This window comes from Haliotis rufescens, unplaced genomic scaffold, assembly GCF_023055435.1.
Source record: "Haliotis rufescens isolate VD_foot unplaced genomic scaffold, xgHalRufe1.0.p SCAF_1, whole genome shotgun sequence".
NCBI lineage: Eukaryota > Metazoa > Mollusca > Gastropoda > Lepetellida > Haliotidae > Haliotis > Haliotis rufescens.
In genome coordinates this window covers 13794577-13938755 of record NW_025963779.1, presented here as the reverse complement: position 1 = coordinate 13938755, position 144179 = coordinate 13794577, and the positions used below count along the sequence as shown (strand labels likewise).

General features: G+C 40.8%; 8 protein-coding genes across 11 annotated transcripts; 2 read left to right on the top strand and 6 right to left on the bottom strand.

Annotated features, from left to right (window-relative positions):
- Positions 1-14438: 14438 nt before the first annotated feature.
- Positions 14439-26200, bottom strand: LOC125382121. The gene is made up of 3 exons (XM_048400504.1): positions 26156-26200; positions 15360-15566; positions 14439-14749 (listed from the first exon to the last, which is right to left on the bottom strand). The coding sequence occupies exons 2-3, from the start codon at positions 15448-15450 to the stop codon at positions 14439-14441; spliced, it is 402 nt and encodes a 133-aa protein (XP_048256461.1). The 5' UTR covers positions 15451-15566; positions 26156-26200.
- Positions 26201-26262: 62 nt separating this feature from the next.
- On the top strand, positions 26263-29291 carry LOC124148538 (putative peptidyl-tRNA hydrolase PTRHD1). Its single transcript, XM_046519674.2, has 2 exons — positions 26263-26549; positions 28157-29291. Exons 1-2 carry the CDS (start codon positions 26361-26363, stop codon positions 28325-28327), a joined length of 360 nt encoding a protein of 119 aa, XP_046375630.1. The 5' UTR covers positions 26263-26360; the 3' UTR covers positions 28328-29291.
- A 2813-nt stretch (positions 29292-32104) lies between these two features.
- Positions 32105-35566, bottom strand: LOC124150340 (gamma-interferon-inducible lysosomal thiol reductase-like). The gene is made up of 5 exons (XM_046522331.2): positions 35490-35566; positions 34437-34604; positions 34187-34261; positions 33881-33988; positions 32105-32444 (listed from the first exon to the last, which is right to left on the bottom strand). Exons 2-5 carry the CDS (start codon positions 34542-34544, stop codon positions 32181-32183), a joined length of 555 nt encoding a protein of 184 aa, XP_046378287.2. The 5' UTR covers positions 34545-34604; positions 35490-35566; the 3' UTR covers positions 32105-32180.
- A 5506-nt stretch (positions 35567-41072) lies between these two features.
- LOC124148531 (gamma-interferon-inducible lysosomal thiol reductase-like) lies at positions 41073-46974 on the bottom strand. The gene is made up of 5 exons (XM_046519660.2): positions 46791-46974; positions 45711-45878; positions 44516-44590; positions 44205-44312; positions 41073-41433 (listed from the first exon to the last, which is right to left on the bottom strand). The coding sequence occupies exons 1-5, from the start codon at positions 46860-46862 to the stop codon at positions 41170-41172; spliced, it is 687 nt and encodes a 228-aa protein (XP_046375616.1). The 5' UTR covers positions 46863-46974; the 3' UTR covers positions 41073-41169.
- Positions 46975-57572: 10598 nt separating this feature from the next.
- On the bottom strand, positions 57573-72127 carry LOC124148526 (gamma-interferon-inducible lysosomal thiol reductase-like). Its single transcript, XM_046519645.2, has 7 exons — positions 71851-72127; positions 70238-70426; positions 69253-69327; positions 67735-67833; positions 66361-66510; positions 60104-60172; positions 57573-59048 (listed from the first exon to the last, which is right to left on the bottom strand). The coding sequence occupies exons 1-7, from the start codon at positions 71968-71970 to the stop codon at positions 58992-58994; spliced, it is 759 nt and encodes a 252-aa protein (XP_046375601.1). The 5' UTR covers positions 71971-72127; the 3' UTR covers positions 57573-58991.
- A 6116-nt stretch (positions 72128-78243) lies between these two features.
- Positions 78244-97252, bottom strand: LOC124148515 (protein REDUCED WALL ACETYLATION 2-like). 2 transcript variants are annotated; one of them, XM_046519624.2, is made up of 5 exons: positions 96676-97252; positions 85654-86091; positions 84367-84485; positions 82914-83041; positions 78244-81512 (listed from the first exon to the last, which is right to left on the bottom strand). In XM_046519624.2, the coding sequence occupies exons 1-5, from the start codon at positions 96706-96708 to the stop codon at positions 80533-80535; spliced, it is 1698 nt and encodes a 565-aa protein (XP_046375580.2). In that variant the 5' UTR covers positions 96709-97252; the 3' UTR covers positions 78244-80532. The 2 variants fall into 2 exon arrangements, with proteins under 2 accessions (XP_046375580.2, XP_046375589.2); XM_046519633.2 differs by having other exon boundaries at positions 96427-96685.
- Positions 97253-103621: 6369 nt separating this feature from the next.
- On the bottom strand, positions 103622-114661 carry LOC124148497 (RING finger protein nhl-1-like). 2 transcript variants are annotated; one of them, XM_046519610.2, is made up of 2 exons: positions 114612-114661; positions 103622-108016 (listed from the first exon to the last, which is right to left on the bottom strand). In XM_046519610.2, exon 2 carries the CDS (start codon positions 107367-107369, stop codon positions 105093-105095), a length of 2277 nt encoding a protein of 758 aa, XP_046375566.2. In that variant the 5' UTR covers positions 107370-108016; positions 114612-114661; the 3' UTR covers positions 103622-105092. The 2 variants fall into 2 exon arrangements, with proteins under 2 accessions (XP_046375566.2, XP_046375572.2); XM_046519616.2 differs by having other exon boundaries at positions 114496-114621.
- LOC124148488 (melatonin receptor type 1B-A-like) lies at positions 114078-136876 on the top strand. Of its 2 annotated transcripts, none has more exons than XM_048387444.1 (2): positions 114078-114509; positions 135574-136876. In XM_048387444.1, exon 2 carries the CDS (start codon positions 135603-135605, stop codon positions 136698-136700), a length of 1098 nt encoding a protein of 365 aa, XP_048243401.1. In that variant the 5' UTR covers positions 114078-114509; positions 135574-135602; the 3' UTR covers positions 136701-136876. The 2 variants fall into 2 exon arrangements, with proteins under 2 accessions (XP_048243401.1, XP_046375555.1); XM_046519599.2 differs by lacking the exon at positions 114078-114509 and adding an exon at positions 124510-125453.
- Positions 136877-144179: the final 7303 nt, after the last annotated feature.

The following is a 144179-nucleotide window of genomic DNA, read 5'->3' as shown; positions in this document are numbered from 1 at the left end:
ACCCCGATTATGTTTCTAGGTTTGTCAGCACCATACCCGTGCTCGTGGGTTTCACCAAAGTGATAAAAGTCTGAGACCTGCATCACTTCAGGCTTTCCTCCCACATCAAGCTGACATGCCGTGATATAACTGGAATACTGTTAAAAGCGGCGTTTAAACAAACTGACACACTCTATCACTCCAGGAATATCATGGCGGGGGACACCAGAAATTGGCTGTACACATCTTACCCATGTGGGGAACAGAACCTTGGTGTTCAACGTGACGAGTGAATACTTTAGCAGTGGAAAGCATGTAAATACATGGTCAAACCATCAACTGCATCAGTGTTTAAGCAATCTGTCGTATAGTTAGTACTATCAAACTTTCAGTGAGTATGGTTCTATGCTGTTTTTAGCAATATTCCAGCAATATCACAGCGTGGAACACCAGAAATGGGCTGTACACATCTTACACTCCGTACCCCTTTGGGGAATCGAACCCGGGTCTTTGGCGTGACGAGCGAATGCTTTAACCACCAGGCTGGCACACCACCCCCAGTCATGGTTGGAAGTTAATAAACTGATGAACAAAATGGGTCTAGTTCTGCAGCTACCTTGACCACTTTCATTCCTTGTGCAATATCTTTGGCGTGACTAGCGAATACTTTAGCAGTGGAAAGCATGTAAATACATGGTGAAAAGATCCACTGCATTAGTGTTGAAGCAGTCTGTCGTATAGTTAGTGCTATCAGACTTTCAGTTAAAATACAAAACTGTTATTGAGTACACGATGAGCAACACTACGTCATAGTTCAGGTAAATGAACAGGAAATAAGACACTTGGTCAAAATGTGAATTTTTGCGAAAAACATTACTAGACATGATTTACAATTTTAATTGTATTTCCTGTTGTGCTAGATATTTTGATATGCACACATTTATGTGCCATTGGCCATATTCTAGCGGTGTATGAATGATCACGTCTGGTCCAGACAAACCAGTGATTGAAAGCATGAGCACTGATAATGTCATTTAGGCATGATAACACCATCAGCCGACCACCTGATGCCTTTACAAGGATAAATACTCACTGCCAAAAGATACGCGAACCACAGAAACATATAGAGAAGCATGTACGTTAAGAAGAGATGTTTCCAATGTGTACCAATCAATGACAAAACTAACAATCAGTCAAGTGTTACCACAGAGTGTCTATATTCTTATCACGGTATGCAGTACATGATTTCCAAACTTTACACGCTATTCCTGCACAAGACAAAAGGGGGCATCTCAAGTCTTGTGTCTTTGACGTCACATGTGATGCGTTCAAGTGCGTCGATTCACACAACATACCAGTATGTTTGTTTGTGCATCAAACCAATCTAATATCTCTTGAATATGAGTAATTCTCCATATATTAACCAACATGTATGGTATTCGCGTTTCTATCATCAGTGAGCATATATGGGATACTGGGGACCTATTCTTCCCTTGAATACAATTGTGTCCACAACTTTCAAATTCTTGGAATTGCTCTGCTGATATTTCAGTCAAATTGAGTAAAATTTTCAGCATTTAGATTTGTTTGAAGATCGAGATGCTTCATATCCCTGCTAATACCAGAATACAGGTTCCCTGAAAAGACCTGAAATAATACATGCACGGGCATGGACCTTGACTAGATTCTAATCAATATCCGTGCTCAAATCAATTACTCCTTGGGGAGTCCAGGGCAGACAATATCCCTTGCACCACATGTCTTGTGCAAGAACCTATTATTAAGATGAGATCCGGTAGCCAAAATGGCACCTCAGTATGAACGTATTTCAGCATCACAAATGAACATTATTCTGTTAGCATGGTTTGTATGTAACGGTAACAGTTTCAAACAGCTAGTGGGATGTAGAAAGATACCCTGCTAGCCAAGTAAATCTCATTGAAAACTATATTCTATTTACTCATTGACAAAAACTTCAGTAGGGTCGCGGTTTGAAATTTATCTTTAACCGGTTACTTGTCTTACTGAAGCTGTTTCGTATCCCATTAACAATTTTCATTGCATCAAAATATTCAAAACATCTGCAGTGCAGGTACACCTGTCCAAACCAGAATGACTTATTTCACATTAAGCCCTGAAGGATATTTATGAGCTTATTTTCTGTATGGATGTGACATAAATCAACTTGACTCATATGAAAGATGTGTGTGAACATAAACGATGCTTGTAATTCAGATTCGTGAAATGAGTTGTTTGGATTGAGGGAGGGAGTTGGGTTTAATGCTGCTTTGAACAGTAATGGAGTTATATCACGGCATGTCAGCTTAATGTGGGAGGAAAGTCCGACTTGAAACCCATGAGCACAGGTATTGCGCTGACAAACCTTGAAAGATAACGGGGCTGACTTGGATTCGATCGACAATCATACATTTCTGATGTGCCATGGGATACAACTCTGCATGGCGAAATGCATGGCCACATTGCCTTAGAAACTGGGCCATCCGTGCCCCTGTCCTATTGGGAGTGAGTGAGTGAGTATGCTTTTAAGCCGCTTTATTTTAATCAACATTCCAGCAAGATCTCGTCGGGGGACACCAGAAATGGGCTTCATACATTGTACCAATGTGGGGAATCGAACGCGGGTCTTCGGCATGACGAGCGAACGCTTTAACCACTAGGCTACCCCACCGCCCCCTAATTGGAAGTCTTACTGCAATATATAACATTCAATAAATGAAAGCTAACTCACTTTGATGACTTAACTTGATTGGGCGATTTACTTTGAACGAACTCTGGTTATGTGACAATGCATAGGTACAGTCAAGTCCCAATAATTTGACATGGTTGGTTGCATATGATCATATCAGATAAGCGAGTATGTTGAATAAACGCAATTAAGTAGATAAAAAATCGGACAACTACAAGATAGATAAAGAAACATGCATGTTGTAAAAAAATAATCAAAAAGGATATATAAAAATGGTATGTTATATTGTTAGCTGCTTTCGGATTGGCTAATATCAACTTCCAGTTCTAGTTCATTGGTCGGTCATTCTGACTGAAAGGTCTCTCTGACTTGACCTGTAATAGGATGTCCTAAGTGGTAGCAAGAACTTAGATCTAATTCAATGAGATTTAGGTGATCTAGACATCGTCATGTGATTATAATCCTGTCTTGTTTATCTATAGGAGTTATTTGTTGTTAAGCAAATTTCTATGCAGCCATTGTAATATGCAGCTACACGCCGACTTATTTTGCATGTGTACTCGCGGTGTACTCGAGGGGGAAAAGAAGACCAGGAAGTACCCTGATCACTCTGTCGGATTAACGAGACTGAATAATGAGTGATTTGAGCAATTCGTTGCAAATTACGTGTGTCAGTTTCGGAGTGAAAGACAGTCAGATTAACAGGTCTAAATAGCACTTATTTTATCAGTTCCCATCATTAGGGTTGGATAAGGCTGATAGTCAGATAAACAAGTGTCTTATTAACGAGATTGACTGAATTGGTTTTATTTTTTATTTTGCCATTTACAGGTGATCATTGCAGATCATCTCATTCAAACACATGCTTCTTCAATTCATTCCATCACAACCCATTACCAAAGTAATATCGATCTTAATATATATAAATGTAATATAGGTGTAACATAGATACAGTTTAAGCAAAATACAGGTGACCGTGGCATAAGAGCCCATTAACTCTCTCAAATACAATATTCTTCCTCCCTACTCTCCATCATCAATCCACAATAACAGTGACCTATTTTCAAATATGTCAGTGTAAGCATCCAGCATACACCCTGGACATCAGCAGGCACTGGATGCACGTGAGACACATAAAACAGCAGTGCGCCAGGCCCACATGTTTGACAACTGTTAATATGTTATGAATCAATACTCTCTATATTTGTGTAACCCTTTAGAAGCTGGGAATTTAACAGAGTTATTATGAGAACCAGCCTTGTGTAAGCTCCACTAGCCTGCAGTGTTTACACAGTTTACACATTAACACATTAACTATGCTGGATATTAGCTAGCCATTCACACAAACTATCTCACCAACAGACGCGTCAGAGGTTATTCCTAAACTCTCTCATGTGTCACTTTCTTCAACATTCAACATCAGGACGTCAATTTTTCCTGAAAAATGTCTTTGCCTAGATCACTTTTCTAGCAATAACTGCAGGTCTTTTAAACCTTACATGGTCATGGTATTTATAACAGCTTTCCATAATCATCATACTAGTTATTTCTTTCAAAGACTTGCAAAACAACAAATGCATCTGTCAAGGATTATGGTATGTTATAGTTTGACCTTCTCTCAGTACTGCATGTAACATTAGTTTGACCTGTCAGTACTGCTTGTAACATTAGTTTGACCTGTCAGTACTGCTTGTAACATTAGTTTGACCTGTCTGTACTGCATGTAACATCAGTTTGACCTGTAAGTACAGCATGTAACATTAGTTTGACCTGTCAGTACAACATGTAACATCAGTTTGACCTGTCAGTACTGCATGTAACATTAGATGGACCTATCAGTACTACATGTAACATTAGTTTGACCTGTCAGTACTGCATGTAACATCAGTTTGACCTGTAAGTACAGCATGTAACATTAGTTTGACCTGTCAGTACTACATGTAACATCAGTTTGACCTGTAAGTACAGCATGTAACATTAGATGGACCTATCAGTACTACATGTAACATCAGTTTGACCTGTAAGTACAGCATGTAACATTAGTTTGACCTGTCAGTACTACATGTAACATCAGTTTGACCTGTAAGTACAGCATGTAACATTAGTTTGACCTGTCAGTACTACATGTAACATCAGTTTGACCTGTAAGTACAGCATGTAACATTAGATGGACCTATCAGTACTACATGTAACATCAGTTTGACCTGTAAGTACAGCATGTAACATTAGTTTGACTTGTTAGTACTGCATGTAACATCAGTTTGACCTGTCAGTACTGCATGTAACATCAGTTTGACCTGTAAGTACTGCATGTAACATTAGTTTGACCTGTCAGTACTGCATGTAACATCAGTTTGACCTGTAAGTACTGCATGTAACATTAGTTTCACCTGTAAGTACTGCATGTAACATCAGTTTGACCTGTCAGTACTGCATGTAACATTAGTTTCACCTGTCAATAGTACATGTAACATAAATTTGACCTATCAGTACTGCATGTAACATTAGTTTGACCTGTCAGTACTGCATGTAACATTAGTTTGACCTGTCAGTACTGCATGTAACATTAGTTTCACCTGTCAATAGTACATGTAACATAAATTTGACCTATCAGTACTGCATGTAACATTAGTTTGTCCTGTCAGTACTGCATGTAACATTAGTTTCACCTGTCAATAGTACATGTAACATAAATTTGACCTATCAGTACTGCATGTAACATTAGTTTGTCCTGTCAGTACTGCATGTAACATTAGTTTCACCTGTCAATAGTACATGTAACATAAATTTGACCTATCAGTACTGCATGTAACATTAGTTTGACCTGTCAGTACTGCATGTAACATTAGTTTGACCTGTCAGTACTGCATGTAACATCAGTTTGACCTGTAAGTACTGCATGTAACATCAGTTTGACCTGTCAGTACTGCATGTAACATCAGTCTGACCTGTCAGTACTACATGTAACATCAGTTTGACCTGTCAGTACTGCATGTAACATTAGTTTGACCTGTCAGTACTGCATGTAACATCAGTTTGACCTGTAAGTACTGCATGTAACATCAGTTTGACCTGTCAGAATTACATGTAACATAAGTTTGACCTGTCAGAATTACATGTAACATTAGTTTGACCTGTCAGTACTTCATGTAACATTAGTATGACCTGTAAGTACTGCATGTAACATTAGTTTGACCTGTCAGTACAGCCTGTTATCTCATCCATTAGCAATGTTAGCCACTAACCTAAGAAACCAAAAAATAATTTGGGTTGCTGAAAGATGATATAGATGCATAATAATGCTTGAGCATTTGTCATCATTCAAAGAATAATGAATAATCTTATGAATAACTCTTCCCAGGGACCCACCATTCACCAACAAATCATAGTCATATATATTATTGTTCAAGACAAGCATGGTAAACAATTATGCACCTGTAACAAAATCTTGCAGACATTTCTTAAGTAATCAATTAGGCAAGAGAACAACAGATCTGACACTCATATGGGATTTCAGAGTTAAAAGGAATCTCAAACCCCATACCACCATTTGAAGGATATGACTGTTAATCACATTAGACAAACAACGCTCAGCTTCTGTATCTGTGAGTCTAGCATCCTCCAGAGAACAAGCACGGCATGCACCAACAGGAATGATAGTACACGTCACGCTATCTACATGGGAGTTCCCCTCCACACCTTCGTACAAATATGTCTGGCGTCCACATTTCTGATGTATCAATTCTTACTTTAGTGGATGTGTTGATGCAATAGACGCTTCCTGTTGTGTAAGAAATTTAAATATATGCATGATATGGGAGAGGGAGAATTGTTTTGTACACATTTTTTAATTCAATGAATGCATTAGGAATAATTACAAAGAGTGACAGCTGATATGTTATGGCAAGTTTCTGTCAGTGATAATTGATATGGCATGGGATCTCACCTGAAAAACTAGCCTTGCATAGGAGCTGGTATTAGCTAGCCTTGTGTGAGTACTGGTATAAGTATTCGATGCCTTCTGCATCTTTTGCTAATTCTGATAGAGAAATATATCATCTACACTTCAATAATTTCATGATGCCAAAAAAACGAATATATTTAAATTTTTAATTCACCTTAAACATACCCGTCCTCATTCACTGACATGATACCAATTAGCTTGTGAACTCCATTCATCAGTATGTCAAATATTTCCCTATCGATACCACAATGAATGTCTTGCATGCATTGCCTTGACTCCCCTCACACAGAGTGCCTGCAGGCTGAATTTGCATGTATTAAGTGTGTATTAGTACCAGCATTTAGTCCCATCACAGACCTAAATGACAGGTCTGTAGTCAGATGAATGTATTTTTAAACAATATGCATGTCAGGCCTGCCCTTTCGTTTAATTAACACCTCATATCTCTTTCACTGGGTGGTGTCTAAATGCCATATTTTGGAATTTGTTTCTCAAAATCAAATACACTTAAGGTAAAAAACAAACTTAAAAAATCATACTTTTTCCTCGTATCGATAACATGTTAAAAAAAACTGAAAATTTATCAAAAACTTTTAAGGTCTGATTAAATTATGTAGATTTCTAATTATGAACAGAATCTTCGTTCATTACTTATTTGTTTGATTAAAAGGAAGATAAAGTTTTTAGGGACTGGTACTGGGAAATCAAGGCAGGTCAGGTTACCAAAACCAAGACATTATCTCCAGAATCATAAACCAAAATGAACATGCAATATCCGACCCAAGTGAAAAGTCAGCGTTTCATGTATCTAATGACTGCCCTACACGATCAGAGACATAAATCTGGATAAGAATTCAATGTGTTCGTGCACACTGCACAGCATAGTTTTATGAACACATGAATAGGGACCGTTAAAATGTGGGGACTGTTAAAATGTGGGGACTGTTAAAATGTGGGGACATTTGGCCAGAGATTTAATCCACAAGTGATCTAGCATTGTTATGTTTTGGGGTTTTTTTCAAGGCCACACTGCCAATATTTCAACTATATGATGGTGGCCTGTAAATAATCAAGTCTGGGCAAGACAATCCAGTGATTGATATTACGAGCAACAATCCATGCAGTCAAGAAGAAATGACACGCAAGCAATCACCCAATCCATTACATCGCCTCTTAGGACGACTATGCTTGTCATAAGAGGCAAATAACAAGATTGGGTGGTCAGGCTCACTAACTTGGTTGATGCATGTCATCGTATCCCAAGTGCGTGGATCAATGCTCATGATGTCAATCACTGGAATGTCTAGTACAGACTTGATTATTTACAGAACGCTGTCATATAGCTGGAATATTGCTGAGTGCGGCTTAAACAACAAACAAACAAACAAACAATGACAAGCATAAGATACTGCATGCCCACGATCAGTTAGAACTAGTGTAGTAATGTGCAATGTACAGTAGAACATAGTTATAATAAACTATTTCCAAAGTCCCGACAACTGTATAATATATTTTAGAACAAATTTACGGTTACAGCAAATTGATTTTTCACCCAAAACAGACCTAAAAAAATATTTCCTTATGCGAAAAAAATGAAATGTTCAAACTCAATCAGTGTCAGTCCTCATCGAAGTTGAATCAGACAACTTACATGTGATAATCTCATTGTTAAGACAGGACGCTTATAGATTATTGAACCTTGCTTAGTGTAATTAGTTATCAGTTGGAAATCAACACTCACACCAGCTGGACTGGTGCCACATCCACATTGTCACAGCTTACCGTTAGCAACCCACACATAACCTTTTTCCATGTTATTGAGGAAAACATAGCTAACACTATTTCTGCAGAATTTTAGTGATGCAAAATTTTCTTAGCTTTCCAAAGTAATTCTGTATAGTAACTAATGATAAAAAATACCAAACATGTCCACAAGCTCTCGCATGTCAAATACATGTTGAACTTGAGCCATTATTCATAGTTCCTTCAGTGATCAAATAAATGGCATAATCATCTATTCGCTCCAGGTTTTGCATAACTAAACTGTGAATGATATGTATGTATACGAAAAGTGGCCTGAAGTCCAAAATGGTGAAAATGCAAAGAGAGTTGAGTTGCATGAGATGTTTGTTCCAAGCATGTAGCCCCGACCTGCGCCATGTCCATTTTGCATGTGCAACATAACTCTCTTGGACGAGTTCCCAGATATTGCATAAAAATATTTTGATGGCAATGTATATCTGTTTGAATTATTGAGAACAAACCACATATCATATATCTGGTACATACTACAAACAATAATTAATAGCACACCAAAGTATGACTTCAACAACAAAAAATCCCTACTGTTACTTATTATGGCCCTTGAAGCTGGTAGCAAATTGAGAACCATCTACAAGATGTCATGCAAAGCAAAAAGATTCAAATCCATGTAACAGGAAATATTTTAAGAACACTTAATGTGAAGATAACATCCTTGAGATATCATAACATCTTCAGGATTTAAAATACTCTCCCTGAGATTTTGTGCTAGGGGTATCTGTTTTGAGATATATCCCTTTTGGAAAACAAGAGGTGTCACTGGAGGCTCTAAGATGCTATCAAAAAGGCAATTGCGACTTTGTATCAGACGAAGCAGGGTCAAGTAGATGGATGTCTTGAGACTCTTGATAACGTTCTTTCTTGGAGGGCTAGAAAACCTTTATCAGGAAATATTGCATTCAAGATTACTGGTCCTCAAGGGGACCACTTATAACAGTTTAAATGTATAGCGCTGATGATAGATCAAGGTTGATGTCTTATTCAGCACTTTAATATTTTAAACATCCTTTTGTGTCAGTAAACAGTAAAAGATCAATAAGACCATGTACATGCTGTATGGTAAGGGACCAGGGATACAGAGATTTCATGTGTGTAAAAACGGTTACACACAAGTGTAGAATGTTTGAACAGAATTTTGTAACTCCAGCAATTATGTGAGGTGAAATGGGGTTAACATCGTGTTCCAGATTATTTCACTTACATGTATGCATGTGTGTGTGTGGCTGCTTGTACTAGACAGGACTTCTGGTTGTGACTACCAGCCATTGTTTTATCCCTGTAACACTGGGAGCCAGGCAGGGTAGGAACCATCTTTTAAACTGGTTTAACATGGAGAGGGGATCGAACTGACAACCATCAGTTCTCAGAGAATACAGACACTCTATCCACTACACCACAGAGTTCTAATGTCTTCATAACATATATCTTTACCATGTTTAATTTGCTGTATTGATGAAGTAGTGTCTCTATGTAAGGAATTGTGTTGAAGGACCAGTGTCAAGAAGACATCAACAATTCAGGTTTTGCAAGACACAGAAATGTGCGTCATGTATGAACACATGTGCAGAATGGATGCAGAAAAATAAATATTGTGAGTCCCTCCGAAATATTTATTGTACTTACTTTGTCACAAGAAATATGAAGGTCCTGTAACTAAAGTAATAACCAAGTCTTAGAGTACAGTACACTAAACCATCTTATTACTTTACAGTAGGTTAGAATGGGTCTTCAGCAACCCATGCTTGCCGAAAAGGCAACTGCTTGTGGGAAGGGGCAACTAGCGGGATTGGGTGGTCAGACTCGCTGATTTGGTTGATGCATGTCATCGTATCCCAAATGCGTAGATCACTTGATTGTCTGGTTCAGACTCAATTACTTACACCGCCAACATTCCAGGCTGCCAACATTTAGAAGCTGCAGGCCCCGACTAAACTCAGGCCCTCATTTAAGAAAAAGCCCCGCAGCTTATGTGACAAATAGATTAACACCCACATTTACAGCGGGCCCTAAGGACCCATACAAATCCGAAACTACGGGCCCGACACGAGATCAACCTGCCACGGGCTTACAGGCAGGCACTTATTTTGAACATTGCTTGCACATATTTCTTGTAACTTGCAGCTACATATTTCTACACAAAGATATCCCAATTTGCACATCATGCATTAAGTCTCACCATGGCAGAATTTCCAACCCCAGGCAATGTAAAATTTAAATCGGAGACAGTAAGTCTTAATTCAGTCATATCAGTCACATATAAGACTCAAAATTGTAGGACCGCCTCCGTGGTCTAGTGGTAGAGCGTCCGCCCGGAGAGAGGAAGGTCCGGGGTTCGACCCCCGGGTGCGTCATACCAAAATACGTTAAAAGATGGTACTTGTTGTTACCCTGTCTTGCGCTCGGCATTAAGGGGCTAAAACAAGGACTGGTCGGCTCGGAGTCAGTATACTGTGTCTGAGTGGGGTATTCATGTTAAACTGCGACATGATATCTCAGTGGGCTAACACTATAAATCGGCATCAGTCCGGACTAGTACAAGCAGCCATACACACACACAAACACACACACACACACACACACACACACACACACACACGTGCATGCACATCGCTATATAAGTGCAATAATCTTGGACGCAACGTTAAACCCAATTTCACCTCAATATTGTACATTGTTGTATGTTTACACAATAACTAACATGGATACATTTTTCACAATCTTTCTTTCACAACTACAACTTTTGCTCATATGAACATTCACAAGACACTACACCCCAAGACAACTAACGTCCCTTGTATCGAATATGCTACTGATGGATCATCCTCAGGGATGTAGAATGGGACTAGCCTGTACATTCAAGTCAATTTGTCTAATGTTAAAGGTATCCAAAGGCAAGTAGAATTATAGAGGTTTAAGAGGATGTCCATGTATATGATCACTATACAGGTTAAAATATGTTTCAGGTTAACTTGTCATGCTGAATCCTAATCTCAAAAGTGCTCATCTGGTAAAATAAATGAATGTATTTCATCTCTCAAATTTCCTTCCAGCAAGCTTCAGGCTTTCCTGGGCAGGAGCTCCAATCTGTAACTTGACTCCAGAAATAAAAATTTAATCAAAAACATAATTGAATGAGATATGTAGTATGTTTAAGTAGCCACTAATCGTCAAATGAAATGAGAAAAATAATGAAAATGACAAGATGTTCATCCACTGCAACATTTTCAATGTTACTTTTAACTATCATAATAATTATTGTGTCATCCTATTGTTATAAGTCTGTATTTGTTCCAGGTAAAATACATCCTGAACAACCAAACACCTCTACAAAAAGATTGTCAAACTATTCCAAAAGTTGCACGAGACAACCTTGTGGTTGGCATGTGCATACAAGCGACTGTAACAAAATGCATGTGCAACTGTTGTGCTGAATCACTCACTGAAACAAAGGGTCATAGGTTGCATTCTTGAGCATGATTCCATAACTACTGTAATATACTACTCAACATTTGCTAAGAAACTACTGTAATTTTCTTGTAGCAGGGCGTGGAGTCATCCCACAGATGACATCCTTACCTTGTCAGCTTGCTGAAGGGGTTAACCTCTTTGGTCATGTGGACAAGGCGTCCGACCTCGGATCAGAAGGTCCGTGGTTCGACTCCCATCACGTGACTCGAAAAATTTATGGCCGCTACATACTACTCAACATTTGCTAAGGAACACACCTTTGACTAAAGGTGACTATTGTGATCCTTAGTAAATATTGAGTAGTATAGTCATGTCAAAGAAAGGCCTTGAAAGTGTGTGTTTGAGAAAAATAGTTGACTTGGACACTTCAAAAGAAGTTCCAGTAAACATTGAAAACTTGGAAGGTGGATCACTGCAAATATCATTTATATCTTCACTACTGTGACCCTGAAGAAAATATCTTATTTTCACCATAAATATGCCCATACTGTTCTCTCAATCATTAAATAAGAAAAGAACCCATCCATTAAAGCAGTGCAATTTCCAAACAAGCTACATGTGTAACACAAACTTAACTGTATACCTATCAAAGACACTTTAATCGATCCAATATAACATGCTGATGCAATGTAATATACAGTTATGTGGTCTGACTCACAACAATCAGCTACGGTACCAGCTGGTGTGCACTGAAGCATGTCCGTATATAGCCCATAGCCATTTGCTCACAGGGGCACAAGTCATATATGTATTCTATTTGTTGTTTTTATCAGATATGCATGCAATACATTAAACTTGCTTTGTTACAATGAGGGGAACGTGCTGACATAATAAAGTATGTTTCTCAAGGGAGCACTCTGTCTCTCCTCTAGCTTGCCTACAGCAATATTTAGGTGAGGTGAAATGGGGTTTAACATCACGTCCAAGATTATCGCACTTATATAGCCACGTGCATGTACGTGTGTGTGTTTGTGTGGCTGCTTGTACTAGTCCGGACTGATGCCGATTTATAGTGCTAGCTCACTGAGATACCATGCCGCAGTTTAACAGTAATGAATACCCCACTCAGACACAGTATACTGAATCCAAGCCGACCAGTCCTTGTTTTAGCCCCTTAATGCCGAGCGCCAGACAGGGTAACAACAAGTACCATCTTTTAACATCTTTTGGTATGACGCGGTCGGGGATCAAACACCGGACCTTCGGCTCTCGGGGCGGACGCTCTGCCACTAGACCACGGAGGCGGTCTAGTGGCGGACCTTCCGCTCTCCGGGCTGACGCTCTGCCACTAGACCACGGAGGCGGTCTTACAGCAATATTTAAGCATCCAACATAATATTACAATGAGACAAATTATGATGAATTATAATATACACCAAAAATATTCATGATCACATTTTTCTTTTTTTTTCAGCATAATCTAACTCACAGTTTTGGTCCCGAATGAAGTATATCTCTGGGATCAAAGTCTTGACCCCCTCTTATACTCAACTGAACTTACAATTACAGACAAACAGTGATACAGTAGATATTGGACATGGGCAAGTAGTAGAGGCACAGATTCCTTCTTAATGTCAACAACATACCCAGGGTTTTACCTCGACTTAAAAACGGGGGGTCCACAGGACGCCTAATGATTAATTTCAAGGGTGCTTACAGGAAATACGAGGGTCCTGTAAACATGGTAAAGTAATGGTGTTGTGCACACTACAGTGAGTTTGATAATTACTTCAATTACAAGAACTTAATATTCCTTGACAAGAATTCGGTGCCATGAATATTATTGTCGGCCCCTTAGGACACAACATATTCATTTTTCGGCATCCATTTTATATATTTGTGCGTACTGGACTCACATTTCTGCCTAGTTTTAAAGCCATAATTGTCTATGCTCACTGGCTTTACCTAAGTGGTATATACCTTACAGGCCTCGATATATCTTAAGTACTGTTGAAACCCAACTCTCTCACTTCTGTGTAAAGGATACCAGTCACCGCCTAAAGAGCTACAACTTCTGACTATGAAAGCTTTTACCGCCTAAGCATGTTAAATAATGACCTAAGGATGAATAAATGATCACCAGCTGTCCACTGTGTTTGTTTGTTTGTTTGTTAGTTTGTTTGTTAGTTTGTTTTTTGTTTGTTTGTTGTTAAAGGTTGCACTCAGCAGTATTCCAGCTATATGACAGTGGTCTGTAAATTATCGAGTCTGGACCAGACAATCCAGTCATTCACATCATGAGCATCGATCCACGCAATCGGGTTCAATGACATGCATCCACCAGGTCAGCGAGTCTGACCACCCGATCTCGTTAGTCGCCTCTTACGACAAGCATGGGTTGCTGAAGACCTACTCTATCCCAGATCTTCACGGGTCTCAACTGTGCAAAGAGACTGCCAAAAGAACTAATTGGCCTAACATCTTGCCATGAAATACACTCTTCACCGAGCTCTAACTCCTTGAAACACATTATCTGCAGGCTGCTAAAAACACAGATCGCTACTCACCCACAGTTCGAACGCTGATGTAGAAAGTATTGTTAAACTTGGGGTCGTCTGCCTTGAGAGGGTCGCAAGCACCGGGAATGGAGCGATTGCATTCTAGCTGATAGCATGTATTCTGATGGAAGAAGACAGAGTCACAGGACCCTTCATTACAGCAGCTCACTACACAGTCCAACACAGCAGCAGCGTTGATGTCCTTGGTGTAGCGTCCAGCGTTGGATCCTAACCTGGGCTTGAATCCCCTGTGAATCGCATCTCGAGCTTCACTCTCATTGATGGTGGAACTGCAGATATCTGCAGACACTCCTGAAAGTGAAAAGGAACTTCAGTCAATGTCCTGGTCACAATACATACAGAAATCAACCATATTTTGCATTTACTTATTAAGAAACTGTATTTCAGACATACAAATACATCTAATGAACAATTGTCATTCATCTCTTCTCCACCATCATAATTCCTGCTATCCGCTTCAGAATTTACTATGGTACACCATTCTAATTCATGTCATCCACTAGAAGACACATCAAAATCCATCTAATTCACAATAACAAACCACCACTATATATCCAATTTCAGTATGGTACAACATTACATTAATTCATCTACACACACTGTACATCACATGTCATAATTCAGCTAATCCACTTCTGTACACCACTGAGCTTCACCTAATACACAAATCTAAACCACTTTAATTCACTTATTCTACTACGGTACAGCATTGCTGTAATCCATGTAATCCTATTCTCTACAGCACTGACACTGACAATCTAAACATGTATCTTCTGTACCAGTAAATTGTCAAACAAACTTCACAATTTTTCTCCAAAATGCATACCTATGAAAAACTCAAAACTAAGTTCGATTTTACAGTATTGTTTAGATAGTATGGAAACCTCTTGCTGCCACTCACCATAGATGAAAGCACCGATGAGAAGGAGAGTTATCTTCTGTTGGTGCTTATTGAAACATCGCTTCCCATTTCCCGACCAGCACCTGAACATACTGAGGCTACTACCGCTGATGAAGTCACTGTTTCGTACTAGTCATTATGCATGCTGTTTCATCCTCTTGCATTTCTTTACATTGTCACAATCCCAACATCGCCGAACAAAACATGCTGCAAGAAAATAACACATTCAAATAAAAATTTCAAGGCTTTTGAACAATACTCAATAATTACCACTACTTCACTGAGCCTGTAAGCATGGAAGGGGTCGTTATTTGCACGTCACATAAAACATTTCAGAGTTCATTTGTTGATTTTTATGTCATCTAAACATGTCCCACACTCCTTTTTTCCATTTGGTCCATTTTCAGTCTACCATGTCATCATGGTCTAGGTTCAGACATTGTCTCAGTGTAAATATTACTGTAGTTAGCAATGATTGGGACAGACATTAACTGATAACACTCTAGGACAGCAACTAGTCTAGCCCAAGTCCAGCAAACTGGGTTCAGTCTAGTAAGCATGGTAAGCTGAGATAAAAATAATCCATATAAAATCCACTGATAATGGTGCTTTGCACCAAGTTCGGGCTAGACACAAAGGTTTTGTCTGTGATGATGATATGTGTGTCCAAAAGTGAGTGGGTGAATATGGTTTTATGCCGTTTTATAGCAATATTCCAGCAATATCAAGGCGGGGGACAGCAGAAATGGGCTTCACACATTGTACCCATGTCGGAAATCGAACCCGGGTCTTCGGCGTGACGAGCAAACGCTTTAACCACTAGGCTACCCAACCGCCCGTGTCCAAAAGTGACTAGGCAGACAAAACATAGGAGCATGAACAACTTGAAACAAGCTGAATAGAACTGGCTGGGGCTGCCTATTCCCCTACCAAAGTCTCTCTTTAATGCCCTTGTTTCCATTTACCAGCAATTACTGGTATAGAATGAGTGTTTGTTGTTTAAGGCCAAACTCAGCAATATTCTAGCTAAATGACAGCGATCTGTAAATAATCGAGTCCGGGTCAGACAATCCAGTGATTAACATCATGAGCATCCACGCAATTGGGATATGATGGCATGCCAACCAAGTCAGCAAGCTTGACCTCCCGATCCCTTTAGTCGCCCCTTATGACAAGCATCGTCATCTTTTATAGAAAGCATGGGTTGCTGAAGAGCTATTGTAACACGGATTTTCATGGGTCGACTTAGAAGAGATCAGTCCAAGGTCCCCAAAAGTGATCTTATCGTTATCACCTACATACCCCAAGATATTTGTAGTGTTAAGATCACCTAAGCTTCAGATAGTTGTAGCGCTAAGATAACTTTGTTTGAGGAATGAGAGCATTGAAGCACAGAGATTAGTTGAAATTGTGGCAGAGATGACTGTTATTATTTTGAAATACATGGTTTGGAGTAGCAGTTTATGAAGCTTACCAGTATATGTTACATAGGCTGTTCCCTTTATCTCTTGTTTGATGTTATTACAAAGATGTACTGTAGATGAAGGAAGATGCCCTCTAGAGCATAACATGTATTTAACATGGTTAAGTGGTTATTAAATGATAGCATAAGTATTAGGATTAAGATGAAAGATGTCCTCTAGAGCATAACATGTATTTAACATGGTTAAGTGGTTACTAAATGATAGCATAAGTATTAGGATTAAGATGAAAGATGTCCTCTAGAGCATAACATGTATTTAACATGGTTAAGTGGTTATTAAATGATAGCATAAGTATTAGGTTTAAGATGAAAGATGTCCTCTAGAGCATAACATGTATTTAACATGGTTAAGTGGTTACTAAATGATAGCATAAGTATTAGGATTAAGATGAAAGATGTCCTCTAGAGCATAACATGTATTTAACATGGTTAAGTGGTTACTAAATGATAGCATAAGTATTAGGATTAAGATGAAAGATGTCCTCTAGAGTATAACACGTATTTAACATGGTTAAGTGGTTACTAAATGATAGCATAAGTATTAGGATTAAGATGAAAGATGTCCTCTAGAGCATAACATGTACCGTATATGGCCGCGTATAAGCCGAATTTTGAGGACCAGAAAAAAGATTCTGTAGAAAGGGGTCGGCTTATCCACAGGATACACTTTCATGATAGTATTTTTCAGATCGTGATCTGTCAGAAATATCGCCTGAATGACGGTCCGATAGATTACAACTTCCCGAAAGTTTGGAAGTTGCCACGACTAGAGCCACTATTGTTATAAATTATCAATAAAGTTATTATTATACACCAATGTTGTCATTATTAAAAAAATGTTAAGCATGTTACTACTTCCGATAATAAGTTTTCAATTGAATGTTCAAAGTTTATCGTTCTTCGTAAACTCCACAATCTTTACATGTAACAATATATGTAATTCACAGCTATAATATATAATCCCCAGATAAAATCGCCAATAGCTATTACGTACGTTTTGCATTGTTCATAAAGTGATAGTGAACAAGTGTCTACCTTTATTGAAAGAGGCAAATAAACAACTGTATCGGCGAGTTATTTCGTTCGCCATTTGCAAAAACATGTGATCAGCTGTTTCCTGTGACGTCACAAACGGTGACCACTGTGATTGCTTCCTGTTGTTTAAAGCAACACGGTACACAAGGAAATGAGCACTGATAATTACGGGCCGATTGATAATGTCATGTTGTTTACACAAACATTTTCAAGTTGTGGGTGCTTAGCGATCGTGTTGGGAGTAGGGGCTTAATTCCTTTGTTTTCGAGAGATTAGTTTAATAAACTGGAGAACCCTGTGAGTAAGTGATGGTCATTCAATGTGTTCATAGTATGATAGTTTATTTAATTCAATTGCATAAACATACAATAGTGGTGTAAAGGGGATTATAAAAGTTGGTATATTTTTACTGACGACATTTTCATCATGAGTTTTAGACGAAAACGCCATGCTTACGATGCTGAATTCAAACTGCGAGTCTTTGCTCCAGCTGATATATTTTCTCACGGGTTCATAATTCTATATACACCGATTCACAAAATGGCGCTTGGTTGTTGATGGCAACATATAACGATCATTATGAGATTTAAAAAAAACACGAGAAACAGCTTCCCACATTTTGAAAGTGGATGACTGGTTTGTTAAATCTTTATTAGAAATAATAATGACTTTTTCAATATAATTACAACGTTTTTCATCTTATATTTTTGAATATCTGCGAGTACCGGCACATGTCTTGCAGTCCGACTTCGCAGTGTTTTTTGTCTTTCAATTCCTGATTCGGCTTATCTGCGGGTCATATCATTTTCTTTCGTATTTCAATGGTCAAGTTAACACCTCGGCTTATCTACGGGGTCGGCTTATCCGCGGTCATATACGGTATTTAACATGGTTAAGTGGTTATTAAATGATAGCATAAGTATTAGGATTAAGATGAAAGATTAAAGATCTTTTGGTCTATTTTAGTCAGCCACTACTGATCATGAATATATATCTTGATTAATGGCTAGCATGCCCATGGAGACAAATCCATGTTTTAATGAGGGCTGGTTTTACTTCAGTTTCATAATACACATCAATAATTATTATGATTAGACTATATAACTATACAGTGTTCATCTCTGCTTTCACATATCTCAGAGGCTCACCAATAAAAATCCAGCCTTATTTTTTTGGGTATTATTGTGATACTTTTGCAAAAGTTGTACTTATATCATGTATGAGATAGCTTGAGAAGTAGACTATCTTGCCAGTGTTGATGCATTATTCAACATGATGACGAAGCCTAACACGTCACCAAAATCATGAATGTATCCAGTTGCTTTGGAGTTAATAGAGATACCTGATCATTGTCTGCTGCAAAGTTATGTTTTCTGAAAGTATTTAAATACTCTTCAACTGTGTTCAAGCCAAGTGTATTTCATCTTCCCAAGGCAAGGGACTTAACTGACTATAAAAGTCCAACTTCCATCCTTGCCAATCTTGGCTGGAATTATGGAGTTATATTTTGGCTGGACTAACGAGTCCATGCATAATCCAATCAAAATCGGGTACCTTAATAGGCATCCGGTTCGTAAACTGCAGTGTAGATTTCGGTTGACAGAAGGATTTGCAAAGCATGTGTTCTGTCAAATTAGCATAAACAGATATATTCCAAATCTTTTCATGTTTTTAATCAAGTTGCTCACGTGATTTGACGCACTTTGAGAAGTAAGACCCGTTTCATTACAATATAGATCTTGATTATCGATCAGACCTTCTTCACTGTGTGCAGCCATTTTGTTTGTAGCAAATGCAAGTGATATGAGAGGTGGACTCCGATTGGTTAGTAGGAGGGCCATAGAAGGGACATATCTCGCAATAGCCACTATTGGTGCTACGATCAAGTCCAGAAATTCCAGCCTAGTTCGGCAAGGGTGGAAACTGGACTTTTAAGGTCAGTTAACTTCCTTGCCTCAGGAAGATGAGTGTATTTTGAATCAAACTCAATGGGAAAGTAAACAATTATTGAATTAACACTATTTATTTCTCATTTCATTACGTCAATTGATAGTCATTACTATCAATAGTGTAACATGGCTGAGATTTTAACTGTTGCTATCTCAAACACATTCACATGCCATTCATGTATTGCCATCGCGGTATGGACAACTCCAATATATAGCCCATCAACATTACACCACTTATTATTCCTATCCTTTTGAATATCAACTTATCCAGCTCCATCTGAATGCTTAAGACAATCTAAACAATAAACCTACAGAAACATTTTCCCTGTTTTCTTATGTCCTTAATACCACAAATCTGAATAAATGAGACATATCACTTGAGGGATATCAGCTTCAATGCATCGAACTTTCAAAAATTCATCAAGCAAGCTGCTTTAAACATAATAAACCTTGGGGTCATAAGCGTTTAAAATTAAGGATGTGTGACTGAGTTGGGTTTAACGCTGCTTTGAACAGTATTCCAGTTATACCACAGCATGTCAGCTTAATGTGGGAAGAAAGCCAGAAGTGATTCAGGTCTGAGACATTTAACACTTTGGTGAACCCACAAACATGAGTATGGTGCTGACAAACCAAGCACATTATCACATTATTGAGGCAAATCGGGATTCGAAATCACAATGATAGGCTTCTGGCGTGGCCAAGGAAGACAACTCTGCACAGCAATCTGCGGCGCCTTAGACTACTGGATAGGAAGAGAGTCAAAGGGTGCTTGTCATAACTCAAACACTGAATGTTACAGATTGAAAGAGTCTTAGATTCAGCTTATAACAGGAGCATCCTTAAGCTGTCAAGGACCCCTGGACTCAATCACTGCCTATAGCAGCTGCCAAGGGCTACGACTGATCAGCACCACAGATAGTAATTTGAAGAGATGGACAACAAATTCTTGAAACCAGGGACAATAGGACACTACATTTTCATGTATTCAGTAGAATGAATTGTATTTCAATACATCACATACGTTGAGCATGTTGAGCAATCATGGTAATGCTGAGGTGCATTCTTATCATCATGATTATCAGCTGATTATATTCATGCAAATGTCTGGCTCAAATTACCAAACATTATGCAGCAAGAACCAGTATTCTAATGGGGCATATAAAATGACAAATATATATTTCATATACCATATTCGCGTAATAAGCGCCCAGGGCGCTCTCAAAATTAGAATTAGGGGGCTCTTATTAGAATATTATTTTGGTGGGAAAAAAAGAGTAGAAAGATACATTTCATGCTTTGTGCTGACAGCTTGAAATGTTTATATCCGACAAATATATCTTTCCAGAATTGCCCATAATTAAGGTTGGTTAGAACACACGAGTGCATATTATACGCGAATGAATAAGTCTTATGTACATTGATCAATCGGAAGGGGTGCTAATTGGGATTGTTCACAAGGCAATATATTAGCAAATATCACCGTTGGCGCTAATTACGTTGAATACAGTATACCTGTTTGATACATATGCTATTGTCAGTTTTTTTCTACCAAGTTGCATCAATCGTGAAAGTATCACACCATTAAAAACATTGAAAATAAACCAATTCTCTGTTTCGTCCAATAAATTACAGCAAAACCTTCCACAAAGTGATAGAAGACCCATCTTCACCGAGTCAATGAGAATAACGACTGTTTCATTAGCTGCATGTGTTGCATGTCTGGGCCCCCATGGGATCTCCTTCCTCGTAATGACATTATCAGGATTTGATGCACTTACAAGACATGTGTTCACATGGCAGTTTCTCTAGCATGTCTAGCGGTGCACTATTGCATTGTTATTTCTATTAGACATGTAACACTTCATGTGGGGTGGGGTGCTTTTAGCTCCCACATTTTCAAATACAATGGGGCATTTTAACATTGTGTTGTATGGGCATACCTCTGGAATATTTCAAATGTTCACATAGACGATAGAGGGTCCATGTCAGAAAATTCCTAGAGTTAATTAAAACTAACTCTAATTCATTCATTTTGATACCTTGAAGGGTAATCTATAACAATGCATATACCGTATTCGACGTAATAAGCGCCCCGCTCTAATAAGCGCTCACGGCGATATTTGCTTATATATTGGCTAGTGAACAATCCCAATTAGCACCCTTCCGATTTATCAATGTACACAAGACCTATTGGATTTTGTATAATACGCACTCGTGTGTTATATGCACCCTTAATTATGGGCAATTAAATTCTGGAATATATATATCTGTCGTGTAGGATACGCACATACTTTTCTTTTGTATCATTTCAGGCTGTCAGCATAAACTACGAAATGTACAATCTTTCAGCTCTGTTTTTTTTCTCACCAAAATTATATTCTAATAAGAGCCCCCTATTTCTAATTTTGAGAGCGCCCCGGGCACTTATTACGTCGAATACGGTACATATGATATAAATATGTACACACTTTGGGTTCTCACAGACTTAGGTGATCTTCTTGACTAACATCTAGTCTCTGATATGAACATTTATTACAGTTGTTAAATTAGAGTTATAAAATATAATAAAAAGGAGCCCAGAGACTATCTTCATTTTCAGATACTGCAGTAATCTAGACTTGCCAAATATTATAGACTTGTATGGGCTATATTTATATATTTGTTTCAGGGACTGTAAAGAGATTTGTGATCTTCATGCTAGGTAGTTATTTTTGACTTCATCAAGTGCCGTGACAATAGCTTGACATGAGGCTGCCAATACAACTAGAACTACTGTGGACTAATAAAGACTAACCAAATGATAAACAATATAGTACCTCATGTTCATTGTATGACCCCAAACTGAAACAATATCACCCATAATTCTAGATGTGACCCATAAATTTATATCATATTGAGTTATCAGGAAATAAATTGTGAGTTTACTATTTGGACGAAATGAACAACACTCTACAATTAAGATTGACATACAACACACAATGTCTTTTTACTAACAATATTAACATGATCCAATTATTGTAGTCATGATTTGGAGGCACATAATCATATATAGTTGTGATGTCCTGTCAAAATACTTATTGACTCCACAAAATTAATTCAAACCATTAGAATTATGTAAAAAATGACCCTAAGACTTTCATTCTTAATTTCAAAGACGACCATTGTTGACAGAAGGGTATGTTATTTTATATCAGACATATTTTATATAATGAAACACAGTGCATCATGATCATCACCCTACATTTTTTATCAGTGTCTGGGTCAAACCAAGTACAACACATGAAAATGTACAGAGCTACAGATAGCAGCAGATTTGCCTAAAATACCCCCCCCCCGCAAAAAAAATAAAAAAATATGAATTTGTGTACAGAAACACATGCATTAAATGAAAAACTCAAATGTATAAAAACAGCTCGCATAAATACCCAATGAAGCTTTGTCAGCATGCCTACAAAGGAGCTAATTTCCGAAACACAGTTACGAGATAATTTACTTTCCGAGTCAAGCCTATATATTTAGAACAGTTATATACATCTAAAATATCATTTCATTTTTTAAAAACTTATAGTGTTCACTCTTTTGGGGAAATACCCGACAGAGTGATGAATAGATGAGTGAAAAAATATTAATGAAAAATGTAACCCAATTAAAATAGAAACCCTAGAGTAAAAACTCAATTGCTCAAAAAGTTATCTGGAGCTCTGAATGTATATCAATTACTGCAGTGAACATAACACTTGACATTTCACTGCAGTGAACTTAACACTTGGTATTTAACTGCAGTGAACATAACACTTGATATTTCACTGTTGTGAACATAACAATTTGACAGAACTTTTGTCATACAAGAGTTACCGTATTCGACGTAATCAGCGCCCAGGGCGCTCTTATTAAAATATTATTTTGGTGGAAAAAAAACAGAGTTGAAAGATAAATTCGTGGTTTATGCTTACAGCCTGAAATGTATACTAGTATGTACGGCAGATATATTTTTTCCAGAATTTAATTGCCCATAATTAATGGTGCATATATCACAGGAGTCCGTATTAAACGCGAATGAATAAGTCTTGTTTACATTGATCAATCAGAAGGGGTGCTAATTGGGATTGTTCACATGCCAATATATTAGCAAATATCACCTTGGGCGCTTATTAGAGCGGGGCGCTTATTACGTTGAATACGGTACCTCCCTGCAAATTGTCTCCCTTTATTGTAAGTGTCTCTAGCTCCTTCCCAGCGTGTGACACATTCATTACACTCTCTGTGAAATTGCTGCCACCAGTGTGGGTGTGGCCATAACAAGAATCTTGAAATTTGCCCTCTGACCCAATATATAGTAATGTTTATACTTTTGTTTATGTCTTTGGGAAGCCATCACGGTTTATTTTGCAAAGGTTTACGACTGACAATATTTCCCATTTGAATTACCTTTTTGCTTGTTTGATCAGATTGGTTCGAGATTGCACACGAAAGGAAAATCAACCAACTTCCCCCTTACATTCTTACTATACCAATTACATGATAGTTGTAATGAAACAGTAATTCAATTTGTCAAACTAAGAAAATAAATTAGCAGGGGTAAAAGTATTCTGGGTCACTTGTTTGTAAACATAACGGTCAGTCAGTTGCAAGTTCAACTCCAAGCATGATTTTAGCCATTTTTCACAGTGGGGAGCTCTCACTGCTGGCAGCGATAGTATAGAGAGCTCCGTGATATTGCTGTGAGGAGCTTGTAAGTGTCTTGCCTGTACACAAACTCTTGACTTCATTTTCACATTAGTTCCACATTAAGGCAAAATAATTTCAGTAAATATCACTTCCTGACATTTGTTATTCTCTTAAAAATGTTTCGTAAAAAGATGTAAATTTCTCATTTAACTCAGTCGAGACTGGTCTTTTCACAAATTGCCATTTTTGTAGCTTGACCAGTGTGTATTCTTTCGCTTCTAATAGCGATCTCATAGATTTCAAGAATATATTTTGTTGAAGTTGATTTTGTATAAGATCATATGAAAATAGTATGATAAAGATTTTTTGTGACCCTAAATATTATTTGTTACTTTTGTTTATATGTTTTAAGATTTTGCAAACACGGAACTACTTTTTAAGTCACAAATTAACACAAGGAGTGGTGAAATGTCTGTGTGTAAGGTTGGGAGATTTAGGTTTAAAGGTTCTACATTTGTAATGAAATAATCTAATTTTCTGGCAGACAACCACACAAAAAGTATATAATAAACAGGATATTCCGTGTGTCTTGTGAAACAACATGTTTCTCTCATTTCGTGATGGGGAAAATGGCGATAGATTCACTTGTGGTTACACCACTCATGAAAATATCTCCTTTCCACCATCACTCGATGAGAGAAACATGGTATTTCACTCGATATTTTTACGCAAATACACAGCTTATCTGTAAAGCTGGTATCAAAGGACATGTCTCCTTTGCAAGAAACACACACAACAATAGCTGTTGCAATAAAAGATGCATAAGCTGATCTTTATTCAGCAATCATGTCAGTAATGAGTATGCATGGTATATACCACAGCTGGGGCTGTAAGTAATACCTGACACTGGGCTTCAAGTAAATTTATCAATGGGAACATGTTGACATGCTGAACAAGCCAAAAACATGTAAAAGACAAAAACATTCCAATTATTACTTTCAACATTTAAAAACACATTGATACAAAAAAAGTAAATACCAGGAAATCATTTTTGTGAATGTGCAAACATGTCGTTATTGTTGCTATATCATACATATAGGCCTATCTAAAATCACCTTATCAACAGTAGATGTAAGTTCAATGATCACTGATAATACTAAATTGATAACAACTGATACTATGAACACAGGGTGTGCATCAAGTCAAACCAGGTACATCATTACACATTGTAAACATTACTTGGGGTCTAAATATCTAATGACCATATGTTACTGAGGTCTCCTTTCAAATTAGGCTAAAAGGGTATATCTCAAAATAATAGACACAAATAAGTAAAATGCCTAAAAAGAGAGTCCGTGGCACACCTCTTAAGAGAACTGTCATATAAAAAATACGCTGCAATGGTGCTATGCTACTGTAAACAATACACTCATACTGATTACTAATAAACCAATGTTACCATAACCTGCTGAGGTTGACTGTTGGGTGTTTATGGACTGATACCACGGTGTTTTCCACTGCGTGTCAAATATTTATCAATAGGAAAGAATTCAAACAACACCGGCCAGTCTGAGACAAAGGTGTATAGACATGCCTTCGTCTACGATTGGATGCGCACACGGCTCTTACGGCATCGTAAAGTTCCAGATGTGACCTACCTTAACACAACCTGCTTATTTTCATATACACTTCTGCGAAGAACGTCACCACTTTATGTTGTCAAGTACAGTATACGGTTTGAACCAATCAAATTAAAGACCGGCAATTTCTGCGGAATGATAATGGCAGCTTCCACAAGAAACGTGGATCATTGTACGCTAATCAAACTTGGTCGGTCACATTGATGTACATAGAGACTAAAAAATGTCTTCGACTATCGTGCAGTATGTTGTTGTAAGGGGTGACTTGATTAGTGCATTAAAATGGCCAACTGGTGCCCTAATCGCACAAGCATGTCATGCTTGCACTGCAGCAATACACACGTTTTACCAAGATGAAGTGACTCAACAGTATTTATCCGATCTTGATAGCATGCATAAAGTCATTCTGGAGGTAAATTACATTTCATGTAACATCAAACAAGTCTAGTATGTAATCATTAACAATGATGATCGTAATGGGGTGCTTGATTGGATAAGGGAACCAAGGGCTAAGGAGTTGGGAGTAACCAACTACAGTCAAGTCTCGTTAATCCGACACTCGTTAATCCGACACTCGGCTTTATCCGACACAAATGATGGGAACCGATTGAATCAGTGCTATTTAGTCCCGTTAATCCGACATACTCGTTAATCCGACACAATCATGTGCAACCAACGATGTCAGATTAACGAGACTTGACTGTACTCAACTAACCCTGGGGCGGTCGGATAGCCTAGTGCTTAAAGCGTTCGCTCGCCACACCAAAGACCCGAGTTCGATTCCCGATATGGGTACAATATTTGAAGCCCATTTTTGGCGTCCCCCATCGTGATATTGCTGAAACATTGCTAAAAGCGGTGTAAAACCATACTCACTCACTCACTCAACTAACCCTAAGCATCCAAGAGGCACGCAAGATCTGTAAAGCTGGAGCCACAGCTGAGCCCAAGATGGCAGCCTAAACCAATTAGCGCTATGTAAGCTGCACCCGGTAAACTGCATCGTTGCCAAATTTTCTCAAATTTTTTCGAATAAGTATGGATAATATTAGTACGATAAATAATAAACTTGGTTATCGAGGAACCTTATGGTTTGGCGCCCCCTCCAGTCAAGGCCTAACCATTGTATTTAGTGTCTTTTGTCAAACTGGGTGATCATTAACTGCAATACTGATCTGCAATAAAAAATGTTTACAAATAAAGTGAGTTTTGAATGACAAATTTGCTGGGACTAAGCTTAGCTCCTATTTATATTTGTTTTGTTCATTTGTTGTATAACACTGCACTCAGCAATATTCCAGCTTTGTGGCAGCTCCCTTTATAAGCATAATAAGCTACTCAATCTTGCCTGTCTAACCCAGTCTAGCAGAGCATGGAGTCATCCCACAGATGACATGCCTTACCTTGTCAGCCTGCTGACGGGGTTAACCTCTTTGGTCATGTGGACAAGGCGTCTGACCTCTGATCAGAAGATCCATGGTTTGAATCCCTTCACAGGACTCAGAAATTTTATGGCTGCTACATTGGCGCCCAACGCGGGGCTGAGCACGTTCATATTAAATTTAAGCAAACTAAGTCTCAGTACCCTACTATGCGGCTAGGGACGTGCCTTCTGTTGACGGGGGAGTATGTAGCAGGGCGTGGAGTCATCCCACAGATGACATCCTTACCTTGTCAGCTTGCTGAAGGGGGGTTAACCTCTTTGGTCGTGTGGACAAGGCGTCCGACCTCATCAGAAGGTCAGTGGTTCGATCCCCATCACGGGACTCAGAAATTCTATGGCCGCTACACCAGCAAGGTTTGTTATATTATTTGTTGCAGTAGGTCAAGCTCGATGGTGTTTAACAAATGACGTGTGATACATGGGAGATAACTCCAGTTACAGCTACATGTTTTCCACTGAACATTGAAAGATGCTCTGAAGCCAGCCTGAACTGTGATGCATCTAGCTCATGTATGTGACAGTTGCCATCTTCTATTGTAATGCTCCTAAACATACAGTGGAAAATTCTTTTTCAGGCTAAAAATGAAGAGAGTCTCCGAGAATTATCGGAGAGTTTGACACAAGATGGAATCCAGCACAAACTGTGGATGGAGCAACCAGAGGACATTGCAACATGTGTGGCAGCTAAGCCCTACACAAAACAGGAGGTGCAGAAATATTTCAAGAAATTCAAACTGTTCAAATAGTGCTTAATATTCCTTCAAGTTACAAGATAATGTAACATTACAATCTCAGAGATATTTGTTGCTTGCATCAAGATTCAATGTATTTAACTGTCATAGAGCTCCAGATGACTTTTTGAGCAATTGAATTTTTACTCTTGGGTTTCTATTTTGATTGGGTTATTACATTTTTCATCGGGTAACCAATATTTTTCCACTCATCTGTTCATCACTCTATTGGGGTTTCCCCCAAAAGAGTGAACACTTTAGGATTTTAAAAAAAAGAAAGAATGTTTTAGATGTACATAACCATGATAACTGTTCTAAATATATAGGCTTGACACAGAATGTAAATTAGCTCGTATTTGTGCTTCGGAAATTAGCTCCATGTACATGCTGAAAAAACTTCATTGGGTATTTACGCATTCTGTTTTTGTACGTTTGAGTTTTTCATATAATGCATGGATTTCTGTACGCAAGTTAATTGAAAGTAATTGGGTTTTGAATTAATATTATTGGGGGTATTTTATGCAAATACGCTGCTTATCTGTAGCTCTGCTGTCAGAATGAGATATATAAGCATATGTTGTAAGAACGGTTGAGGATAGATCATTGTATCTTCCTGTGGCGCTCAGGATTATTCCTCCCTGGGAAAGGCATCAAAGACTTGTTTGCTTCATTATTTTTATAAAAAATAAACTGGGATTCTTCAGGATGCAAATAGCTTTATTTTACTGTATATGTATGTTTGCAAATTGTCTCTCAAACATATAAGTGAAGAAATGTCCTTCCTATCATGACTATGATGAGATGATGAAGACAGTGAAGTATGGAGTATGATAATGTCATATGCAGCAGCTCCTTTGACGTTAGGGGGCACGGGTGGCCCAGTTGTCTAAGGCGCCGCGATTCGCTGTGCAGAGTTGCGTCCCTTGGGCACGCCAGAAACCTATGATTATGGGTTTGAATCCCGGTTCGCCCCGATTATGTTTCTAGGTTTGTCAGCAACATACCTGTGCTCGTGGGTTTCACCGAAGTGGTAAACGTCTGAGACCTGCATCACTTCGGGCTTTCCTCTCACATTAAACTGACACGCCGTGATATAACTGGAATATTGTTAAAAGCGGTGTTAAACCCAACTCACTCTCTCCTTTGACGTTAGGATGTCGAATATAGTGATGCTGGTTCATACTGTATGACACAAGCTAATGGTTTGTCCAGGTTAGTTTTGTTCAAAGCCAAAAAATACAGGTGGGCAAAACATGATTTACTGAAAAATACTTCTTGTGTTCCATTCAGTAAGTAGCATTTCTTTAATTTGTTTAATAGATAGGATGTACATCTATGTAGAGACTTTTCAAACAATTTCTATAATCTGCAAAATGGATATAGCCATTTAGCTCACCTGGTGTGACAGAACATCACTGATGAAGTCACTGCAGTTCTCATTACACCTGTTTTCAGTTTCTTCAGTAGTGCATAAAAAATTATTATACATATTTCTTTTCCAAGTCCTTCAGTAATCCCATTTCAAACTAATTTGAATAGTTGGCAGAATTTGCAAATTTCTTCCAAGTGATTTTGGGTATTCTATCAGAATTTCTGCAAGTGAGGGGATTGTGTTTGCCCATCAAAAGAACAACTTTTTGCACAAATAAGCTTTTATGTTTATTATCCCCTAGGCATGTAATGCGGGGGGGATACAGATGACGCCTTGTCCGTCCGTCCGTCTGTCTGTCCATCTGTAATCTTTTCGTTTCTGGATCGTAACTTGAAAACCGTTCAATATTTTTAAACTAAGATTGGCAGATATATCAAGTTGATCCTGAAGTGCTGCCTTAAGCTATTTGCAGACTTTTGGCATTTTTATGTTTTATTCTTAAAACAATTTAGACTTTTCGGAGCACAACTTGAAAAGTGTGAAAGACTTTTCATTCAAACCTGGTTCATGTATTAACCAAGGGCTGAAGTGGTGCCTTTTGCTATTTAGTATTTTTCAAAATTTGATCTTTCCCTGTTTCCATGGAAACAAGTAAGACTTAGCTGAAATGGTGGTTGGTGTCGTTTCTGGAGCAGAACTAAAAAACTTTTAAACAATTTTCATCCAAACTTGGTACTTGTATATAACTAAGGTCTGAAGTGGTTCCCTCACTATTTCGCTATTTTAAAAAAATATTTTTTTCCGGTTTCCATGGCAACAAGTTTGACTTTGACTCTGTTGATTGGGGTGGAACATATCTCTAAAACTAATAGGTACTCTTGCTTGAAACTGTGCACACAAGGACCAGGTTATCAAATGGTGCCTTTTGCTATTTGGTGATTTTTAGCATTTTTATTTTTATTTTTCCATAGCAACAAGTTTGATTTTGACTCTGTTCATAGTGGTGTGTACCTGACATAGAAATACAAAGTTCCGAAGCCCAATTACATGGTATTGTTTTGATAGCTCAATAACTACTCTTGTATACAGACTGACAGATATGATAGAAATTCTCTCAGAAAGTTGGACCTAAAGTAACAGTCAGATGAATTGTTCTGTCAAATTTGTGGAGACCGGGGTGGATTTGACATCTTCGGATGACACTTGTTTGAAATGTTTCCCAAACTTAACAAATTCAGAAATGAAAAACACACTTTAGAGTGATAAATGTATAATTTAGGATCCCTTTTTACCTTGATCATTGTGTAAGTGCCTGAAATCTGATATGACTGATTATACAGCTATGAAATTGAATACCTTCCGTATCAATAACCATATCTTTATTGTGTAATTTTGTGATGTTCAGAACTTCAGTGTGCATTTACATCATGACTGCTGGTTAATTGTGTCTGTACAATATTGTTCAACGAAACTTGGAATATGCATTGCTCATTATATTAACTGGCGCTGTTTGCTTTTTTCAAATTCGTTCTTCTTTGTTGTTTCCATGGAAACAGTTTCAACTTAGTCACAAACGAAGGTACGCCATAACTTGAAAACCTTTCAATATTTTTTTAATGAAACTTGGCATATGCACTTCCCATCAGCTTAACTGGTGCCTTTTGCGATTTCAAAATTTTATTTTTTTATGTTTTTATGGAAACAATTTCGGCATGGTCTCAGTCGAATGAGACCGCCTCCATGGTATTTAGGTAGAGCATCTGCCAAGAGAGCGGAAGGTCAAGGGTTTGATCCCCAGCCGCTTCATACTAAAAGACCTTAGTACTTGTTGTTTGCCTGCATGGCGCTCAGCATTAAGGGGCTAATACAAGGACAGCTTGGAGTCAGTATACTGTGTCTGAGTGGGGAACTCATGTTGAACTGCGGCATGGTATGTCAGTGGGCTAGCCCTAAAAAATCGGCATTAGTCTAGACTAGTACAAACAGCCACACATACGTGTATGCAGGTAGCAAGATGAGTGCCATTATCTTGACCGTGGTCGTCAAACCACATTTCACCTCACCATGAAGGTAATAGTTGTTTGAGAATGTCAGTATGTTTTGCAGGCACTGTAATTTGATACTGCAAAATCAATACCCGTGAAGATCCAGGGTAGAATAGGTCTTCAGCAACCCAATCTTGCCATTAAAGGCGCCTATACTTGTCATAAGAGGCGACTAACAGGATCGGGTTGTCAGTCTCGCTGACTTGGTTGATGCATGTCATCGTATCCCAATTGCGTAAATCAATGCTCATGGGTTCAATCACTGGATTGTCTGGTCCAGACTCAATTATTTACAGACAGCAGTCATACAGCTGGAATATTGCTGAGTGCGGCATTAAACATCAAACAAACAAAAGTATCTTTGTAAAAAAAAACTGACGCAAAAGATATTTTAATATCCCCAATGTCAATGCTGGATGCCAAAGATTGAAAGATATTGTTGTGGAGGACATCACCCTATGACTGATGCATGTGAACCGCCTTTACAGGCTGTTGGCTGTAGCCCAGTGTACTTCTTGCAAATAAAACTCATTAACCCTGCTTGGGCGCTGTTCTGTATGCTTGTGGTGTGTTGGCCATTCACGACAATCCAAGGGACGTAGTGGATTTTCGCTCTCTGTGTGGTCAGCGCCATCTGGTGCAACAAGTCTTTGCCATCTTTATTCTTCAAACAAGTCGATATGTCGGCCTCTGAAATCTTGTTTGCAGCTGCACACTGAAATGGCGATGAGGAGGGTCACTATGTCCAATAGCTAGTGAGTGAGTGAGTGCGTCTAGTGGGAAGTTAAGCCTTGTTGTGCCAGAGTGAAAAAGATGCAACTATAAAATGACACAAAATAGCATTCAGGCTATAGATCGCTAACAACGATAGTTCAGCTTAACTTACAAGTGACCATTGGGATTAATCAAGGTACCCCAGCTAGGTTGTCACCACCCAGCCCTTTCCCCTTATTGCAACCATGGATGCACCCCCAACCTCATTCCCTTCATCGACCGCCTCAATGGTCTAGTGGTAGAGCGTCCGCCTGGAGAGCAGAAGGCCCGGGTTGATCGAATGTTAAAAGGTACTTGTTGTTACCCTGTTTGGTGATCCTCATTAGTGGGTAAAACAAGGACTGGTCGGCTCGGAGTCAGTATACTGTGTCTGAGTGGGGTATTCATGTTAACCTGCGACATGGTATCTCAGTGGGCTAGCACTTTAAAATCGGCATCAGTCCAGACTAGTACAAGCAGCCACACAAACACATACTGCATGCACGATGCAATAATTTTGAACGGGAGGCTAAACCCATTTAATCTCACCTCATTGCAGCCACCACCACTCACCCTTCATTGCAACCACCACTACCACCCACCTCGTTCCTCATTGCAACCGTGTTGCAACTATTGACTCAACGACAGTGATTGCATAGGACCCGTGAAGATACGGGGTAGAATAGGTCTTCAGCAAACCATGCTTGCCTTAAGGCGACTATGCTTGTCGTAAAAGGCGACTGGGGGGATCGGGTGGTCAGGCTCGCTGACTAGGTTGATGCATGTCATTGATCCCAATTGCGTGGATCGATGCTCATGATATTAATCTCTGGATTGTCTGTCCAGGCATGCCATACTAGATGCTAAAGCCCACTACTGGAGGAGGGGAACAACCGATTTAACAGAACTAGAAGATAAGGCTGGTCTATCCAAGTTTTATGAAAAACCTCCATTTGACGAAATTGCAACTGACCCCCATCTGATAACGTCATGTGCTACTTAAAGAGGACATATTTCAACATGTCCGTCATAACGTCATGTACGATCCATAGAAAGACGGTAGATCTGTACAACCCCAACATCCACCCCGTTCCCCTTATTGCAACCACGGACGCAGCTACCATACACGGTGGTCCCTTAGACGTACGATACAACCTTCACGTAGTCACGTGCACTCTTACGAGCAACCCTCACCGCTACTTTGACGGAGTTCCATGCACGTGTATATACGGCAAGACATTACGGACGCAGCCATTGCATAGTCACATGCACGTTAACGTTTGCCAGATTCAGCCATCGCGTAGTAGATCCAACAGCACTAGAAGATCAGGCTGGTCTTGACCTATCCAAGGTGAAAATATGGTGACGCCTTCTGACACAAAGGGTAAAGACGGGTACCTTGTGTAAGGCGGTCAACTCGTGACCATGAACCGTGCTGGCCTCCATACAGTTGATGAACGGCATGTAGTCTCTGGCTTTATATGAGGTATGCTTCAGGGCACACGACTGAAAAGAAAATACAAAGTTACCGTTTGTCCAAAGAGATCTATAAATTGTTCTCTTAACTAACACTGATGACAAGATGCATTCTGATCTCAAGGTTTACTCTTTCACAATGTCACAGGATGTCATCGAAAATTGAAGAGTTACACTGAACGTGCGTGTTTGGAAATTCAACATCAAAAGTTAAGATTCTCAACTCACGGCGATTATGTTACCAAGACACTCCTCGGAGCCGTGCTGACAGGTGAACTCCCAGATGCCGTTTCGCTGCCTTCCCTGAAACAGTTTAATATGTAAAATAGCAGATATTCGGCTATTTTTCTGTCTGTAAGTGTCATCACTAGTCTAGTAACTTATTGCCACATACTATTAATTGTCACATAATACCTACCTTGGCGTTACCGCTCGGAACTATTGTGACCCCAAGAACACAAGAAGACAGAATACCTACCCTGGCAAAGCCGTAGGGCACAATTGTGACATTGAGGACACGAGAAGGCAGAGCCGTGAAGGTAGGGTAGAGTTGGGTGGTGATGAACGCGCGACAGTAGGGGCACATAGACTCATAATACAGAACAAGGTCTACTGGCTCAGCAGTGGTAGTGTCCTCTTGTCAATCCTGAAACAGAGAGTTCATGTACTGTTATCGCTAGACAAACGTCTCTTACAGAAAATGCAAATAGCCACTGACGGATGCACAATTCAATACAGAGTGTGAATAATTAATGCCACCTTGGTATCACGTTAATATTCAGACACTTAAGAAGTTATTTTTGTGTTTACAGAGAACATAGGTAATTCTCTTCAAATTGGGTACTTCTCCTTATTCCTTCTAAATAAGGGCGGTCGGGTAGCCTAGTGGTTAAAGCGTGTGCTATTCACGCCGAAAACTCGGGTTCGATTCCCGACATGGGTACAAAACTATATGACGGCGGTCTGTGAATAATCAAGTCTGGACCAGACAGTCCAGTGATTGACATCATGAGCATCGATCCACGCTTTTGGGAGTGAGTGAGTGAATGCGGTTTACGCCCCTTTTAGCAATATTCCAGCTATATCACGGCGTTGCTTCACACATTGTACCCACACGCAATTGGGATACGATGACATGCATCTACTAAGTCGTCGAGTCTGACCATCTGATCAGTCGCCTTCTACGACAAGCATAGTGGCCTTTTTTCGGTAAGCATGGGTTGCTGAAGACCTATTCCACCCCAGATCTTAACAGGTTCCTTTAGTGCAGAAAGGGGAAAGGGTGATTCCACTGTGACATATTCAGGCAACGTGTTACTTCAGGTCTTCCAGGCTTTTAATACGACTCGATGAATACCTTTAAAGATGTTCAAGTTAAACGGTTTCACTGTAATTGTCTCATTTTTAGATAGGCATAGGTATACACGGGTCTTGCCGAATACGGCGGAAGACATTGCTGGTAAATAGGACTCTCCATGCGGTGACTAGTTTCCAACCTTCTACTGAATGTAATGTTTGTAGGATCACTCACCAAACAAAGATCAGCAGCAGTGACGCCCACGACACAAACCAATAACGCTGCAATGCCTCGACACACCTTCATGACCAACACTGATGTACTGAGATTTGTAAAAGACTTGAAGGTGAAGTATAACGTGGCACCTGGTTGTTCCCTTGGCTATCTCAGACTTGGGCGCCACAGTTACCTTCGACTATCTTAGTTCGTCTTGACAAGTCATAAGATGAGACATGATGACATTATAAGACAACTATGCAGAGTTTACGTTTTCCAAAATGATAATGTACATTTTGCATTTAACATAAAAAATCACTCTCGTGGTTGCGAGCATGAGGCACTATCTATTTAATCATTTATTTGTTTGCTAAAATGTTAAAGATGCTTACCTGCTCGGTTTATTGGCAGCCCAATTAACTTTTGAATTAAATATACTACTCAAAAGAAGACAGAGCACCCGATTCTTTCACATGCCGTGACGACCGTATCCGTGGTCTAGTGGTAGAGCGTCCGCCCGGAGAGCGGAAGGTCCCGGGTTCGATCCCCGGCCGCGTCATACCAAAAGACGTTAAAAGATGGTACTTGTTGTTACCCTGTCTGGCGCTCGGCATTAAGGGGCTAAAACAAGGACTGGTCGGCTCGGAGTCAGTATACTGTGTCTGAGTGGGGTATTCATGTTAAACTGCGGCATGGTATCTCAGTGAGCTGGCACTATAAATCGGCATCAGTCCGGACTAGTACAAGCAGCCACACAAACACACACACGTACATGCACGTCGCTATAAAGGTTCAATAATCTTGGACGCGACGTTAAACCCCATTTCACCTCACCTCCGTGACAGATTTATTATAGCAATATGAAAGAAACTTCTTTTCAATAGTATAGTTCAAAAACTAACTTAAAATGTCTGCTCAAATCTTATCGTGTATATTAATCTAGCAGTTCATGAATATCCTAGGGAGTAGTTTAAAGGATAAGTGTTGGATAAAAACCGTTTTTGAACCGTTTTTTTTTGTGTAGCGCTTTGGGATATACACATGTTCTTCTTGGTTCACGTTGCTACATTTGAAGATGGAACGACCCCATCGCCAACTCTCATAACATAGGGCAGAGTTTGTCAGCACTATTCAGTTTGTCAGCTCGTGGGTTTCACCAAAACCTGTACAATTCGGGCATTCTTCACACAGCAAGCTAATATGCTGTGTTACAAATAAAAAACTGGCGTTAAACCAAAGCTCACTCACTCATTACATATCAGAGACTGGGATTGGGTTCGCCTTCGCGTTTCTTTAGGCAAACGCCCTTCTTGGTTAACGTAGCTTCCTTTGAAGATGTGATGAACCTCATCTAGTCCAGGCAAAATAAGGTTTCACTTGGAACAAATTGCAACAGAATTTATTTCACCACAATGCATTTCTACAAGGTCCTAAAAACAACATACTAAAAGTCCCAAGCAATCCTAGTTTGGGAAATATGTCTAATTTGCATAATCCAATTATCAATAAAACTTCCATATTTCAGATGAGGTTCAATGTTTTGATGAAAAAAAAAGCATGTGTTGTATTGCGAAATAGCCATATTATAATTCTAAAAAGATATTCACAACTACTGATCGTTTTCGACTATTGACAAATCTGCAAAAAATAAAAATGGCCGCCAATTTCAAGATTGCCGACAAGTTTCCTAAATGTGTGTTTACACTGTTGAATCTTTTAACTCTAAAACAGTGTGCTAGGACTTATATGCATATAACTTGGCACACTAACTCACTGAAATATAGTTAACACTTTTAGATAGAATCTCCGTCACCAGAGCCCCTGGTGGCCCAATGTTCCAAGATGGCCGCCAAGAGTTTGATGGCTAGACGTAGAATATTAATACACTGTTGGTCTCTGATGAACTTTTTGAGTGATTTGAACTTCTACATTGGGGTAAACAGACCCAAGGATGCATGTAGAATACTCAGTCATTTGCATAAATCCAAAACAACCCCCAAATAGCAAAATGTATCTCTTAAATGACATGTTTTGGCGAGTTTAGATATCAATGTTGATTGTTATTGTCTGAATCTACTTATTAACATGACAATAAATGCTATAACAAGTTTCGTTTTCATTCATGTAAATACTTGTTTGAAACAAGTATGACCTGTATGAGGTCCTATCAGAATTAACCCAAAACTGTTGTTACACAAGAAGTCGATGAGTTATCTCCCTTGTAGTAATTTGCGGAAATTCAATATCTACACCAAATACCATTATTTCGATATAAATCTGAAACTATTTATCCACTGCTCATTCCGTTACATGATTGTGTGATCCATGAACAGTGAAACAAATGACACGGCGAATGCTGTAGCTTGACGTTGCCGGGTCATTATATATACATGCATCTCAAAGTCTCAACAGGTATGTCATCCCCTGAGAAGTCTGATAACTGTTTATTGGTACAGCTTGGTATTTCCTGCACACAGCACTGCAAGTTAGGCCATATTTCCGCCAAGTGCATCTTTGAGTGTTATAGTCTTTTAAAAAAAAAAAAAATTACAGTAGATATTAAGGAGTGCTGAAGGTGCTGCAGGCTGATCTGACTGTATTGGTAAGCAACGTCCATCTATCCTGTGCCACCCCCACTAATGGATTCATATTGAACCCTTTCCACTCCATTATCTGGTAGTTGACATGAAGGCTGTGGTATACCGGCTACAGAGGTTGCAATGGCGGCAGAGTAGGTGGCTTACATGTGGTGGGTTCTTCGTCACCTTCTCACAAAACCACTTTAGCCTTAAGCTGTCCAGTCTTTACTCCTTACATCCACCATTAAGACACAAGTTAATGATCGCCTGTTTTGTATGTACCGAACTGCGCCCAGATCTCTCCAGTTTATCACCCAGGCGGGCAACAAAGGGTTGTTTGTTTTTTGCGGTGTTCAAGAATGCTTCCTTCTTCGATCGAATGATCATTTCCCTGTGAAATAAACTGTCACACAAGTAGACTGCAAGATCTATCTACCAGCAGTGTTCAAGTATGAACTCTGTAGGTACCCACCAGCATTGTTTGAATTATCTTCAGGTCAGGAAGGCAACCCTTGCTGATGCTATCTGGAACACCCTCCAAGTGAAACAACAAGAACCTGGAAATGTCCAGTACATTCTGGATAGTACTTCACCGGGTACCCGACCAAGAGGTTCTACGTTATATCACGTATTTGAACTATGTACCATCTATATGTTATGCAGAAACATGCTGCTGCTAACATTGTCTTTAATGGCCAAAATGATGATGCACGGGGGAAATGGTCATTCAATTGTAGAAGGAAGAATTCTTGAACAAAGCAATAGGCTTTATTGCCTATCTGGGTGACAAACTGGAGAGAGCTGGCAAAACAAGATGCTGTCACATCTGCAAGAAAAACAGACACTGTCCTGGTGGGAGATGACACAGATTTGCTTATCTTCCTTCCTCATGTTGAAAAGGAAGCACATGACTTGTTCCTGGCACCAGAACCCAAGCAAGCTCCAAGAAGGATCAGGATTTGGTGCATGATCAATCAAAGCAGCTGCTGGGCAGTGATGTATGTGAGCATGTGCTCTTTTTACATGCAATTCTTGGCTGTGGCACACTTATCACCTGTTTGGCTTGGGAATGGGTCTTGCGCTGAAGAAGATCATGAATGATGCCGTCTTCTGCCATCAGGCTAAACATTTCAGCCAAACAGAGGTGAGGTGAAATGGGGTTAAACGTCGCGTCCAAGATTATTGCACTTATATAGCGACGTGCATGCACGTGTATGTGTGTGTGTGGCTGCTTGTACTAGTCCGGACTGATGCCGATTTATAGTGCTAGCTCACTGAGATACCATGCCGCAGTTTAACATGAATACCCCACTCAGACACAGTATACTGACTCCGAGCCGACCAGTCCTTGTTTTAGCCCCTTAATGCCGAGCGCCAGACAGGGTAACAACAAGTACCATCTGTTAACGTCTTTTGGTATGACGCGGCTGGGGATCGAACCCCGGACCTTCCTCTCTCCGGGCGGACGCTCTACCATTAGACCACGGAGGCGGTCTCAGCCAAACAGAAGAAGCTGGGGATGAAAAAGTCATCACCGAAGCAGGTGAACATATGTCTTTATATGGCGGATGTAAGGTGGAAGGACTGTATAGCTTATGATACGAGCGATTTTGGGGAGAAGGTGACGAACAATTGATCACACGCAGAGCCATAAACTCTGCCAACAACCTCTGCAGCCGCAAGATACCACAGTCCCCATGTCAACTACCAGATAATGGAGTGGAAAGGGTTCAATGTGAATCCATCAGAGTGGGGATGGCACATGACAATCGCTCATTACATAGGGCAGAGTTGCGTCCCTTGGGCATGCTGGAAACCTATGATTGTGGTTCACCCTGAATATGTTTGTCTGCACTGTTCCTATGCCCGTGGGTTTCACTAAAACCTGCATTATTTCCTCCCACACCAAGATAATACGTACGCTGTGAAGCAAATGAAAAACTGTTCAAAGCGGCGTTAAACCAAACTTCACTCATTCATTACAGAGTTTGAGTTCAGCTTCGCGTTTCTTTAGGCAAACGATGACATGATGTTCTAAAGCACAGTAATTTCATTTCCAAGCACGATAGACTGGAAAGTTATTTTTGGTGAAACGTTTTCAGATATCTATGTACTAATTTTGTCAAGCCATGTCTGTTAATTTACAGGAAATTCACAAAACCTTTCGACAAATCGAGACTCGTCTAATACAGTTTTACAATTGCATCCAGCGAGGTCGTGTATCAGAATCTTGAAATAAATTGGAGAATAGTGTGATAATCGTGTATACATGTTCTCTGTAGAGAATACAAATATTTTTCTCTGAGACAGACATATGAAGCTCCAAAGCTCATCATATACTGAAGGAACGAAATAGGAAAAAAGTAAAAAGGGAAGACCTTGACGTGACATTTTGTTCTCACCCTGGTGATCACCGGAGGTTGTTCAGTCATTTAGCCAACGTACCTAGTATTTCAGCTCATTGTAGTTACGGGGCGGTCGGGTAGCCTAGTGGTTAAAGCGTTCGCTCGTCACGCCGAAGACCCTGGTGTCCCCCGCCGTGATATTGCTGGAATATTGCTAAAAGCGGCGTAAAACCAAACTCACTCACTCACTCATTGTAGTTAGTGATATTGTAGTAATTCAAAAAAACACTCAGAACTATTTATCTTGTTCAGTTTCGGAAATGTCAAATACATTTTACACCATTATTATAACAGAAATTGTTTTAAAGGAAGAATAAATATTCATATCCAGCTCCTATACACCATGAATGTGAGTGAGTGAGTGAGTATGGTTTTACGCCGCTTTTAGCAATATTCCATCAATATCACGGCGGGGGACACCAGAAATTGGCTTCACACATTGTACCCATGTCGGGAATCGAACCCGGGTCTTCGGCGTGACGAGCGAACGCTTTAACCACTAGGCTACCCGACCGCCCCTCCATGAATGTAATACTTGTTTGAAAATATCAGTATGTTTAGCAGGCGCAGTAATATGATACCACAAAATCAGTATCCATTTAAGAAAAACTAACGTCAAAGAAAGACGGATGTTTTAATGGGAAATGTCAGTGTCCCTTGCGAAAGCATGGACGATATTACAGCCACATCCCACGTGTCCAGTTGTCGAGGACGTCACCCTATGACTGGTGCATCTGTGACGTCTTTACAGGCAGTCGGCTTTGGCCCAGAGTACGTCTTGCAGACAAAACTCATCAACCCCCTGTAGGCGCTGTTCTGTATGCTGGTGGTGTGTTGGCCGTTCACGACAATCCAAGGAACGAAGTTGATTTTGGCATTCTCCGTGGTCAGCGCCATCTGGTGCATCAGCACCCCGGAATCTTCGTTCTTTACACAAGTCAATAGGTCGGCCTCGGACATGTTGTTTGCAGCCGCACACTGAAACGACGACAAGGAGAATCTGTATTGAGGGCCATTGTGTCCAGCAGCGAGTGAGTAAGTTAGTACGTTAGTGAGTAAGTAAGTGAGTAAGTTAGTGAGTTTAATGTAATGTTCAGCCATATTGTGACAGCGAGAAAGATTGAACTATAAAACGACACGAAATTGCAACCAACAACCAAAGATCGGCCACCACAACCCACCCCATTCCCCTCCTTGCAGCCACCCACCCGATCCCCCTCATTGCAACATCCACCCACCCCATACCCCTCATTGCAACCACCACCCACCCCATCCCCCACATTGGGACCACCACCCTCCCCATACCCCTCATTGCAACCACCACCCACCCCATCCCCCACATTGGGACCACCACCCTCCCCATACCCCTCATTGCAACCACCACCCACCCCATCCCCCACATTGGGACCACCACCCTCCCCATACCCCTCATTGCAACCACCACCCACCCCATCCCCCACATTGGGACCACCACCCTCCCCATACCCCTCATTGCAACCATAACCCACCCAATACCCCTCATTGCAGCCACCCACCCGTTACCCCTCATTGCAGCCACCCACCCGTTACCCCTCATTGCAGCCACCCACCCGTTACCCCTCATTGCAGCCACCCACCCGTTACCCCTCATTGCAGCCACCCACCCGTTACCCCTCATTGCAGCCACCCACCCCATTCCTCTCATTGCAACCACCACCCACCAAATTCCCCTCATTGCAACCACCACCCACCAAATTCCCCTCATTGCAACCAGAACCCACCCCATACCCCTCATTGCAACCACCATCCACCCCCATACCCCTCATTGCAACCACCACCCACCCCATTTCCCTCATTGCAACCACCACCCACCCCATTTCCCTCATTGCAACCACCACCCACCCCATTTCCCTCATTGCAACCACCATCCACCCCCATACCCCTCATTGCAACCACCACCCACCCCATACCCCTCATTGCAACCACCATCCACCCCATTCCCCTCATTGCAACCACCACCCTCCCCATTTCCCTCATTGCAACCACCACCCACCCCATTCCCCTCATTGCAACCACAACCCACCCCATACCCCTCATTGCAACCACCATCCACCCCCATACCCCTCATTGCAACCATCACCCACCCCATACCCCTCCTTGCAACCACCCATCCAATACCCCTCATTGCAACCACCACCCACCCCATACCCCTCCTTGCAGCCACCCACCCCATTCCCCTCATTGCAACCACCACCCACCCCATACCCCTCATTGCAACCACCCACCCCATACCACTCATTGCAACCACCACCCACCCCATTTCCCTCATTGCAACCACCATCCACCCCCATACCCCTCATTGCAACCACCACCCACCCCATACCCCTCCTTGCAGCCACCACCCCCATACCCCTCATTGCAACCACCCACCCCATACCACTCATTGCAACCACCACCCACCCCATTTCCCTCATTGCAACCACCACCCACCCCATTTCCCTCATTGCAACCACCATCCACCCCCATTCCCCTCATTGCAAACACCACCCACCCCATTCCCCTCATTGCAAACACCACCCACCCCATACCCCTCATTGCAACCACCACCCACCCCATACCCCTCATTGCAACCACCACCCACCCCATTTCCCTCATTGCAACCACCACCCACCCCATTTCCCTCATTGCAACCACCATCCACCCCCATTCCCCTCATTGCAAACACCACCCACCCCATTCCCCTCATTGCAAACACCACCCACCCCATACCCCTCATTGCAACCACCACCCACCCCATTTCCCTCATTGCAACCACCCACCCAATACCCCTCATTGCAAACACCACCCACCCCATACCACTCATTGCAACCACCACCCACCCCATACCCCTCATTGCAACCACCCACCCAATACCCCTCATTGCAAACACCACCCACCCCATACCACTCATTGCAACCACCACCCACCCCATACCACTCATTGCAACCACCCACCCAATACCCCTCATTGCAAACACCACCCACCCCATACCCCTCATTGCAAACACCACCCACCCCATACCACTCATTGCAACCACCACCCACCCCATAACCCTCATTGCAAACACCACCCACCCCATACCCCTCATTGCAACCACCACCCACCCCATAACCCTCATTGCAACCACCACCCACCCCATAACCCTCATTGCAACCACCACCCAACCCATACCTTCATTACAACCACCACAACCTACCCTCTTCCCCATTGCAACCACCACTTCCCATACCCCCATTGCAACCACCACAACCCACCCTATTCCCCCATTGCAACCACCACAACCCATCCCCCTCCTTGCAATCACCACATCTCATCCCATCCCCCTTGCAGCCACAGACAACAGACGCAGCCACCACCATCCACCCCGTTCCCCTAATTGCAACCACGGACGCAGCTACCATACACGGTGGTCCCTTATACGTACGATTGCAACCTTCACGTAGTCACGTGCACTCTTACGAGCAACCCTCACCGCTACTTTGACGGAGTTCCATGCACGCGTATATACGGCAAGACATTAACAACGGACGCAGGCCATTGCATAGTCACATGCATGTGAACGACTGCCCCTCACGGCAACCACGGATGCAGCAATCACTTAGCATATTCTACTACCACTGGAGAAGGGGCGCAGCGACCGATCTAACAGCACTAGAAGATCAGGCTGGTCTTGACCTATCCAAGGTGAAAATATGTTGAAGCCTTCTGACACAAAGGGTAACGACGGGTACCTTGTGTAAGGCGGTCAACTCGTGACCATGAACCGTACTGGTCTCCATACAGTTGATAAACGGCATGTAGTCACTGGGTGTATAGGAGGTATAGTTGAGGGCGCATGTCTGAAGATAAAATACAAAATGACCAACTGTTCATAGAAATCTGTACATTCTTCTCTTAACTATCACTGATGACTAGATGCAGTCTGAGTTCATATTCAGGTTTTATCTGTTACACGTCACAGTTATGGAATAGAAATTAGGAGTGACGCTGAATATGTATTTTGAAATTACAAAATCTGCAATGAAGACACTCTCGAACTCACGGCGATAAGGTTACCAAGACACTCCACAGAACCGTGCTGACAGGCGAATTCCCAGGTGCCGTTCCGCTGCCTTTCCTGAAACAGTTTCATTTGTAAAATATTGTCTCTTAGTGTCATTACGATTTTAGTATCTTATTGTCCTTTACTATCGTGACCTTGAAAAAACAAAATACCTACATTGGGCTCTATGGTGTCATTGAGAACGCAAGAAGAGAGAATAACTACCTTGGCGTAACCGTAAGGCTTTAAAGTTGACATTGATTGTGAAAGACAGAATACTAAGCCTAACGTTACCGTAGGGCACTATTGTGACACTTAGAACACAAGACACAGTACCTACCCTAGCGTTACCCTAGGGCACTATTGTGACATTGAGAACACAAGACACAGTACCTACCCTAGCGTTACCGTAGGGCACTATTGTGACACTTAGAACACAAGACACAGTACCTACCCTAGCGTTACCGTAGGGCACTATTGTGACACTTAGAACACAAGACACAGTACCTACCCTAGTTTTACCGTAGGGCACTATTGTGACACTTAGAACACAAGACGCAGTACCTACCCTAGCGTTACCGTAGGGCACTATTGTGACACTTAGAACACAAGACGCAGTACCTACCCTAGCGTTACCGTAGGGCACTATTGTGACATTGAGAACACAAGACACAGTACCTACCCTAGCGTTACCGTAGGGCTCTATTGTGACACTTAGAACACAAGACGCAGTACCTACCCTAGCTTTACCGTAGGGCACTATTGTGACACTTAGAACACAAGACGCAGTACCTACCCTAGCGTTACCGTAGGGCACTATTGTGACACTTAGAACACAAGACGCAGTACCTACCCTAGCGTTACCGTAGGGCACTATTGTGACACTTAGAACACAAGACACAGTGCCTACCCTAGCGTTACCGTAGGGCACTATTGTGACATTGAGAACACAAGACACAGTACCTACCCTAGCGTTACCGTAGGGCACTATTGTGACATTGAGAACACAAGACACAGTACCTACCCTAGCGTTACCGTAGGGCACTATTGTGACATTGAGAACACAAGACACAGTACCTACCCTAGCGTTACCGTAGGGCACTATTGTGACATTGAGAACACAAGACACAGTACCTACCCTAGCGTTACCGTAGGGCGCAATTGTGACACTTAGAACACAAGACACAGTACCTACCCTAGCGTTACCGTAGGGCACAATTGTGACATTGAGGACACCAGAAGGCAGAGCGGTGAAGGTAGGGTAGAGTTGGGTGGTGATGAACGTGCGACAGTAGGGGCACATAGACTCATAATACAGAACAAGGTCTACTGGCTCAGCAGTGGTAGTGTCCTCTTGACAATCCTGAAACAGAGGGTTCATGTACTGTTATCGCTAAACAAACGCCAAAAATAGAAACAGCCACTAACTCGGATGCCTATTTCAATACAGAATTTGGATAATTAATGCTACCTTGGTATCAAGCTCGTGCCCATATAAGAACCGTGCAATATGCAGTGAAATCTCGTGAACTCAAGTTCTGTATTTCACGACAACCACAGTGCTGATAACTGACCATATATAAAGTGTTGATAAGGATTTCATCGCAAGCACTAAGTTTTACTTGCGATATTTTAAGTTAATGATAGCCCTAGATCGGCCATTTAATAAGAGATATGTTACAAAACACAGGGTAGTAAAATGTAAGCTCAATTAATTGTTTGTTTTGCGAGATACTTTTTTAACAAGATGTAGTTCTGCTTACGTGTGCAGAAAGGGAATTGCATTGAAACATTTATGTCAGGTTACTTCTGGTCTTCCAGTCTTTTAATATGAGTTGATGACTATCTTTAATGGAGTCCAAGTTTATAGGTTTCGTTGAAATGGTCTCATTTATAGGATCGACAATTTGATATTCTAGGGGTTCGGGCTAGGATTCTATCAAAATAATGAACTGTCCACGAAAATACTTTAAAAAAATTAATTATCCTTCAGACTGTTGAAAAAAAGAAATTGCCTGTCACAAAAATTAAATTATTGCAAGGGTTTTTTTCTAAAAAAAAACAAGAACATTCAGGCTCATAGTTTTAAATACAAAATATCTGGTTTTGTTGCTAAGAAACAAAATCTATACACAATCCCAGCCTCAACCTAGAAAATTAAATGGTCGGTCCCTGAACGGGTCGTGCCAAATACGGCGGAAGACATTGCTGGTAAATAGGACTCTCCATGTGGTGACTAGTTTCCAACCTTCTACTGAATGTAGGATTTACTCACCAAACAAAGATCAGCAGCAGTGACGCCCACGACACAAACTAATAACGCTGCAATGCCTCGACACGCCATCATGACCAACACTGATGTACTGAGATTTGTAAAAGACTTGAAGGTGAAGTATAACGTGGCACCTGGTTGTTCCCTTGGCTATCTCAGACTTGTTCGCCACAGTTAACTATCTCAGTTCACCTAGAGAAGTTATAAGATGTTTGCAAACGCATGATGACCCAGCAAAACATAACTATGAAGAGTGTAGGTGAGGTGAAACGGTTTAACATAGCGTCCAAGATTACTGCACTTGCATGCACGTGTGTGTGGGGGGGGTGGGGGGGGTGGGGGGGGTGCTTGTACTAGTCTGGACTGATGCCGATTTATAGTGCTATCCCACTGAGATACCAATCCCCAACTCAGACAGAGCATACTGACGCCAAGCCCACCAGTCCTTGTTTTACCTCCTTAATGCCGGCGTGACGAGCGAACGCTTTAATAACAGGGCTACCCGACCGCCCCCATTTTGGTATGACGCGATGTGGGATCGAACCCCGACCTTCCGCTCTCCCGGCTTTCTATGAAGAGTGTAAGCTTCTTGAAAGGATATTATACATTCTGCATTTAACATTTACAGTTTTGACTGTCGTGGATCCGATCACGAGACACGTCGTCCGCACGTCAACATTTTTTTCATACGACTTTTTTTCTGAACCATTAATTGGAAATTAACGAAATTTGACTGGAAGCATCCCTAAGTGGTGGGGATTAAAAATTGTACAAATGGTGGCGCTGACCCCCCAGGGGACTCAGAGTCGGGGCCAAATAGAGGTAATTTGGCAATATTGCTTTAAACGACTTCTTCTCTGGAACTAAGAAATAGATATCAACCATATTTGGTTGGAAGCATCCCTAGGTGGTGGGAATTAAAAGTTGTACAAGTGGTAGCGTTAACCAGTGACTGATTTGAGTGCGTACAGAGCATCGATAGGTTTGCATTACAACAACTGTTATTCAACTCACCTAAAAAAGGGAAAATCCCGCATTACAAATCAATCATCCACTGCCTACTTTAGTTGGTTATTCCATGGATGTTTTGAACACTTTTATTTATCCATCAGCTGTAGCCTTGTTCACATATACCTCTGTTCGTGACAGGCTTTCACTAACTCCAATATTATACCAATCCTCATCTTACTTCTCATCATTGCTGGAGATGTCGAGAAACATCCTGGCCCTGTTTCAGTAAACTCGCACAATAAGGAAATATCCATATTCCACTTTAATGTAAGAAGTCTCCGATATAAACTACCTCGTATCTCTGAGCAAATCTCTGAATATGACATTGTATGTTTTACAGAGACATACCTTGATGATTCTGAAAACACAAAAGACCTGAAAATAGACCTTTATCATTCTCCTTATAGGAGGGATAGGAATTGTTTTGGTGGTGGTATTATTGTATATTTCTCGGCATTGTTGTACGTTAAACGTAGGGAAGATTTAGAATCATATAATTATGAAAATATGTGTTTCGAGGTTTTCTTGCCTCAGAAGAGAATATTATTATGTGCGTGGTACAGACCACCTAACACCCCTGTGTTGTATTGGGATCAACTAGAACACTCACTTGAAACTGCTCTAGATTATACGCCTTACGTTGTTCTACTCGGTGGTTTTAACGAAGATTTACTCAACAGCAACCTTCACCATCTGCACGATATTTTAGTGAGGATGAGTTTACGTAATGTAATTAAAGAGCCGACACGCGTCACTCAGCATTCACAAACTCTGCTTGACCCTATTGTTATCAGTGACGATTGCAATTGTATAGAGTCGAGTGTTGTCGACTTCAGCACGGATATAAGTGACCACAAGGGAGTTTTTGTTTCGCTAACGACCTGCATTGACATGAAAAAATCCTATATGAGAGAGGTTCTAATTTATAAAGATGGTGACTATGCGAAGTTAAATGAATTGATTGAATCAACTGATTGGATGTGCATGTTTAATAGCTGCGAGTCTATTGGTGAAATATGTGATATTTTTCTGTCCACATTTAAAAACTATATAAGCTTATGCATACCAAGCCGTGCTGTCACAATAAGGCCAAAAGATAAACCATGGTTTGATAGTGAACTACGTAGAGAAATAAGAATAAGAGATCGACTGAGAAAAAAAGGTAGACGAACATGCAATGAACGCGATTTATCTAAATATAGAAAACAAAGAAATAAAGTAAACAATTTGAAGAAAGCTGCCAAGGAAAATTTTTATCTTAACTTAGATGAATTATTATCTACACAAATCAAGGAAAACAGTTCTAATTATTGGAAACTTTTACGTCACTTGATCCAAGAGTCTGGAGCCAGTACCGAGATCCCACCTCTGGTCAGTAACAACAATACTGTACCTGAAGCGTTTTCTGATTTTGATAAAGCTGAAGCTCTCAACGATTATTTTACGTCAGTTTCCAAAGTTGATGAAGGCGCCTCACTACCACCATTTGTTAAACTATGTGAACATGAATTGGATTATACCATTATTAAGAGTCAAGAAATAACAGATCTCATAAAGTCCCTACCGGTAAATAAAGCAAGCGGTCCCGACAACCTGAATCACAGATTACTTAAATATATATCACTATCCATAGCCAAACCTTTACGCTTGTTATTTAATTTTTCTCTTGAACAAAGCACATTCCCATCACAGTGGAAACTTGCTAATGTAATGCCTTTGTACGAAAAGGGAGATGAATCCAACCCTTCCAACTACAGGCCTATTTCACTGTTATCCTGTCTTGGGAAATTATTTGAAAGACTCATTTTTAAAAGAATGTAAACTAATGTCCAAAAGAAACGATACCACACATTTTTCTAAATATTTTATTATGAAGAGTTAATTTTCGTCTGAAAAGGTACTTTTGCGTATCCTACGTTCCAAACCAAACGTATTCGGTCGATAAAACCGGGAACATTTGATCAATTGAGAAAAAAGCGTGCAATTTGCCCAAATGACGTTCCGTCCCGTAACACGAAATGCACGTGCATATCTTCTGTATAAAACTGCTGACCCGACACGTTGGGATCACAGCAACAAAAAGCACACAAAAGAAATGCCACGTTTGACAGCGACTGAGAGCGAGAGAGCCGTAGGGATTGCTCCAACAGGGAGCTACGCACCGCGACGTCGCCAGAAGGTTAGGATGCGCGCGCATAACCGTCACCAGGTTAATGCAGTGGTTGCGTCAAACAGGTCGGACAGCAGACAGGCCGAGAACCGGGAGACCACGGGTGACCACGCCTATTGAAGACCGCCACATCCGGGTACGTCACCTTCGGGACCGCTTCGTAACGGCGACGTTAACGGCACGGACGGCACTGGGACACGTGATAAGTCGACAAACCTTGTACAGGAGACTGCGGGCACATGGTATCCGAGCACGTCGCCCCTACCGCGGAGCGTTCCTGACACCTAAACACCGACTCAACAGACGAATATGGGCCAGGCGACTTCGACGGTGGCAACGGTGGAACTGGGCACGTGTCATGTTTTCTGACGAAAGCAGATTTTGCATCTTCAGGAACGACGCCCGGCATCGTGTGTACCGAAGAGTAGGTGAACGTTTGTCACCGAACTGCATCCATCAAGTCAGGCCATATGGAGGCGGAGGTTTAATGGTTTGGGGTGGAATCTGCGGTGACGTCAAAACGAGACTCGTCGTTATTCGAGGAAACCTGAATGCGCAGCGTTATCGTTATGACATCTTACAACCAGTTGTGGTGCCATTAATCCTACAACAGCCTAATGGTATCATTTTCCAGCACGATAATGCGAGGCCTCACACGGCAAGGCTGACCCATAACTTCCTAGCAAACGCCAACATTCACGTTTTACCATGGCCGGCATGTTCACCGGACATGAACCCAATCGAACACATGTGGGACATTCTCGGCCGCAAAGTCAGGAATCGCCCTGTGCCTCCAATTAACCTCCATGAATTGGAACAATGCCTCCTCCATGAACCTCCCCCCCCCCCACCCCCAACGTCATAAGACGTCTGACGTCATCAGCCCGTAGACGTGTCCTTGCGTGTATTGACGCTCATGGTGGACAAACCCGGTACTAACGTGACTTGGAGACATGTGTTGACTCTTTGCAACCTAGTGGCGACCTATCGGTGATTGATCAGTGATGAGGCGGTGATCCACCGGCGCTTCATCGGTGACTGGTTGTCGATCAGGTTGCAAAGTGGTTTCCAAGCGTGCGTCGATCATTGGCCGTTGTTTTTGCAACATGTCACCGTCTGGAAAAAGACCTTTCTGTGCATTACAGAATCATTTTGCCATAAGTACTCAGAGAGTTCACATAAATTATTTCCATTCATCACTATGGTCCGTAAACGCAGGAACACAAAAGAGCCAGAAATTGTAGAAGATACAATAGGAGACAACAGTCAATACTGATTTCGTCTTGTCCTTCTCATTCTTCTGTACATCATCATGGCAGCAACTGCAGCATTTTAATTTATTCTTTGCAGGCGGAGCAACTGCAACTGTTCTGCTGTTAGCATCTGGACAACTTGCAAAGAAATGATTTTATTCATAAAACCATTATGTTTTGATCGGTGATAGATCACCAACTAGTCACGGACCAGTCCCCGTTCAGTTGCAACAAGTCACCGACGATTCGCTGACTAGTCACCGATCGGTCTCAACCGGTTGCAAACATTTCGCCGTATCTGCGGTGAACAGTTGCCGATCAATCACTGACAAGTTGCAAAACCTATCGCTGATTGATCGGCGATCATACGCTTATTCCAATTATGGACAGAAGTAGTTGCACCGGTCTCAGCGATCTCAGTCGGTCGCAAAGGAAATCAGTCGCAAAGAGGTTGCATCGCGGTCGCATTGTCTGTGTGACTGTAGCTTTACTTCGATTGAAATATACTACTAGAAAAATTAAAGAACACCCGAATCTCTAAGGCCATTACAGATTAACTATAGCTATAAGATTCGGGTGTTCTTTAACTTCTTTTAAGTAGTATAGTTCAAAACCAACTTAAAATGTCTGCTCTAATCTTATCGTGTATATTAATCTCGCAGTTCATGGCTATCTAAGGGGGCAACTGAAAGGTTCAATGCAGGATAAAACATAATTCCTCAAGTTTAAGTTTTGAGATACACCCCCAGCCCATCCTAAATAAATTGTGAAAATGTTTGCAATGATTCATAAACCTTGAGCTGAGCTTTCCAGTATGTCAACTCGTGTTGTACATAATGCATTATGACGGATACGCTCATTTTGAGTGAGTGAGTATGGTTTAAAGCCAATTTTAGCAATATCCAGAAATGTCACGGCGGGAGACACCAGAAATGGGCTTTACACATTGTACCCATGTCGGGAACCGAACCCGGGTCTTCGGCGTGACGAGCGAACGCTTTAACCACTAGGCTACCCGACCGCCCCTCATTTTGAGTGTACACGTGTGACGATTAGACCTGTCGTGTAATGGCCTGAACAGAAGAGTTTACTTGTATCGGATGGAAGGCTCTCAGACCAGTCACCTGATCAAGGAATCAAGATTGAACTGGTCCCTTAATTACAATGGACATATTCATTGATGGCATTTGAACACTATGCCTGCAGATGCAGCAAAAAATAAGCCTGGATTCAGCTTTACCATTAAGGAAGAGAATATATGGATGTCAGCTTCTTTATTATGAGGAACACAACGTTTCGGAGTACAGTAAACTACGTTTATAACGAACACCCTTATAACGAACTGACGGATATAACGAAGTTACTTTTTTGTCCCGACTATTTGCTGTAGTTATGCTGTATATATGCTTATAACGAACTAAAATTAGTGGTCCCCTTGAGTTCGTTATAACCGTAGTTTACTGTATATGCTTACTCCATCAGGTGAAACGTGAATGTTGTCGTTTGCTAGGAAGTTCTGGGTCAGCCTTGCCGTGTGAGGCCTCGCATTATCGTGCTGGAAAATGATACCCAATCGAACACATGTGGGGAATTCTCGGCCTCAAAGTCAGGAATCGCCCTGTGCCTCCAGTTAACCTCCATGAATTGGAACAATGCCTCCTCCATGAATGTCAACGCATCCCCCCCAACGTCATCAGACGTCTGACGTCATCATCCCGTAGACGTGTCCTTGCGTGTATTGACGCTCACGGTGGACATACCCGGTACTAACGTGACTTGGAGACATGTGTTGACTCTTTGCAACCTAGTGGCGACCTATCGGTGATTGATCAGTGATGAGGCGGTGATCCACCGGCGCTTCATCGGTGACTGGTTGTCGATCAGGTTGCAAAGTGGTTTCCAAGCGTGCGTCGATCATTGGCCGTTGTTTTTGCAACATGTCACCGTCTGGAAAAAGACCTTTCTGTGCATTACAGAATCATTTTGCCATAAGTACTCAGAGAGTTCACATAAATTATTTCCATTCATCACTATGGTCCGTAAACGCAGGAACACAAAAGAGCCAGAAATTGTAGAAGATACAATAGGAGACAACAGTCAATACTGATTTCGCCTTGTCCTTCTCATTCTTCTGTACATCATCATGGCAGCAACTGCACCATTTTGATTTATTCTTTGCAGGCGGAGCAACTGCTGTTAGCATCTGGACAACTTGCAAAGAAATAATTTTATTCATAAAACCATTATGTTTTGATCGGTGATAGATCACCAACTAGTCACGGACCAGTCCCCGTTCAGTTGCAACAAGTCACCGACGATTCGCTGACTAGTCACCGATCGGTCTCAACCGGTTGCAAACATTTCGCCGTATCTGCGGTGAACAGTTGCCGATCAATCACTGACAAGTTGCAAAACCTATCGCTGATTGATCGGCGATCATACGCATATTCCGAATATGGACAGAAGTAGTTGCACCGGTCTCAGCGATCTCAGTCGGTTGAAAGGAAGTAAGTCGCAAAGAGGTTGCATCGCGGTCGCATTGTCTGTGACTGACTGTAGCTTTACTTTGATTGAAATATACTACTAGAAAAATTAAAGAACACCCGAATCTCTAAGGCCATTACAGATTAACTATAGCTATAAGATTCGGGTGTTCTTTAACTTCTTTTAAGTAGTATAGTTCAAAACCAACTTAAAATGTCTGCTCTAATCTTATCGTGTATATTAATCTCGCAGTTCATGGCTATCTAAGGGGGCAACTGAAAGGTTCAATGCAGGATAAAACATAATTCCTCAAGTTTAAGTTTTTAGATACACCCCCAGCCCATCCTAAATAAATTGTGAAAATGTTTGCAATGATTCATAAACCTTGAGCTGAGCTTTCCAGTATGTCAACTCGTGTTGTACATAATGCATTATGACGGATACGCTCATTTTGAGTGAGTGAGTATGGTTTAAAGCCAATTTTAGCAATATCCAGAAATGTCACGGCGGGAGACACCAGAAATGGGCTTCACACATTGTACCCATGTCGGGAACCGAACCCAGGTCTTCGGCGTGACGAGCGAACGCTTTAACCACTAGGCTACCCGACCGCCCCTCATTTTGAGTGTACACGTGTGATGATTAGACCTGTCGTGTAATGGCCTGAACAGAAGAGTTTACTTGTATCGGATGGAAGGCTCTCAGACCAGTCACCTGATCAAGGAATCAAGATTGAACTGGTCCCTTAATTACAATGGACATATTCATTGATGGCATTTGAACACTATGCCTGCAGATGCAGCAAACAATAAGCCTGGATTCAGCTTTACCATTAAGGAAGAGAATATATGGATGTCAGCTTCTTTATTATGAGGAACACAACGTTTCGGAGTACAGTAAACTACGTTTATAACGAACACGCTTATAACGAACTGACGGATATAACGAAGTTACTTTTTTGTCCCGACTATTTGCTGTAGTTATGCTGTATATATGCTTATAACGAACTAAAATTAGTGGTCCCCTTGAGTTCGTTATAACCGTAGTTTACTGTATATGCTTACTCCATCAGGTGAAACGTGAATGTTGTCGTTTGCTAGGAAGTTCTGGGTCAGCCTTGCCGTGTGAGGCCTCGCATTATCGTGTTGGAAAATGATACCCAATCGAACACATGTGGGGAATTCTCGGCCTCAAAGTCAGGAATCGCCCTGTGCCTCCAGTTAACCTCCATGAATTGGAACAATGCCTCCTCCATGAATGTCAACGCATCCCCCCAACGTCATCAGACGTCTGACGTCATCATCCCGTAGACGTGTCCTTGCGTGTATTGACGCTCACGGTGGACATACCCGGTACTAACGTGACTTGGAGACATGTGTTGACTCTTTGCAACCTAGTGGCGACCTATCGGTGATTGATCAGTGATGAGGCGGTGATCCACCGGCGCTTCATCGGTGACTGGTTGTCGATCAGGTTGCAAAGTGGTTTCCAAGCGTGCGTCGATCATTGGCCGTTGTTTTTGCAACATGTCACCGTCTGGAAAAAGACCTTTCTGTGCATTACAGAATCATTTTGCCATAAGTACTCAGAGAGTTCACATAAATTATTTCCATTCATCACTATGTTCCGTAAAGGCAGGAACACAAAAGAGCCAGAAATTGTAGAAGATACAATAGGAGACAACAGTCAATACTGATTTCGCCTTGTCCTTCTCATTCTTCTGTACATCATCATGGCAGCAACTGCACCATTTTGATTTATTCTTTGCAGGCGGAGCAACTGCTGTTAGCATCTGGACAACTTGCAAAGAAATAATTTTATTCATAAAACCATTATGTTTTGATCGGTGATAGATCACCAACTAGTCACGGACCAGTCCCCGTTCAGTTGCAACAAGTCACCGACGATTCGCTGACTAGTCACCGATCGGTCTCAACCGGTTGCAAACATTTCGCCGTATCTGCGGTGAACAGTTGCCGATCAATCACTGACAAGTTGCAAAACCTATCGCTGATTGATCGGCGATCATACGCTTATTCCAATTATGGACAGAAGTAGTTGCATCGGTCTCAGCGATCTCAGTCGGTCGCAAAGGAAGTAAGTCGCAAAGAGGTTGCATCGCGGTCGCATTGTCTGTGACTGACTGTAGCTTTACTTTGATTGAAATATACTTCTAAAGAAATTAAAGAACACCCGATTCTTTCACATTATCATAGTTAATCTCTCAGGCCATTACAGCTGAACTATAGCTATATGAAATAAGCGGGTGTTCTTTAACTTGTTTTGAGTAGTATAGTTCAAAACCAACTTAAAATGTCTGCTCTAATCTTATTCCTAAATGAATTGTGAAAATGTTTGCAATGATTCCTAAACCTGGAGCTGAGCTTTCCAGTATGTCAACTCGTGTTGTACATAATGCATTATGACGGATACGCTCATTTTGAGTGAGTGAGTATGGTTTTACGCCGTTTTTAGCAATATTCCAGCAATATCACGGCGGGGGACACCAGAAATGGGCTTCACACATTGTACCCATGTCGGGAACCGAACCCAGGTCTTCGGCGTGACGAGCGAACGCTTTAACCACTAGGCTACCCGACCGCCCCTCATTTTGAGTGTACACGTGTGATGATTAGACCTGTCGTGTAATGGCCTGAACAGAAGAGTTTACTTGTATCGGATGGAAGGCTCTCAGACCAGTCACCTGATCAAGGAATCAAGATTGAACTGGTCCCTTAATTACAATGGACATATTCATTGATGGCATTTGAACACTATGCCTGCAGATGCAGCAAAAAATAAGCCTGGATTCAGCTTTACCATTAAGGAAGAGAATATATGGATGTCAGCTTCTTTATTATGAGGAACACAACGTTTCGGAGTACAGTAAACTACGTTTATAACGAACACGCTTATAACGAACTGACGGATATAACGAAGTTACTTTTTTGTCCCGACTATTTGCTGTAGTTATGCTGTATATATGCTTATAACGAACTAAAATTAGTGGTCCCCTTGAGTTCGTTATAACCGTAGTTTACTGTATATGCTTACTCCATCAGGTGACATCCATATATTCTCTTCCTTATGTGTATCACTTCTAAATGCCTTTCAAAGATCTGAGCTTTGCCATTGTAATGATGGCCTTGTTATCCCATATTCCACAAATGTGAGCATGCAGGACCCTTAACCAGATTGCAAACGGTATTCATGGTAAGCACAACAGTGGTAGTGTTTGATGCGAACCTAACATAAATTCAGAACTTGGGATTCGTGTGTCAAATGATTGTCAAATGATTGTGTAAGGGGAGATAATGGAACTCCCTTGGAAACATTGAAAAGCTTTTATGTGAGCATACTTTAGGTTTTGGAGACTAATTTGTATAAGTGAACCGTTTGAGGTTTTTTCGTGTAGCTCTTTGGGAACTACACATGCCTTCTTGGCTAACGTGGCTACATTTGAAGATGTGAAGAATCTAATCGCCAACCCTCATTACATAGGCAGAGTTGCGTCCCTTGGTCATGCCAGACACCTCGAATCCTGGTTCGCCCTGATTATGTTTGTAAGTGTGTCCACTATTCCCGTGCTCGTGGGTTTAACTAAAGCCTACCTCTCTTCGGGCATGCTTCACACACCAAGCTAATATGCTGTTACAAATTAAAAAAATGGCGTTGAACCAAAGCTCACTCACTCATTACATATCAGAGACTGGGATTGGGTTCGCCTTCTCGTTTCTTTAGGCAAACGCCCTTCTTGGTTAACGTATACATTTAAAGATGTGATGAACCTCATCGCCAGCTCTCGTTACATAGGGCAGAGTTGCGTCCCTTGGGCATGCTAGGTTTCAGAAATGGAAACACAAAAAATTTCCCAATTTAATTTTATTACCACTGTAAAAAATAATGTACATATATGTATTAAGTCTCTTCTCCCTGAAATAATAGGAATGATATGTACATGTAAACATCTTGACATTAGCTCTTTATAGGGAAACAGATCAACATACAAAACCTCAAGCCTTGGGATGTTACACAACTCTCAAGACAGTACTATTTTCTGCCATTTGTCAAGGTCTGAACAAGATATGGATGGACAAATACATCTGGAAAAAGGTTAAGTACCATTAGCTCTTTATTTACATACACCCAACTCATAGATCTCATTGGAAAAATCTACACATGACATTTTGACAAATTGTACACATCCATACCTCTTGCAGTTGGAACAGGAACACTCCTTTTTTTTTTCCACATGGTTGCACATACTGGGTCATATTACGGGATGCAGTGTAGCAGGGGATGCAGTGTAGAGGAGGATGCAGTCGAAATGGTAGTCAAATGAAGCACTCACATAACATGACGATCAATTTTGGTTTCTAAATTTTAATACGAGTCATTTTGTAAACAACGCTAAGATGTTTCGTCATTAAATGAAATAAAAAAAAAGGGAAATGGAAAAAGATTTACTAACTGGTGATAAGCATGTTTCCGAGATTGTAGTATATTCATTTGTTCAGCCCAAACATGTCCATGATATAAGGGATACACATCCTACCAGCTGCAGTCACAAAGGTTGGGACAACTCTAAGGTATCTGTCTTTTAATTTCACTTATATCAGCCACAACAGCCATTATCACACAAGGTACAAATACAAATTGTTTTTCAAAATGTCATTTTATGTAGTAAAATAATGTATAATGAGTATTGTTATTTTGTATCAAAAAACATGTATACAACTACAAATGTGATGAAAGAATTCATCTTGATATATCAACATACTCTTTATTGTGAAAATTTTAAGCACCAATGTCCACACCAATAGGAAGAAAAGAAGGAAACAAGTTATGTATATTTAATATTATATATAATACCCGAATTTATGTCAGCAGTATTAAGTTGTTTCTCAAGATCACAGTTATGTTACAAAAAAATCAGTTCTGCTACATATAAACATTGCAACATAGTCAGGAGCTACTGAAACCCAAAAAAATGATCTGTTTGAAAAGAATCTTTTTTAGTTATCTCATTTACCATACATTTACCCAAACTGTATGGTTGGTGGGCAAAATAAATATTAAAAAAACATGGTTTTTTTCTGAAATTAATCTCTCAGAGTTAACAGAAGACAGCATCGACACAACCCGAGTCAACACAGATGGAATATTGAAAAGTGAAATAAAAGAAGGTTTTAAGAAAAAACAAAGGTTGTTTTTTGCTCTGACATTGACTAATATTGAACTTTTTGCAAAGTGTCTCCGTGATTCTACAAGTTGTTTCTGAATACTCTACTTCCTGGCACAGTTAGTCCCACGTCTTTGTTGGCATCCTGATGGCTTGGTGCCCTGAAACACAATGGAGTGAGTGAGTGAGTGAGTGAGGCTTGACACTGCCTTGAACATTATTTCAGTAAACATTATTTCAGTCATATCATGGCATGACAGCTTGATATGGGAGGAAAGCTGAAGTGAAAGGAAGACTGAGTGGGTGAATATTGCTTAATACTGAATATGGTCAGTAAAATGTCAATGAAAATCAAGGGCGGATAATTTGAGAACCACAGGAATGGATCCAGCCAAGGGCTTGTATAACAGACTTGGATATAGTGACTGAGTGAGTATGGTTTTACGCCGCTTGTAGCACTATTCCAGCAATATCACGGCGGGGGACACCACAAATGGGCTTCACACATTGTACCCATGTCGGGAATCAAACCCAGGTCTTCGGCGTGACAAGTGAACGCTTTAACCACCAGGCAACCCGACCGCCCCGACATCGATACAGGCCTGTGGTTTACCGAAATGTGACTCCGGCAGATATAGAAAATGCATCTGTGTCATCAGGGTACAATGACGTACAAAATCAATTGATTCATTTGACATGTTTGAGAGTTGTTCCTTTGAGTTACATCAGTCATACACTGAAGATAGTTTCAACACCAATCCTCTGGTTCCAGACAGATGCATGTGCTAGAGGTGTTTGTTTGTTTATTTGTTTGTTGCTTAACAATGCACTCAGTAATATTCCAGCTACATAAGGGTGGTCCATGTAAATAATCGAGTCTGGACCAGACAATCCAGTGATTGACATCATGAGCATCAATCCATCCATTTGGGATACGATGAAATGCATCAACCAAGTCTGACCACCAGATCCCTTTAGTCACATCTTATGGCAAGAGTAGTCGCCTGTTTTGAGGTGTTATAGAGGTGTTATAGATGTGTTATGTGGCCCTGAAACTCCTTGGCGGATACAACCAGGGTATTCTGGGATAACACCAAACTCCAACCTTGGTGAAATGGGTTCTCCAGGTGACAACACATCTCTCTGCTTGCTGTATGGTACAAGTGTATCGTGGTACAAGTGTATCATGGTACAAGTGTATCATGGATGTACTTACTGTATATGTGTCACAGAGCAGCTTTATAAGATTGTTCTGGGCTTCATTCTGAATCTTCTCATTGTGGACCTGAAACAGTAGTATGTCCACGATATAGAAGGTGAGACTAGGACTAACGTATGTCCTGTCAAGGCACATGATCCCAGCACAGAACAGATGGCAAGACTGTAAACTTTAACACTGGAACAGTGGATCATATAAAAAAAAATTAAAACAGGAATAGTGGATCATGATACTGGTTTAACAATGGAATAGTGGATCAAAGAGTCTGGTTTAAGACTGGAACAGTGGATCAAAGAGACTGGTTTAAGACTGGAACAGTGGATCAAAGAGACTGGTTTAAGACTGGAACAGTGGATCAAAGAGACTGGTTTAACACTGGAACAGTGAATCAAAGAGACTGGTTTAACACAGGAATAGTGGATCATGATACTGGTTTAACAGTGGATCAAAGAGACTGGTTTAACAGTGGAACAGTGGATCAAAGAGACTGGTTTAAGACTGGAACAGTGGATCATGATACTGGTTTAACACTGGAGTAGTGAATCAAAGAGACCGGTTTAACACTGGAACAGTGGATCATGATACTGGTTTAAGACAGGAATAGTGGATCATGATACTGGTTTAACAGTGGATCAAAGAGACTGGTTTAAGACTGGAATAGTGGATCAAAGAGACTGGTTTAAGACTGGAACAGTGGATCATGATACTGGTTTAACACTGGAACAGTGGATCAAAGAGACTGGTTTAACACTGGAATAGTTGATCAAAGAGACTGGTTTAAGACTGGAACAGTGGATCATGATACTGGTTTAACACTGGAAAAGTGGATCAAAGAGACTGGATTAACACAGGAATAGTGGATCATGATACTGGTTTAACACAGGAATAGTGGATCATGATACTGGTTTAACACTGGAATAGTGGATCATGATACTGGTTTAACACTGGAAAAGTGAATCAAAGAGACTGGTTTAAGACTGGAACAGTGGATCATGATACTGGTTTAACACTGGAATAGTGGATCAAAGAGACTGGTTTAACACTGGAATAGTGGGTCATGATACTGGTTTAACACTGGAATAGTGGATCATGATACTGGTTTAAGACTGGAACAGTGAATCAAAGAGACTGGTTTAAGACTGGAACAGTGGATCAAAGAGACTGGTTTAACACTGGAATGGTGGATCATGATACTGGTTCAACACTGGAATAGTGGATCAAAGAGTGGTTTAACACTGGGATAGTGGATCAGAGACACTGCTTTAACACTGGAATAGTGGATCAAAGAGACTGGTTTAACACTGGAATAGTGGATCAAAGAGACTGGTTTAACACTGGAATAGTGGATCAAAGAGTCTGGTTTAACACTGGAATAGTGGATCAAAGTGTCTGGTTTAACACTGGAATAGTTTATCATAAGTGACGCTCAGAAACCCCCTCAGCAACAATCTCAGCAACCGTATCAAAAGAATAGCAGTTTATGAGTGCATCATGATATATATTGTTGATAAATCAGCTGTTCATCACATTTATCAAAACAAGTTCCAGATTACACGAGTGCCCTTCCCTCCCAATTCCCCAATCTCACTCATCCGAACCACGATGCTGACATATTATCCCACTTGGCGACACAGATTGCACAACACATTCAGACAAGCAAATCCCCAGGATGTGTGCAGCTAGTCACAAGGAAACACATGTCGACATCCACACAAACATGTCTAAATCCCCCACAGAAAGCAAATCTTCAAAGTGCAGGGTCAGATTCTCAACACATCCAGATTACATCAAGGCTGTTTTTCTATTGCTTGCTGTATTGTTGTAAACAGGAAGAAAGGACATTTAGGATCCAACTGAGCATAAAGGACAGAAATGCCCTGACACTATCCACATATATCCACTATAGTGGGTATATACTATATATATACTACATACGGCCGGGTGTAGCTCACCTGGCACAATGTTTAGGTGACACTTCACTTTACAGACCTGATCACCAAGAAGGAATTACATTCCAAAAATCAAATCAAAATAGTTTTAATTTTTTTTCATATTTGTCCAACCACCCTTGCTGTGGTGGCAGAGCTCCAGTAACTTTTGAGCAATTGAATTTTTCTCTAGGGTTTATATTTTAATTGGGTTATTACATTTTTCATTGAGAAACCAATTTCTAACCAAAACCTATTCATCACCCTATTGAGTTTTTCCCAAAATAAGTTAACATTTTGAGATTTCAAAAAAAATAATGTTCAAGATATTTATAAGGGTTCTAACTATAGGCTTGACTCGGAAAGTAAATTAGCTTGTAATTGTGTTTCGGAAATTAGCTCCACTGTACGCATGCTGAAAAAGCTTCATTGGGTATTTACGCAAGCTGTTTTTATACATTTGAGTTTTTAATTTAATGCGTTTCTGTACGCAAGCTAATTGAAAGTAATTGGGTTTTGAATATTTTGGGGGGTATTTTATGCAAATATGCAGCTTATCTGTAGCTCTGGGTGGATAAGGAAATTGAAATCACATACCCAGGTACAATACACACGGTAATTTTTATCCCTGCATATAAAACAATGCCTAGCATAACAAGAAATACAATCGAAATGTCTAGTGATGTTAAATCGCAAATTTCACATTTTCATTAACAAAGTTTGTTATAGCATTGTTCATTCACATGAGGCGATACGATGTAGTTTTTTTACCAACAGAAAAAGAGTTTGATGATAGTGCAACCCATACATAAGCCGACCCCTTTCTACAGAATTTGTTTTCTGGCCCTCTAAATTCGGCTTATCCACAGTCATATACGGTACAACAAAAACATAAACAAAAGGTTCAAAGTAAAGAACAGTTAAAAGCCTCCAGGCACGACAAACATCCCATTAGGCCTTTCAGTTCTTTTTACTTGTTTGTTTCTATTTCATTTTCTTTGATTGGTTAGTTTGTTGTTTAATGCAGCACTCAGCAATATTCCAGCTATTTGACGTCGGTCTATAAATAATCGAGTCTGGACCAGACAATCCAGTGATTGACATCATGAACATCGATCCACGCAATTGGGATCGATGACATGCATCAACCAAGTCAGCAAGCCTTACCACCCGATCCCTTTAGTCGCCTTTTACGACAAGCATAGTTGCCTCTTACGGCAAGCATGGGTTTCTGAAGACCTATTCTACCCCGGATCTTCACGTGTCTCATTTTCTTTGAGATACAGGTACATGTACTACTGTATTCACTGTTATGCCTTGTTTGTATGCTTTATTCTATGCTTGAACAATATTTTCACACAAGCACTTTCTAAGAAAGTGGACGTAAAACCAGTACAGCAAGATGGTAACTATATCAGTGCAAGTACAAAATGGAATTCAATAAGCAATGCAGTTACATCGTTACACACCATGTTCCAGTGATAGAAATTACCATCTTTAATCTTTTAACTGTAGTGGTCCTTTAGTGGTCCTTTAGTGGTCCTTTAGTGGTCCTGAGTGAGTGAGTGAGTGAGTGAGTGAGTGAGTGAGTGAGTGAGTGAGTGAGTGAGTGAGTATGGTTTTACGCTGCTTTGAGCAATATTCCAGCAATATCACGGCGGGGGTCACCAGAAATGGGCTTCCCACATTGTACCCATGTTGGGAATCGAACCCGGGTCTTCGGCGTGACGAGAGAACGCTTTAACCACTAGGCTACCCGACCGCCCCACTGGTCCTGAGAAGAAAACATATAGTGATGGTCAGCTTGTATTGTCGGAAAAAACAAAAGTGATGTTCTTTCTGAAAGCTGGATATGGTGCTGACCACTAATAGAGTCCTAATCCATGAGAGATGTTGGATTTGACCCCATTACCAGCAAATCTTGGCAACTAGAGGAGACAACTCTGTACAACAAGTAATAGGGACCAAGAACACTGCGTCATCACATGCCACCTACAGTCACTGTACAGTCACAGCAAGGGATTCAAATCATAGAATGTGACATGCTCAAATATGTAACCAGCTGTGATGTTTTAATCAGTTTGACAGCTGTTTCCCAGATTTGTATCTGAACATATGTCAGAATAACCAAGAAACACATGGTGCTTGTCTGACGTGTAGATGTGATATCACCTATTGATGGACATTCTCTGCGTGAAAATCTTAGAAACCTTCATAGGAGGTCGCGTCTGGTGAACTTTCTATTCAGCCAATCAGTGTCAAAGCTTCTAAATTTTTGGTACAAGTGAGCAAAGCATTCAGACAAGCATATCCTATTTCTACATCTCAAAAGCAAAGACAAGAAGCCTCACTGCTACTATATTGTGGTGGATAGTTTATACATCCTGTTGTCCCTGAGTGTTGTTTCTTGGCATCTAAACTCAAACGGACGTACAATGGAAAGTGTTCTGTTGGTTCTTTTGCTAAGATAGAAATTTCCTAATCAAGGTGATAAAGAAAAGAAGCCAAACTGTTTTAGAAAGATAGCATCTATTCGGCCAAGAAACAACACATCCTTTATTTTGATTGGGCAGTCAAAGTTTGCTCAGTGTTGACCTCTGGGTCAATCCTGTGTAGCCATTCGGGTAATCTGAAGTAATCTGGATTAATAATAGTGCATGGGTGGTTGGCCGGCTGAAGTCTGTTCTGGTTAAAGGGCCCCTGGTGAAATCATGTCTGCTGGTTATCAATTACTGTCACTGATCAACTGATGTGAATTTAGATACTCATACTTTTGAGTGATCATTCTTATACTGATTATAGATAAATATATTGTGAGTGTATGAATTTATTCAATACTAGCCCATTTACATTAACTATGTAATCATTCAAGACATGGAAAAGATCATATTTATGAGCAAGGGTCAGCATGTTGAAACAGGGAGATTTATAACATCTTTTGTCAAAATCTGGTTGACATTTGTATTGCCCAAGTCTGCCAATAAATGGTTGTTTGAAATAGAAGTCACAGCTAGATCGACACAGTTTGCCAAATAAGAGCAGATCTTGTTTATCAATGTATGCCTGAATGGTTATAAGATCCAGATTATCCAATACAACTTTGCTTGATGTAAGTCTTGGTAGACCCTGTTCTTTTTTACTGAAGAAGCGGTGTGGTATTTCCAGCAGTTAATACTCTCGACCAGTAAGTTGCCCCATACATTGCATCCATATAAGGCACATGGCAAGACAACACTCAATTAGGTTCGACCCACAGAAATACAAGCCATTGTTTTTGGTAAGTCTTTTCAGTTTTTCACATGCATGCAAGGCCGTAGTTAACTTTTTTTTTCATGATTCAAATAAAACTGTTTTCTATAAAAAATCCCCCCCCCCCCCCCCAATGACCTATCGCAACATTCTATAGAGGTGTAACCAGATCTTCACTTCTTCTGATATAAAAAGATTGATGCTGCTAGGACTGGCTTATTGCAGGATGAAGCCACTAGCTCAAATGGGTTACATTATATCCTCTACCAACATGTGGCAGTGACCTGACTTGAATAGTTCTGGTTATCACTCTGAATATTCCTATTGATAATCAGAGCTCACAAATTGATTATTTATTGAGTTTTTTCATTATTAATATATACAACATCTGATGTGACAAAGTGGTCACCAGTGCACTTTCAGCCAATGGGACCAGATAGAGCCTGAGACAAGGCTTATCATGTCATGAAAGTTTCATGAATAAAACATTATATTTAACATAATAATTTTATATTAATATTATTATTATCAATTATTTATATTATATGAATAATATATGGTAAGAGTTAGTATCACAACATAAAACAGAATATCATACGGATGAGATGCTAATTGAAATAATATTGATGAAAACAGCCATTGGTCATTATGATATTATTGGAATTCAATCCCCCACCTTGCATCATTTTATAATATTGTTCCCAAGAACCGACAGTTGAAGAAATGTGTGTTGACATCCATTTTATTTACTTGAAGAAATACACCATATACACAGTCCAAACACCCCTCCCCCCCTCATGTGAATCACTTCCATCAACACTTAATGTACACAGATGTTGTAAAAAGAGTTTCTTAAAATTAAACCTCCACGCTCACATTTAAACAGTTTGGATGAAATTCTAACAATAATTAATTTTCTGTTGCCTTACCATCAGAGTAATTAAATGAGTTCAATCCGATAATTATGAACATAGTTACCATCAACTTTTTATGATAATAATTTTCAGTGATTCATCTTTATCTTTTTTATTGTCATAGTTATCATCAGATTATCAGGATGGTAGTTGACCTACTTACCCCGTTGAGCGTGACCCAGGGCACGTATTTATGCTGGGGGTTGAGTGCGTCTGTCTTCATCGCCATCTCGTGCTCCCACTGGTTGCCCTGGGAACTGTTGGCGCAAGCCTCAATCTGATCAGCCGGGATGGCAGGGAACTTCTTGGCACACTAGGTGGAGAACAAAGCTAACTGACAATCTAGGATAACTTCAATAACATATGCATATTGTTTGACTGAATGAGTGAACTAGACTGCTTTTGGCAATAATCCAGCCATATTCACACAATGTACCTAGGTGGGAATAGAACTAGGGCTGGGACGGGTAACTCAGGTACTCGGATCGGGTAGGTCCCGAGTAAGACCCGGGTACCCACAGGACTACCCGGAACCATGGTTAGTCACGTGATATATTGTTTAATGACAAAAACTCACTATAGCTCAGTGGTTACACCACAAGTCACTAATGTTTGCATTTCTTTCTGACGATGCACACATTCCTTTTGACTTGTATATGTCTGAATACAGATAAAGCTTCAGTCAACTTCACTGTACTGATCGTTTGATACATGTATCTAAATAGTTTTTGCCAGGGCTGCGATAAAACAATTCCCAATCAGACATTTTGTCCCCAACTCTTGAGACCTGCAGTGGGTACCCGGGTAATAGGGGATTGGGTACCCGGGTAGTAAATTTGGACTCGTCCCAGCCCTAAATAGAACCCAGACCTTCAACGTCACAAGCCAACTTTTTTCAGCACTGGGCTACCTCAACAGACTGGTAGCTGGCTGTATATGCATTCTGTCATCATTATGATGTCTAGAGGCACATTCAAGTCATGACCTATTCGGATGATGCTATTTTTAGGTGACAGCCATTTTGGGATATCACTTTAGTATACCGGGTAATGCCCAGTCATCTCTGCATAATGAATGGTTTATGAATGAATTACTTTTTAGTCTGATTTCTATTTCAAACAAAACTCTGAAAAATTATCAAGCTCTTTAAAGCTGGAAAAAAGCAAGCCATTATTTAGGCTAAATCTTTTTTTCATTTTCTCATTGAGTGTCCAAATTTTGTTACCGGTACAGTGATAGAAATGAGCACTAGTCCTACAGACCTTGCCTAACTGCCCAATAGGTAAGGAATCAAAAGGACGAGTAAAAATGTGCTATCGTTAAGGTTTTGCTATATGACATCTCTATAAGGACTAGTGGACTAAAAGTTTTCGTTTCTATCACTGCGGTGGGGATTCCGAGTTAAAATTAGTCCCCTGAAACCTGTGCTTGTCGTAAAAGGCTTCTAAATAGATTAGGTGGTCAGGCTCAGTGACTTAGTTTGCCTCAAGTTGCCCCATCAGCACTGAGGTAGATATGTAACAGACATGTCACTGACCTCTCGAAATGCTGTTCTTGACCGCTCTGGGCCTTCTTCCATACAGTGAATGAATGGGAAGGCCTTGTTGATATCATTCACTATGTTGAGAAGACAAGTCTGAAAACACACAGAATGGCAGTCTTATCATTCATTATCCTGATTATACATGTGATATCATTCATTATCCTGAATAGTCATGTGATATCATCCACTATCCTGATTAGGCATGTGATATCATTCATTATCATGATTAGGCATGTGCTATCATTCACTATCCTGATTAGGCATGTGATATATAGAGAATCTCACCCGAGTGTCTTTTGATATCAAATATATCAACACGAGTTGATAAAAGTGGAAAAACTCCGAGGCTTGCCGAGGATTTTTGGCACTTTTATCAACGAGTGTTGATATATTTGATATCAAAAGACACTCGGGTGAGATTTTATTTATCATTCAACATCATTCGACAGTAATTAGCAGTGTCTTCAGTGTAAAAAGTACTGCTAACAGCTTCAGTAGCAGAGCCATTAGTGATGTCATTTGATTGTGATGTCATGGTAACCAGTGATGTCACAATGGTCTGCAGAGCATTGTGATGTAATTTCATTGCAGCGATATCTACAGTGTAGATATCGCTTGATCTAATCCAAGCGATATCTCCTGTGGGAGCCAGTTTTGGATGATAACATTCATTATCCTGATTAGGCATGTACTACCATTCACTAAACTGATTAGGTATGTGATATCATTCACTATCCTGATCAGGCATGTGATATCATTCACTATCCTGATTTGCCATGTGATATCATTCACTATCCTGATTAGGCATGTAATATCATTCATTATCCTGAATAGTCCTCTGATATAGTTCACTATCCTGATTAGGCATGTGATATCATTCATTATCATGATTAGGCATATGCTATCATTCACTATCCTGATAAGGCATTTGACATCATTCATTATCCCGAGTAGGCATGTGATATCATTCACTATTCTGATTATACATGTGATATCATTCATTATCCTGATAAGGTGTGCGATATTATTCACTATCCTGATTAAGCATGTGATATCATTCATTATCCTGATGAGGCATCTGAGATCATTCATTATCCTGATTAGGCGTGCGATATCATTCACTTTCCCGACAAGGCGTGTGATATCATTCACTTTCTCGACAAGGCGTGCGATATCATTCACTTTCCGAGTTGATGTATATGTTAATACATGAAGAAAAAGATCATTGGATGCAACATTTTTTATGAATAATGTTTTACAATAAGCAGTCTTAACTAACCCTGCCCCACAGGGAAAATAATGAGACAACTGTTGGAAGAACAAGAATAATAAAATGAAAAGTCTTTTTTTATATATTTAGTTCTAACCTACCAACTTCAAGTTTTTCACACAAACATCTGTAAAGCAAGAAACTAAGGAAGCCTGGCACTATCATCCTCTGATAACTTTCGGTGGAAATGAAGGATTAAGATGTTATCATGGTGGAATAGCTTCAATACTCAGGCGACTCACATCCAACAGGTTTTCAGCACACTCTTCTTCTCCATGCTGACAATCAAACACCCACTTGTCGCCATCTTTCTTCTCCTGCAACACACAGGCATAGAAAACATAGTACAATGTCTTATTCGGTTGGACCCTGATTGTGAAAATATATTGACAATATATCAAATGACATGTATTAGACATGTATCATCATTTTGCAATTTTTCTTTCGGTACAATCATTATCAGACCCAGAAGTAATAAAAGAGCTGTAAACTGGCATTTTTCCACAATCCTGAATGTTATGGTCAGCAGATCATCCCACTAAGTAACAAGGGGCGGTCGGGTAGCCTAGTGGTTAAAGCGTTCGCTCGTCATGCCAAAGACCCGGGTTCGATTCCCAACATGGGTACAATGTGTGAAGCCCATTTCTGGTGTCTTCCGCCGTGATATTGCTGGAATATTGCTTAAAGCGGCGTAAAACCAAACTCACTCACTATATGCTTAGGCTGTATACTACTCTCAGATATATTATTACACCCTTCCTTGTTAAAGCCTGGCTCTTGTTCAAGTTCACGTATATACAAACACCATCATACAGTGATAAAGCCTGTCTAAATCACACAAATAATTGCATTGAAGTTCAGCGGAAAATGCATCTTTAAAAATGAATAACATAAAGTTTGCTAAACTAAGCAGTCGCTTGTCATCACTTCGAGTATCAGATAAAACAGGTAGATGTGCCAGGTGACTAAAAAGAACCAGGCTCTAACAAGGACAGGGTCTAAAAAGATCCCGGCTTTAACAAAGGTAGGGTCTAAAAAGAGCCAGGCTCTTATGTGGGCGGAGTCTAACAAGAGCCAGGCTCTTATGTGGGCGGAGTCTAACAAGAGCCAGGCTCTTATGTGGGCGGTGTCTAAAAAGAGCCAGGCTCTTATGTGGGCGGTGTCTGATAAGAGCCAGACTCTAGTAAGCATGGTAAGGGTAGGGGCTATTAAATTTGCATGTCGGACCTCTGCATTCCCATACGGGACCAGCGTGAGGTTGAAGATGCTGCGGACTGCAGTGAATGCTGGGAACAGTTGTTTCTTGATGAAGTCTCGACAGTCTGGACACAGGGACTCATAGTACAGCGTGAAGTTGACAAGGGGGGCAGGGCCACGCACGGGGCTCCACACCGTTCTCCTACACTGTGCCGTCACCTATAACAAAGAGTCAGGTCATTTACTCATCTATGACTGTCTATACCCTGACATAATCAAGCCATATCTCACAGGACACAGATTGTCTAGACAATGACATACTCAAGCCATATCGCACAGGGCACAGATTGTCTAGACCCTGACATAATCAAGCCATATCTCACAGGACACAGATTATCTACACCCTGATATAACCAAGCCATATCTCACAGGACACAGATTGTCTAGACAATGACATACTCAAGCCATATCGCACAGGGCACAGATTGTCTAGACCCTGACATAATCAAGCCATATATCAATGGACACTGATAGCCTAGACCCTGACATAATCAAGCCATATCTCACAGGACACTGATAGCCTAGACCCTGACATAATCAAGCCATATTGCACAGGACACAGATTGTCTAGACCCTGACATAATCAAGCCATATCGCACAGGACACTGAATACCAAGACCCTGACATAATCAAGCCATATCTCACAGGACACTGAATGCCTAGACCCTGACATAATCAAGCCATATATCAATGGACACTGATAGCCTAGACCCTGACATAATCAAGCCATATCTCACAGGACACTGATAGCCTAGACCCTGACATAATCAAGCCATATTGCACAGGACACAGATTGTCTAGACCCTGACATAATCAAGCCATATCGCACAGGACACTGAATACCTAGACCCTGACATAATCAAGCCATATTGCACAGGACACTGATAGCCTAGACACTGACATAATCAAGCCATATTTCACTGGACACTGAATGCCTAGACCCTGACATAAACAAGCCATATCTCACAGGACACTGAATGCCTAGACCCTGACATAAACAAGCCATATCTCACAGGACAATGAATACCTAGACCCTGACATAATCAAGCCATATCTCACAGGACACTGAATGCCTAGACCCTGACATAATCAAGCCATATCTCACAGGACAATGAATACCTAGACCCTGACATAATCAAGCCATATCTCACAGGACACTGAATGCCTAGACCCTGACATTATCAAGCCATATCTCACAGGACACTGAATGCCTAGACCCTGACATAAACAAGCCATATCTCACAGGACACTGATAACCTAGACCCTGACATAATCAAGCCATATCTCACAGGACACTGAATGCCTAGACCCTGACACAATCAAGCCATATCTCACAGGACACTGAATGCCTAGACCCTGATATACTCAAGCCATATCTCACAGGACACTGACAGCCTAGACCCCGCTATACTCACGCAATATATCTCACCGGAGATCACATTTCATCAAGCAGCTGTCAAGGACCAACTTAAATTACCATCACGATGACGCACTGCTGGCACTGTCTAAATAACAACACAGATCAGATATACTCATACACACACACACAAACTGCTATTAAAGTACTATCATAAATGACTGACCTTGCACGCCTCTGCAACCTCGTAGGAACTACACCATAGCGACGGGGGGAGTGAGCATTCAGACGCCAGGGTCCCCGCCACCGCACACAACATCAATGCTAGAACAATGTTGACTTGCATCTTGTAGGTCTTGGATGACTACAAAAAGAGAACTGGCAATTGAGGACTCGAATATTCCACTTAAATGTATACGTATCTGTAATCAGCACACGTCAAAGTGACTGGCACATTTTGAATGAAATTTGTTTATCGCTCAATGAGATCACATGATTTTTGTAGATCATGTGATAGATCACGTGGCGTTGGCAGGCTATAGTGTGTTTCACAAATCTAGACTTCAGCATATCAAATGTACGTGAGGTTAAAAACGGCGGTAATGGTGTATTTCAAGTTTTTGTTCATATTTTTCATTTCTATATCATTAAAATTTGTATGGGTAATATGTACAACGAAATTACACGTCTCGACAAGTTTGAAAAGAAATGTTTCTTGATTAAATTGCTGGAAAATAAGGATTTTTGCTTTATTGGGAGATATTAAAATACCCTGTGGGTATATAGGTAGGGATTGACACAGAGTGAAAAACTAGTAAATTTGCAAATGCCCATATAACGACGAGAAAAACCTTAACCTGGTTGTAGCAGTGTGAATCCATACCTACATTTCCGAGTGGGGACCTGAAGTTATATGTCCCCCATGCTACCCGTGACGATCCGGGTCAGAATTGATCTTCAGCAACCAATGTAGTGCACGATCCCTTTGTCGAAAGAGGCAACTGACGGGTGGCCAGACTCGCTGACTTGGTTGATGCATGTCACCTTATCCCTAATGCGTAGATCGATGCTCATGATGTCATTCACTGGGTTGTCTGATCTGGACCCGGGTTTAGGGGTTAGAGTCATGTTGTTTTTTCTTCACTTTTAGAGCTGAGATTTCTTTTACGTCACATTTCAAATTCAACATGCAGAAAGAATGTTAAATTTTTTCTCACTGTTCATTTGAACAGCACAGACATATGTGATTATAAAACAGAACAACGAAAAAAGCAGTATAATACAGCATTTATATATAAAAATTGTGTATCAATGCGGCATCTTTGTTCCTTCAATGCAGCACAATTAGTCCTGTCAATGCAGCACCAATAGTCTTGTCAATCCAGCATCATTAGTCCTGTCAATGCAGCACCATTAGTCCTGTCAATGCAGCACCATTAGACCTGTCAATGCAGCATCATTAGTCCTGTCAATGCAGCACCATTAGTCCTGTCAATGCAGCATCATTAGTCCTGTCAATGCAGCACCATTAGTCCTGTCAATGCAGCACCATTAGTCCTGTCAATGCAGCATCATTAGTCCTGTCAATGCAGCACCATTAGTCCTGTCAATGCAGCATTTGTATCTGTCAAGACAGATCTGGTGATTTTGTAGAGAAAAATCACTGGAGAGCGTTCGATTGGAAATCCCTCAACCCTGTAATACTACCGTTCTTGCGACAGAACAGGACAGACCCTGTCTCAACAAGATAACACAAGGCCTCATACAACATCTTGCCTTGGCCTGCACAATCACCAAACTTATAACCTATCAAACACTTGTGGGGTCACCTTGACTGTCAAATTAGAACACGACCAGGTCGCCTTTATAACAAGAATCAGTCAGCACAGGCGCCAGAGAAGAATAGCGTTGAATCCATTTCATGTGATCTTTTTCTCCTCGTCTTGGGGCGTGCATTGATTCCCATTGTTGGCTTCCACAATACTGACTGACAATTGTGGCATTCTGAAGGATCAAAGGGAGTTCCATGTGCTGATATCCGCCTTGATGATCGATCTAATACTGAACAATTGTCCCCATCCTCCAAACTATGGACACAATACCTTCATATTTGTTCTCAATCATGGCATAACTTGTAATGATGTTGATATATAATCCATGTCTCAATTCATGACACAATCATCTTTCTTGACGCTAGTTCTGGGTTTAGGAGCAAGGAACTAAAAATGTTTGTTGGTAACATTTCTTATGTTCGTCAGTTTAGGTTACTGTAATTTCAAGTAAGGGTAAATGATGCTTAAAGGGCAATTTACAGCACAGTCAACAACTGTTATAATCACATCACAGCTGGACAAGTGGAGTCAATAACCATGTCCAAGAATACGACACCGTGACTTGCATAATATGGCATATTGAAATGGAAGATTTGAAATGATTATTAATAAATAAGTGTTGCAGATGGTTCACCCCTTGACACAAATCTCAAAAGCATTGCGAAAAGCGAACTGAAGTTAAATCCCTTAAAAAATATCGAAATAATATAATATTATAAAGGAAACTTTTACGCCCAGCGTTATTTTTTGTCTAAATGTTGAATCTGAGTACTATGTTATTTGCGTCCCTCGTACCACACTTCCTAGTCCCGAAATCCCTCTAAATATATCCCCGAATCCCCGTACCTACAGGGGGTTGGCAGCCTCATACATATATAACGTTCCACACGTTAGCATCGAGGCCTCGTTTTTGTGATAAGCACGACTACAAATGGGACAGTTGAGAAAATATAGTCCGAAGTTTTAGAAAAAGAACTTGCAGATAATTCGAGGAAGTGCATATTCTCACAATGTCAATTATAATCTTCCACCGCAATTTCTCACAGCAGTTGAGGTGTTCGCTGCATGCTGAAAACGTGAAAACCACATATTGATTGACACGCGCCAGGTCCATACCTTGTCAATGCACACAGTGTTTATATCATGACTCATTAGCCAGCTGTCGGCTGACATAGATGATACTATTTTGAAGTAAAACACACCATATGACCGCTCGCTGATAGCCACGGGATATGATCTTTAATATCAGTGTTCTAAACAGCAGGGTCGGACGAAGGGAATGACCATGGATTTATTTATATGTCAACCATTATGTTTTTCTAGCGGTTGCCGTACACATCGAGCTTGTGAGAATTGTATGGCATTATTTTAAAGGTAGAGTGTTTGTACCTTTGTCGACATTTCATTGTCATTCCATTAAATGCAGGTTATATGAATATCAACGTTTTGAAGTGAAACACTAAGTAATCATTAGACAAAATATTAATTATATATACAAAATATGTATTTGTGTTTTTTGTTTAAGGAACGAAATAAACGCTTGTTTGTGTAATGTGGCTTATCAATAGTAACTTCTACTGTATACATAGTGTATACCCAACTCATTTAAAAACAACGGCACGCAGGCTGAAAATGACTAAGCCTGTAAGCTGCATTTTAACGTAGGATTGAGTTCATTTTAGGTCACATTATTAACGGACATTATACCACTTTAAAAAAAACAAAACGTAATTTCCTTGAATGTTTTACAAACCCTGTTGCACTTGTGACACGTATATTGTACCAGTAAGTTACAAAATACTTTGAAGCTTTAATGTGAACATTCAACTCAGAGACTCTTAAATATTGATGGAATATCAAAACATATTTAGGGGCGGTCGGGTAGCCTAGTGGTTAAAGCGTTGTCTCGTCACGCCGAAGACCCGGGTTCGATTCCCGACATGGGTACAATGTGTGAAGCCCGCCATTGCTGGAATATTGCCAAAAGCGGCGTAAAACCATACTCACTCACTCACTCAAAACATATTTGATCCAAACTTTTGAACTAGATTCTATCAAAAGATACACCCCCGTCTCATACTTAATTGGTTGTAGTTATCTAAACGATCACATATTCGCTCCCGAATGCGTCAATTCGGACAATCCTGCCTGTTCTGGGCCGACATACAGTCCAAGCAATAAAGTTATGTATACGGTTAAATAAAATATTTCTACAAAGGAACCATCGAGTATTAACCAACCCTAAAAAATCTCCAATATAGTTTGTTTGTTTGTTTGTTGTTTAACGGTCAACTGTCGGGTAGCCTAGTGGGTAAAGCGTTCGCCCGTCACGCCGAAGACCCGGGTTCGATTCCCGACATGGGTACAATGTGTGAAGCCCATTTGTGGTGTCCTCCGCCGTGATATTGCTGGAATATTGCTAAAAGCAGCTTAAAACCATACTCACTCACTCACTCACTCACTCACTCACTCACTCAGAACATCACCATTTCGTAGATTCCCGGGATCATTGCTGGTGTTGATGACGTCACAGGCCTTCAGGGCATTCTTCTCAAGTGTTGTACTCATACCTTCATGGATGTCTCTTGGCATTAAGCCAATTTTCTGCAAGCACTTGATCACCGCATTTTCTTCAAGTTTGTCCATTTTTCAAAGGTCACAGACCACTGCTGTACCTACAGACTTGTTGTTTAATTTATTCAAGTTGTTGTGGATATACCTCTATGACATCATGTAATACACAACAAAATATTTCACCAATTCGCAATTCCTTCCATTCAGGACACACGCTGGGAAAACATACCGACTCCCTACACAACATGCATGCCCTGTACTCAAGCACGTTGTTCTTCATAAGCATGCCGCTTTAAATAGCTTTGTTTCCTATATTAAAGTGACCGCCTCTGCGGTCTAGTGGTAGAGCGTCCGCACGGAAAGCGGAAGGTCCGGGGTTCGACCCCAGCCGCGTTATACCAAAAGACGTTAAAATATGGTACTTGTTGTAAACATGTGTGGCGCTCGGCATTAGGTGCTAAAAAAAGACGGATCGGATCGGAGTCAGTATACTGTGTCTGAGTGGGGTGTTCATGTTAAACTGCGGCATGGTATCTCAGTGAGCTAGCACTATAAATCGGCATCAGTCCGGACTAGTACAAGCAGCCACACACACACATATGCATGCACGTCACTATATAAGTGTAATAATCTTGGACGCGACGTTAAACCCAATTTCACCTCAACTCACCTGATTTATAGTGCAAAGTGTGTGATTTACAACACTGACCTGAGATCAGAACGGACAGAGAGACACCTGAAGTGTGATTAATATGACGTTCGTGTCAGTGTGTTCGGATCTTGTGATGCATACCGGGACAAGGTGCACGATATGCTTATCCTCTTGGATTTATATACCGCTAGCGATTTTTTATATTAAAGTCACTTGGCGATGTTCTCACGATCTGATACAAGCTCCCTGGCGATGTTGTCACGATCTGATACAATCTCCCTGGCGATGTTGTCATTATCTGATACAAGGTCCCTGGCTATGTTGTCACAATCTGATACAACCTCCCTGGCGATGTTGTCACAATCTGATACAACCTCCCTGGCTATGTTGTCACAATCTGATACAAGCTCCCTGTTGATGTTGTCACAATCTGATACAACCTCCCTGGCTATGTTGTCACGATCTGATACAAGCTCCCTGTTGATGTTGTCACAATCTGATACAAGCTCCCTGGTAATGTTGTCACGATCTGATACAAGCTCCCTGTTGATGTTGTCACAATCTGATACAAGATCCCTGGTAATGTTGTCACGATCTGATACAAGCTCTCTGGCGATGTTGTCACAATCTGATACAATCTCCCTGGCGATGTTGTCACAATCTGATACAAGCTCCCTGGTAATATTGTCATAATCTGATGCAATCTCCCTGGCGATGTTGACACAATCTGATACAAGCTCCCTGGCGATGTTGACACAATCTGATACAAGCTCCCTGGCGATGTTGACACGACCCGATACAAGCTCCCTGCAAGTGATATTATTCATTGGGGCATTGTTCTTGCACATAACAATACTAATAAGGTGATTGTTCTGGATACAACTCATCAGGTTATTTTTTCTTTCAGACAACACTCATCAGGTCATTGTTCTGGTAGACAACAACTCATCAGGTCATTGTTCTGGTAGACAACAACTCATCAGGTCATTGTTCTGGTAGACAACAACTCATCAGGTCATTGTTCTGGTAGACAACTCATCAGGTCATTGTTCTTGCAGACAACACTCATCAGGTCATTGTTCTGGTAGACAACAACATATCAGGTCATTGTTCTGGTAGACAACAACTCATCAGGTCATTGTTCTGGTCGGTCCCAATTGCGTGGATCGATGCTCATGATATTAATCACTGGATTGTCTGGTCCAGACTCGATTATTTACAGACCGCCGTCATATAGCTGGAATATTGCTGAGTGCGGCGTTAAACAACAAACCAACCAACCAATCATTGTTCTGGTAGACAACAACTCATTAGGTCATTGCAGAGGACAATAACCACCAGGTCATTGTTCTGGCAGATAACAATATCCATCAAGTTATTGTTTTGCAGATACCAATAGGTCATCAGGTAATTGTTCTTGCAGAGGATATTTTACATTGGGACATTGTTCTTGGAGATGATAATGCTCATCAGGTCATTGTTCTGGCAGATAACAATACTAATCGGGTCCTTTTCCCGGCAGATGACATTGTCCTGCTTAAACACACAAGAAACACTCAACAACAATAGACCAATGCATTTAATGCACACAAAAAAGACCCACATAAAAATAAAACTATAAAAATATATTTTCCAGAAAATATACCATCACATTCGGTTATCCCCAATAATATGTCCACCATGTGACATGCAAAGTTAAATAACAAGTAGATATCAGCTCTAACGAGTCTAAGGTAGGAGTAGAACCAACTTCTGTGCAATATGTCTGTGCAACATATATTACATGTTAAGTGGAATGGGTGTTAGTCGACCAGTGAAGAAACAGTTACCGTATACATGTGTCTTTTTAACTTCAGTTCGATGTATTAGATATTAGTGTCAACACGTAGCGTCATCGTCTGATTGCGAATATACATAATTTACATTAAAGTCAAATAACCCTGTTACTAAAACCATACATTCCACCAAGCAGCCATTCCCTCCCTCCCTCACTCACTCACTCTCACTCACTCAACCAACCAATCACTCAACCAACCAATCACTACATTCAATCTCTCACTTAGTCCTGCGCCATGACTGTGGAATATAAATTATTTATTTTATGAAAACAAACCAATATAGCTATATATCATGATGCCAGCTCTTTTTATAGCTCTGAAGTGGCTCAGTCTTGAATCGTGTAGTATTGAATCATGTGGTATTGAATCGTATATTATTGAATCGTGTGGTATTGAATCGTGTAGTATTGAATCGTGTGGTATTGAATCGTGCAGTATTGAATCGCTTAGAATTGAATCTTGTGGTATTGAATCTGTTGTATTGAATCGTGTGGAATTGAATCTGTAGTATTGAATCGTGTCGTATTGAATCCGTATTATTGAATCTGATGCCTTCCTTAAGATGAATGGTCTGGAATATGTCAAGCTTGTTAATATTTCCAGCATCAGGAAAATTATATGTTTTAATTTTAGAGGAGAGAAATATATTGTGTAATAAAAGATTTCACAGACTACATGTTCAGTCTATCTCACACTGACTACACTCAATCACACAACTGCACTAACACACTCCCTCGTGCTATGTCCAGTTCAGCCCTGACGTCGATCTATAGCTCTTTACTCTTTCTATGCAGCCAGTACTATGCGAGGTTCATTTTGACCTGATATGACACGGAATTTCCGCTGAACCTGTTTCTCAAATACCATTCTGTTCTTACGAATTGACCAAATGATATAAAAAAAATGTCCCATTGACTCTTAAAATAATAATTATGATAATAATTGAGACTGTTGAAAAAAAAAGAAATTATCTGCCACAAAATCTACAATATTGCAAGGTGTTTAACTTTAAAAAAATATTCAGGGGCTGATGGTTTTGATTAAGAAATATCTGGTTTTGCAGCTGTAACAGAAACATATTATCGTAAACCCCAGAATAAACGGACATAAACACAAATATCCAATGGTCGGTCCCTATAAGGAGTGAGTGAGTGAGTGAGTATGGTTTTACGCCGCTTTTAGCAATATTCCAGCAATATCACGGCGGGGGACACCAGAAATGGGCTTCACACATTGTACCCATGTCGGGAATCGAACCCGGGTCTTCGGCGTGACGAGCGAACGCTTTAACCACTAGGCTACCCGACCGCCCCTCCCTATAAGGATGTAAAACCTCAACGAAGACATGGCACAACGAACATATGCTATCCCGATACAAAACATCACATACATCACTTGTTCCTGCTATGTCAACATGCAATACTGTAGTCTGTAAAAGAGATCCACACTAAACGTTCCGATACGTAAATATTAACACAATACAGTCAGGCCTCATCTCGAATCCCAGAATACCACAGTGCAACAGTGACACGTTCGAATGAGCGAGCGATTTGGGTGTAACCCTACTTCGGACAGTATTTTAGAGTAACACTTTGAAACTCAAGCGCATGAGTAATTGCTGACTGTTTGAGCATGATGCAGAGATAAGAGCCCGAGATCAGCGGATCCTGCTTCGACAAGCTGGAGGTTGTGTAGAGCGAGATGCGCTTCTTTCCACTATTTGGCCAACCATACCTCCCTAATCAACGTGTTGTACTAGAGGACAGAGCATGGCAGGGAAAAGCGTGAAAAGATAACTACACGCGTTGTGGTCCCACCCATCACTCATATCCATCGGGTTCAGTCATAATCAACAGGTTCTTCCCCTGCATTCGCAAAGAACATAATATACCACTCGCAAAAATGTAATAAATAAATCATAAACAATTCCCAGAGTAAATGCCACCTTATCATATACCCTTAATGAATGCAAGCACTGCAAGTGTCATTTCATTCTTCTATACCAGTGACATTCACACAAGAATATGTCCCCCTAGAGACACCTGAATCCCAAATGCAACTGCGGCAGCAACAGCAACAACGATGGCACCGGTGACGGCGTATTTGGACACCACGCTCAAGTCTTTGGGTATCAAGAATGAACTGAATTCCGTGGTTAGATGAAACAACATGTATGAGACGAGCAGGTAAATGATGGTTGCTAGAGCGAAATTCAGAAGCGGCTGATCTACAAGATAGCCAAGCAAATCCTTGGCATTCGACTGGAGATATATATGGAGCTGTGAGAGATATGTCTCCAGGGTGATCTTGCCTAGCCACGCGAACATATGGATGTAGTGTCGCCGGAGGACAGGAAAGCAGTTCCTTAGCACAATGAAAACAAGTATTGGGATCATGGATGAGTAACAGTGTGTTCTGTTGTACGCATATTTGTCTTTACGCATGAACGTTGTATACCACAGCACACCGACCGCTAGGGCAACTACGATCATGATAATCTTGACGCCTATTTGAGTGTATTTTTCTCTCCTGCTGTTCGCTTCCTTTTCAAGTCGTTTCAATAAAGCCTCAAAGTAAGGATAGTTGTAGGCGCATAGCATCCCGGTCAGACACGCCCAGTGGTCCAGTCCAGCTCTGAACTCCCATTCATGCATGATGTCGTGTTTCGTCTCGTGCAGACCAAATATGAACCACAATGGACGGAATAGGGTTGAGCACGCTCCAGAGATTTCAAATATAAGGGCGTTGCATATTATGTAAGCGGCAAACTTGACCGCCATCTTTATCCTGTTCTGGTTCCAGCTGTTGAGAACGCGCATGAACACATAGACCGTGATGAACCAGTAGGTGTGCATGGCGCAGATGTAATACAACATGTACTCGTTGTTGGTTGTCATGACGACGAAAATGACGAGGAAGTTCAGTCTGAACATCATTTTGATAATTCGCCATAGGGAAAAGTCTTTCCTGACCCAGAAGAAGGAGAAGTTACCTGAAAGATAGAAAGAAAAGCGTTTTAGAAGGCGATATCTAGCAAGAGCGAAACAAAAACGATTAATATATTTGTAAATGTGCCTTACTGTTGATACCTACTGGAAATACTTGACACGCTATTTATTGCAATAGATTAGCAATGATGTCAGATATGGAATACGTTAGTTATTTCTGTCATCAAATCTCCAATCGCTTGATGATTACTGAAGAGGAACCCGATTTCAGATGGATGGTGTTGGGTTAAGAGAATCGCTGAATGTAATTAGATAATACACACTTATTGTCACAAAAAAATCCACTTTGAGACAAATGCGCTATTTCTTTACTGTAACAAAAATCGAAGAACTACATTAAATCAGTAACATTACACACTATTCGACCCTAGTCCTTGTAAAGAGCCTACTCCCTATCAAAAGACAGCAGGCGAAAATCGCCCAGCCGTATCTTGCGACTGGAACCCCCTCTAATACCTACAAATCCCTGTCATATAGGCTCGAACCCCTCCCTACTACCCACCGAATACTGTCATTTAGACTGCAACCCCTCCCTGTTACCTACCGAATCCTGTCATTTAGACTGCAACACCCTCCCTACTACCTACCGAATCCTGGCATTTAGACTCCAACCCCTCCCTACTACCTACCGAATCCTGTCATTTAGACTGCAACCCACCCCTATTACCAACCGAATACTGTCATTTAGACTCCAACCCCTCCCTACTACCTACCGAATCCTGTCATTTAGACTCCAACCCACCCCTATTACCCATCGAATCCTGTCATTTAGACTCCAACCCACCCCTATTACCTACCGAATCCTGTCATTTAGACTCCAACCCACCCCTACTACCTACCGAAACCTGTCATTTAGACTCCAACTCCTCCCTACTACCTACCGAATCCTGTCATTTAGACTCCAACCCCTCCCTACTACCTACCGAATCCTGTCATTTAGACTCCAACCCACCCCTATTACCTACCGAATCCTGTCATTTAGACTCCAACCCCTCCCTACTACCTACCGAATCCTGTCATTTAGACTCCAACCCACCCCTACTACCTACCGAAACCTGTCATTTAGACTCCAACTCCTCCCTACTACCTACCGAATCCTGTCATTTAGACTCCAACCCCTCCCTACTACCTACCGAATCCTGTCATTTAGACTCCAACCCACCCCTATTACCCATCGAATCCTGTCATTTAGACTCCAACCCACCCCTATTACCTACCGAATCCTGTCATTTAGACTCCAACCCACCCCTACTACCTACCGAAACCTGTCATTTAGACTCCAACTCCTCCCTACTACCTACCGAATCCTGTCATTTAGACTCCAACCCCTCCCTACTACCTACCGAATCCTGTCATTTAGACTCCAACCCCTCCCTACTACCTACCGAATCCTGTCATCCAGACATAGCAGGCGATGTAGACTCGGATCCAGTTGTACCACTCCTTGGCCGCGAAGTAGTGGTACCACACAAACATCACCTGCATCCAGCCCTTCCATTCCTCCGTCTGCTCCCTGGACACGAGACAACGTTATGCAGACATAATGAATGTGCGTACGTGGGGTTATTTATGTTATACTATTCATAATTTGCCCATCATAAACTGTTTATCTTCTGACTGCAAATTCAGCAATATTCCAGCTATAGTAGGCGGCCTGAACATAAAGACCATCGAGTGATTGATATTATGACGATGACATGCAATCATCCAAGTCACCAAGCCCTACCACCCGATCGATGTAGCCGCCCCTAACGACCCGCATACGTTGATGGGGGTCTATTCTACCCCGGAATGGACGTTGACGTTGAGCACAGTGTACACACTGATCACCCATCAACCACAAGACTCGTATCAAACTCATTTAAATCAGATCTAAGTTCTCGCTTCCGCTAAACAAAGATTTGAGGACATCCCATTACGGGTCACGTCAGAACGACATTCGCGAAGTTGACCGACCACTGAAAGGACTAACAAGTAGTCGACATCAGCCAATTAGGGCTTTGCGGCACTCGTTTTAACCTAGCGACATCTATTTCAGACTACGCTTGGAAAAATATGTTGACACAATTTGACGGAATTAGTCGTACGGGCCGTAACTGTGGTTCGGAATACCCCGTGTTAGCGTTTTCGAGGTTGCATGATTAGAAAACACATTCCGATTGTCACTTTCATGATCTGGTAAGCGACGCTTTGATTGGTCGAATGAAAGGTCGTTCTGACCCGTGACCCGTAATGGGATGTCCTCAGATCTTTGTTTAGCGATAGCGAGAACTAAGATCTGATTTTAATGAGTTTGGACTCGTATCCTGGTAAAATTGTTTATTCAAACTGTGGCATACGCTGCTATCATCATCATCATTATCATGTCGTCGTCGCCGTCTTCGTCTCACCACCATCAACATTAACAACTCTGCATTTATACAGATATATAGATTACGATGCTTATGCTTATTATAAATTACCAAAGGTCCGTGCAGACAATAGTGACATAATAGTACGGAAGCCTTTTTTTAAATTTCGATACTATCTTGAAATTTCAACTTCTATATCTTGAAATTTCAACTTAGTATCTTGAAATTTCAAGATAGTATCGAAAAAAATAAAAAAGCAAATGGCCCTAAAGGGCTTCCGTATAATGGCATAATCATATATATTTAAACTCCCACTACACGTAGGCGTATCGGTTGCGATCTGTCGCATGTCTGTTAAATAAATCTACTGCCAACAGTCACACAGATATCTATATATAATAAAATAATAAAGTATATCGCAGAGGAAGCAGGTATATGTTTACACCTAGCCTTGTGAAGCTCACCCTAAACAGTAGAGGCGTCTCACCTGTTAAGAATGATGTCCTTGGTTGGCCGGATGGTGAACACACACGCGACGAGGAACAGGAGGAACACCAGGAACAGAAAGGTGTCCCGGCTGTACACGCGGGGCTCGGCGGGGAACACCTGCAGGAGACACGTCACATAGTATGTTGTTTCATAATGTTGCTGACAGTCTCAGCATTTTCAAGCACAAAATCAAAATAAGTTACTGGGTTTGGTTAAACGCCGTTATTGCAGTTATATCACGTCACGTCATCATGATGTGTGAGTGAGTGAGTTGGGTTTAACGCCGCTTTTAACAGTACTCCAGTTATATCACGGCGTGTCAGCTTAATGTGGGAGGAAAGCCCGAAGTGATGCAGGTCTCAGACGTTTGCTACTTCGGTGGCACGGGTATGGTGCCGACAAACCTAGAAACACAATCGGGGCGAACCCACAATCATAGGTTTCTGGCGTGCCCAAGGGACGCAACTCTGCACAGCGAATCGCGGGCGCCTTAGACGACTGCTGTTGCAGTGCCCGACAGCAGATGTGATGCAGGTTTTAGACGAGATGATTACCACTTCAGGCAAATCCACGAGCACGGGTATGATGCTTCCATAATCATAACCAGCATTCGAACCCATGATCATAGACTTCTGGCCCGCCTAAGAGACGCCAACCAAGTCAGCGAGCCTGACCACCCGATCCCGTCAGTCGCCTCTTAGGACAAGCATAGTCGCCTTTTACAGCAAGCATGGACCTAACCCGGATCTTTACGGCCTGTAAATACATGTGGTCGAGTCTTTGTCAAGCACAACGGTGGTTGAAACAGTGAGCAATGATACACACCGTCGGAAAAGATGGCATGCACTCAGCCAGATCACACCTTACAGAAGTCTACTGTGTACACAAGCATGGGTACTTGGGATCTATTATTCTACCGGGAAATCCCCACTGGGAGTCAAAAGACTCAGGTCATTCTGAAAATGCGCATATTATAATATTCATTGTTCGCATATGAAACAATGTTTATTTTGTTACTTTTTTATTTTTTTATTTTTGTTACTGTTCAAGGTGAATCAGCAATATTCCAGCTCTGTGACGGAAGTCTGTTAATAATGGACCAGAAAAACCAGTGATTGATATTATGAGCATCGTCCGTTTAACAATTGCTAGCACACAACCATCCTGACCATCCGATCCGTGTAAGCGCCTCGCACGACAAGCCTCGGGTGGATACGGGTGTGCCATAGAGAGAATAAGCAATAAATTAATAACAACGGGTCGTTTTGGGATACCTTGGACATACCTTGATGTAATCGCAGAGAAAGTAATACCCCATGATGGCACCAAACACAATGATGCATTTGAGGAAAGCGTCAAAAGTTGGAGGTGGAGGTGGTGGGGGCCTCTTCGGGGTTTGGACACTTGCTTTCTCGCTCTCTTTGACAACGTTTGAGTCATTAGCATCCTTAACTTCTACTGCAACGTGATTGGTGACTGGCTTTGTGTCACGTGTTCTTTCCACATCCGGTTCGGGTTCGTCTTGTTTACCCCTGACAAAGGAGCGTGGCGCTCTGACTGCGTACAGGAACGTCACGCCGACGTAGATAACAAACAACGTCATCTGACACAACGTGACTTCATGGTGAGGATGTGTGTGATCGTCCAACACAGCGTACTTGTCTGACGAGAGTCCCTCCATGCTCTTTTTGATGACGTGATCGATGAAATGACTGCCCATGGACTGGAACAGATACGTTTATCATCATTGTATTCAATTCTATCTTTCTATTCTAGAACGTTTTCGTGGGTTTGAATCCCAGATTCTACCTGTTCTGACCCTTGACCATAAACCCTGCACAACACATTACTTGTACTTGTACCTGCACAACACAATACTTGTACTTGTGAGTTAATACCCTACACAACACAATACTTGTACTTGTGAGTTAATACCCTACACAACACAATACCTGTGCTTGTGAGTTATACCCTACACAACACAATACCTGTACTTTTGAGTTTATACCCTACACAACACAATACCTGTACTTTTGAGTTTATACCCTACACAACACAATACTTGTACTTGTGAGTTAATACCCTACACAACACAATACCTGTGCTTGTGAGTTATACCCTACACAACACAATACCTGTACTTTTGAGTTTATACCCTACACAACACAATATCTGTACTTTTGAGTTTATACCCTACACAACACAATACTTGTACTTGTACCTGCACAACACAATACTTGTACTTGTGAGATAATACCCTACACAACACAATACTTGTACTTGTGAGTTAATACCCTACACAACACAATACCTGTACTTTTGAGTTTATACCCTACACAATACAATACTTGTAGTGGTTAGTTTATACCCTGCGCAACACAATACTTGTACTTGTGAGTTTATACCCTACACAACACAGTACCTGTACTTGTGAGTTATACCCTACACAACACAATACCTGTACTTTTGAGTTTATATCCTACACAACACAATACCTGTACTTTTGAGTTTATACCCTACACAACACAATACCTGTACTTTTGAGTTTATACCCTACACAATACAATACTTGTAGTTGTTAGTTTATACCCTGCGCAACACAATACCTGTACTTGTGAGTTTATACCCTACACAACACAATACCTGTACTTTTGAGTTTATACCCTACACAACACAATACCTGTACTTTTGAGCTTATACCCTACACAACACAATACCTGTACTTGTGAGTTATACCCTGCACAACACAATACCTGTGCTTTTGAGTTATACCCTACACAACACAATACCTGTACTTTTGAGTTTATACCCTACACAACACAATACCTGTACTAATTAGTTTATACCCTACACAACACAATACCTGTACTTTTGAGCTAATACCCTACACAACACAATACCTGTACTTGTGAGTTATACCCTGCACAACACAATACCTGTGCTTTTGAGTTATACCCTACACAACACAATACCTGTACTTTTGAGTTTATACCCTACACAACACAATACCTGTACTAATTAGTTTATACCCTACACAACACAATACTTGTACTTGTGAGTTTATACCCTACACAACACAATACCTGTGCTTGTGAATTATACCCTACACAACACAATACCTGTACTTTTGAGTTTTTACCCTACACAACACAATACCTGTACTAATTAGTTTATACCCTACACAACACAATACTTGTACTTGTGAGTTTATACCCTACACAACACAATACTTGTATTTGTGAGTTTATACCCTGCACAACACAATACCTGCAGTTGTTAGTTACCCTGCATAACACAATACCTGTACTTATGAATGTATACACTGCACAACTCAGTAACCGTACTTGTGAGTTTATACATTACACAACACAATACCTGTACACGTGGATTTATATTCTACAACCTACACAACACAATACATGTGCTTGTGTGTTTATATTCTACACCCTGCTCAACACAAAACCTGTACTTGTGAGTTTATACCCTGCACAACACATAACCTGTACTTGTGAGTTTATACCCTGCACAACACAATACCTGTACTTGTGAGTTATACCCTGCACAACACAATACCTGTGCTTTTGAGTTATACCCTACACAACACAATACCTGTACTTTTGAGTTTATACCCTACACAACACAATACCTGTACTAATTAGTTTATACCCTACACAACACAATACCTGTACTTTTGAGCTAATACCCTACACAACACAATACCTGTACTTGTGAGTTATACCCTGCACAACACAATACCTGTACTTTTGAGTTTATACCCTACACAACACAATACCTGTACTAATTAGTTTATACCCTACACAACACAATACTTGTACTTGTGAGTTTATACCCTACACAACACAATACCTGTGCTTGTGAATTATACCCTACACAACACAATACCTGTACTTTTGAGTTTTTACCCTACACAACACAATACCTGTACTAATTAGTTTATACCCTACACAACACAATACTTGTACTTGTGAGTTTATACCCTACACAACACAATACTTGTATTTGTGAGTTTATACCCTGCACAACACAATACCTGCAGTTGTTAGTTACCCTGCATAACACAATACCTGTACTTATGAATGTATACACTGCACAACTCAGTAACCGTACTTGTGAGTTTATACATTACACAACACAATACCTGTACACGTGGATTTATATTCTACAACCTACACAACACAATACATGTGCTTGTGTGTTTATATTCTACACCCTGCTCAACACAAAACCTGTACTTGTGAGTTTATACCCTGCACAACACATAACCTGTACTTGTGAGTTTATACCCTGCACAACACATAACCTGTACTTGTGAGTTTATACCCTACACAACACAATACCTGTACTAATGAGTTTATACCCTGCACAACACAAAACCTGTACTTGTGAGTTTATACCCTGCACAACACAAAACCTGTGGTTGTTAGTTACCCTGCACAACACACAAACAGTTCCCATCACTTCGTCTTTCAATGACCCAGTAATGATGTGAGGCATATCAAGGAGGAATCTATATTTATTCAAATGATTCACAATTAACGCTGCGAGATTAATTATTGTCACAGGTGATGTGTCAGTTTCAAGTGCATGTACACCATCCGTGACGTAAAAAAAGACAACAGTGGCGCAACGTGGTCCACTTTAGCTTCTGGATAAAAGATGACACTACTCATTCATTGCGGGTTAATGCAAAGTCTGGATATCAGAGAAATAATATATTACTCAATATTTCTAAGGTTAAAAGATAATCACTATTAATCAAAGGCGTGGTCCTTAGCAAATGCTGAGTAGTATATTAGTATGTTGGTTGGTTGGTTTGTTGTTTAACGCCGCACTCAGCAATAGTCCAGCTATATGACGGCGGTCTGTAAATAATCGTGTCTGGACCAGACAATCCAGTGCTTCACATCATGAGCATCGATCGACGCAATTGGGATACGATGACATGCTTCAACCAGGTCAGCGAGCCTGACCACCCGATCCCTTTAGTCGCCTCTTACGACAAGCATAGTCACCTTTTACGACAAGCATGGGTTGCTGAAGACCTATTATTATGTCAATATGCTGACAGTCCGACACAAACTCTCATGTGATAATATTTTGCGATGTGTGAGAGTGGTTGGGGTGACATGAAAGGGGTGGGGTGGGTTTTTGGCCACGCCCATTTGGACTTAGAAAACCGGGTTTCAGTATTCACATAATAAGACAAAAACACTGGACACATCACTCAAAGCTAAACAACAAACTATAGTTTGTATTGGGGTATGGGTGTGTCTTAAACTTAAACAAGACACTAAGATCTGAATGTGTTCGGTAACTGGGTTGGGTGGGGTTTGTGAATACATTGAGCCCAACATAAAACGAGTATAGTTTACAATAACGCGTGATGGGGGCGATGTCCCTTCACAATAACCGCGTGGAGATTCTGGCGTAAATCGTTGGCTCGGTGGGTACGGCGGTTGGGAGGAGGTCGATTACTTGTTCGGCCTCCGTCACCACTCGCCCCTTTCCGTAACGTATTCGGCTTGTCCCGGAATAACACGATTTGGTCACGAATGAGCAATACCCATCACGCCGTCATGTAAACAATCTGGACCAGACAAACCAGTGACTGATATTATGAGCAACGATCAACGCCTACGGGAAACGATAACACGCAGATATCGCTGTCACCTAGCCACCCGAGTCATTTTGGTTGGTTCTTACACGTACCGTATTCGCCGTAAATATACACACTATAAAAAAGCAATGCTCAGGTGAAATATTTACTTTGTGATGCAAGTCAAAATAGTGTAAACGAAAATCGCAAAATTACCAAGCAAGTGACTTATCAAAACTTCGTCACCATTACCGATGCTACCCACAAAGATACCTACATTTCCTTATTTTCTCGAAAACAGTATTTCATTTTGTTGATCAATGTGACCATACGCCCTTATTACTACCCATAAAAGTGACTAATGCGCTTACGAATGGCGCAGCAGAGGTCGCGAACTAGTCTAGATTTCTGCTATACATCCGGGTACTCACTGGGAAAAAACAATAACAAAGGCAACAACCAGTCCCGGGGAATTGCGTTAGATCAGTGCCCCTTTAAGCTCCCGTGTCCAATAAACGCCCCCAGACCAACTTTAAGTTCAATCTGTAAGTACTCTCAATAAGCGTCTCCGTATATACACGACGCAGTCCACATCTCATATTGCACATTGTTCACAGAAAACGGCAGCTCAGAATGGGAATATTTTGCCGAGTAACTAATATCGCAAATATGTAATTTTAATCGAATTTTGGCTTACATACATTTTATTATTTCAAAAGGATCGGTAACCAAACAAAACTAGCTCATGTAAATACCTCTCCAGGTAATAACATGACCACAGCTGGTTTTATAAGATAGTGCTAAACATAAATACTAGTATACAAATTGCAAAAATGAAATACATGAAGCCAATATATTGAAGTCGTTGGTGTCTAAATAATGCAGTTTTCCATTACTATAATACATGACATTAAAGTACTAAAATCTTTTCATTGTCATATTGTTGGAAAAATAAAAAATTGTCTGCCGCAAATATTACATTGTTGCAACGTGTTTTTCGGAGAAAAAAAAAGTTTGGCTCATAGTTTTAATTAAATAAAATATCTGTTTTTGCAGCTGCAGCTGGTCCCAAAGCAAAATGGCCGGTCCTTGAAAAGCTCCATGCCACGAGCTCGTCCCTGAGATGAGAACAATAACCGCAACATGTGTCCATTGACGACTATAGCATATCAAGGTATTATGACGACTAGCAATAACTTCGCCACATTTACCGCCCAGCTGTTAGCAATAGCTGATACTGAAGACATGCAGGATCTGGACCGCTTGCATCCATCTAGTATAACTATTTCAAAGGTATAACAATTATATGGATCGGTAATTCAGATATGTCCATGAATTTTTTACCAAAGCAAATTACCTCCGTAGCTTATAAGTGTTACATGTTTATACAAAATGATTACGTTGTGTAAAAGTATGGTTTAATGCCTAAGTCGAGCTAAATAATACTAATTTACATATTGATATTATGCAACAGTCCGTAGTGTGTTGTTCTGAAATTTCTATTGATGATACGTGTGCTGGGGAGGTCTTCAAACAGGCATAACGTCTGTTAGCCAACCCATATTTCCTTCATAGTAATAGAATATTGCTCAAACTATTTTAAAAAATACATTATTAGTTTCCGTCTGAATCACCGTTTCTTTAAGTATATAACTGAGTGAATGGTTGACCGGGTGAATGCTGGAGTCACAATGGTATACAGTGGGTCAGTTAATCTTCATTGAGCTCTTAATCCCAGGGCGCAGTGAGGTTAAACCTCACATCTACCGTTGTGGAGACAAATGCCTTAATGCATGGATGGATCAGCCGTGCGGGCAGCTTGTTGGGCATTAGAAGGGCTCTTATCACAAGTAGATGTCTTTGCTGTGTAGCGCTGTGGCTAAATTCAGATGTGGCACCGCTCCTATTGAAATTGAATTAGAGCGGTATATTAAGACGGTATATTCATGCCAACTGCCTCAAATATCGCTGACTTAGGTAAAATGTGTTTTAATATGTATGCCCGGCAAAAACGCTTTTCAAACGTTGTTTAACCAAATAATCTTTAGCAAAGTTCTATTTTTTACACCTACTGTAATTTTATAATTATGTTAAAAACATAGTTTTGTGTCTCATGGTTTGGCGTCTCCTCGGCTTATATTGGCCTTGCATAAAAATATAAACATGTTTTTATGACGTATATAACTAATGTATTTTTATGTGTGACACTTAAATGAACAATTCATTCATTCATTCATTCATTCATTCATTCATTCAGATGCCTTTAGGGGACAGGAAGGGTTTTCGGTGTCTTAACGCTGTTGAAGATGAATGTCATGCCATTGGTGTCATGTGTATATTGTTGGGCGACATGGTCTCCTAATTAAGTGACACCAAATTTGATCAACCAGTGTGTGATGCACAGAAATAACCTCTATTTTGTCAGATAATATTTTATGTCCTCTTACCGCCAAAACCTGCAATGACATTTTACAAAAAGGGAAGTGTTTTATACAGCTGCTAGTCAGCTTCTATTTTTAATATACATTTTAGAAGGGTCTCTCTTACGTCCGTAAGGAGGGGCCCATATATGTATTTTATTATGTAACAGTGTCATGGATTGGCGTGATACTGCAATAAATACAGGATATTCAATGTGTCGAGTTAAATATCTCCTTTCCTCAATCACGAGTTAAAGAATGATATTTCACGCGATATGATTATATAGAAAATCAACTTCAAAAATATATATTCTTGAAAGCTACGAGACCGCTGTTGGAAGCGAAGGAATACACGCTGGTCAAGTAACAAATTGACGAGTTAAATGAGAAATGTACAGTTTATATCGAAAGATTTTCAAGAGAATAACAAACGGCAAGATGTGACATTAACTCCATAAATGACCATCTGTCCATCAGCCTAGACACTTACGATAAAGGGAGAGGTAGCGCTTGTATGACAATAATTCCATCAAAATCCTATGTTCACTGCAGTGAACTATCAAGTGTTATGTTCACTGTAGTGAAATATCAAGTGCTATGTTCACTGCAATGAAAATATCACCTTTCTCAACTTCAGAAAACTCAGTCTTTCACACTGAAGTATATAATACAAATCTGTCTGTCTTTCAGCCGATCCAAGCCCTCACTAATGAGCTCAGCTGAAACCAGCTGACTATTCCCCCTTTACGAACTTCAGAAATTAAGAGAATTGATAACAGTACACTAGACCTTCAAATAGAGAATTCCCCCATTGCGCTGTCATTCAACATGGCTCATGCTCTAGTGAATATTGAGTATGTTACACTAGATAGCTAACGTTGGACAGTCTCATCACAACCTATTCAGTTTTTTTACTTACTAAAGATCAGTCTAGCAGTGTCCGTATACGAAAAATATCGGCGAGTTGACAATGAGATTCTGCAACGCAGACAACTCCTCGTCATCGATGCCGAATCTCCAATTCCACATTGGCATAAGTCTGAGATATTTCTGACTTCAGTCCGCCGTGGTATACGTCTAAGATATTACTGACTTCAGTCCGCCGTGGTATACGTCTGATATATTTCTGACTTCAGTCCGCCGTGATATACGTCTAAGATATTACTGACTTCAGTCCGCCGTGATATGATGCTGAAATATTACTGACTTCAGTCCGCCGTGATATAATGCTGAGATATTACTGACTTCAGTCCGTCGTGATATAATGCTGGGATATTACTGACTTCAGTCCGCCGTGGTATAATGCTGAGATATTACTGACTTCAGTCCGCCGTGATATAAGTCTGAGATATTACTGACTTCAGTCCGCCGTGATATAATGCTGAGATATTACTGACTTCAGTCCGTCGTGGTATAAGTCTGAGATATTACTGACTTCAGTCCGCCGTGGTATAATGCTGAGATATTGCCCTTGGTTGTCTGTATTGGGTTCCAAATGACATACCAGTTGCTAAAGTACTAAACGACCACTTGGCGTTATCTTTTATAACGATGCGTGACCCGGCGTGTCATTCAAGTGATATAGACAACCGTCGTTAACTCGACTACAACCGAGTCGCCTGCGTTATAGAGCTTCACTATGCCTGGGTTGTCTGACCATGCAAGTGGTTTCTGCATGGCTCAGTGTTTTCCGTGTAGTCACTGACTCGTATTATCTGTTTGGGAGAGATTATCAGTGGGCTTAGGGGTGTTTGGATAGGGACAGCTTAAGATATTGCTTATATTAGAAATGGGATATGATTAATTAAAGAAATGTAAGTGAACAAAGATAGTTTGTCAATAAAGAGATTAATATTACCTACGAGACGCAGACAGTATGCGGCAGTGGAGCAGGGTCTTAGACGCGAGGACAAAAGTTGAACTATACTGACAGAGTTTCACATCTTCTAGGAGAGTATGACAGACAGACAGACAGTTTATTCAGTAAGAAGGCCATAGGCCCATAATACAGACAATGGTTGATTGCATGAACTACGCATGCCAAGGAAGTAGTCGATTTAAGTTTCTCTTAGCCGTTGGACTTTATATAGATATAAACATGTGTTATATACAACATCAAAGCTTTCTGATGAAATAATTTCAGTAAAAGATGTTACAGTTTGAAACTTGATATACTGTTTAAGATACATATTTCTTAGGGCTGAATAACGCTCACATACAAGTAAAACATGAAATTCATCTTCAATAAAAGATATACCATTTTCTATACAATATTTACATAATCGTTCAGTATATGGGACATTTGTGTATCTCCCCAAGTCAATTGCAAGTCTAGGAGAGTATGCTTGACTTTGATTAATCTTTTTCTTGCGAACAATGAAGGTATCTTTGTTAGATAAAAAGATAAATAAATGTCTTTTCTTTCAATTTTGAGCACCCCTGCTAACAATAAAATGGGTAGATCAAACATGCCTACTTTGTGCAACCAGCAAAGTCACTCATCCCTGACTATGCCTGCTTTGTTAAATTGCTACTGTTTACTTGAGATGATTACATAGTGGAGATATATGTTCCCGTGCAGATAAAGCTGGTAGACTCACGCTTAGTCTCTGAAAATATATTTCCAGTCGAGATAGAGGGCAGGGATTGAAAGAAATCAAAACTTAATATGACTCTCTGCTTTACCCTAACATGCTCAAACCTCGTTAATCCGGACGTCGTTAAGGACATTACTACATACCAATGATTCGTTAATCCGGGCATTTGTTAATCCGGACGATTATGCTCGGAACAACATGAGGCTAGCTGTTTTTGGTGTGTATCTTCACAGTTACATTAATCAATCTGTGAAGAAATATAGTTCACATCACTCACTTTGTATTTAGTATCACTGAATTGATTTCATCACTGTTAGTTTCTGAGTATAGGAGGACTCCTTGAGATAGTAAGTTTGGGGAAATTGATTAAATGGCCTGAGCAGTTATTCAGAAGTGTTTATAGCCAATGGATTGGTCAGCTGGCAATTTGTCTGTATCAAGACAGTTCCATTTACAAAACTACCCGCAGCTGGATGTACAACACTCGAGCTTCAATCTATGATTTATATGAATCGGGTTTATCGTACAATCGACTGTTTTTGTCAGATATTTCTTATGAATATGGTTTAAACAATCTTTTATTTTCTGCAAATTGGATTGGTCCACAGGCGCTGTGCCTATTTAAAGAAATCTCCGACACAAGAATATTCATATAAAATATCACAACACACAGTGGAATATAAAAGGCTCAACATCAAATATATATAAATGAACTAAAAATGTCTAACATACTTAAAAGGCTTTCAAGGCGTTTTGTTAGGGTAATATATGTTTCAGATGACAGAGTTATATTTCCAAACAACACGGTTTTAATATCATAACCTTATATATGAAAGAAACAATTTGATCTAATATCCGTTATGAATATAGAAAGGGTTCGGTCGCTTTAAAGTTATGGACAAGATATATGGTTATTCAAGCATAGCGATTCGTGAGTTTAACAACTTAAATAATGAGTTTGTATGGCTTGTGGGGAAAAGCAGTTTATGGTCTTTAGGTATGTATATCTCTAATAACAATACATTTAAAACGCCAAATAATACAGAATTTTAACATCAAACTCCTGACAGAGAAATGGCAGTTTAGATGTAGATCCCAAATGCAGAGAGCTGGTCTTCCTCAAGCATATCGAGTGACGCCATAATCACAGGCTTAATAAACGTGTTGACTAATAAACAAATGTCATCTATGTTTTAAAGTAGATATGACCCAGGTATATTTATATTTAACATTAAACTCTATTTATCAAGTAAGGCATGATATATTCAAAGGTATACTCAGATCACTGCTAGATCACCTAATCAGTGAATTTTATAGATTTATCGAATTGTGCATCTTGCACCGACATGCTCCTGGCGACACTCCGGTTGACGCCACACCATTGTCCTGCCGATTAACATCCGCTAAATAGCGATAAAACTTACCTTGAAGCTACTTCTTTACATTAAAAAATGTCCTCCTCGTGCATGTCCAGGGAAATACATACAGAGCAACTGACCTAGTCCGTAACGACACGAGTGTTCCTGTACAAACGTGCAATCTCGGAATATCGATCTAGGTATGACTAGAATTACGGCTACGTGGACAGTACACACACACACAGGTATATCCTCAAACAATGTTTAACCTCATAGGTCGCGTTTTGAGCCGTGTACAGACAGTTGGATACATACCGAGTTCAGGGATGTTCCCTGTGTCAACTTCATGACCAGTCAAGTATGACTCTGCTGTCAACGTGAACAAAACGTCACCATGGAGTCTACTACTTTATAGACCTACGCCTCGGTATAACGCGACTCAGACGCCATGTTCAATGCTGTGTGTTATTTCCGTTGCCGGTATTCAAACAACACGAACCACACCTAAAGCTGAAATTAGGTCACGGGTGGCTGGTATACCGTCTTTATATACACTCGATCCTCGTTATAACGGTGTATGTCTTAAATGCAGTTCCGCATGCCTGGGAGATATGTTTGTTTAAAGGCCGCAGGGCGCGCGTTAAAACAAAAGAAACGTCGAGTAATTAGCTTCCCTAAAGGTTTTGTATAAACGCTGCGTCTCGTCGTCAACAAACACTCTAATTGCCAGTGGTTGACACCTCATTTTAATCAAGACATAAGGAACAATAGCTTAATCCTTATTGGCATATACCTGTGCACATACAGCCCTTGTTGACACAGCAAAGAGGATTAGCAAACTCTTTAAGACTTTTTAAGTGACGTAGACAGGTATACCATATACTAACATCTAGTCTCTTAAATGAAATTATTTAAAAAAAACAAAACAGTTGTTAAATTATCTCAATAAAATATGACAAAAAGGAGCCCAGAGACTTCATTTTCAGAAGAAACTACAATACTCTAGACTTGCCAAATATAGTAGACTTGCATGGATATCCTATTGGATATATTTGTTTCAGGGTCTGTATGAGAGACCAGGTGTAACACAATATTGTACGGAAAGCGAGACTTAACTAAACAACTTTACGAGTTTCGTACCAATATTTATGTTAAAGATATCAAGCTTTTTCGATAGCAAAATTATAATCGTTCTGCAAACATTGAAAAGTGAGTGAGGGAGTTCTTTTTTACTCTGCTTTTAGCAATATTTCAGCAATAACACGGAGGTGGACATCAGATATGGTTTCACACATTGTACCCATTTAGTAATCGAACCCGGGCCCTTGGCGTGATAAGAACATGGAATACAATCGAGCTCTTATTAATGCTAGTCCAAAGATATACAAGTGCTCCGGGTCAGTGATATTTTAATTAAATGTTTACACGTTGACATGTGGCCTTCGGTCACGTAACGCAAGTAAACCATTATTGACAATGGTCAGGCTAAACAGAGCCCCGAGGTTACACTTGAAATAAGACAACTGAGATTGCAAAAGCGGGTGGCAGAAAGGCGAGGAAAGTAAGACCCGAGGGCGATGCAAGATGTCTGGCCCCTAAGGCTCTAGACTCCAGGGTTTACAATCATATGCACAAGCGGGTTGGATAGTTTTTTATCTTGCTCTCATATCGACCAGTAATGATCAAATATGTCAGAATGAATTTAGGAAATATGTCAAATATTGAGCAAAAACCAATACTTAAATGATTGGCCCTATGGATTCGACAGTCGCCAATCAATTTCGCACATGCAGCAATGAGCGCGCAGCTAGGTTGTCCAAAATATAAAAGACAAGTAATATCTCTTGAGATAAGTAATTTATCTATTATTTATTACGTGAAAATTCATTGTATTACCATATATAACTCATTTGGTGAGATGTGTTGAAAACATTTAAAATGTCCATCAACTGCATCTGAGCCTGGAGGGATAATAGCGCAGAGCTAAATGATAAGTAGGCGAAATGGGACGAAAAGTGTGAGGTTGTTCCCGGCATTGGACAGCTTCGCCCAAACGCTAGTGTGTGCCTGCACGTGAAATCATAGACTGTGACGCGTCATTCGATTCCCATTGTAATCTTTCTTATCTTTCTTTGTTTGTTGTTCAACGCCGCACTCAGCAATAGTCCAGCTATATGACGGCGGTCTGTAAATAATCGAGTCTGGACCAGACAATCCAGTGATTGATGTCATGAGCATCGATCCACGCAATTGGGATACGATGACATGCGAACCTGACCACCCGATCCCGTTAGTCGCCTCTTACGACAAGCATAGTCGTCTGTTACGGCAAGCATGGGTTGCTGAAGTCCTATTCTACCCCGGATCTTCACAGGTACCATTGTGATCAGTCTACTACAACGAAGAGTATACTGCTACTACTTTGATACGTTTTCTCAGGAATGGGTATGCTACTTAACTTACAGCTCTATATCTGATGTTAAAGATACATGACCATGTCTTGACCCTGGGAGGTACTTAAACGACTTCATAACTAGTGAATGCAGAAATGCACGTATCAGATTTAGATTGTTTTGTCAAGTCTGAATTATTCCATGTGCAGGGAAAACATAACCAACGCTTAATGATATGACCGTTATCGTTGTTGAGCATTGCAGATGATACCTTATGCACGTTAGTGTTTATTTGTTTTGGTGTTTAACGCCGCCCGCCGCAATATTCCATCTATATAACGATTGCTATACATATTCGAGTGTGAACCAGACAAGTTATTGATTAACATCATGAACATCGATCAATATTTAAAATATAACATAAATCTAATGTATCTGAAGTCGAAAAGGGGGAGACCGCCTCCGTGGTCTAGTGGTAGAGCGTCCACCCGGAGAGCGGAAGGTTCGGGGCTCGACCCCGGCCGCGTCATACCAAAAGACGTTAAACGATGGTACTTGTAACCCTGTCTGGTGCTCGGCATTAAGGGGCTAAAACAAGGACTGGTCGGCTCGAAGTCAGTATTCTGTGTCTGAGTGGGGTATTCATGTTGCGCTGCGTCATGGTATCTCAGTGGGTTAACACTATAAATCGACATCAGACAAGTACAAGCAGCCACACACACGTCGCCATAAATGTGCAATAATATCTGACGCGATGTGAAACGCCATTTCACTCACCTCTAAAGGGGAGAGATGAGACACTTTTGTGCATGTTAAAGGTATGGGCCTACAGTAAAAGCTTCCGAGGTTTGCCAACGTCCTGTTCAGGAGCTAGAGGATATTCATTGTAAGATCAGGCAGCTAATGAAGATAGTTCAAGTCAATTTTTAACATAATATTTCCGAACACTCATCCGATAACTGAGTAATGTCTACTGAATGAATTTTACTTTCATTCAGCCAAAGCCAGACACCGGGGACCTGGTCATGATTGGATTTGACATGGCGATGAGTGGTCATGGAAATCCCACCCCTCAGACCATCCTCAATATGCAGAAGCAGGTCAGTCTTGATCTTTGGATGTCCGATTTGAGTTTCCTACATGTTGATTGTAGATATGTCTAAATTTACAGTAGTTTCCTACGATAATCCGTCCTTTGGCATCCGAATTTCCGTAAAACCGTCCGAGCTGCACGTCTTGATAATCTACTCCTAAACCTACGGCTTGTTTATCATGGCGACTATGATAACGTCGTGGTTTACGTCTCTGCATGCACTTCACCGCGTCTATTAAAAACGTTTCACAAAACCAGCATTCCCATCTTCCAGATTTTATTCCCAGTGTTCCATCAATCAGTTTTCATAACTATTCAGCCAATCTTCAGCTGATTTTGAAAATAAGTTTATGTTGGAGTCATCCCACACATGTATACTATCAGTTGTTTGGATATGTTTAATCGTTAACTACGGGTGGCTTCCTCCGAGAGAAGTAACATGTCACTTCTAAGGGAAAATGATCCGAATCTGCACGGTCAACAACGTTAAGGGAGACACTACATCAGTAGAGATGTACGGTCGTCAATAACACAACAATTGGTGTGCAAGGTTACCGTATTGATGTGTCTGAAATACTTCCAACATGTTGCGGTGAGTGAGTGAATGTTCTCATCGATATTCCCGATATATCACACCGGTAATCTGAGGCAAACCAGAGTTTGAATGCACGAGCATTGATTCAGCGATCACAAGACGACAGACACATGTACACAATCCTCATTGGTCGGATCTTACAAGCATTGGCTACTGGGAAACTATTATTCCCAGAATACCACGGCTCAAGCTACACCAAAACCCACACCCAGGCCCGACTATCCTTGTCTGCGCGACGCATGCTTACATTCACCACAATGTACAAATTATATAATTAAGTCTAACTGATTAGGGTGTCTGGAAGTATACTGCTTGGCGTCGTTATACGTGTTTCAACTATCTGTGGACCAGTAACAGAACATATGCGACCACACGGGGATCTTCAATGTTTGGTTTGGTTTGTTGTTTAACGCCGCACTCAGCATTATTCCAGCTATATGACGGCGGTCGGTAAATAATCGAGTCTGGACCAGACAATCCAATGATTGACATCATGAACATCGATCCACCCAATCGGGATCGATGACATGTATCAATCAAGTCAGCGAGTCTGACCACCCGATCCTGTTAGTCGCCTTTTACGGCAAGCATGGGTTGCTGAAGACCTATTCTACCCCGGGTCTTCACGGGATCTTCAGTGTTTGGGGTTTTGAGAAGTACCTTGCAGGTAGTCGGATGGAGGTGTTGGATACGGGGTGCAAGGGTTCGACTCCACTAACAACCCCCAGCCAATTTTTGAAACATCCTGAACGTTTTTGAATTTGGAAGTTGTAAAGGTGATCGAAATCATAACGTGTAAATTAATCATAATGACATGACCACCAACCCAAACACTCTTCTGGGATAATTTGTATTTACCTTGTATGATGGTCTGTTTTCCAAAAAAATCTTTATCCTCGCTTGCTGACAATGTACACACTACCATGCATACTCATGAAAAGAACGAGAAAACGTTCATTATTTAACCCTGGTTCGGCGCCATACACGGGGATACACAGGCTATAGTCACAGCCAGGGCACTGTTATAGAGAAAATCCAGGTTCAGATCTGTTAGTGGTGTCACCATGAGCTGCAGGCGTAATGACAAGTGCTTTGGTTATCAGGTTAATTCAGCTCCGAGGACCAGTATGAGTGCGTTTGGTTACACGCCGTTTCAGCATTATTCCCGCAATATCATGGTGGGGGTCACCGAGCCTTCGGCGTGGTGAGTGAGTATGGTTTAACGCCATTTTAAACAACTTAAGGATGTACTCAACAGTAGATATACCAACGCTAGGCAGAGTACCATGTTTCCATGTCTTTTGGTATAACGCGGACAGGGTGAGGTGAGGTGAGGTGAGGTGAGGTGAGGTGAGGTGAGGTGAGGTGAGGTGAAGTGAGGTGAGGTGAGGTGAAATGGGGTTTAACGTCGCGTCCAAGAATATTGCACTTATTTAGCGACGTGCAGGCACGTGTGTGTGGCTGCTTTTACTAGTCCGGACTGATGCCGATTTATAGTGCTAGCACACTGAGATACCATGCCGCAGTGTAACATAAATACCCCACTCAGACACAGTATACTGACTCCGAGCCGACCAGTCCTTGTTTTAGCCCTTTAACGCCGAGCGCCAGACAGGGTAACAACAAGTACCATCTTTTAACGTCTTTTGGTATGACGCGGCCGGGGATCGAACCCCGGACCTTCCGTTCTACCACTAGACCACGGAGGAGGTCGACGCGGCCAGGGTGGTTTTACCAGCCAAATTCTGTTCTCCTGGCAGACGCTCGACCCACTAACAGTATCAACCTGCTCCTATTTTGTTTGAAAAAGTTAGCAATTAGACAACCCAGTAATAGTCTGGGATGAGTGACTTCGCTGGTTAGACAAGGTAGGCATGTTAATCAATCCAATTTACTGTAAACAGAGGTGAACAAAATTAAAACAAAAACTGTAGAGACATGGGTTTTATATAAAAAATGATATTTTAGGAATTACATAAACTTCCCACATATTCAAAACAAGAGTTCTTCTACACACTCCACACCAAATCTTAGCTATGCTCATCCGTACTCCAAGTATACTTCTCCGCGCATTTAGTTAATTAATTCACTTACAGTTGAAAAGAATTCACCCCTATCGTGTTTACAACTATTATAAAACGTTACTAAAATCACTGCCCATACGAGTTATCTCCCTTTAACCATGCCCTGCCTGATCACGCTATCGAATTCAGCTTCCAAATGTCTGGAAATAATTAACAGTCGTGCCAAAGTTTCTTGGCATCTTGTAGGGCCAAAAGTTGATTACCTAGAGACTGGTAATTTATTAAAGAACGTGGGGAGGGTTGGTCTTAGAACTGTATCCTTATTTACAATTTGCCCCAACCCCCAACCCTACCCCCACCCCAACCCCCATTTTATGCATCATTGTAATTTAAGCCCGCACCCCTTATAAATGAAAAGTCATGGATAATGTTCAAATTTATAATGAAAAAGAAATATTTTGAAAGATAGAACTACGATTTTTTCTGCCCAAAGAATCTCAAATCAATATGAAACTGTTGAAAAGGTTATCAGTGATTCGCCATAATGTGTACGTACTTTTTTGTTAATTCACAAACTTTGTTCAAAATCATTCATAAATGTATAAATAGATAGTGATCTACACACTGATAAACCCTCTTCAAAGATATCCTGATGTGATAGTCTTTTGTCCTCCAGCATATGAAACATTTATGTTTTTTTCCTCAGGCAAATGAAACATTTGTTTCTGTCCTCTAGCAAATGAAACATTATGTTTCTGTCCTCCTGCAAATGAAACATTATGTTTCTGTCCTCCTGCAAATGAAACATTATGTTTCTGTCCTCTCGCAAATGAAACATTTGTTTCTGTCCTCTAGCAAATGAAACATTTGTTTCTGTCCTCTTGCAAATTAAACATTTATGTTTCTGTCCTCTCGCAAATGAAACATTTATGTTTCTGTCCTCTCGCAAATGAAACATTTGTTTCTGACCTCTTGCAAATGAAACATTTATGTTTCTGTCCTCTCGCAAATAAAACATTTGTTTCTGTCCTCTAGCAAATGAAACATTATGTTTCTGTCCTCTCGCAAATGAAACATTTATGTTTCTGTCCTCTAGCAAATGAAACATTTATGTTTCTGTCCTCTCGCAAATGAAACATTTGTTTCTGACCTCTTGCAAATGAAACATTTATGTTTCTGTCCTCTCGCAAATGAAACATTTATGTTTCTGTCCTCTTGCAAATGAAACATTTATGTTTCTGTCCTTTCGCAAATGAAACATTAGTTTCTGTCCTCTTGCAAATGAAACATTTATGTTTCTGTCCTCTTGCAAATAAAACATTTAAGTTTCTGTCCTCTCGCAAATAAAACATTTGTTTCTGTCCTCTCGCAAATGAAACATTTATGTTTCTGTCCTCTCGCAAATGAAACATTTATGTGTCTGTCCTCTCGCAAATGAAACATTTGTTTCTGTCCTCTTGCAAATGAAACATTTATGTTTCTGTCCTCTTGCAAATGAAACATTTAAGTTTCTGTCCTCTCGCAAATGAAACATTTATATTACCGTCCTCTCGCAAATGAAATAACTGAGATAACTGACTGTGGAAGCACATATGGTTCTAATTTACAAGTGCAGTCAGATGCGGTAATGGGTACAACAACAATAGCAGCTATAGTTTGCCTTAAGATAGACAACTGTGAACCTTTTTTTAACACATTTAGTACATACATACATTGTACAGAAGCGCAAAGACTTATCTTCATATTTACTATACAACAGTACCCTGTTTGTGTATGTGTATGTCTGAGCCAACCAGTCCTTGTTATGCTGTGCACAAGACCACGGAGGCAGTCCCCACAAGTGTGAGGCCAGGGTCTAGTGACACGTCTCCATATACAAGAAGAAAGCCTGGTAAATATAGGCTTTGACTGGAGTCGGACTATTTTAAATCCTAAAGCGTAACTGATATTTTTCAAAACAACTTGTTCCGGATAATGCTCAAACATCACACAATTTTCGGTCTATTTTGGGAGAAAGGAAACAACTTGTCAGATACAAGCAGGCGTAATTAATCATCAACGGTTTTGTTAATCAATACCAAAGTGTGTGCTGAAGAGTATTTTCTCATCTCAAATGAAAATCCAAGACTACCTCCCTGGAAATAAATTGGTTTTCTCTGACATCAGGTAAAAATGATGTGATTTGCCACAATCATTATATGCATTACGCAGTCAGGTTGGCGGAGCTGGATATCGAAACTGATAATCATCAGAGTACTTGCACTGTCATGTCAAAATCATTTCACCACCTTAATCAATTTCTTAAAATAAAACAAAGAATCATTTCAGTCACCATGTAGAAAAGGCATGTAAACCGTTGGACCATGGCTGCAATCTAATCACTCCAAATATATTTGTTTACTTTTGGCATCTACTAGAAAAGACATGACAATCCAGTGATTAATTCTACTCCCCCTTCCTCTATCCCCATTTTACATCATCTTTATCTACAAGCAAGGACATTTGAAATCAACTCCATCCGAGAATAATCACAGGGCCATCTCAAATAAATCACAGACGCTTTCTTACACCATCATCAATAAGGATTGAACAGGATAACTGAAGCATTGCCCGAACCTGTGTCCCATCTATGGTGTTTCAGGTGTGATGAGATCAAACACAAATAGCCTGCCTCCCCCCGTGGCTACAACCAACACTTCCCCACTCGTAGAGTACCGTCTCTCCACCTCGGCTATCACAATAACCTTGGGGTCACTGGGAATGTCCAGTGTCAGCAGCGCCAAACGGGTTCCGGTTGAGGACACCACATGAATCTTCTTGGTCTTCCTGTCTGCTATGTACAGATTGCCTCGTCTGTCCTTGGTGGCCCCCACGGGCTCTCGGAGGACCCCCTCTTTCCCTGCCCCTTTGTAGCGCAGCTTCTGCATGAAGTCATTCCTGTCAAACACAGAGATCTCCTTCAGACTCCAGTCGCAGACAAAGAGGTCCCTGTTCAGGGTGAGACCCATCGTTCGGGGGTAGGTCACATTCACGGTCGAAGGGAGCTCTCGGAGAATGTTTGCTTTATCAGAGGAACAGTCCAGGATATCCACTCGCGGAGTTCCAAATGGTTTACACACACCTGCAGCAAACCTAGGTCCCTCTAAGTGGGCAATTGCTGAGTAGCCGATGACAGTTTTGATGAACCTACTGATGTCTATGGAGGAACTGGTCACAGAGATGGTGAGGATCTGGCTGGTGCTGGGGCAGGTGACAGCTACTCTGTCCTGACTAATGTAGGCCACATCCCAGGGCTCCAGAGTGTCAGCAAAGGCATGGAACAACAGAGTCCTTCCACCCACCTGAATGAGCTTCAGCTTCTTGTTCCATCTGTCCACTATGAGAAGACAGTTCTGTCCAAATGGACACCCACCCACATAACTAGAAGAGTGGACATCATCTGGGCACAGACCATTAAAATCATGGGTGGGATTCAGGTGGAATTCCTGACTAGGAGCTACATTCCTTACATTTGTGTTAGATACAGCTGAAGCTGTTGCTTGTAAAGAGTTCTCAAGTTGAGCCGAGTTTGACACAATGGTTGGAACAATGGCACTTTGTCTTGGAACTGACTGGGTTGGAAATACCTCTGTTCGAGGAGACACACGAGGCAAAGGTTCAACTGTGGGAAGGGTCATGTTTGGTTTGACCGAAGCATCACCAGACAGCTTATTCTCTAAAGCCCTCTGTTCCTCAGCAGATAGTGCACTAGCTGTACGTCCATCAGGTCGAGGGAACCTTTCAGCATGCTTAGAGGCATCTCTTCTCACAGATGAAGCAGGCAGGGTCAATGACTTTCCTGCAGAAGAAGGTGCTCCCAGCTCTCTTGAAGATGCAAACAACTGAGCATCTGTTACCTCATCCACATCCTCCTCACCAACAAGAATTCTGCCCCACTGCATGTTCCTCATAGCTATAAGATTATCCTCAGTTTGAAGTAACTTAATGTCCAACTTTTCACAAATGTTCTCTGCCTTCTTTGTTCCTCTCTCGTAAGTAGCTAGTTGCTCCTCTACTTTCTCTGCCAGGGACAGGGTCTCCACGGGTCTGCTCTGAAGAAGTTTATCAAAGAGCTGCTCTGTGTTTTTCAGTGATGCTGATAAAAACGTTGCTTCAGTTGTTGCTTCAGTTATTTTTCCATTTTCCTTATCAATTACATTTTTTAGTTCATCTGTAGTCTCCTTCTCCTTCTGAAGAAGTAGCTTGTTTATCTTTGTCTTCAGATCAGAGAAATGTTGAGAAATCTCAAGTGCCAATTCTTCCCTCTTAAATTTGAGTTCATCTGGTTTTAAAGGCAGCTTTTGACCAACTGTTTCAATCCTTGAAGACAGAGTCCCTACTCTCTTCTTAAAATCTTCTAAACGCTTTCCTGCAAGATTCTGAGCTTTATCTAGAGTCAGATGACTTTTGGCACAGTCGTCATGGATTGAGCTCTTCAGACACAGTCCACAGGCTCCACCCTTCCTCACAACACAGTATGCCAACACTTTCTCTTTCTTATGCCTTGCACATGACTCTGCCTCAACAGCCAAACATTGCAGTTTATCCTCCACTGTTAAAGACCCAGTAGTCAGACTCTGTGTCTCAAAAGTGTCCATCAGATTCTTGATATAGAAGTTGTCCGGGAAGGAGTCTACCCATGTCATCAACTTATTGGGGTCCGGATCTGTAGGCTTACACATATTCCTGCACATAGGACAAGGAAAGGACACGTCACCACTGCCAGCCACCTTCTTCAGGATGTGTGTTGACAGGCAGTGCTTGCAGAAACTGTGAAGACACGGCAGCTGTTTAGGATCAGTGTACAACTCCATGCAGATGCTGCAGCTGAGGTGCTGGTCCGACAACTGCTGCAGGACATTCATGGTGCTGCTGCTGTTGGCTGACCAGGAGGCTGTGTAGTAGAGATGTAGGTGTTCAAGAAGGTTACTCTTTACAGATGCATCGTTACACCTTGAACAATCAGATGATGTAAGTACAGCAATACTTCAAGGATGGTGCCGATGGTCTTTGATTCATGCTGTTACTGTTTAAGTTGTGAGGTCCTTGCACAGATGTGGTTTCAGGGATGTTGCAGACCGCCTTTGATGCAAGCAGTTTTTCATAAAGCTATAGGGTCTCTGAAGAGGTGTGGGTTTTCAGGGAGTTTACGGATTACGGATTTGATGCAGACTTTAAGGTGGTTGTTGACATTTAAACATATTTCAAGAATGTTGCTCACTACCTAACTCAGCAGATGCGGATTGACGACTTTTTCTATCAGCTGAAGAAATATTTCAAAGATGGTTTTCAAGCTGTTACTTCTTCACTAGTAGCATATAAAGTATGGCATGATGTAAAGTGTTCTTAGTCACAGTACCAGGAAAACTGCATTTAGTCATTGGTTGGTACTGGTATTGTTGGTTGTAAATGAGACCCTGACTCTTCAGATCGTCTCCACACAAGGTGAATCTTCCATGGCTTGGAGAGGATGCAGGCTGGGTTGGAGGTCACCATCTACCACTTCCTCTACCTGAAAGAAACATGCTGTGAGTCAATACCAATCATGGGGCATCCGTGTTTTATTGTGTCTAGTGTAACACCGCACTCAGCAATATTCCAGCTAATGTTGTGATTAGACTGCTGTTGTTTTTATGTTCATTACAATACAACGTGTCCCATCGTTTCCTGTCAATGTGTGAATGTTATTATGTGCCGCAATATATCAGCTACGTTGTATCACGGTCTGTAAATATATGTTTTGCTTATTTGTTTGTTGCCTAACACCACACTCAGCAATATTCCAGCTATATGATGGCAGTCTGTAAATAGTCTAAGCAATTGGGATACCACGACATGCATCAACCAGTTCATTAAGCCCGGCCTCGGGATCACTGACGTGGTTTATTCATAGGTTGCTGAAGATCAATTCTAACCCGTATCTTCATGGGTTGGAAGTGGTCTGTAACTTATCAAGTCAAATCAAGGCAATCAGGTGATTGACATAATAAGCACTGATGCACGCAATTGGGAAACAATGACATGTAACCAACCAAGTCCATTTAGCTGCCTCTTATGACAATAGGTCACTGAGTGTCACGTGTGCTGTTTTATCATTACTTTTGGGATGTATTTTGGTAGGGGTAGATGTCATCCCTAATACTGGAACAGGTCGCCCAAACTCACCATTTTGACATGAGAAAAGTATGTGTTTCGTTTCTGACTTTGTTATATAAATCCATGTCATAGCAGTTTTAAGACACAGTTGATCTTTCACTGTCGCGAGACCTGGCTAGAAGAAAGGCTTTGCCTTAGTGTGATATTGCGTGGACATTCATCACGGACCTTTAAATGGGACACCTGAACATGTGTAAAAAGGACATTTGAATGCTATGACGGAATTCTATTTTAGTGTGGAATGTTATATTCATATTTGGACCCTGCAGGAACAGTGTTTGTATTGACTATACTGCTTGTCTGTGTAAAACAAGGAGAACTCTCAACACTATTATCTTTTGTTATATATGCCATTTACCCTGATGTGAAATATTGCTGACTGTAATAAATATATTCAACCTAAAGTATTTTTCTTTTTCGTTTGTAATAATGTGTGCTGTATATTCTTAGTTTTGCTTTTGATTTGTGACACTGAGGACCTACATTCATACCCGGAATCCTCATGTTTTAGTGAGTGAATGTTGTGTTACACTTGTAGTCAGCTATATCCTAGCAATATCAGGGCAACTTGTAAATATCAAAGGTAAGAAAAAGCAAGCAACTGACAGTATTATCAAGTTACCTATGATCCATTCTAGTGGTGAACAATCACACACAATCATCCAGGTCACCCATTTTAACCACCTGAACCTGATAAGTTGGCTCTCGGGACCTATTCTGCCTTAGAATCCTATTTGAGTATGTGGTGGACTTTGAACTGACCACATTCATACTAGGGCTGGGACAGGTAACTCGGGTCGGGTGGGTCCTTAGAAGGACCCGGGTACCCACAGGACTACCCAGAACGTGGTTAGTCATGTGATATATGGTTTGACAGCAATAACAAACAAGAGTCATCAGAAGATGACAAATCCCCCTGGCACCTACAATAGCAAAAGGCACCACTTCAGCCCCAGGTTTAATACATGTACCAAGTTTGGATGGATAATGTTTCATGGTTTTCAAGTTATGCTCAGGAAACAAGATACAGACGGACAGACAGACCTGATGATGACAATGCACACATTCCTTCCGACTTTGATATGCTCGGGTACAGATGATGCTTCAGTCAACTTCAGTGTATGCATGATGAGATTGTTTTATATGTGTATCTTAATACTTTTTGCAAGGGCTCCGGTAACACAATTCCTAATCGGACATTATGTACCCAACTTGAGACCTACAGTGAGTACCCTGGTATGGTCGGGTAACGGGCTCAGGTACCCGGGTAGTAAGTTTGGACACGTCCCAGCCCTAATCCAAACAGTCAGTATGTGTCGATGTAAATGTTTCCATCTCAGATGCCTGAATCACAAAGTGTGCTGTTGATGTATTGTCACAAGGTACAAAATAAAGAAATGCTCCTCCTCAGCAAGCAGTGAGGTTATTACTGGAAATTTCATTTCCCACTTCAACTGTGTCAATAAATGGTTCACTTCCCACTTCACTACCTGTGTCCATAAAATGGTTCACTTCCCACTTCACTACCTGTGTCCATAAATGGTTCACTTCCCACTTCAATACCTGTCCATAAAATGGTTCACTTCCCACTTCAATACCTGTGTCCATAAAATGGTTCACTTACCACTTCACTACCTGTGTCCATAAATGGTTCACTTCCCACTTCAATACCTGTCCATAAAATGGTTCACTTCCCACTTCACTACCTGTGTCCATAAAATGGTTCACTTCCCACTTCACTACCTGTGTCCATAAAATGGTTCACTTCCCACTTCAATACCTGTCCATAAAATGGTTCACTTCCCACTTCACTACCTGTGTCCATAAAATGGTTCACTTCCCACTTCAATACCTGTCCATAAAATGGTTCACTTCCCACTTCACTACCTGTGTCCATAACATGGTTCACTTCCCACTTCACTACCTGTTTCCATAAAATGGTTCACTTACCACTTCACTACCTGTGTCCATAAAATGGTTCACTTCCCACTTCACTACCTGTGTCCATAAAATGGTTCACTTCCCACTTCACTACCTGTGTCCATAAATGGTTCACTTACCACTTCAATACCTGTGTCCATAAAATGGTTCACTTACCGATTCACTACCTGTGTCCATAACATGGTTCACTTCCCACTTCAATACCTGTGTCCATAACATGGTTCACTTCCCACTTCAATACCTGTGTCCATAATATGGTTCACTTAATACTTCAATACCTGTGTCGATAAAATGGTTCACTTACCACTTCAATACCTGTGTCCATAAAATGGTTCACTTATCACTCTACTACCTGTGTCCATAAATGGTTCACTTACCACTTCAATACCCGTGTCCATAACATGGTTCACTTCCCACTTCAATACCTGTGTCCATAACATGGTTCACTTCCCACTTCAATACCTGTGTCCATAATATGGTTCACTTAATACTTCAATACCTGTGTCGATAAAATGGTTCACTTACCACTTCAATACCTGTGTCCATAAAATGGTTCACTTATCACTCTACTACCTGTGTCCATAAAATGGTTCACTTACCACTTCAATACCCGTGTCCATAAAATGGTTCACTTACCACTTCACTACCTGTGTCCATAAAATGGTTCACTTACCACTTCAATACCTGTGTCCATAATATGGTTCACTTAATACTTCAATACCTGTGTCCATAAAATTCTTTACTTCCCACTTCACTACCTGTCCATAAATGGTTCACTTACCACTTCACTACCTGTGTCCATAAAATGGTTCACTTACCACTTCACCACCTGTGACAATAAAATGGTTCACTTCCCACTTCAATACCCATGTCCATAAAATGGTTCACTTACCACTTCACTACCTGTGTCCATAAAATGGTTCACTTACCACTTCACTACCTGTGTCCATAAAATGGTTCACTTACCACTTCACTACCTGTGTCCATAAAATGGTTCACTTACCACTTCACTACCTGTGTCCATAAAATACCAATTCAATACTTAAAAAAGGCTAAAAACAGGGAAAAGTTTCTCAGGAAATCGGCATGTCAATTTAACTCCGGCACAACATTACTTTTTATTGCCAATAAAACATTTTTGAAAACATTCATGCATCAAATGATATACGCCATGATCCAAAATGTGTGTGTTCCTCCCTCCTCACTTTGTTTTCAATAAATAATATTTCAAAGGTCATACCGCCCTCCCCACTTTTTCAAGTACCTGAGAAACATGTTTTTTTATGTAATCTTAGTTACTTAATTAAATCTAGTTAGCCCTCAGATTAGGATTGTTTTTGTTAATAATTATTAAGGGTGTGCAGTATTACCGGTACACTGGTATATTGTGGTGCAAATCTTCAGCAATACGTATTGCGATACGTTTGTAAATGTAGAAATATATTTGGGCAAATATAAAAAAGTATATTTATGTGTTCCTAAACGATATGGAGATGGAAAAAAGTATCTTACAAGTATCTTATCTGATACAACTTGCCTCTGAAGATCTTTTTATCAATTAGCGTGTACACATTGCGACTATCAAGCTCCTCTTGTTTTGTTTTTATTCTTTAATCTCTTTATCATACATTTATTCACTGAAAAGGAAAAATAGTGAGGGACACAGATTTATGGTATCGGACATTAATACAGGGTATAATGAAAATGTAAATTGGCAATATATTGCAATGCATATCACAATACAGCTTAAAGTAAGGCAATATATTGCAATACAAAATCCAGGTCAATACACAGCCCTAATAATTATCACCAATAAACAAATTTACTGCTTTTTTGATTTTCTACCCAGGTATACAATTCATCTGGCAGGCAATTACCAGTAACTGTGAATGGACGTGAGAGAATAAACTAGGGAACTTTACATGCTTAGATTTGTTTAGTCTTTCTACCAGACCCTAGAGATTAAACTAAAAATTAGTGAGAGAGTGAGTATGGTTTTGTGCCCCTTTTAGCAATATTCCAGCAATATCATGGTGGGGGACACCGGAAAATGGGCTTCACACATTGTACACATGTCGGGAATCGAACTCGGGCCTTCAACTTGATAAGCCAAAGCTTTAACCACTAGGCTACCCCACAGCCCCATCAAACATTAAATCCCAATCAAGTCTAGAATGAATTAAGAATTGTTCTGGGCTCTATTTGGATTTAACTTTTCATTTTGTTGATGTATATTTTTAAATAAGATAACTTTATTTCTGGAACGAAATGTTAGTCCAGAACGTGTACGTACTGAGCAATGATTGTGACGCTATCACATCTCTATTGACACAAATAATTGTAAATTAACATATACTTTTCAAAACATTTACAGGTCATGACAGAATATAAAATTAGAACATAAACACACTGCTTTTTCAATGTAGAGCTAGGTCACCTGTAGATTTAACCCTGCTAAATTTAATTGGGAACCGGATGCACAGCGTCAAGTTTAGAACCTACACTGAAACTTCGCTCCTGATTGTAATAAGGAGGTGGTCATCCATATGCCTTATCCTTACTCTGATTGAACAATCAAATTGATTGAAGCACTCTGCTATTACCCAACCCTACCCGGTCTCAAGAGTTTGGTACACAGTGTTCAATTGGGAATAGTTTGACTGTAGCTCTGGCAAAATGTCTTTAGATACAAGTGAAAAACGATCTGGTCATTCATACACTGATGTTCACTGAAGTTATATCTTTATTCAAACATATGAAGGTCAGAAGGAATGGGTGTATAGTCAGAAAGAAATGCAAACATTAGTGACTTATAGTGTAACCATAGAGTTCGAGATAATTTTTGTCATTAAACAATATGTCATGTGACTAACCACGGGTCTGGTTAGTACTGTGGGTACTCGGGTCCTACTCAGTACCCACCCGACCAAGTACTCAAGTGATCCGTCCCAGCCCTAGTCTAGACTTCATTATTTATAGGCCATCCTGATGTGTGTGTGTGTGTGTGAGTTGGGTTTAACGCCGCTTTTAACAGTATTCCAGTTATATCACGGCGTGTCAGCTTAATGTGGGAGGAAAGCCCGAAGTGATGCAGGTCTCAGATGTTTACCACTTGGGTGAAACTCACGAGCACGGGTATGGTGCTGACAAACCTAGAAACATAATTGGAGCGAACCGGGATTCGAACCCACAATCATAGGTTTCTGGCGTGCCCAAGAGACGCAACTCTGCACAGCGAATCGCGGCACCTTAGACGACTGGGCCACCCCTGCCCCCCCCCAATCCTGATGAACTGGGTATGTGGAATAATGTAGAATGTCACATTAAACAATGGATATACGCAATCACTGTGACATGTGGACTGTTTTAATCGACACTACGAGATCATAAAATAAATTCATTTTAATTTGTTTGGTCTCTGACACTACTCTGGATGGTCTTAGTTTAAAAGCTCTGAAATGTGATTTCCGGCATTTTAAGGTAAAAGTGTGTTGTCAGCTGATCAGCGTCCCGTTCCACAATGACATGTAGTGCTAGGACGATCGTAACTTCCATCCTTCAAATGCAGACTTCCGTCAGTCGTAGCGCTAAGATCGCATTGCTGAACGGGACCCTGGACTTTGGCTGTGCTTCAAATGTGGTCAGGTGCTTCAAAATGAATCAGAAATTTCATCTGCCGTCATCGGGGAACAAGTCTATGTCACACTGCCCTATATTCAGCTGTTCATCTATTAACAGACACGACCGTGTTAGCACCAACCATGCACCTGTTCCTATCCGGGTCACCTCGGGAATTTGTAGAAACTTGGACCATGGACATGTCTGATTGTCTCCCCTTACAACCCACACAGACATGTTACAGATATTTGAGATATAGAAAAGTTCTGCGCAAACCCTGGAAGTCTTAGGTAAGTCGGTCGGTAATCCATGCAGTATTTTCTACAAGTCTGTGATTCTGTCATTGAATCTACCATATTGGTTCTCTCACTCGTTAGTCTCCTAACACTCACCACTTCCTGAGTCATGTGTTTGACGTCCTTCACCTTCCCATAACTTAGACCTTTGACCTCGTCGGTGACTATCTATCGTCTGTTTCAAAATACATTTCTTAACCAACAACGGAGGCCAATATCTTGGTAATTAAACAAATAATACTAATGGGCGTAATATGCGTTTTGTCAAACAAAATAAACACGATCACATAATATAAATAAGTCGTGTGTACAGACTGTACAAACATGATATGTCGTAAATGGGCAGGGAGTATATACGCGTCATATATAACGACAGAGACCATGTATCAGTATATGGTTTCTGATAACGGCTATAAGAGATCTTTCGAAGTATTCTATACCTTTGAAGAACCTATTATCAGTCTGCATTGGTGTATTTGCGGGGTGTACATGAACAGAAGCAATAACAACACATTGGTCAAATGGGAATACAGTTTTGTCAAAAACGACAAAAACTAATATCCGTGTATTCAGTAATAACTCTTTTGACACCATTCACAGTAGAAGTATGTATACACACTGCTTCTCCTCCTCGAGGGTTAAATTCTCTATGATTCACAAAAAAACCTTGGCCTATATGTAGAAAATCTATACTGAACAACAAAAGTTCCTGTGACATTGAATAAGATTTAATGCAAAGTTATGCTTTTTACCAAATCTGAAACAATTTCGGTTTGCAAAAGATAAAATACTCCTGTTAGTTTTCAAATGGTTTAATACCATACTGACTTCAGAAAATGCGTGATTTCATTAATGAAAACATGAACATGCCAAAATGTCAACTTACAAATCAATAGCGTGTGTGTCAACCTCTGGTTGCGATGCAAGCAACACTTTTCGTCTCATGGAATGGACCAGGCGTCGCACAAAGTCCTGTGGGATATCTGTCCATATCTGCTGGAGCATGTTTCGAAGTTCCTGGAGTGTCTATGGAACACGTGGTTGACGTCAAAGGCGCCGATCCATCTCATCCCACATGTGCTCGATTGGTGAGAGATCAGGGGAGCGAGCCGGTCAGGGGATGACATTCACGTTGTTTGTTGAAGAGAATCCTGAACAAGTCGAGCAATATGAGGCCGGGCGTTGTCATGTTGAAAGGTAGTGCCTGGGCCATGACGACGCAAAAACGGTAGAACAACAGGGCCGATGATCTCGTCGCGGTAGCTCTGTCCATTGAGATTTCCCTCTACCACTATCAAACGGGTTCTCTGTCTTGCTGCAATCCCACCCCATACCATAACGCTGCCGCCCCCGAACCCAACTTCTTCCATGACATAATGATTGACGTAACGTTCACCTCGACGTCGGTACACTCGAATCCGTCCATCGCTGTGGCTGAGGTGAAAACGAGACTCGTCAGTGAATAGAACTTGCCCCACGGCATGGCCGTCCAGCGTAGACGCTGTCTGCACCACTGTAGACGTGCTTGACGGTGGTTTCCTGTCAAAATGGGACGTCTGGCAGGTCTTCTGGCGACAATCCCTGCACATATGAGGCGGCGACGTACGGTTTGTGAAGATATTCATCGAAGGCCAGGGGTGCTTCTTGCAGTCACTGTTGCTGGCTGGAATCGATTTCGTACGAATCCAGTTGTCTTGTCGATTATTGGTTACGCTTGGCCTGCCACTCCGAGGATAGTCTCTGACTGCATTCGTCTGTTGCCAACGTTGCCATAAACACCAGATGGTGTTTCTGTGGACGTTACATTGTCTTGCAACATCACGTTGACTCGATCCTGCTTCAAGCACACCAATGACTCGCAGACGCTCATTTTCGGACAGGCGTGGCATTTCGTAATGTTGAACAATTGCGTAATTTTGTTGTTTTTCTGAGTGGTTGTTGTCAGCACGATGCTAAACAATGCATATGGAATCCCGTTCTCGCACATGTTTTTATACCCATTCTTGGGTAGTGAAATGCATGGGGCTTGCATAAAAGTCAACTTTTGCATGGAATGCATGCTTTTCTGTTGCAGTTGCATTTTTGTGACCTGATTCCATACTTGTACTACCATTTTTAAAACCAAACTTTACTTGTTTGAAAAGGACTCTTTTGTTGTTGAATATAGAATAAATACTTTCTTGCTTTCAACTTATCCAACTTTCCAGTAAACCAAACATACTGTATGTTCTACCTTGTGAAACTGTCAAATGCCTGAGGGATTTTGTGATTGGGCTACATTAAAAATGGGACTTAGTTATTTTCTTTTTCTTGTTGTTTTGTCTTCTTTGAGAGAGAAAGAATACCTGAATTTTAAGCATGGAACAAATATTTGAAATGTATTCAAGTACAAGTTCCGGTTGGAACATGCTTTATGTGTGAAAATTCTTATTTGACATTTCGTTAACATTTTGGAAAAAAAACAAAAAAATCATTTTTAATATATATCTGTTACCATGGTATAAAAACCTCATTTTCCGTTAAGTGTTCGTGATAATTCATTGCGACAGCCGTAGTATTCACTGGCGACTGCATTTTGTTTATTTATTTTTACATAAACACGATTATTGCTTGGAAATCTCGTGCAACAGTACCTACGATTTCGGTTGCGTTTGGGGCGCTGCATTCTATCTGTTTCTGTCATAATTACATGTTTTCACATTTGCCTTTATCATTAACTAACTATCGGTATTTGTTTCATGCTTTTCTTTTTCATCATATTCTTTTGTTTTTCTTTTAGATTATGTTTATTTGTATTGCGATTGCATGTCTTAGTTTCCTTTTTTATGTTGCACATTAACAACACACGGAAACATCGCTCATAAACACACCAAAACCTTTGTTAACGTCAACCGCAAAAAAAACCTTTTCACTACAGGGTCGGAACATTTCAATGCAATTTTATGTATTTAATCCTGATATTTGTCCTGGTCGGAACTAAAATTGGGCGGAACAAAAACATGCTACAGAGTTTCTTAATTGCCACTTAAAGGCATGTCCATCAAGCGTCTCCCCAATGACGTATTATTACCAGAATATAATTAGGGACTGGTCATTGACTACAGGGGTGGGGTGGGGTTGGGGGCGAGATTGGGTTTGGAGAATTGAGCAGGGGGTGATGAGAAACTGACACAGGAAAAGAAGGGCGTTCCAAAATTTATCACAACTATAATAATTTTTATTCTAATTTTGGGGTGGGTGGGGTGGAATTGAAATTGAGAAATGATATATAGTCCTTTTTTATTCAAATCAAAATGTTCTAAATTGAACATTAATTAGGGACTGATAATTTATTACAGGTGTGTGCGCGCGCGTGCGTGCGTGCGTGCGTGCGTGCGTGTATGTGTTTGTGTGTGCGCATATAAAATTATACTTGTGTGAATATGATCTCCACAAAGACGTTCTCTAATTTGTAACTTTCGTAACCTCTGCGTCGCTTAACTCTGGCCAAAGACGTACATACACGTATATACGTCTTCGTTCTGACGTATGAAGTTAACGGACGCGGAAGCGCTGTGTTGTAATTAGGCGCTTCCGGACCGAATGTGTCGCCACACTTTGACCTGTAGTTGACCCGTTGTAGCAATCTCAATCAGAAGGAATCGATAGTCGGCGGAAGGTTACGATAACGAGATGCCGTTTCCGTCGAGTGAAGGCGAAAATATATCCAAGTTATCTGATATCATAGATAAGACGCGACAGCGAACTTATGCATACCATGTTCGCATAATTAAGCACCGAAGTTGATCTGCGACACAAAATACACAACTAAATAGATATAAATGACACTGATACAAATGTACAAATTGTTTATTAAGCAAAATAAGGGCGACAGTTTCTTTTCTATTTCAGAAATTAAATGTTTTTTAAATGGACAATAATGTTACACCTCATTTACTCGAAGTCATTTTGCTACCACACAAAGTTATCCGACTAGAAAGATACATCGCGATAATGATATATCAAATTCGAAATAAATATATTTCTCTGCATTTCTACTATAGATTTTATTAGGGAAGTAAGATTATTGCACCTAATCAGCGCTTAGCTTTAGAATGCATTGTTTTCAAGATCTTGCAATAGCATATGTATAAATTGACGCTAGAACGATTAATTTAAAGGCATTTGGTGGATAGGTTCATGCGACAACAAATGCATTCTGTTAAATTGAAGCCATGCAGAACGATTAATTAAAATGCATTTGATGGATTCGTTCATGCGACAACATATGCATCATCACTTGCTTGATAACGGTGTTAGAACCTACACCGAAATAGGCGCTCTTAATAGTAAATAAAGAAGTTATGCATCCATAAATCCTATCCTTAATAAGCATTTTGCTAAATTGTGGTTGGAATTTTTCATGAAAATGCATTTGATGGATTGGTTCATGCAAGAGCATATGCATTATGTAAAGTACTGAGTGAGTGAGTTGGGTTCAACGCCGCCTTTAACAGTCTTCCGGTTATAAACCGCCTTACAGTTTAATGTAGGAGAAAAGCCGGAAGTGATGCAGGCCTCAGACATTTTCCACTTTGTTGAAAGCCACGCGCATGGGTCTGGCGCTGACAAACCTATACTAGAAAAATAACCGGGCGAACAGGGATTTAACACGATCATAGGTTTCTGGTGTGCCATAGGACGCAACTCTGCACGGCGACTTGCGGCGCCATAGACGACTGGGCCACCCGTGCCCCCTTTGGTAAAGTAAGGTTACAGCAATTCAAGATAATTAAAGTGCAATTGATGGGATGGTTCAGATAACGAAGAGTCCAACAACAGTCCCGATCCGACAAAGAGACCATTCCCTCATGTGCACATAAATTGGAGTGAGTGAGGGAGTTGGGTTTAACGCCGCTTTTAACAGTATTCCAGTTATATCGCGGCGTGTCAGCTTAGTGTGGGAGGAAAGCCCGAAGTGATGCAGGTCTTAGACGTTTACCACTTCGGTGAAACCCACGGGCACGGGTATAGTGCTGACAAACCTAGAAACATAATCGGGGCGAACCGGGATACGAACCCTCAATCATAGGTTTCTGGCGTGCCCAAGGGACGCGACTCTGCACAGCGAATCGCGGCGCCTTAGACGACTGGGCCACCCGTGACTGCCGCGCCTCCTCTCCGCTCAAGACCTCATTCATTTGACGCTTTCGAAAAGGCCATCTTAATTAGTGCCACGAGTATATCGTAAGTCTATGAATAAGTATGGGAGACTGTGCTGGTCGTAAATTAATCCGTTATGGTATTTTCATTAGCGCAATAGCAATCTATTCGTAACAGCGTTAACGATAATGTGTACAGGATACGCGTACTCACGCCTTTGTCACGACCAATCGACTAAACTAGGGAGTCATTGTGAAGTGAAGAGTAGGTGAGGAAGGCAACGGCACGTGTCCCCATGGCAGAAAATTATGCGCACAGAAGTGTGATTATCGCAATTTATCATATAATGGGTAGGTTTCTCGGCATGATAAAGCCAACGGATAAAAACGATATCATTGGATATTAACGATATCCGTTGGGGTCATATGCGGTTAGAGATGCAAATAGCAAGTCGAGTAAGGACTATTTTCAGTGTTACACACAAACATGGCGTCGCCCTTCTCATTCGGCGATCGAGTCGGAAGTAACCATCGGGAATCTGGAGAAACTACGGGGATAATTGCTATCATTATCAAAAGGATAATCTGATATACTGAATATCAGTGTCTAACTGTGACGAAGCTAATGCATTTTACAAGTTTTCGCAACTTTGGAGATATAAATTGCGAAACAATTTAGCGAGGACACTAGACTAACGCCAGCGATCAATTTCCATATCTTTGCTTGTAGACCTCTGCGGCTTGGAACCTTTTTCCACAAATTAAAAGAGTTGGATGTGGCCGAAATATGTACGAATTGTTACCATGTTTCGTTTTATCGCTGTTTGTACACCTAATGCACTTCGTAACGTTATGACAGGACAGGCAGACTCTAAACAAACGTGACGTCTCATAGACGAAACGATCACCTCGATGGGAGACACAAAAGTGACTTTCATCAGAGAAGATGACACGCCTCCATGCACTCACGATGACGCCAATTGTGATGACCCTGCATTGTATCGATGCAGGAGATGGTAAATTGTGGTTATGTTAACGTTGACATGACGGGCAACATCTTGGACAGACTCTCCAGCTTCCAAAAGTCCGTTTCTCTGAATTTGAGTTAGGCGTTGCATTGTTGACCAAGGAGTGGTAGGTCCAAGAATCGGCCACAGTTTTATACCCACTACAGTTCGTGCATTTTCAATTTCGCGAGAAATGGTTGCATGATACCCACATATTCATTGAAATGGTGCGTTTTGGCGATTCGTTTTTTTATGTTGCGTTTTTAGTCGGGGCTTCCAAAATGCAACCAAAAATATTGATAACACCATCAGGCTTCACTACATGCTAAAACTCGTATCAATTTATGGTTCCGTGTTTGTTACCTATTTTCTTAAAACTACTTGCGTTTCTTTTGCGTGTGAGTATATATCACGGCGTTTAACAGTATTCCAGTTATAATTTTTTAATTTGAAGTTTACACGATATACGGCTTTACCATTGGACGAGAGATAGGTTACATGACCGCGAAATTGACGTTCATTTAAGAATTGACTGTGTATTTTTTTCGGTTCATTGAGGTATGGACTGAAAAAGCGATGTGCAAACTGTATGAATCTGTGTAGCGGATTCTTATAAAAGTTTGCACATCGGCTTTTTGATTCATACCTCAATGAACCGAAAAAATACACAGTCAATGCTTATTATTAAATTCGACAGCGTAAAACATGTTTTATCTACAATAGTTAAACCAAAAACAGTTGTATATATCAAAACAGACAAAAATGACGAGATTGATAAACATTCCAGGTGTAGGAATTCATACTGACATGACATGGCGTAACATGAATCAGGTGATCGTTTAATTGCGCATAACTTGACACGCCTACACAGTCAATTAAGAATTGACTTTTACTTTGTGTGAGTCCATTGGAGTATGAACCTTCATAGAGTGAGGGCCAGACTGTATGAACGTCGGAGCTTGCGACGGCGTTCATACAATGTTTGGCCCTCACTCTATGAAGGTTCATACTCCAATGAATTCATACAATGTGAAAGTCAATTCTTATAATTTTTAAAAACAATTTCTTACCTCAAAGGATGTAGGCCAAGATCTAAACACAATTTTATTTGGTACGTGTGACTTCATGTTTACACTGACAGCCAAACAACAACCAGCTGTACTGGAATAAAATAGTTCCTCAAAACGAGAGGTGACATGTGCTTATATCTGCTCAACATGCTCAACAGGGACAACTTTTGTAGTTCCCTTAGAACAAATGTACTCAAATAATATCATCATTAGATGAGAAAGGTCTGTAATGAACTACCTCAGTAAGTCAGTCACAATGACAGCGCGTCGTAATACAGTTACATCAAGTACAAGACGTCAAAATGGCCGACACGATAAACGTGACGGGAGGATTTCCGAAGTTGTTAATGAAGCGGTTACATGTGTTAGTCATCATTGATCAACTGACCGATTATTGAAAGGTGATTAAAGATGCGTCAAACAGACACCAAGGTAAATTCGTAGATTGCTGGATACGGTCACTGTCAGCCAAGACACGGATCGAGTCGATACTGACGATAGTTTGGATGTGCATTTTTTCGTCAGTTATTACGGTGGCCCATAAGGGACATGGAGTCTGTTTTTCCATATTTTGATATTTCACTTACTTTTATCGTTACCTTTTGCAAATTAACACGATTTGTTTTACAAATATGTGATAAATCATGTGTAAAGAAGATATTGAATCGCTGAAAAGTGAAACGAAAATGTCAAAAACTAAAACGAAAATGGCAAAGAACAAAAACGAAAATGTCAAAAACTAAAACGAAAATGTCAAAAACAAAAGCAAAAATGTCAAAAACGAAAATGAAAATATAGAAAACTATTTCCACTGCGGTGGTAATATTTACACCGCGGTGATAATATTCACACCATGGTGATAATATTCACACCGCGGTGATAATATTTACACTGCGGTGGAAATAGTTTTCTGTATTTTCATTTTAGTTTTTGACATTTTCGTTTTGTGTTTTTGACATTTTCATTTTAGTTTTTGACATTTTCGTTTCGTTTTTCAGCGATTCAATATCTTCTTTACACGTGATTTATCACATATTTGTAAGACAAATCGTGTTAATTTGCAAAAGGTTACGATAAATGTAAGTGAAATATCAAAATATGGAAAAACAGACTCCATGTCCCTTATGGGTCACCGTAAGTTATAGATCACGACGTTTAACAGTATTATATATTTCACGGCGTTTAACAGTATTTCAGTTATAGGTCTCGGCGTTTAACAGTATTTCAGTTATATATCACGGCGTTTAACAGTATTTCAGTCATAGATCACAACGTTTATAAGTTTTTTCAGTTGTATATCACGGCGTTTAACAGTGTTTCAGTTTTATAACACAGCTTTGAACAGTATTTCAGTTGTATATATCACGGCGTATAACAGTATTTCAGTTATTTATTACAGCGTCTAACAGTATTTCAGTTGCATACAACGGCGCTAACACTTTGATAAAACCCACGAGCTCAGTATGGTGTTGACAAACTCGGAAACATAATCAAGGCGAATCGATTCGAACCCACTGTAATAGGTTTCTGACACGCCCGAGAAGAGGCCCCGGTGTAGATGATAGTGCTTCATAAATACTCGTCACTAGGTGGGATGGCAGATCATTCTTTACAGTGAGTAAGTACTAACTGCTAAACGCCGCATCATCAATCTTGCAGCTATTCGCGGCGACACACGGACAGAGAAGAGGCGGAGGTACAGTACAGTGATAAATCAAAACCAAAAAATTCTAAGCAATTATCCTCATTACTTGTTTCACATGTAGAAGAACGTTTATGTCAGCTGGATTGCTTGGAGACATCACTCAATTTGGTGCAACAGAACGAGAGACGGGCGCTCCTGATTCAATAACGTTGAAATCGGCAACAATAGACCACAAATCGTTTCAGATGGGGAGTGCTTAGTGGTTGTTGTGGTTGTCGGATACCAATCACTGTCTCTTTACCGTCGAGTTTGTCAGTTGATGTTGAGAATGAAACCACTTAGCGTAGGTCGAAATGGACTATCGTGCATAATGCATGGTGTATAGTGACTGATAAAGGCGGTCTTGGCAGGACAGTATGCAGCCTACACACGCAAGGGATTTACACGTGCAGTTCCGTAGTTGAATACAGCATACAGCCACTAGTGGTATACAGACACAGATAATGGTTTATAGGGAAAGGCTATAGAAAAGACGCTAGGAATACGCAGGTACAGACAGCGACCTCTAGTGACGCTAAAATCGTGTGGAAAACACCGGTTCAGACAGCGACCTCTGGTGAGAGTCAAATCGTTAGGAAAACGCAGTTTCAGACAGCGACCTCTGATGACTCTCAATTGTGAGGAATACGCAGGTTCAGACAACAACCTCGGTGACACTCAAATCGTGAGGAATACGCGGGTCAGACAGCAACCTCTGGTGACACTCAAATCGTGAGGAATACACCGGTTCAGACAGCGACCTCTGGTGACACTCAAATCGTGAGGAATACACCGGTTCAGACAGCGACCTCTGGTGACACTCAAATCGTGTGGAAAACGCAGGTTCAGACAGCGACCTCTGGTGACACTCAAATCGTGAGGAATACGCAGGTTCAGACAGCAACCTCTGGTGACACTCAAATCGTGAGGAATACGCAGGTTCAGACAGCAGCCTCTGGTGACACTCAAATCGTGAGGAATACGCAGGTTCAGACAGCAGCCTCTGGTGACACTCAAATCGTGAGGAATACGCAGGTTCAGACAGCAACCTCTGGTGACACTCAAATCGTGAGGAATACGCAGGTTCAGACAGCAGCCTCTGGTGACACTCAAATCGTGAGGAATACGCAGGTTCAGACAGCAGCCTCTGGTGACACTCAAATCGTGAGGAATACGCAGGTTCAGACAGCAACCTCTGGTGACACTCAATTGTGAGGAATACGCAGGTTCCTGTGTCTGATGTATTTGTCTCTCATGTAAACCATGTCGTCAAATTTACTTTGCATTAAGCTGTGTCACATCTCTGCCCAAAGCGTTCATATGACGCACCTGTGATGCATTATGCATCCTGCACAAATAGAGCCCCATGTCACGACATCGACCCTCAGTCTCTGCATCCAAGCATCACAGATCGATATCATGACCAGAACACTGATATGCATATAGTCATTCCGGGAAGAAATCTCGTGGTGTTCTGTTTCCTAGAACCGCCCAGTGTCAGTTTGGTTGAACTTACTGCGCTTTCATACTTATGACGTGTTATTAGCTTCCAATCTTTTTAATATGTGAAAACCATTGCTTCAAATGTGACTGAACTGGTTTATGAATAATTATTGTCTTTATATCGAAAAAACAGGACAAGCATGAGTCCAGAAAGCAAGTGCGGATCCAGCATTGTTAAATAGGATGGGTCCAATAAGAAAATCCTCAATCGGTGTGTGTGTTTCATCAAATAAGATCCGGAGATCAATATGAAATCAATTAACTATCTATACATTGATGGGTGTGTTAGGCGCTCGGGTCATTATCCAGATGTACTGTGCAATTACATATGAGAATGATTGATACAGAAACATTGTAACGACTTGTAATCCAACCAACAGTCACCTCACATCAGCTCCGTGTTGACGAGCGACACGCACGTGGCATGGAGTGTGGCAGTTTGTTAGCACCGCCGCTGACTTAAGTTTCACCAGCCCGGCGAGGCGGATAGGTGTCTCGTGTACGATCTGACCCACACCTACTACTGCTACTCGGTGAGTCTTTGAAAGTTTGAATACATAATTGGTAGTTCTGAATGTCTGCGTGAGCCATAACATGTAAGATGTGACAAGTAAGCCATGATCTGTGAGCGTCGTAAATAAAAGCGACAAAATCCGTTCCATTTTCATAAGAAAGAGTCGATTGTACGATTCCGACTATATCATGAGCATGTGTTTGTGAATTACTATCAAATAGTGAATAATACCAGTTGTTCGCGAAAAGGTGTCCTGCCCTTCTGGATGGCTCCGGTCACAAACCCATGCAAAGGCAAGTCAATTGTTCACCTGAAAAAAACACGGAAACATATGGTACAAGGCAAAATTGGGAATTGCATCGGATATCATTTTTGTCACTGATGTGTCAAATTTGGAAATGTCCTCCACATGTCTACCTTAATTTTTTTGGAATGTTGTAACCTTGATGAAAGAGATGAGGCGGTCTCACTGGTCTCCTCTATTTCTTGTTCGTGTGGGTAAATTAGTGGAAGGGAATTGGCTTTTTGATGGTGATTGAACGATATCAGAATATCGATATACATGAAGCTTAAGCTTAAAATTACCTTTTTTTAATTTTGCCAATCCGAGCAGAAATTCCGATTTCTTGTGCACAAAGAAACAGCAGGGTGGGGAGCAAAATTGGTGTCCATGGATGCCTACTTTTTACCTCAAAATGTTACATAGATTTTATAAATGAGGAAGTTCAGGGTTCACATATTGTGTTATCAGTCAACTTCAGATCTTTCATCATCGCTTCATTTTTGACAAATTGTCCTGAACCTCGGACGTTCGATATGCAATTTAATCTATGGTCCCCACGTTTTGTAACAAAAGCCCCATGGATCAAGGTATAATGTTTACCCTTAAGTTTGTCACAGGGGGGTAGTGGAGTACAAAGTTGAAAAACTAATTTTTTCACATAATTGAACATTGTTCTTTTCTGAGATTGTAAAGAGTCAAGTTAATCTTTTGAGTTTTTGTGAATCCACACGGTGTTAATTCCACTTATCTCAAATACTTACTGTGAATATAAAGAAAGTCCGTCCTTGATACTATTAAGGAATATGGTTAGTTTTTGAGACAGGAATTTGGTGGTACATTTGCTGGGCCCGGCAATATATCTCTCTTTTTGCGGATTTTTTTAATGGAGCTTTGGAATTCAGTACAAAAGATCAACGGATATGTCTTCAGGTTTTAGAGTCAAGTAAAAAGTTGAGGGTACTGATGCATGGTTTTGACGGATTTCTTCCTCAGTTAACATACTGGCCTTATATGTGGCATTATTTGATATGTCACTTATACCAAGTTCTTTGATCAAACAATCAATGTGGGGATGCTGACATGTAATGGTCATGTTATCTGAGGCCTTGTCAGTGGTAACAACTACAAACGTTTCATGTGGGCAGCCAGACTTTGAATGACAGCTAGCTGGGACAGAATGGGTTTATTCCAATTCTGTTTCCTTTTTTTCAGCTCTTGCATTCTACCAATGAAGCAATGACTTAACCCACTTTGAAATACATTCAACATGCAACATTTGTGAGCTGTGAGTCGTAAGCCATGACCTGTGAGCTGTGAGTTGTAAGCCATGACCTGAGATTTTTTTTAGTCGTAAGCCATGACCTGTGAGCTGTGAGTCGTAAGCCATGACCTTGAGCTGTGAGTCGTAAGCCATGACCTGTGAGCGGTGAGTCGTAAGCCATGACCTGTGAGCTGTGAGTTGTAAGCCATGACCTGTGATCTGTGAGTTGTAAGCCATGACCTGTGAGCTGTGGGTAATTAACCATGACCTGTGGGCTGTGAGTCATTAACCATGACCTGTGAGCTGTGAGTCGTAATCCATGACCTGTGAGCTGTGAGTCGTTAGCCATGACCTGTGAGCTGTGAGTCGTAAGCCATGACCTGTGAGCTGTGGGTAATTAACCATGACCTGTGGGCTGTGAGTCATTAACCATGACCTGTGAGCTGTGAGTCGTAATCCACGACCTGTGAGCTGTGAGTCGTTAGCCATGACCTGTGAGCTGTGAGTCGCAAGCCATGACCTGTAAGCTGTGAGTCGTAAGCCATTCCCTGTAAGCTGTGAGTCATTAACCATGACCTGTGGGCTGTGAGTCGTAAGCCATGACCTGTGAGCTGTGAGTCGTAAGCCATGACCTGTGGGCTGTGAGTCGTAAGCCATGACCTGTGAGCTGTGAGCCATTAACCATGACCTGTGATCTGTGAGTCGTAAGCCATGACCTGTTATCTGTGAGTCGTAAGCCATGACCTGTGAGCTGTGAGTCGTAAGCCATGACCTGAGATTTTTTTTAGTCGTAAGCCATGACCTGTGAGCTGTGAGTCGTAAGCCATGACCTGTGAGCTGTGAGTCGTAAGCCATGACATGTGAGCTGTGAGTTGTAAGCCATGACCTGTGATCTGTGAGTTGTAAGCCATGACCTGTGAGCTGTGAGTCGTAATCCATGACCTGTGAGCTGTGAGTCGTTAGCCATGACCTGTGAGCTGTGAGTCGCAAGCCATGACCTGTGAGCTGTGAGTCGTAAGCCTTGACCTGTAAGCTGTGAGTCATTAACCATGACCTGTGGGCTGTGAGTCGTAAGCCATGACCTGTGAGCTGTGAGTCGTAAGCCATGACCTGTGAGCTGTGAGTCGTAAGCCATGACCTGTGAGCTGTGGGTAATTAACCAAGACCTGTGAGCTGTGAGTCGTAAGCCATGACCTGTGAGCTGTGAGTCGTAAGCCTTGACCTGTAAGCTGTGAGTCATTAACCATGACCTGTGGGCTGTGAGTCGTAAGCCATGACCTGTGGGCTGTGAGTCGTAAGCCATGACCTGTGAGCTTTGAGTCGTAAGCCATGAGCTGTGAGTCGTAAGACATGACCTGTGAGTCGTTAGCCATGACCTGTGAACTGTGAGTCATTAACCATGACCTGTGAGCTGTGAGTCATTAACCATGACCTGTGGGCTGTGAGTCGTAAGCCATGACCTGTGAGCTGTGAGTCATTAACCATGACCTGTGGGCTGTGAGTCGTAAGCCATGACCTGTGAGCTGTGAGTCATTAACCATGACCTGTGGGCTGTGAGTCGTAAGCCATGACCTGTGAGCTGTGAGTCATTAACCATGAGCTGTGAGCTGTCTTGTATAAAGTTATATTCCGGAAATGTGCTTTTCCGGTTAAGTTCTAATATTTCCTTTAACGAGCAATGTAGTATACTTTAAAGCGGGAAATGTTTACGACCACCGCTACAGTACATCGCAAAACTACGTGAACTAAACTCACGGCCCACTGGCCCACTAGTCAACTGGTTCACGGGCTCACTGGCTTACTGGCTTGTTGGTTCACGGGCTCACTGGCTTACGGGCTTACTGGTTCACGAGCTCACTGGCTTACTGGCTCACTCACTTACTGACTTACTGGTTCACTGGCTTACTGGCTCACTGACTTATTGGTTCATTGAATTTCTGGCTCAATGACTTACTGACTTACCGGTTCACGGTCTCACTGACTTACTGGCTTACTGTCTCACTCGCTTATTGGCGTACTTGTTCACAGGCTCACTGGCGTACGGGCTTACTGTCACATCTGTTCACTGACTTATTGGCTCACTGTCACGCTAGCTTACTATCACACTGACTTACTGTCACACTGGCTCACTGGCTTACTGGCTCACTGTCACACTGACACACCGTCACATTGGCTTACTGTCCCACTGGCTCACTGTCTCATTGGCTCGCTGTCACACTGGCTTACAGTCACACTTGCTTACTGTCACACCAACTCACTGTCATGCTGACTCACTGGCTCACTGACTCACTGGTTCACGGTCTCACTGGCTTACTGGCTTACTGACGTACTGGTTCACGGCCTCACTGGCTTACTTGCTTACTGGCTCACTCGCTTACTGACTTACTGGCTTACTGGTTCACGGGCTCACTGGCATACTGGCTTACTGACTTCCTGGTACACTGGCTTACTGCCCTACTGACTTACTGGCTTGTTGCTTTACGGGTTCACTGGCATACTGGCTCACTAGCTTCCTAAATTACTGGTTCACGGATTCACTGGCATACTGGCTCACTGGCTTACTGGTCCACGGGCTCACTGACTCACTGGCTAACTCTCCTACTGGCTTACTTGCTTGTTCGTTCACGAGCTCACTGACGTACTGGCTCACTGACTAACTGGCTTACTGTCCCACTGGCTCACTGGCTTGTTGGTTCACGGGTTCACTGGCTTACTGACTTACTGGATCACTGGCTTACTGGTCTTAAGGGCTCACTTGCATACTGGCTCACTGACTTACCTGCTAACTGGTTCACGGGCTCACTGGCTTACTGGCTTACTGGTTCATTGGCTCACTGCCTTCCTGGCATACTGGCTCACTGGCTTGTTGGTTCACGGGTTCACTGGCATACTGGATCACTCGCTTACTGACTTACTTGCTTATTGGCTCACTGGCATACTGGCTTACTGGCTCACTGACATTTTTGCTTACTGGCTCACTGGCATACTGACTTACTGGCTTACTGGTACACGGGCTCACTGGCAAACTGACTTACTGGCTTACTGGTACATGGGCTCACTGGCATACTGGCTCACTCGCTTACTGTCTTACTGGTTTGTTGGTACGCGGGCTCACTTGCATACTGGCTTACTGGCTCACTGGCATACTGACTTACTGGCTTAGTGGTTCATGGAGTCACTGGCTTACTGGTTCACAGGTTCATTGGCATACTGGCTTACTGGTTCACGGAGTCACTGGCATACTGACTTACTGGTTCACAGGTTCATTGGCATACTGACTTACTGGCTTACTGGTTCACGGAGTCACTGGCATACTGGCTTACTGGTTCACAGGTTCATTGGCATACTGACTTACTGGCTTACTGGTTCACGAGCTCACTGGCATACTGACTTACTGGCTCACTGGCATACTGGCTTACTGACTCACTGAGTCATTGTTACACTGGCTTAATGTCACACTGGCTCACTGACTCACTGTCACACTGGCTTACTGTCACACCTGTTCACTGACTTATTGGCTCACTGTCACGCTAGCTCACTGTCACACTGGCTTTGTGTCACACTGACTCACTGTCACACTTGTTCACTGACTCACTGTCACACTAGCTTACTGTCACACTGACTCACTGTCACACTGGCTCACTGACTCACTGGTTCACTGGTTTACTGTCCAGCAGTCCCACTGACTTTAAGTTCCACTGGCCTACTGGCACACGGGCTCACTGTCAAACTGACTTACTGTCACACTGCCTCACTGATTCACAGTCACACTTGCTTACTGTCACTCTGACTCACTGTCACACTTGTTCACTGAATCACTGTCACACTGACTTACTGTAACACTGGCTTACTGTCACACTGGCTTACTGTCACACTGGTTCACTGACTCACTGTCACACTAGCATACTGTCACACTGGCTCAATGACTCACTGTCTCGGTAGCTTACTGTAACACTGGCTGACTATCACTCTGGCTTACTGTCACACTGGCTCACTGACTCACTGCCACACTAGTTTACTGTCACGATGGCTCACTGGCTCACTGTCACACTGGCTTACTTTCACCTGTTCACTGACTCATTGGCTGACTGTCACCCTAGGTAACTATCACACTGACTCACTGTCACACAGGCTCGCTTGCTTACTGTCACACTGACTTACTGCCACACGTATTCACTAGCTCACTGTCACACTGGCTGACTGTCACACTGACTCACTGACTCACTGGCTAACTGTCACACTGGCTTACTGTCACATTAGCTTACTATGACACTGCCTCACTGACTCACTGGCACGCAGGCTCACTTGCTTACTGTCACACTGGCTTACAGTCACACTGGCTTACTGTCACACTGACTTACTGCCACACGTATTCACTAGCTCACTGTCACACTGGCTGACTGTCACACTGGCTTACTGTCACGCTAGCTTACTATCACACTGCCTCACTGACTCACTGGCACACAGGCTCACTTGCTTACTGTCACACTGGCTTACAGTCACACTGTCTCACTGGTTCACTGGCTTACTGTCCAACAGCCTCATTGACTTACAGTCACACTGACTTACTGTCACACTGTCTTAATGACACACTGTCACACTATCTTGCTGTCACACTTGCTCTCTGACTCATAGGTTTACTGTCCAGCAGTCCCACTGACTTACAGTCACACTGACTCACTGTCACACTAGCTTACTGTCACACTGGCTTACTGTCACACTGGCTCACTGTCACATTGACTCACTATCACACTGTCCTACTGTCACACTGGCTTACAGTCACACTGACTCACTGTCACACTGGCTTACTGGCTCACTGTCACACTGTCCTCCTGTCACACTGGCTTACAGTCACACTGACTCACTGTCACACTGTCTTACTGTCACGCTGGCTTACTGTCACACTGACTCAATGGTTCACTGGCTTACTGTCCAACAGTCCAACTGACTTACTGTCACACTGGCTTGCTGACTCACTGGCTGACTGGCAAATTGTCTTACTGGCTCAATGGCTCAATGGCTTGCTGGCTTTCGGAGTATATACTTACTCCTTCATCAGGTGAGCTAGAATCATTAACCCGATGCAGGAGTAAGTATATACTCCGAAACGTTGTGATCCTCATCACAAAGAGGTTTACATCCTGAATCCATCTTCCATAGTTGCTTACAGGCTCTCTGACTCTCTGACTCACTGTCTCACTGTCTCACTGTCTCACTGGTTTACCTCATAGCCACTCTCATTGATAATCAGCTTCCAATCCGTTTGTCATATAACAACACTTGTTTATTAATTTGCGAATAAATGTATGCAACAAAGACTAGAGCTAAATTTTCAGCTTTGATGGAATCAATTTAATGTATGCCCACTGTGACACTCTCTGTGATTTGGCTCATCATAAAATGCTATTTATACGTCATAAAATGCTATTTTTACGTCATAAAATGCTATTAATACGTCATAAAATGTTATTAATACATCATTTATGCTATTTATACGTCATAAAACGCTATTAGTACGTCATAAAATGCTATCAATACATCATTAAACGTAATTTATACGCCATAAAATGTTATTTATACGTCATACAATGCTTATCATACGTCATAAAATGTAAGCTGGCAGTCAAAGACAGTGGTGCCTGAGGTTGTTAAATCCATGTTGCTAGGCCTGCCATTTGTCCCGAGCATAAGCCGTCTGTATATAATCTATACCCATATGGAGATGTAAGTGTTCGATATGAGTGGTCCACATATATTAAAAAGGTTGGACTAAAGGTGTACTGCTAATTTTGAAATATCAGATGGGGCCCACTACTGCAGTACGATGTTTCCTAATGTCGATTAATGTTTCTCTGTATTGTAAAGAATGTGAGGGCTATTTATAGATATACAAAGGGGTAGGATATATTTCTTGTACTAATCTTTTCAAAATCCCTGATGCTATGGTTACAACTGTTGTATGTTATGGCTGAAGAAACATGGCGTACTACATGTTGTAAGCCATAGAAAACCATCCAAATTAAAACTAGTAAACGATGCATGAAGATTGGCAAAATCTAATAATATAGTACTCCGTCAGTGAAGTACTCCGAAGATGCTCCGTTGCTGGACCAGGACACTGTGTCTTTAACGGGTTCCTTACTGTGTGCGCCTACGTTGCATCTCTCCTCACCCTCACCGTTATCTCCATAAACCGCTACCTCAACATCCACTACAACTTCAATATAATAGTCTGTATATGTATCTAAATTTAGATATCAGAATTTAAACATATGACTTAAATTAGCAGATATAAGAATATGTTTACCTAAATTTAGATGTAAAAAATTAAAACATTTGACTGAAATTGGCAGATATGGGAGAATGTGTTTTCCTAACTTCAGATGTGTCAAATTGAAACATATGACTGACAATGGCAGATATAAGAATATGTTTACCTAAATTTAGATGTAGGAAATTAAAACATTTGACGGAAATTGGCAGATAGAGGAGAATGTGTTTTCCTCACTTTGGATGTGTCAAATTGAAACATATGGCTGACAATGGCAGATATACGATTATGTTTACCTAATTTTAGATGTAGGAAATTAAAACATTTGACTGAAATTGGCAGATATAGGAGAATGTGTTTTCCTCACTTTAGATGTGGGAAATTGAAACATATGGCTGACAATTGCAGATATACGAATATGTTTATCTAAATTTAGATGTAGGAAATAAAAACATTTAACTGAAATTGGCAGATATAGGAGAATGTGTTTGTCAAACTTCAGATGTGTCAAATTGAAACATATGACTGACAATGGCAGATATACGAATATGTTTATCTAAATTTAGATGTAGGAAATTAAAACATTTGACTGAAATTGGCAGATATAGGAGAATGTGTTTTCCTCACTTTAGATGTGGGAAATTGAAACATAGACTGACAATGGCAGATATACGAATATGTTTATCTAAATTTAGATGTAGGAAATAAAAACATTTGACTGAAATTGGCAGATATAGGAGAATGTGTTTGTCAAACTTCAGATGTGTCAAATTGAAACATATGACTGACAATGGCAGATATACGAATATGTGTATCTAAATTTAGATGTAGGAAATTAAAACATTTGACTGAAATTGGCAGATATAGGAGAATGTGTTTTCCTCACTTTAGATGTGGGAAATTGAAACATATGGCTGACAATGGCAGATATACGAATATGTTTATCTAAATTTAGATGTAGGAAATTAAAACATTTGACTGAAATTGGCAGATATAGGAGATTGTGTTTTCCTCACTTTAGATGTGGGAAATTGAAACATATGACTGACAATGGCAGATATACGAATATGTTTATCTAAATTTAGATGTAGGAAATTAAAACATTTGACTGAAATTGGCAGATATAGGAGAATGTGTTTTCCTCACTTTAGATGTGGGAAATTGAAACATATGGCTGACAATTGCAGATATACGAATATGTTTATCTAAATTTAGATGTAGGAAATAAAAACATTTGACTGAAATTGGCAGATATAGGAGAATGTGTTTTCCTCACTTTAGATGTTGGAAATTGAAACATATGACTGACAATGGCAGATATACGAATATGTTTACCTAAATGTACTATGAGGAACACAACGTTCATCAGGTGAACAAATGTTGTGACAGACAGGCAGTTTTGGAGTTTAACGATCGCTTCTGTCGCAGGCAGAAAACATACCTGTAAGAACAACAAAGGTAATCAGATAACAAAGGTGGAACTTCACACGGGAAGCCAGCAGTACATTGGCGCCAATAGGTGATTAACAATGGACAAATGGAAGCGAACACTTAACAGTTAATTCGCGCTGACAGGTGATAGCGACGGACAGCTGGAGGCCAGGACTTAAATTATCACTGATTGATACGAGGCAATGGACAGTGGGCAATCGTGAGGCTGGGGATATTTAGCACTGACAGGTAATAGAATGGAAATGGCATTGACAAATGGAAGCAAGCTGGATTGCCTTTCAAAGACTTGAAACTTAATGAAGTCCGCAAATTTTGAAATTATTATTTATAATTTAAGCTAGTATAGTTCAGTGTTAATAAAATAGAGAATTGTATTTTTTTTCTCTCTATGAGAGTTACATACGGCAATAAGCCCATGCAGGTAAACCTTTTTATGACTATATTTTGGGCCAGTGATTAAGTTGTCTTTCTGTCGGTCTGAGTATTGTGTGTCTATGCATAGTTTTTGTGTGAAGGATAACACACATCCGCATTTGAGGTGCTTCAAATTACTTCTCAACACACTTGTTACCAACTGATTAAAATGTTTGAGCATAAATTCATTTATTAAAACTCTAACTTGTCCTGTTGTTCCGATATAACGGCAATCAATATTCAAACTTCAAAAGCTTGATTAGACAGAATTGTACGAAAATAACCTATGATCAGTGTGTCCATGATGTTTATTAAGAATATTATGTAAAGCCTTTAACAATTCTTCTTTATTGGCTAACCTACCCGACATCATACAACCAGTTGTTAACGGCAGCCTGGCTGTCCTTTGTTTTGTTTCAACATGTTCTGACATCTAATACCAAAGTATATTGTTACAGATTCCTGATAGGCTTACTCCTCCGTCAACATGACGCCAACAGATCCTTACGTCGGATTCGAAATTAGTCAAGAAGCTAGGATCATTTTTATCATTATCGGTATCTTCTACGTCGTCATGGGTACGTTTGGCAATCTCCTCATCATTGTCACTGTGGCAAGCCATCGCGTGCTCCGAACCCTTCACGGCATCTACATCGTCAATCTTGCCGTGGCCGACTTGATCATTCTAGGATACGTTGTGTCTTATCTCCTGGTGGATCTTATGACAGGAAGATACTCCGTTGCTGGACCAGGGCACTGTGTCTTTAACGGGTTCCTTATTGTGTGCGCCTACGTTGCATCTCTCCTCACCCTCACCGTTATCTCCATAAACCGCTACCTCAACATTTGCCACAGCGATACATACCGCCGTGTCTTCACGAAACACACAACCATTACAATCTGTGTTTGTATCTGGGTGGTTGCAGCACTCATGACGCTACCACCTCTCGTTGGCTGGGGCCGCTTCCGGTATGACCGGAAGTTGCACTACTGCGGATATGACCGAACAGCTAACTTCGGCTACACTCTTTTTCTCCTCCTCGGCAGCATCGCCGCTCCAGCCATCATCATCTTCATCTGTAACTTCTACATCTACCGCTACGTCAGGAACGCCAAAAATAGGATCAGACAGACAGGGTTGCCGTCTAACAGAACCCCCAAGCCTGCTGAGATATCTCTCATCAAGACACTGTTTGCCGTGTTCCTCTGTTTCGCGGCACTCATGAGCCCCTACATGATCACTACCATTGCTGACAGAGACGACACATGGCCCGCTACCGTCCACATCGCCTGTTCATACACCTCCTTTACCAACTCCTGTGTTAACTGGTTCCTCTACGGTCTCATGAACCGCAGCTTTAGGGAAGGGTACAAGAAAACCCTCTGCTTCTGGCGTCAACCAACGCAACTGTCTCCAGACAATATGCACGTGGACAATGTGCTTCCCGGAGCGTCCAAAATCAGTGACCGAACAAGATCGACAGAAGAGGGGAACGGCGTGAACCATATTGAACGTTCGTGTAACAATTTGCTCACTGTCAAGCCATACACACACTATCCGAAGTACGAAAGCACATGTATGTGAATCTTCGAAGGTGCTTCACAAGGGTGTCTAATCATCATATCAGTCAGTTCAATACAACCTTGAAGATCCGTGGTAGAATGAGTCTTCAGCAACCCATACTTGCCGTAAAAAGCGATTATGCTTGTCGTAAGAGGCGACTAACGGCATCAGATGGTCAGACTCGCTGACTTGGTTGATGCATGGCATCGTATCCCAATTATGTGGATCGATGCTCATGATATCAATCACTGGATTATAGACCGCTGTCATATAACTGGAATATTGCTGAGTGCGGCGTTTAACAACAAACACAAACAATACAACCTTTCATCTCATCTGAAAGTTGGTCGACACATACCGCAAACTGTCAGTACAGTCAGGTACAGTCGAACTGCGTCGTGTCGAAGTTGAAGGACCTACGTAAATAATTCAGGTTATCCGAGGTTCAACACAACCGAAAATAATTAATAAAGAAGGAATACGCATTGATCAAATTATTTCTTCAAGATAACCTGAAGTTCGACACAACGGTGTTTGACTGTACGTGATAATCGAACAGTTGTTGGCATTTAGAATGAGTATTACGAGGAATGGACTTTACACAGTGAGCTCATGTAGGAATTGATGCAAGTGAAGGAAATAGGATAAAGCCAATATTCTGATTATTAATGACTCGATATGTGGCGTTCTCTGGATTGATGCCTACAAAGGAAACACTGGTTAACAACAATGAATGTTAGATTTTGTGAATGCTTTAATAATGGACGATGTTTACATAAATGGTATATTTTGATGTCATAGGTGTCGTATATGTGATATATGGAGATATGCTCATATGAAAAAATGGTAAGAATGTTCATTCTTCTTGAAGCTTGTTTCATAATCAGTGACCTAGAAATCCAAAGGCAACCAATCGCATACCAGAAACATTGTACATATTCTCATTCTATTCAGAAGGAGAATATGAATGTTTCTGGTATGCGATTTGTTACCTTTGAATTCTAAATCACTGATTATGAAACAAGCTTCAAAGTAGAGTGTGAGCATGCTTATATTAACAGTTTTGATTAAAAAAAATTACAAACATGAGAGTAGTCGATTTTGGTCTATTTCTGTTGACTTAAAAAATATTTTGATATAACAAATTACAATGTAAAACGGCAAGGCCCCGGAATAGCAGTCTCCATTATCCGCCGAAACAGATTCTATTGGGCGTAAAAGGCACAATAGTGGTGGAAAATATGTGAATGGATCATTGTAAACAGTTTTATCAACGCGTGATTACAAGTATTCAGTCCTTATTCTCATCATTTATTCAAGAAGTATAGGCCGCCGGCCCATTACATGTTGCAAACAGTGCTACAGCCATTTATTTATAATGGTATTCACTTTCAACATAGCTACTGTGTAACACATATCACATATTCTTTGGTTTCTTGGCATGCCCACGTATCTAACGGTTTCTATATTTAGACGATGTGGGCCACATCTTTACCTTGCTAAAGCCACAAGAAACTTATTTATAGTGATATCACCAATATATGGTTAAACGCCCAAAATAGGTTGAAATAAGAAGTATGAGAACGTTTTAGAGCCTAGCGATTGGGAGGCATGCCATTCAGGTTGGTGCATATATTGTGCTCTAGCCATAAACTCCGAAACAAAAGAATCTATACTGCCAATAGACTGATCTTCACAGACAAAACCAGATCCCATTTTATATATTAATAATTTCAACTTCGAAACCCAGTTAATTTTCCATGGCTATTTCCAATAGTAGAAGTATAACGTTCAGTATTCAGTATTTAGTCCTCAATCACTGGTACCTGTAGGGCATTATATGATTTATCATATACTTCTGAGTGAAAGACTGAGTTTTCCGAAGTTGGAAAAAGTGATTTTTTCCTCGCAGTGAACATAACACTTTGACGGAACTATTGTCATACAAGAGTGACCTCCCCTCCAATTGTCTCCCTTTATGGTGTCTGGCTCGTACACAAACTGTTGACTTCCTTTTCACGTTAATTCCACATTGACGAGGCAAAATAAAGACAGAAGTAGTTAAGGAAAGTGCTTTTGCCCGTGCATCAGCAGGAGTTATCTCCCCCTACCGGAAGTGGTTCTGCGCATGCGCGAAGAGGGCATGCTGGGTCATGCGTGCGCATCCACGATGACGTCACTTCCGGTTGCGTGTGGAGATGATAGATCACTGAGACGAGCGTTTACACAGTCGATGACCCAGCAACGTTGTTGCTTGGCTGACGTCACATCGCCTAAGGATCTTGCAACAAAATTCAACAAATTACGTCATCGGGTATTATGACTTGATTGTAAACTTTGAGGTGCAAGGTCTCGTTCCACAAGACTTTTTTCACACTTCGCTACTTCCGGTTTGAAAGCGAGGCTTGGAGAGCAGAAGGTGAAGGCTGGATAGCACATGAAACACATGGAGATGTCAACAAGGCACGCAATCGGGACAAACTGTGACAATTTAACCATCCCGGTACATTTATCGTAAGTATTGAACATTGTTCTTATTCTTATCATTGACAAACTATTCAACTGTTATCTGGTCTCCTTACCAATATAAATTTGAGTCTGGCCGTTCTGTTGTGATTTCATTTTAAAATATCCATGATCACCTGGTAACTCCCAGTGCAGTTTATGGTAGCTGAACAGACTTAAAGGGGAAGTGTACACGCAAAAATCACTTTCTTTCTTTTTCTAAACAAAACGCAATTTTAGAATTAGTTAATATCTGTGTTTGAAAATGTAAACTCATTTTTTTCACAGTGAAAGTAGGAAGCTCACAATAGTGTGAAAATGATATGCCGTTATGAGGCCTTCGTTTTTCGAGCTAAACAGGCCTGAGTTATCCCCCTTAGATTATGACGTAATTGGTGCCAATTCAACTGGGTCCCTGTCTATTCTGAACGCAAAAGATATCAAGTACAAGTTTGCGGTAAAACAACATGGCCTACGACACACTCCGGCGCAGTAGTGACTCAGCATAACACAATTCTGGCTGGCATCTGAGACGCTAGAATCACAAAACTGTACCTACACCACGTGAAGCGGCTCTAACAAAGCATGATGACGTCATAATGTTGATCAATTGGCACCAATGACGTCATATTGCAAGGGGCATAACTCATGGTGTTTTTGTTATGGAAATAGAACACTTGGTAAATGTGAAAAATATAAATCGTTTTAATGCAAAAAATATGTTAATTAAGTATGATGTTTTTATATTTTTGTCTATGACACTTCTATGTTAACACTTTTAATGTGGAAAAAGTACAAGAAAAATTGGTTCATTTCCGTGTGAACTTGCCCTTTAATACAAATGCTACTGAGATCTTTTAAAGAAGAATTCATTGTTTACACACCATTAAGCCAAACTATTTATTGTGAGTTTAAATAAATTTGCGGGTTGTATTTGAAGTCGAAATATTGACCTTTTGACCATATCTAGATATATGTCAGAAACTAACTAAATTGATATGTTGATATAATGTATCAAATTGTAACCTATTGAGAATTTACAATCGTAACAAATCAGAATTTTGCATCAGTTGCGTATTTGATGTAAATTGTAATGGACTCAAATGCATTCCAATAAAATATTAGACCTCTAGATCTACTTGTGCTGTCAATATTGTGAAAGTTGTTATTTTGATTCTCAATGTTGACATATCAGATACCATGAGGTGTAATATTTCAACTGAATTATTACATAAAAGGTGTTTAAGTATTTGAAGTAAAGTACAGTTTGATCTGCAATTTTGTAAACAATATTTCTACCAAAATGATATTTACTTTACTGTACCAAATTAATTATGTCATGAAATGAACAAAAACCCAACTGATTAATGGCCAGTAAATGTTCAATCTACATGTGATCTTTATATAATTTACACAAACAGATAACTCTTTAACAGTTTGTATTCAAATATTTTAAATGCATAAATTTTTATTGACATTACTATAAACTTAAAGTATAAACAGAATTATTTTTAATTCCAATGCGTATTGCAATCATAACTCATTTATCCTCTTTGTTTAATTGTGAAACCCATCTGGCTTTATGTCCACAAACATGTTGAAACTTTAAAAAACAAAATGATTTCTTTTGTGTAAGCAATTGCCATGTATTATTGATTTTTAATCATATCAATTTATATGTAAGAATATAGTTGTGCTTACTGTGTCATTTTGCAATAATTATATTGTTATGATGTAATATTTTACTATTGTTAACAATCTTTAGAACTTTAGTTTATTTCAATCAAGTCAAGAGGTGTGATATCTTTTTATAATTCATTCAAAACGAGAAATATAAAAAAATATATATACATGGAAGAAATTTGTTTTCCTTGTCAAATAACGATGATAGCATGAATTTATCTCATCTTGTGATATGACAAAGTTAATATTTTCAAGTCAAGATATCAACTTTAGTAAACAACAAGAAGAGATAAACATTATATTTGACAAAATAAATTCAAGTCTTATATTTTCTTTGTGATCTTCATCACCTTACCATAGTGTCAATGAGGCAGACTGACTGTAGGGATGACAAAATGTGATATTTCACCTGATTTTAATAAAAATCGTATTTGTTTTCAGCATGGTCAGACTAAACAAAGTATGTCATGATTAAATACATACCGGTAATACAAATATCAAAACGTGTTTCATTAAAACAAGAGTACATTTCTGTGTGACATTGATATAAAGAGCTGTAGTACAGTCATTAAATTGATGTTTGATCTGTTGAGTTTACTGTTTACACAGAATATACTGCTTGAATTTTAGACATATCAGATGAATTGATGCCTTCAAGATTGTTCTAAAGTTGCATGTAATGTTACACACTGTGATTAACTTTCCTTAAATTTCTCTATTTGAGATGAATGTTGTTTTCTACATAAGCACTATTTTGAGAGAAGGTGAATGTGCATTGTTTATAAAATGTTTTTATTGAAGTAGAAATATTATTACAATATTATTGAATTATTCATTTCAGGCCAGCGAGTCAACACAATGAAGTACTAGTATCCTGTGATGGATGTCTGGAGGAGCTTTCTGCTGTCATAATACACTGGTTACAATATGCGTCCTGTCAAAGGACGAGGAAGTGAAAAGACATTTTTTTTCAATCAACAAATGTGCTTCCTGTCACATTTCACTTAAATAGGACGAGGAAGTGAAAAACCTTATTCACTCACAAAACAACATGGCCAATATTTATCAGACACTACAAAAAGCACATTGTACCATTTGTTTACCAGCAAGAAAATTATTTTCTCCTGGAATTTAATTAGGTTTTTGAGTGAGTGAGTATGGTTTTACGCCGCTTTTAGCAATATTCCAGCAATATCACGGCGGGGGACACCGGAAATGGGCTTCACACATTGTACCCCTGTGGGGAATCGAACACCGGTCTTCGGCGTGACGAGCGAACGCTTTAACCACCAGTCTACCCGACCGCCCCAGGTGCTTTTGACCGACAAAGACACCCGGTCCATGTTAAGTTTTGAAAACTTATATTGTGAGAAATAAAGACATGAAAATTTCGGTTTTGATATTCTTTGTTAAATATAAGAAATCCAGATTGTTCAATCAACATAATTTGTATCGATACATATATTTTATCTTGGCTTGATTACCAATTGAAGTTGATTCTTTTTTATCTTTTGTTATTTTAACTGTACTCATATCTGATCAAGACATCTTCAAAATATTCAGGATAAATGTATTAGTAGCTTCCTTTTGATATACAATTACCTATCATCATACAGGATTGGGTGAGGGTGTTCAAGAAGTTGGTGGTTGTATCAATTCTTATATTTCTTTAATTTCATGCATTATTTATATTTATCAATTTTTAGATTTCTTTTAACTTATTTTAAACAGTTCACACATTATAACTTTTGTTGTACCCGGTGCAATCTCAATCGGCAATAATCAGTTAAGTAAGTGATGTTTGAAGAACAAGTAAAGTATCATCTGTCATTGTACACACTGAATAGAGTTATCGCCCCTTCTGAATATTTATTTTGACACAAGAATTATTTTGTGAACTAATTTCATTTACATCGTAATATGTTAAGATGAAACTCATAGCAGAAAAAGTGTCTTTTGTCACCTGGACTCATAGCAAAACGATAGTGCGTTGTGCAGCAAAACACCGCTATGAAACGTGAAATAAACATGTTCGACGATCTCGAGTTCGCCAAGCCACACACTGACTGAGCAAATTTGCAAAAGTACACTGACGTATTTCATGTTATGCGGTTCATTTACAATACAAAACCTCTGTCATTGAATGTACTGTCACATTGTACCTATATGCCGACGAGGTTATGATAAAACAATTTATTTCTGAAATACGTATCTCGAAATGCACCTTTCGATTCACATCCGGGATCCTGACAGCAAAATGCTAATTCAAGTGTATTACGGGCATATTTTAGTTGGACCTCATGATTAAATGTGAAATATTTTCTGTATTAGATACAGAGGATACCATTTTTTGTTTGTTTGAAATGTCCATCAGAGAAATGCACAACATGCTGTCTGTTCCCTATGAGCTGATGCGACTCGCGCTGCATGGAGCTATGCTCTCCAAGCCTCGTTTTCGATCCAAGATGTAGCGCAATGACAGTCGTCCGTCTAAGATAAAGTATGTGAGTTGCAATCACCTTAGCGCTACGATCATGTTGTGGAACGGACGCCTGAATTCTAAAGGTGAACCGACATGGACAGACATGGACGTGGTGTATGAATGCAGGGAGTGGCTCGAAATGTTCCCTCTTTTGATTGGTCCAAAACGTTGCACGCTGATTGGTCCGTTCCGGTGCCTGGTCTGAGCCCTGGTTTTCCAAACCGACCCGACCCTTGTGTTTGTTATTCATTCTCCCCCTCCCGGAACCGGAAGTGACGCATGACCCAGCATGTCCCTCTTCGAGCATGCGCAGAACCACGTCCAGTAGGGGAAGATAACTCCTGCTGACTTACGGGCCAAAGCGCTATCCTTAACTACTGACAGATAACCATTTATGGAGTAGGGGAAGGCTCCTATGTGCCGTGTGCCGGGAGCCACAAAGAAGTGCCAGTAATCGTGAACCCAGGGGAGAGTTGGGTTACATAGACTGGCGGTAAGTCTCCCCCGCCAGATCCCGTATTACAGGGCTGTGGAAATACGGGACGCCCCCAACTCAACATCTGTCTCAAGAACTCTCACGCCGACTTCTTGAAGTCTTGTGATGTTTTCAATGTTCTGTACTTTTTAATATCAAAATACATTTAGTGTTTGTCAGAAGAGTTAGTTACATACTTAATCAATTCTGAGTCGATTAAATGGTTTGTTTACGGTAGACGAAATTACATGACCATAGTGTCATTGCCAAACCCTTTAGTTCAATTCTAATTGATCAAGACTGCACAATATCGGGGGAAATCATCATTACATCTCTAGTTTTTTTTGTACCGTTA

Coding starts and splice junctions, on each gene's coding strand:
- LOC124148526 (XM_046519645.2), bottom strand. CDS start 71,970: ATGCAAGTCAACATTGTTCTAGCATTGATGTTGTGTGCGGTGGCGGGG. Junction 70,427..71,850: donor AGGTTGCAGAGGCGTGCAAG/GTCAGTCATTTA, acceptor TCTTTGTTATAG/GTGACGGCACAGTGTAGGAG. Junction 69,328..70,237: donor TCCCGTATGGGAATGCAGAG/GTCCGACATGCA, acceptor TGTGTGTTGCAG/GAGAAGAAAGATGGCGACAA.
- LOC124148488 (XM_048387444.1), top strand. CDS start 135,603: ATGACGCCAACAGATCCTTACGTCGGATTCGAAATTAGTCAAGAAGCT.
- LOC125382121 (XM_048400504.1), bottom strand. CDS start 15,450: ATGTTCAGGTGCTGGTCGGGAAATGGGAAGCGATGTTTCAATAAGCAC. Junction 14,750..15,359: donor CATCGGTGCTTTCATCTATG/GTGAGTGGCAGC, acceptor TTTCACTTTCAG/GAGTGTCTGCAGATATCTGC.
- LOC124150340 (XM_046522331.2), bottom strand. CDS start 34,544: ATGTGCCCCTACTGTCGCGCGTTCATCACCACCCAACTCTACCCTACC. Junction 33,989..34,186: donor GTCTTGGTAACATAATCGCC/GTGAGTTGAGAA, acceptor TTTTCTTTTCAG/TCGTGTGCCCTGAAGCATAC. Junction 32,445..33,880: donor AGTTGACCGCCTTACACAAG/GTACCCGTCTTT, acceptor TCGCCATTTCAG/TGTGCAGCTGCAAACAAGAT.
- LOC124148538 (XM_046519674.2), top strand. CDS start 26,361: ATGTCTTCGACTATCGTGCAGTATGTTGTTGTAAGGGGTGACTTGATT. Junction 26,550..28,156: donor TGCATAAAGTCATTCTGGAG/GTAAATTACATT, acceptor ATTCTTTTTCAG/GCTAAAAATGAAGAGAGTCT.
- LOC124148531 (XM_046519660.2), bottom strand. CDS start 46,862: ATGATGGCGTGTCGAGGCATTGCAGCGTTATTAGTTTGTGTCGTGGGC. Junction 44,313..44,515: donor GTCTTGGTAACCTTATCGCC/GTGAGTTCGAGA, acceptor TTTTATCTTCAG/ACATGCGCCCTCAACTATAC. Junction 41,434..44,204: donor AGTTGACCGCCTTACACAAG/GTACCCGTCGTT, acceptor TCGTCGTTTCAG/TGTGCGGCTGCAAACAACAT.
- LOC124148497 (XM_046519610.2), bottom strand. CDS start 107,369: ATGAATGTCCTGCAGCAGTTGTCGGACCAGCACCTCAGCTGCAGCATC.
- LOC124148515 (XM_046519624.2), bottom strand. CDS start 96,708: ATGAAGTTGACACAGGGAACATCCCTGAACTCG. Junction 86,092..96,675: donor AGGGAACATCCCTGAACTCG/GTATGTATCCAA, acceptor TATCTGTTCCAG/TCCATGGGCAGTCATTTCAT. Junction 84,486..85,653: donor TTCTCTGCGATTACATCAAG/GTATGTCCAAGG, acceptor TGTCTCCTGCAG/GTGTTCCCCGCCGAGCCCCG.